Source organism: Lepidochelys olivacea (assembly GCF_965140295.1).
Source record: "Lepidochelys olivacea isolate rLepOli2 genome assembly, chromosome: 20".
In the NCBI taxonomy this organism is placed as follows: domain Eukaryota; kingdom Metazoa; phylum Chordata; order Testudines; family Cheloniidae; genus Lepidochelys; species Lepidochelys olivacea.
This window is the reverse complement of record NC_140430.1, coordinates 15,789,700-15,921,901: the sequence shown is the minus strand read 5'-3', so window position 1 is coordinate 15,921,901 and position 132,202 is coordinate 15,789,700. Positions and strand designations below refer to the sequence as shown.

The following is a 132,202-nucleotide window of genomic DNA, read 5'->3' as shown; positions in this document are numbered from 1 at the left end:
AGGACGGGACGGGGCTCAGAGCTAGGGCAGGGGGTTGGGGTGCGGGGTGTGTGTGCGCGGGCAGTGCTTACCTCAGGCAGCTCCTGGAAGTGGCCGGCATGTTCCTGCGGCTCCTAGATGGAAGTGTGGCCAGGCAGCTCTACAGACTGTCTCCGGCTGCAGGCTCTGCCCCCACCGCTCCCATTGGCCACCGTTCCCGGCCAATGGGAGCTATGGAGCTGATGCTCAGGGTGAGGGCAGTGCACAGAGACCCCTTGGCTGCCCCTGTGCCTAGGAGCTGGACATGCCGGCCGCTTCCCAGGATCCACGCGGAGCCAGGGCAGGTAGGGAGCCTGCCTTAGCCCTGCTGTGCTGCTGACCGGACTTTTAGTGTCCCAGTCAGCAGTGCTGACCGGTGCCGCCAGGGTCCCTTTTCGACCGGGAGTTCAGGTTGCAAACCGGACACCTGGCAACCCTAGTTCTGTCCCGGCTCTGGGAGGGAAGCAGGGTCTGGGGGTTAGAGCAGGGGGGCTGGGCATCAGGACTCCTGGGTTCTCTCACCAGCTCTGTCCTCCCCCAGCTGACTCACTCAGCTTCCGGGGGTGAGGGCCTCTGAGGTGTGGCCCAAAAGACGCAGAGGCGAGCTGGTCTCAGCCCAGTTCCCCGCAGCACAGGGCTGACAGCACAGACATCCCCCACCCCCAGCAGAGCCAGAGGGCACAGAAATGCAGCCAGAGCAGAGCTCCGAGCTTCTCCCTCGCCCTGGCACCTGGCGCCAGCTGGGGCACTCACTGGCTCCTCTTGCAGCTTGTTCAATGGCCTGGTCACCTGGCGGGTGGGGGGTCCTCGATAGGGATGCAGTACACAGGGGCGGGGGGGAATGATTCACTGACTGACATGGAACAACTGACCCACACGCCTCCTCCCTGCACCCACCCCACTGATCCACTGCACTGACCCACACGCTTCCTCCTCCTTGACCCACATGCTTCCTCCCTGTGCCCATTCCACTGACCAACGCACCTCCTCCTCCCTGCCCCACCCTACTGACCCACATGCCTCCTTGCCCCAACCACAGCCCCACTCCCCCCTTACTCTTCATGCCCCCCACCCACGACCGCAGTTCCACCCCCTCCTCACCCCTCATTTCCCCCACCCCACCTCCTTACCCCCTGCCGCCATCCCACTGCCTCACCCTGCCCCCCCACTTCTTCCAGTTTCTCAAGTCAGACTAAAATGAAAAGCACATGGTGGAAAAAGGGAGGTCGCTGACGGGTGTGATTCCCTGGAGCTGGGGGGACGGGCCTGGGGTAGGGGGCTGATGCAGGGGGCAGACAGAGAAGGCAAACAGGGGACTCTTTACTGAGCTGTTCCCAGGACCTTCTGGGGGGCGCTCCAGGCTGGACACTCCAGGAGGGAGCTGCTGGTGCTGGGAGGGGCCTTTGTTTTGGGGGTTGAGGCTGGTGAAAGGTGCTGGGGTTGCAGCCTGTTCAAACTAGGGGCTGCAGCTGTCCTGCTGCATCCCCTTTGCTAGCCCGCCCAGCGAGTGCCAAGGGGGTGGGTGTTTGTCTCAGCACAGGTCTGGGAGCCAGGAGCACCGAACACTGGCTCAGGCACCCACTGGGCCAGGCCCTCACCTGCTCTGTGCCTCAGTTTCTCCCTCTGTGAAATGGGGGTGATGACACCCATCACATGGGGGAGCCATGTGCTAAGCATCATCTGAGTGGCCCAGCTACATCGGCCTAGCAGGCAGAAGCCTGGGAGGCAGGACACCTGGGTTCTATGCCTGGCTCTGACCTGCTGCTGGGGAAGAGGGCCGAGGGGTTCGTACTGTGGGAGGGGTCTCCAGGCTGGGGAAGGGGGTGAGGGCTCCGGCTGGGGGGGGGTGTGGGCTCTGGGGGGGGCTGGGGATGAGGGGTTTGGGGTGCAGGCAGGGGCTATGGGCTGGGGCCAAAGGGTTTGAAGTGCTGGACTGGGCTCAGGGCTGGGGCAGGGGGTGGGGTGCGGAAGGAGGGGGTGTGGTCACTCCCCTTCCCTATGCCTGTTTCCCCCCCTTGGTCTAGGAGCTCGCCTCTGCAGCGGCACCTGAAGAAGGATGATGAGACCCACCCAGCTCATGGCACCTATCAGCCAGTGCAGTGTCGCTGATCGCTCCTAGCCAGGGCTGCTTTGATGCAGCAGCCTGGGGACGGTGCCCCATCCTAGCTGGGCAGGGCTCATGCCCTCCTTGCCTGGCCAATCCCATTGGGCTCCCCTTGAATATGTCCAGGATGTGATGGCTGCAGCCCTGCAGCCGCTGTACAGCCATGGGCACAGTAGGCCTGTGTGTGGGTGTTCGTCTGGCTCCAGGGCTGGGGAGGAAAGAGGAGTCCCGGGAAAGAGCAGCAGCAAGCCGTTCGCTGAGTAGACAGGACTGGGCTGGCAGCTCCAGGCGCATTCCCAGCTCCGCGGAGAGGGACGTCAAGGCTGGCTGGACTGGGTCTGCGCTTTCCTCCGAGCCAGGCTCCGGGCAAAGCGTTGGTGACTGGGAGACCCAGCGTGTGCGTGATTACCCCAAACCTTCCTGCAGGCGCCGGGGGACTGGATGGCACCTGGAAAGACCGTGGAGGTGTTTCCTTTGGGCCAGCTCCAGCCTGGCCAGGCTCCAAGCTCAGCGCTCCCCTGCCAGCCTTGTGAAGGGTCCTGGAGGAGCCAGAACACAGGGCAGGGGAGGAGAACGTAACCCTGCCGTGGGGCTGGGGCTGCTTTGCAGCCGAGGGCGGTGGGGGGCTGCGTGGGGGCTCCCGCATGGGCCCTGCTGCCCGCCAGGGGACGGACGGCTGGGCCTGCACACGGGGCCTGGGTTTATACCTGGTGCAGACACAAGGGCTAGAGCCGCACAGCAGCTTGTGAGGATCTGACGGGCTCCATCCCCAGCTGCGCCCTGACGTGGCCCAGCTCTGTGCCTCAGTTTCCCCCTCTGTAGAACAGGAGGATAGCGACACCAACCCTCCTGCTGTCCCGCTGCAGGACTGGGCCCTTGGTGGCATGGTTCTGGAGGATAGCTTCATGCAGCCAGGGAAGGCTGGCATCAAGCTGTCTGTGTTTTCAAAGGCCCTCCAGCTCCCTCCCCTCCCCCTGCGCTCTGGTGCGGATTACAGGGATCCCGGCGTGGTTGTTGATTGGGAACGCTTCCCAGCCGCTGCTCCAGGCCCAGAACATGGTGTGTTCGCTTTCAAACCTCGCACTATGTCTGTCAGCCTTTTACAAGGCCAAGACAAGAGCTGGGAACCAGCCAGGGCTGGAGCATTTCTCCATCTTCCTTTCCCGGTGTGCCAACCAGCCTGCTGAACCGTGCCACAGCCAGCAAGTTCCTTTCCCTTAACGCTCAGTGGAAACCCTTCCTGCTGCCCCTTGCCAGCCACGCCAGCGTCACTCCCACAGACCCTGGTCGTCAGAGGGTGGGGATCAAACCTGGGGCCTCTGGAGCTTAGTGCATGACTCTATTGCGTGAGCTAAAAGCCCCCTGGCTGGTAGCGACGGCTGCAGAGCAGACTCATCTTATCTCTCTCTCGAATGGTCTTGGTGCCACTCGATGGGACACAACACCACACCCAGAAGGTGCGTGGGTTACATCAGCTGGCGGAGGAGTAACTTTATGTCGAGCTTCAGATCCCCGTCTTGGGCTTTGATTGATTGGGGAGGGGAGTCCCCAGGCATGCTGGGGTGGCTGGGAGGAAATCGAAAGGAGCTGTTTGTGCTGAATTGCCCCCCCCCCCGTCACCCCACATTCTCCATCACAAACCCCGGGGCAGCAGCAGCTTCCAGTACACTGGGCTCCTCACAGCTCCCACCGGGGCAGACCTCAGCTGGGGCAGTTTGTCCCAGCCCTGTTCAGGGGCACAGCACATTCTCCAGCCCTGTTCATGGAGCCGTGGTCACTGACATGAGCAGTGGATCTGCCCCAGTGACTTCAGTGCAGCTGTGGGACTCAGCGCTGCAGAAAAGGAGGCCCTAGGTAACTAGCAGCTGAAGCGCCAGGATGAGAACCCTGGGCCCGAAAGCCGCCCTGTATGACGTCCCCAACCGCTGTCCAGAGGAGAGCGCTTGCCCTGGCTCTGGGACTAGGGCTTTTAATCTGCTCCGGGTGGCTCCGTTCCCCAGCGGCGCAGGCTCGTTCCTACCAGAGGGGTTTATTGCAGTCTCTGTTTGCCTCCCGTTAGGAGGCGGTGGGAGGGAAGGAGGAGCTAGGAATTGCACACCCGCCCCGCAAGGCAGGTCGGTCTTTCCCAGAGGCTTGGGGAGAGGCTCTGCTTTCACTTTGGCTTGTTCGCTCCATCTGACCCTGTTGTGGGCCTGATGTTAACCAAGCTGGCTGGGTTTCAGCCCAACGCTCATTGCAGGGCCTCTTGGCGAGGCACCGAGTCCCAGGGTTAAACAGGGCACCCTGGGGCTCCCAGCTCCCTGCACAAACAGCAAAATCTCATACCCCCCAATGGCAGACATATCTGGGCAGAACAATGGGTTCCAGCAGATCATGACTTTTCAAATCATACCTTCCATGGCAGGCTTTGTATGAAATATCAGAACTATGCTGGCTCTGAGGGTTACAGGGTGCTCTTTGGAGGGATGGTGTCACAACTTTGTTAAGGACAGAGCTGGTTGCCAACAGCTGTTTGTGCAGGCTGTGGTTTGGAACAGGGGCTAATAACACCATGCTGTGCAATCTTATAACGGCAACAATGTTGCCACCACATTGACCAAGACAACAGTGACCAGCAGACGATGAATTTTCAGAGGAGCCTTCCCCAGTCATCCTTGTACAAAGATTATGACAATAGTGCACAAGGGGTGAACTCAGGGGTACAGTCAGTCACAGCGACTCCTGTGCCCAGAGAGAAGCACTGACAATGGGGGCACCTCGCCTTGAACCCTCCCCCAGGCTGGAACAAAAGCATCCTCACTGCGCGGGCAACAGAGGTGAAATGGCAGCAAAGCAACAGCCGGGCCTCAACAGTCGTCTGAGTGCTGCCTTCCTGTGCAGGAGAGCAACGATTGGACCCCGCACAGGCGAGAGCACTGGCTCTTACAGAGCCAATGCCCACACTGCAGAACCCAGCTCGGACCACATCCCGCGCCCGAGCCCCCGTCCCCTGCCTGCAGCCTGCGCCCGAGCCCCCGTTCCCTGCCTGCAGCCCGCGCCCGAGCCCCCGTCCCCTGCCTGCAGCCCGCGCCCGAGCCCCCGTCCCCTGCCTGCAGCCCGCGCCCGAGCCCCCGTCCCCTGCCTGCAGCCCGCGCCCGAGCCCCCGTCCCCTGCCTGCAGCCTTCGCCCGAGCCCCCGTCCCCTGCCTGCAGCCTTCGCCCGAGCCCCCGTCCCCTGCCTGCAGCCTGCGCCCGAGCCCCCGTCCCCTCCCTGCAGCCTGCGCCTGAGCCCCCGTCCCCTCCCTGCAGCCTGCGCCCGAGCCCCCGTCCCCTCCCTGCAGCCTGCGCCCGAGCCCCCGTCCCCTGCCTGCAGCCTGCTCCCGAGCCCCCGTCCCCTGCCTGCAGCCTGCGCCTGAGAGCCCGTCCCTATCATGGAGTCCCTGAGCGATGCTCTTGAACTCCTCCCCATGAAGCCAGGCAGGACTCTGGGGAAGTCTCCTTTCTGTGAACAGCCTGTCTTCAGGATACACAGCTCACACAGCTTCCACCTTCCTGGGTCTGACCTCGGAGCATTCAGCCTCCTCTGCCCCTCCGTGCGCTTCCCACAGCGAGTCCGCCCAGGCGGGGTCTTGGGGAAGCCAGAGGGTCCTGCACCCCAACTCCGCAGTCAGATGGGACTCTCAGCCAGCCAGTAAAACAGAGGTTTATTAGAGGACAGGAACAGGGTCTAAAACAGAGCTTGCAGGTGCAGAGAACAGGACCCCTCAGCTGGGTCCATTTTGGGGGGCAGTGAGCCAGACAACCACGTCTGCCCTTCATTCCTCGTCCCCAGCCAGCCCCAAACTGAAACTCGCTCCAGCCCTTCTTCCTCTGGGCTTTGTCCCTTTCCCTGGCCAGGAGGTCACCTGATTCCTTTGTTCTCCAACCCTTTAGCTCTCACCTTGCAGGGGGGAAGGGCCCAGGCCATCAGTTGCCAGGAAACAGGGTGTTGGCCATTCTCTGTGTCCAGACTCCTGCACACACCTGCCCTCTAGGGCTCTGCAATGATCATACACACTTACCCCACCACCTAGATACTTAAGAACTGCACAGGGGAAACTGAGGCACCCCCACACTATTCAGAGGAACCATTAAGAACAGTCCCACTTCGTCACACCCCCTGCATGGAGTTCTGTCCTCCACAGCAGCCTGCCGAACCCAGCTGGGGCTGGGGCAAATGAAACCCAGGAACTGACAGTGGCCCTTGGAGATGGGGATTCCCGAAGGGGCTGTTCCGAAGGCATCGGCCAATGGAGGGAGTGCCCAGTTGTCCCGGCCATTTTACTAGTGCTCTGGGTGCTGACCTTGGGCCGATCTGTGTTGGAGCCACAGCCATGAACCAGCATGGAGCCTCCACTGGGCCTGCTGCCTGCCTGCCTTTCTTTGTTCCTGTGATACTCCATTAGCCCCAGGACACCTTCCCCTGCGGTGGTTAAATGGGGAATATCTAGATGTCTTTCCCAAGCCCTCATCCCCTTCCCCTACTAGAGGCACGTCGCCAGAAGTGGTGGAGGGCACAGACCCCTGCTGCTCCACAGCCTTGTCCAGCAGCCTTCACAGTCCCTTCCTGCTGTAGCTGGTCCAGGAATGGGGTCAATGGGTTCCACAAAACCTCTTCCTGGGCTCTGCGTCAGGCAGAAGCAGATAGAGTGAGGCCAGAAGGCTCCTTGCTGCTCCTTGCTCTGGTTCTGCATCACCAACAGGAGCTGCTGGTTCCTTGGACTCCCTCCACACAGCAGCTGGGCTTGCTTAGAATCCAGCACACTACAGGCTTCCCACTCAGGGTGGTCCAGGTGGGACAGCTGGGGATGGGGGATCTGGCTTGGATCAAATCAAAACCAATATGAACCTATGGCCAGACCCCAGGGCTGTTCTGGAGAGCCTCTGGTAAGAGTTTTTGAGTCCGCTTCTCATTTCTGGGCTTCCTTCCAGGGCCAAACACTGCAGGGGCCAAGGGATGCTCTTCTCAGAGATGCCAACACTAGACGGGCCATTCGGATCATCTAGTCTGGCCTCCTGCACTGCACAGGCCAAAGACCCTCCCCCAGGGATTCCTGCATCCGGCCCAGGGACTTGTGGGAAATTAGAGCAGATGTTGGAGGAAGATCCAGTCTTGGTGCCAAGACTCAAAGTGGAGAGTCTGGGGAAGTTGGTTTCCTGGTTGGTTCCCCTGGATGTGAAACACGTGGGCTTTATTCCCAGTTTGGACCTGTCAAGATTCAGCTTCCAGCCATCAGATCTTGCTCTGCCTTTGACTGCTCGATTAGAGCGCGCTCTGCTCCCAGAAATCTGCCCCCACACAGGTGCTTTTATACCAGTCACTTCTTCACCACCTCTTGGGCAAAGTGCTTCAGTCTCTGCCATCAGGCTGGTTTTCCAGGCCTCAGATCATTCTTGTAGCTCTTTTCTGAACCTTCTCCAATTTTCCAACCTCCTTCTTACAGTGTGGACCCCAGGCTTGCATGCAGAATTCCAGGCGCTTCTTCCTTGGATCCTTCTAGGAGGAAGCAGCAGTGTGACGAGAGCCGGATCTGGTGAGGCATGCAGCCCAGCTTCCAGACCAAAGGGGAAAACCCACAATAAATCCACACAGCAATTCAACATCCGCGGCTGGCCCGGCTCGGCTGACTTGGGATTGTGCTGCGGGGCTAAAAATTCCTACGCAAACATTCAGGCTGAGCCTGGAGCCCGTGGTCTGGGACCCTGCGAGGAGGGAGGGACCCAGAGCTGGGCTCCAGCATGAGCCCGATCTTCTGCATGGCAACTTTTAGCCCTGCAGCCCTAGCCCGAGTCAGCCGAGCCGGCCGGCTGCAGCTGTGCCCAGGTCTGTTAACCAGTGACAGACTCTGCAGGCTAGATTCACAAAGGGATTTAGGTGCCCAACTGCCACTTTATGCACCTAAACTGCAGAATCGGGCCCCACTGGCATTCACAAAGGCCCCGATCAGCTGCGGCTGAGCCCGGGAGGTGGCTAAACTCACTCAGCACCCACCTTTCTGCAGTTAGAGTTCCCAAAGTGCCCATGTGCTGCCGCTGGGCACATGCCCTGCAGCCTCACGCTCTGCAGGGCCCCTCTGGCACGTGGGGCTCAGAGCTCACCTGCTGGATCGGGCTCCTGCAGAGAAGCCTAACGCCAGGCGAGGGCTCACAGCTGAGAACGCCAAGCAGAGGGAGGCACCTCCCTGCAGCCAGGACTTAGACACCTGGCCCGGGAGAGGGGCAGGACTTAACGCACGCCCCTTGGCTCAGCACCCCACATAAGGGACCTTAGTGAGGCGCTGCCCAGCCTGCTGGCTTTTGGGATTCCCATTCAGAGGCCCGTCATTGCACAGGGAGCCTAGATGCCAAATTCCAGCTTTGTGAATCCCAATGATTTGCTAGGCGCTGTGACACTGACCATCACCCTCTGGGGATGCAGCCCTGGGGTAGCAACCCCAGCCGTGGCAAGTGCGGAGCCATGGACCTTCAGCAGCAGTGCACAGACCGTGGCCACTTCAGTTAAGCAAGTGACTCCATGGAGCTGCGGCACTAGTAGACTGGTGTCCTCTATGTGGATGAGCCACAAGGAGGAGCTGTGACATGCTGCGCTTCACGTGTGCCACTCGCTGCTCAGAGACTGGCTGCATCGTCTCTTTGGGTTTGAACCGAGGGTGAGATCCACAAAGGGACTCCAGCATTGCAGACCCTGATGCCGAGGCGCCTGGTGCCCAGTGGAACCCTCACCCCATGCTAGGCAGGCAGAGGGAGGAGAGTTAGGTGCCTAAGAAAATGACTCACAGAAGCCAGCTGTCATAAATATAAAGGGAAGGGTAAACACCTTTAAAATCCCTCCTGGCCAGAGGAAAAACCCTTTCATCTGTAAAGGGTTAAGAAGCTAGGATAACCTCGCTGGCACCTGACCAAAATGACCAATGAGGAGACAAGATACTTTCAAAAGCTGGGAGGAGGGAGAAAAACAAAGGGTCTGTGTCTGTCTGCGTGATGCTTTTGCCGGGGACAGAACAGGAATGGAGTCTGAGAACTGACTAAGTAATCTAGCTAGATATGCGTTAGATTATGATTTCTTTAAATGGCTGAGAAATTAAGTTGTGCTGAATAGAATGAATATTCCTGTCTGTGCCCTGGTCTACACTAGGACTTTAGGTCAAATTTAGCAGCGTTAAATCGATGTAAACCTGCACCCGTCCACACGATGAAGCCCTTTATTTCGACTTAAAGGGCTCTTAAAATCGATTTCCTTACTCCACCCCTGACAAGTGGATTAGCGCTTAAATCGGCCTTGCCAGGTCGAATTTGGGGTACTGTGGACACAATTCAACAGTATTGGCCTCCGGGAGCTATCCCAGAGTGCTCCATTGTGACCGCTCTGGACAGCACTCTCAACTCAGATGCACTGGCCAGGTAGACAGGAAAAGAACCGCGAACTTTTGAATCTCATTTCCTGTTTGGCCAGAGTGGCAATCTGCAGGTGCATGCAGAGCTCATCAGCACAGGTGACCATGATGGAGTCCCAGAATCGCAAAAGAGCTCCAGCATGGACTGAACGGGAGGTACGGGATCTGATCGCTGTATGGGGAGAGGAATCCGTGCTATCAGAACTCCGTTCCAGTTTTCGAAATGCCAAAACCTTTGTGAAAATCTCCCAGGGCATGAAGGACCAAGGCCATAACAGGGACCCGAAGCAGTGCCGCGTGAAACTTAAGGAGCTGAGGCAAGAAAACCAGAAAACCAGAGAGGCGAACGGCCGCTCCGGGTCAGAGCCCCAAACATGCCGCTTCTATGATGAGCTGCATGCCATTTTAGGGGGTTCAGCCACCACTACCCCAGCCGTGTTGTTTGACTCCTTCAATGGAGATGGAGGCAACACGGAAGCAGGTTTTGGGGACGAAGAAGATGATGATGATGAGGAGGAGGTTGTAGATAGCTCACAGCAAGCAAGCGGAGAAACCGGTTTTCCCGACAGCCAGGAACTGTTTCTCATCCTGGACCTGGAGTCAGTACCCCCCGAACCCACCCAAGGCTGCCTCCTGGACCCGGCAGGCAGAGAAGGGATCTCCGGTGAGTGTACCTTTTAAAATACTATACATGGTTTAAAAGCAAGCATGTGAAAGGATTAATTTGCCCTGGCATTCGCGGCTCTCCTGGATGTACTCCCAAAGCCTTTGCAAAAGGTTTCTGGGGAGGGCAGCCTTATTGCGTCCTCCATGGTAGGACACTTTACCACTCCAGGCCAGTAACACGTACTCGGGAATCATTGTAGAACAAAGCATTGCAGTGTATGTTTGCTGGCATTCAAACAACATCCGTTCTTTATCTCTCTGTGTTATCCTCAGGAAAGTGAGATATCATTCATGGTCACCTGGTTGAAATAGGGTGCTTTTCTTCAGGGGACACTCAGAGGAGCCCGTTCCTGCTGGGCTGTTTGCCTACGGCTGAACAGAAATGTTCCCCTGCTGTTAGCCATGGGGAGGGTTGATGGGGTAGCCACACGGTGGGGGGAGGCAAAATGCGACCTTGTAACGAAAGCACATGTGCTATGTATGTAATGTTAACAGCAAGGTTTACCCTGAAAGAGTGTAGCCACTGTTTTATAAAATGTGTCTTTTTAAATACCGCTGTCCCTTTTTTTTTCTCCACCAGCTGCATGTGTTTCAATGATCACAGGATCTTCTCCTTCCCAGAGGCTAGTGAAGATTAGAAAGAAAAAAAACCGCACTCGTGATGAAATGTTCTCTGAGCTCATGCTGTCCTCCCACACTAACAGAGCACAGACGAATGCATGGAGGCAAATAATGTCAGAGTGCAGGAAAGCACAAAATGACCGGGAGGAGAGGTGGTGGGCTGAAGAGAGTAAGTGGCGGGCGGAAGACAGGGCTGAAGCTCAAATGTGGCAGCAGCGTGATGAGAGGAGGCAGGATTCAATGCTGAGGCTGCTGGAGGATCAAACCAGTCTGCTCCAGTGTATGGTTGAGCTGCAGCAAAGGCAGTTGGAGCACAGACTGCCGCTACAGCCCCTGTGTAACCAACCGCCCTCCTCCCCAAGTTCCATAGCCTCCTCACCCAGACGCCCAAGAACGCAGTGGGGGGGCCTCCGACCAACCAGCCACTCCACCACAGAGGATTGCCCAAAAAACAGAAGGCTGGCATTCAATAAATGTTAAAGTTGTAAACTTTTAAAGTGCTGTGTGGCATTTTCCTTCCCTCCTCCACCACCTCTCCTGGGCTACCTTGGTAGTCATCCCCCTATTTGTGTGATGAATGAATAAAGAATGCATGAATGGGAAGCAACAATGACTTTATTGCCTCTGGAAGCGGTGATCGAAGGGAGGAGGAGAGGGTGGTTAGCTTACAGGGAAGTAGAGTGAACCAAGGGGCGGGGGGTTTCATCAAGGAGAAACAAACAGAACTTTCACACTGTAGCCTGGCCAGTCATGAAACTGGTTTTCAAAGCTTCTCTGATGCGTACCGCGCCCTCCTGTGCTCTTCTAACCGCCCTGGTGTCTGGCTGCGTGTAACCAGCAGCCAGGCGATTTGCCTCAACCTCCCACCCCGCCATAAACGTCTCCCCCTTACTCTCACAGATATTGTGGAGCGCACAGCAAGCAGTAATAACAGTGGGAATATTGGTTTTGCTGAGGTCTAAGCGAGTCAGTAAACTGCGCCAGCGCGCCTTTAAACGTCCAAATGCACATTCTACCACCATTCTGCACTTGCTCAGCCTGTAGTTGAACAGCTCCTGACTACTCTCCAGGCTGCCTGTGTACGGCTTCATGAGCCATGGCATTAAGGGGTAGGCTGGGTCCCCAAGGATAACTATAGGCATTTCAACATCCCCAACAGTTATTTTCTGGTCTGGGAATAAAGTCCCTTCCTGCAGCTTTTGAAACAGACCAGAGTTCCTGAAGATGTGAGCGTCATGTCCTTTCCCGGCCATCCCACGTTGATGTTGGTGAAATGTCCCTTGTGATCCACCAGAGCTTGCAGCACTATTGAAAAGTACCCCTCGCCGGCTTGGTGCTCCGGTGCCAAGATAGGGATATGGGTTCCGTCTATGGCCCCACCACAGTTAGGGAATCCCATTGCAGCAAAGCCATCCACTATGACCTGCACATTTCCCAGGGTCACTACCCTTGATATCAGCAGATCTTTGATTGCGTGGGCTACTTGCATCACAGCAGTCCCCACAGTAGATTTGCCCACTCCAAATTGATTCCCAACTCACCGGTAACTGTCTGGTGTTGCAAGCTTCCACAGGGCTATCGCCACTCGCTTCTCAACTGTGAGGGCTGCTCTCATCTTGGTATTCATGCGCTTCAGGGCAGGGGAAAGCAAGTCACAAAGTTCCATGAAAGTGCCCTTACGCATGTGAAAGTTTCGCAGCCACTGGGAATCGTCCCAGACCTGCAACACTATGCAGTCCCACCAATCTGTGCTTGTTTCCCGAGCCCAGAATCGGCGTTCCACAGCATGAACCTGCCCCATTAGCACCATGATGCATGCATTGGCAGGGCCCATGCTTTCAGAGAAATCTGTGTCCATGTCCTGATCATTCACGTGACCGCACTGACGTCGCCTCCTCGCCCAGTATCGCTCTGCCAGATTCTGGTGCTGCATATACTGCTGGATAATGCGTGTGGTGTTTAATGTGCTCCTAATTGCCAAAGTGAGCTGAGCGGCCTCCATGCTTGCCTTGGTATGGCGTCCACACAGAAAAAAGGCGTGGAACGATTGTCTGCCGTTGCTCTGACGGAGGCAGGGGCGACTGACGACACGGCTTACAGGGTTGGCTTCAGGGAGCTAAAATCAACAAAGGGGGTGGCTTTACATCAAGGAGTATTTCAGGCAGGACTTCACGGAGGGTTCCAATAAGAAATGGTGCACCTAAGTTATTGTTCTTAGTGGAACAAGGAGGTTAGTCTGGCCTCTGATTGATACATGGCTAGATTTACCTCGCTGCACCTTCTCTGTGAGTGACTGCAGTGTGACCTAGAGGAATGAGTCCCCTAGACGGGGGAGGGGGGGAAGCAAATGAGTACAAAACAAATCTGGTCTATTTCTTGTTTTGATACACTCCATCTATCTTTTACATCTTTGGCTGGCAGCAGACAGTGCAGAAGGACTGCATGCCATCCACATCTCAGGGTTGCTCGGCAGAAGATGGTACAATACGACTGCTAGCCATCCTCATCTCTTGCCAGCCCGGCAGAAGATGATGCAATAGGACTCCTAGCAATCCATATCACCTGCCTGCTCACCATAAGATGGTTCAATAGGATTGACTGCAGGACTAAAGAGAATGACTTGATCAAGTCACTCCAAATTTAGTCCCTGCGCCCATGTCTGCCCAGGCGCCCTGATCGACCTCACACAGGCGACCAGGAGCACCTCGGACATGACGATGACAGCTACCAGTCCTATTGCACTGTCTGCTGCCACGAGGCAATGGGTTGCTGCTACTGTGTAGCAATGCAGTACTGCGTATGCCAGCACCCAGGAGACATACGGTGACAGTGAGCTGAGCGGGCTCCATGCTTGCCGTGGTATGGCGTCTGCACAGGTAACTCAGGAAAAAAGGCGCGAAACAATTGTCTGCCCTTGCTTTCACGGAGGGAGGGAGGGAACGGGGGCCTGACGATATGTACCCAGAACCACCCGCGACAATGTTTTAGCCCCATCAGGCATTGGGATCTCAACCCAGAATTCCAATGGCAGCGGAGACTGCGGGAACTGTGGGATAGCTACCCACAGTGCAATGCTCCGGAAGTCGACTCTAGCCTCGGTACTGTGGAAGCACTCCGCCGAGTTAATGCACTTAATGCACTTAGAGCATTTTCTGTGGGGACACACACACTCGAATATATAAAACTGATTTCTAAAAAACCGACTTCTATAAATTCGACCTAATTTCGTAGTGTAGACATACCCTGTGTGTCTTTTTGTAACTTAAGGTTTTGCCTAGAGGGATTCTCTATGTTTTGAATCTAATTACCCTGTAAGGTATCTACCATCCTGATTTTACAGAGGTGATTCTTTTTACTGTTTCTTCTATTAAAATGTTTCTTTTCAAGAATTGAATGCTTTTTTCATTGTTCTAAGATCCAAGGATTTGGGTCTGTGGTCACCTATGCAAATTGGTGAGGATTTTTACCAAACCTTCCCCAGGAAGTGGGGTGCAAGGGCCAGGAGGATTTTGGGGGGAAATACGTTTCCAAACAACGTTTTCCCAATAAACCAGATAAACGTTTGGTGGTGGCAGTGGAAGTCCAAGGGCAAAGGGTAAAATAGTTTGTACTTTGGGAAAGTTTTAACCTAAGCTGGTAAAAGTAAGCTTAGGAGGTTTTCATGCAGGTCCCCACATCTATACTCTAGATTTCAGAGTGGGGAAGGAACCTTGACACCAGCCCATGGAGCCAGCCAGTAGGAAGCGCCCAGGACAGGCGTGTGGCCTAAGCCCCATCCCTCAAGGGGAGGGAGACGCTGCAGGATGTACAGCTCTGAACACCTATCTCAGAAACACCAGAGGGAGGGACAGACCCCCTGTTTTCAAATCCCTGCTCTGCTGCCTGGGGCAAGGGACTTGAACCGGGGCCTCCCATTAGGTAAGCAGGTGATTGCTCCCCGCTATTTGCGGGGAACTTTCCTGGCTTACGCATAGTCTGAGTCTGCGCTCCCACTCCCTTTACCCAGAAGCTGCCTGACCTTGAGGGCTCCCCTTCCACTCTCCTGTGGCAGAGACCTTGTAACCTTGACAAGGCTGGGCCAGGGGTTCCTGGGGGGCTCCACCCCCAACCTTGTGGTGGTCACTTAGGGCAGGGGCTAGGGTGTCCCCACTCCGGGGTGCTCTCTCTGCTCTGGATGCTTCCCTGACCCACTGATCATCACATACAGTTCAAAACAAATACAGTTTATTAAACAATCAATTTAAAAGATAAGGAAAAATCGGGAAAGGTGAAAGGAAAACACGTTGTCATGGAGTGTGGGGGAGTCCAGGCCCCGCACCCCTCTTCCTGGGATTCACCATGACTCTCAGCCAGCCAGTAAAGCAGAAGGTTTATTGGACAATAGGAACACAGTCTAAAACAGAGCTTGTGGGTACAACCAGGACCCCTCAGTCAAGTCCTTCTGGGGGGGGCAGGGAGCTTAGACCCCAGCCCTGGGGTTCTCTGCGTTCCAGCACCAAACTGAAACCAAAACCCCCCAGCAGGCTCTCTCCTGCAGCCTCTGTCCAGTTTCCCAGGCAGGTTACAGGCTCAGGTGACAGGCTCTCAGGTATCCCATCCCCAGTGAAACTCCCCTGCCACATTCCCAGGTCAACACTCCCCCCTCCCTGCTGCATCACACACGTCAACCCGCTCTGTGGCATGGGGACACCACAACCAGCGTCTCTGGGATGTCCGGGCAGTTCACAGTCCGTCCCTCACACGTCTCAGGCCTCCTACCCAGGCCCTGGCTGTGCTGCAGGGACAATTGCTCTGGCGGTGGCCACACGCTCTCAGGCTCTAGGTGGCTGGACCCTTCTTCCCAGCGTCACACCCCCTCTCCCCCCCATCAGGGTTACAATCCCCCTCCAAGTCTTGCCTGCAAGGCCCCCTGGCTGGAGGCATCTCCCCGCAGTGGGCCCGCTGCCCAGGGTCCCCCTCGCTCTCCCCAGCTGCTCACCACACCCAGCCCCGGACTGCTCCAGCCCCAGCTGCTGCTCTGCCTCCAGCACCCTGGGCTGCTTCTCTGGCCCCTCTGGCTCTGGTTGCTGCAGCTCTGCTCCCAGGACAGGTCTGCTCTGCAGGCTGCTTCTGCGACTCTGCTCCCAGCACTGACCTGCTTCCCGGGCTGCTTTTCGGGCCCCTCTGGCTCTGGTTGCTGCAGCTCTGCTCCCAGGACAGGTCTGCTCTGCAGGCTGCTTCTGCGACTCTGCTCCCAGCACTGACCTGCTTCCCGGGCTGCTTTTCGGGCCCCTCTGGCTCTGGTTGCTGCAGCTCTGCTCCCAGGACAGGTCTGCTCTGCAGGCTGCTTCTGCGACTCTGCTCCCAGCACTGACCTGCTTCCTGGGCTGCTTTTCGGGCCCCTCTGGCTCTGGTTGCTGCAGCTCTGCTCCCAGGACAGGTCTGCTCTGCAGGCTGCTTCTGCGACTCTGCTCCCAGCACTGACCTGCTTCCTGGGCTGCTTCTCTGGTCCCTCTGGCTCTGGTTGCTGCAGCTCTGCTCCCAGGACAGGTCTGCTCTGCAGGCTGCTTCTGCGACTCTGCTCCCAGCACTGACCTGCTTCCTGGGCTGCTTTTCGGGCCCCTCTGGCTCTGGTTGCTGCAGCTCTGCTCCCAGGACAGGTCTGCTCTGCAGGCTGCTTCTGCGACTCTGCTCCCAGCACTGACCTGCTCCCTGGGCCACTTCTCTGGTTCTCTCTGGCCAACGCGGCCCCTGCTTCCCAGCTCAGCTCGGCCCCCAGCTCTCTCCTTAGCTCTGCCCGCTCTGGCCCAGGCAATTCCAGCTCACAGGGAGGACAGGACCCCCCTGGCCTCCTGACTCCCTCATTAGCCTGCCTGCCCTGTCAATCAGGCTGACCTAGAGCATTGGGCTCTCCCCATTGTCCCTGGAGACTGTCAGTCTCAGGGTCCTGATTTCCCATTGACCCTTCCCCTTTCTTTGGGACTGGGAGCTAGCAACCAACCCCCCCACCACTGAGTTTTAGTAAGGGGACAACAGTCCCCTCCCACATACCCACCGCCCATCTCCTGGCCACTGTGCAGTGTTGCTTTCGCTCTCTGGTTTATTTTGCCCAAAAGGTCCAAAGGTCTCAGTTTGTCCCAGCGCAGAACAGGAACGTTTCTGAAATCTCGATAGTGTTTGTGGGACTGGAACATCATTTCCCAACGTGCTCTCCTGGGAGGATTTTCTCAGGGATGGCAAGATATATGGGCTCGTGGTGCCCGGGCTCCAACAAATTCAGGGCTCGGGGGCCTGGATCCACCAATGTTCAGGGCTGGATCTCTCCCCCAGCCCCGCCTGCCACCCCCACACGCCTTCCCTGAGCATCCCTGCCTGCCCTGCTGGTTACAAAGGCTGAGGCAGCTGCTGTGCCTGTGGAGGGAGAAGGGAGGAGTTGCCTGACGGGGAGGGGGGGGGGGAATTCATTTATAAAAAACTTTGTTAGGGTGGAGTTGAGGTCATTGCTGCAGACAGAGGTCTTCAGCTGCAACCATCCCCCCTCACAACCTGAGACTGAGGACCCCCAGACTCAGACACCAGACAAACAGAAAATGCTAGTTAGAGTCACACACAACACGACCACAAAACCTTAACTCTGCCCTCTCGAGGATAGTCATAGGAACTGGGAACATCTCCCCTCACCCTCCCTAATAAAAAAGCCATGTACACAGAGTACATGCCCACTGCAACTCTAGATCGGGGCTCTGACCCATATGGCCCAGTGGGACCTCCAGCAGGGTCTGTGTAATACCACTGGCATGGGGATTAATTGTTCCTGACTGGCATAGATCCCACCGCACACACCAAGATATATCTCCTTGTTCCCAGCTGCCCAGCCCCAATTTGCCAGGCTAGCAAGGCGTTAGAGGACCCCCACAATTAATTTCCTGAAGTTTAGGCAAATGGAGCTGGCTTTTCAGATATTCAGGCACTGAACGATGCAGATGGGCACCTTGTGGGATTTTCAAAAGCACCTATTTTCTGGATCTTTAGGTGCCTAACTACCCTTAAAGATCTGTCCATGCTCCCCAGCCCTAAAACAGCAACCCAGCCAGGTGCTGGCATCCCTGGGGGGGCAGAGGTGAGGCGGTGCAGTGGCGTTGTGTTGGGACCAGAGGGCAGGGGGCGCTGCTGTGCAGCAGCTGCCTGAACTCCACGCAGTGAAGTGACTGTAAGGGGACAGGCTCCTGATTGATCAGAAAATCAAAGCCTGATGCCCTGCCAATTACTAGGCCTACTGTCACCCTCTCCCCATCTCCCCCTCTCTTCCACTGGACAGAAGATGTGGCAGAGCTGCATGCTGTTACCCAGGATGCTCAGCGTGGCGTGCAGGGCCAGGCCAAAGAGGAGGAGTGCAGACCGAGCTAAGCTGCTGTGTCTGAGCCTGGCCAGCTGGAGCTATTCGAAGGGGCTTCCTCCTCCTCTGCCCCTCCCGGAGTTTTAGCTTTATGGCCCCAGCCCAAGGTGCAGATGTGCATGTGGAAGCCTCCAATGAAAAGTTTCTCGGCTCCCTCTGCTCAGCACGCAGGCCGAGCTCAGGAATTTCACTCGGAGCCGTTTGGCTCCTCTCCTCCCGTCCCGTGACTCCCCAGAACAGAGCAGCGCGGCAGCGTGCTTTCCCAGCCGGGTGCTTGGGGCCAGCCCACAGCACCATCCGTACCGTCAGCTGCTGCCTTCCCTTCCCAGAAGGGCACACAGAGCTCCAGGACTTATGGCTCCCAGCTGGGCTCCAGGTGCGGCAGCTTTTGCCCATATTTTGCTTCCTTAAAGGGAGACAATCAATTAACGCTCACTCTCTCTTTTTACGGCCAGCTTCTTGCTGGCGAAAAATGCCGGCTCCGCAGCACACCAATAGCTGCAGGGCCTTCCTCCAGCCCCCCTGCCCCCATTTACAACACCGCAGCACCTGCAGGCCCTGAGCAGAATCGTGACCTCCTGGTGCCAGGTGCTGCACAGACAGAGTGAGAGAGAGTCCCTGCCCCAAAGTGCTACGGTCTGACTAAACAAGACAGCCACACAGAGGATGATTATCCGCATTTTACAGATGAGGGGCTGAAGCATCAAATGCCTTTGCCAGAATCGCACAGGGACTCTGGCAGACCCAGGCAAAGTTCCAGCCTTGTCCCTTAGCCCCAAGCCTGGCCTTCCTCTCTAACCCCTCTAAAGTGCAGGGGGCTCAGCCACCCCAAGCCCTTGGGGACAGGAATATCACATGTCCAGGGGAATCCCTAGGAGTTTGGTGCCATAGGGAACACAATGTATCGGACCCAACCAAATTCACGGTCCATTTGGTCAATTTCACCGTCATAGGATTTTTTAAGTCATAAATTTCATTATTTCAGCTATTTGAATCTGAAATTTCCCATTGGTGTAATGGTAGGGGTCCTGACCCACAAAGGAGTTGGCGGGGTGGGGGTCGCCAGGTTGTTGTAGGGAGGGATGCCGTACTGCTACCCTTACTTCTGCGCTGCTGGTGGGGGGTGGCACGGCCTTCAGAGCTGGGCGGCTGGAGAGCGGCAGCTGCTGGCCGGCCGCCCAGCTCTGAAGGCAGCGACACTGCCAGCAGCAGCGCAGAAGTAAAGATGGCCTGGTACAGTATCGCCACCCTTCCTTCTGCACTGCTGCTGGCGGTGGGGGGCACTGCCTTCAGAGCTGGGTGCCCGGCCAACAGCTGCCACACTCCAACCGTCCAGCTCTGGAGGCACTGCAGAAGTGAGGGTGGCAATATTTCAACCCCCATAAAATAACCTTGTGACCCCCCTGCAACTGCCTTTTGGGTCAGGACCCCCAATTTGAGAAATGCTGGTCTACCCTGTGAAATCTGTATCGTTTAGGAAACTTTAGGGTAAAAGCACAAAAAAGACCAACTTTGACGGTCCCTGATGCATTTTTCATGGACCTGAATTTGGTACGGCTCTAAAAATGTGGCATTTGCATTTGCCATATAAACTCCAGCCAACACAGACACTTGTGCCCAGTGCACCTTTTGTACCATCTGTTTTCAGAGCATAAACTTTCCTGCCCCCCAGAAATACCTAATCCGTCTGTGTCTTCCTGCTCAGTGAAGCTTTGCTGGTTTACACCACCTGGGAATCTGGCCCTTACAGACTGCGCAATGCTTCTCAGGAGAGAAAACAGGAAATTCCCATACAAAAAACTCTGTTAAATGGAAGTGAAGATTGTGACAGCAAATAATTGAACCTTCATGTTCAGTGACTTTTAGAAAACATTATAAAAGCTGACCACTGACTGATCAGCCTGCTGCAGTTTCCACGATATGCATCTGAGGAAGTGAGCTGTAGCTCACGAAAGCTTATGCTCTAATAAATTGGTTAGTCTCTAAGGTGCCACAAGTCCTCCTTTTCTTTTTGCGAATACAGACTAACACGGCTGCTACTCTGAAACCTGACTGATCAAGGTCATTCATAGAAATAGCCTATTGCCTTCGAAGTGCCTTTATTTGACCTGCAATGTAAACACGTCCAATCTCACTTCACATGTTTCCAGAACAGCCTGCCCCAGACAACCTACATTTCCCGCATCCACGTCACTAATTACATCCTCCTGCCGGATGTTTCTGCTTCTACCTGCCACTCTTTCCCAGGGCTTGGCTTTGTGCTGTGCAAATTGCAGACACTTGCTCTGCTGCAGGGTTCCATGAGAAAACCCTGCAGGGAGGATTTTTCTTTTCCTGAGTCAGTAAGAAAGGGGCTGCGGATGCGTTTGGGGCTCTGGTTCACCCTCTGCTCCCCCCTTTGGGGTCACTTGTCCCTGCTCCCTCAAACCGAGGCCTTCATGCCTCACAGCCAGACTTGTATTATCCAATAGGCCAGTTCCCAGTGTTTCTGTGCTTTGACTTTCCCCACTTGTGTCAGGCACAGTTTAGGCAGCTCGTCCTTGAGAATGCTAGATTTGCCTCAGCAGCCACCCCTCGCTCCGCTCCCCCTACTTTGCTCCCCTTCCCAGAATCCCTCCCCAAGCTGGACTGAAACAAACAAAACCGAGTCTTTAGGAAATGCCACATGGAGGAAAGCAGGTTTGCTGCCTCCCAGCTCCCATGTCTTTGTGGGTCTGCCCCTCTGCCTTCGGGGGTGCAGTATGGCTGAGTGTGCTAGTTGGCATGTTTGTGAACATGTCTTTGTGTGTGATTATCTGCCTCTTTGTGTGTGCACCTCTGCGTGTGTGTACCTGTATTGCTGGGTGCCTGTGTGTAGCTGTCTGGGACGGGTCTGTGTTTGCGTGTCCATGACGTCTCCCCCTGCTGCAGCACTCACTCTCTATTCCCTGTTTGTCCCTATTAAAGGGGGGGAGTGGGGTGTGGGAGGGGGATGCCCAGAGTCCTGCAGTGCAGACTTGCAGCTCCTCCCAGAGACAGCGAGAAGCCGAACACAGACGCACCTTTGCTTTCTGTGTAAGCAGGGTTTGAATGAACTTTCCCCTGACAGCGAGCTGGGAGCGGGAGAGACTTCAGGAGCAAACTGTATTTGCATGAACACACCTACTCTGCGTAGGTGTCCAGCAGACAGGAGCTGTGTTGCACAAAAGTGATCAACTTTGGCTAGAGTTGGGTTACAAATCACTTTAGTACTGAATGCAGAGATAGTGAAATGCTGTTACCAATGTTGTTGTCTTTATTGTATGAATAAAGGGGAACAGAACTGTGCTTAACCCAGGGGTTCTCAAACTGGGGTTTGGGACCCCTCAGCAGGTCGCAAGGTTATTACTTGGGGGGTCGCGAGCTGTCAGCCTCCATCCCAAACCCCTCTTTGCATCCAGCATTTATAATGGTGTTAAATATATAAAAAAGTGTTTTTAATTTATAAGGCGGGTCGCACTCAGAGATTTGCTATCTGAAAGGGGTCACCGGTACAAAAGTTTGAGAACTACTGGCTTAACTTGTCCCAAATGAAGGGTTCACCCTCAGCTGAAAGAACCTCATTAAGCCAGGGGCTCAAATGCCAGAGCCCTGTGAAAGAAGGGTAGGGACAGCTGTTTGAGGTAGGAGGTGTGGACTCTTCCCTAAAGGTCTCTGGTCTGGTTTAATCTCTTTCTCCCCGTTGTTCAAAGATAGAGCTAAATAGGCTTCATTAGGAGTCTTTTGTTGCTTCAAGTCCTCCATAAGAACACTTGTGAGGCCGCAGTGTTTCTGCCCAGCCTGATTAGTTTTAAAAATCGCTAAGAGACAGATGTGCGGAAGTCATAGCAGAGAGGCAGGTGGCAGCAGAAGGTAACTGATGGGAAGTTGGCAAAAGTAGCAAGCAGTTGGGAGCAGCTGGTGGGGAGGCCAGCGGCAAGGAGCAGTGGCTGGCAGGGTGGCCAGCCAGTGCAAGTGCTCAGATGGCAGAGCAAACAAGGTGCCTTCTTCCCCGGGTGGAAGGTGAACTCACACAGGTGCACCTCTGAACCCTGGGTCCTCACTGACCAAGGACAACCACTATGAGGGGGGGGGAGTAGAGGGGGGCACAGAAAAGGAACTTTTGGTTGTACAACTTAAGAACATGAGGCAGAAGACTCTGCCCCACTCCGGGGTGGGTGTCCTGCTCATAGTTTTACGATTATGAATCCTGAATTATGATTGTGGCATTTTCCCTAATTAATGTTGGGTGACTTCCCTCCTTTGTTTAAAAGTTTCTTTTCTACACTCACACTCTGTGCATGTGAGCATGGAAGTATTGCTTCACAGAGGCGCCCAGGGGCCGTGTGTAATTTTCCCAGGTTCCTGTGTGGGGGCTCGAGCCGGTTCTGTGTTGTATTGTTGAAAAGGAACCACTAGATATTGAACCCGGCCCTGGTTGCTGCCAGCTCCACCTGGCAGAAGGGTTACATCTGTAACTTGTCTAGACGCTGAGCGGAAGCAGGAAGATATTTCCTCCTGGGTTCACAAAAAGGGATTTCTCTGTGAGTCTGGAATAGTGTTTCAGGCAAAAGGAGGGGCCACGAGGAACAGGGGCTGCCCCTAATGGGGGGTGCAGGAGTCAGGGGCTGTAACCAGCGGGGAGTGCAGGAGTCAGGGGCTGTCCTCAATGTGGGGTGCAGGGGCCAGGGTCTGTCCCCAGTGGAAGGGGCCAGAGGCATGAGGCTGTCCTCAATGGGGGATGGAGGGGCTGGGGGTGTCCCCACTGGAGTGTGCAGGAGACAGAGGTGATCGAGGAGTTGCAGACTATCCCCATTCGGCTGGGGGGGGGGGGCAGGAAGGGGGTCAGTGCAGTGGCTGTGGTCTGCCTCCATTGGGAGGGATGGAAAACTACAGTCCTGGCAAACTCACAACGATTAACAATGTCATGGCACCGTTCCCAGAAGCCAGGGTGTTAACTCAGAGCCCTGGCCTGATGCCCACACTGCTTGTCATGTTCCTCCGCCTTCAAATTCCCATTGCAGTGCCAGCTGGATACAGGATTCCTCTTGCCTCTCTATCCTGCCCTGCTGTGCAGCACTGCTGGGCTGCTCCCTAGCACTGGCTGTATTTCAGCCGCAGGTAAGAGGTTCATGTGAGCATTCTACACAGAGCTCTGGAAGCCCTTGAAAGACAGTGGAGAGATGATGCACTTGTTTGTCTGTGACTCCAAACCTGGGAAAGGCTGGCTCTGTGGTCTGTGATTTCTAGTGCTATTCATTTTCTGTATCACGGTCATGCCCCACAGCCCCACTCATGGACCAGGCCCCCATTGTGCTGTGTGCTGCACATTTATTAGTGTGATGGGATCCCTGGGGTACAACCTGGAACTGGGATACCCCTTAACTCTCCAGCCTGGGCTGTCTCTCACAATGCTTTGCTAGTGACAAGCAGCAAACCCCTCCAGGTGCTGTTACCACTCAGCACAACAGCAGATGGAGCCCCACACCCAGCTAGATTGCATGAATTCTTCCTGAGTCACTCACAAATCACACGAACCAGAAAATGTCCCAAGCCATGCACCCCTGGAATATATTGTCTTGCCCTGGTCGGAAGCCTGAACACTGTAAGTTTATCTCCTAATCTGCCCCTACCTCGATGTGGAGAAGACACACACTAGCCTTTGTAAACTGAGCTGAGATTTCCCAAGCACTTCAAGCAAAACACACTATTTTAGGTAAAATATAAAACAGATTTATTAATGACAGACAGCTAGATTTTAAGTGATTATAAGTGGTAGGTACAAAAGGTCAGAGATAATTATCAAAGACAATAAAAGGTAAGTGCGTGGTCTAAATCTTAAACCTTATTACACTAGGCAGTATTTGGATCAAGCAGTTTTTCTCACCCCACTGGATGTTGCAAGTAGGTTATAGTTCTTAATACACAGGTTTCCCCTTTAAGCCTTGGACCAGTCTCCTCAGTTCAAGTCTTTGTCTTCCTAGTGTTCTTGTTGCTTCCAGCATAGGTGAGGGAGGAGAAAGGTAAAAACATGATGCCACTGTCCCCTATTTTATATTCTCAGTCTGTGTGCCTGGAAGACACTAGCCCAGACGCGTCCTGATGAGCTTTGCTGAGTCACAGAGTTGAGCAATCCCCCTTGTGTGGTACTTACAGCATTGTAAATCCCTTGTTTACAACTCCCCTGCTGATTACTGGTCACTTAAAACCTGCCTGGGAGTGGATCACCTCTTTTCTTGTCACTGGAGAACTAACAGTGGACAACTCCCAAATTTACCACATATTTCAGTAACAACCATACAGCAAAATCTCACAACTTCACACACACTAATGATCAACACATTTTGACAGAACAATGGATTTCAGCAGATCTTGACCTTTCATATAAAATCTTACATTGTATGCTTTGTATGAAATTTCTCATAATCATATGACAGGAGTGAATAAGGGGGTTCCAGGGTGCAGCTTTGAAGGACAGAGTGCCACAATTAGGTGTATTATGATATTTTAGAGAACTATCCACAATGAATCCAAGATCTCTTTTTTGAATAGTAGCTGCTAAATTAGAGCCCATTATTTTATATGTATAGTTGGGATTATGTTTTCCAATGTGCATTACTTTCCATGTATCAACTCTGGATTTAATCTGCCATTTTGTTGCCCAGTCACCCAGTTTTGTGGGATCCCTTCGCAACTCTTCGCAGTCAGCTTTGGAGATAATTATCTTGAGTAATTTTGTATCATCTGCAAACTTTGCCAACTCACTGTTTATCCCGTTTTCCCGTCATTTTGAATACATTGAACAGCTCCAGTCCCAGTAAAGATCCTAGAGGGACCCTGCTATTTACCTCTCCACTGTAAAAAGAAAAGGAGCTGTAGCTCACAAAAGCTTATGCTCAAATAAATTTGTTAGTCTCTAAGGTGCCACAAGTCCTCCTTTTCTTTTTGCGAATACAGACTAACACGGCTGCTACTCTCCACTGTGAAAACTGACCGTTTATTTCTACCCTTTGTATCATATTTTTTAACCAGTTACTGATCCATGAGAGGACCTTCCCTCTTATCTCATAACTGCTTACTTAAGAGCCTTTGATGTGGTTGTTATTTTTTATGCCTTTTGCTAGTTGCTCTTCAAACTCTTTTTTGGCCTCCCTAATTATACTTTTACACTTGGCTTGCCAGAGTTTATATGCCTTTCTTTTCGCCTCAGTAGGATTTGATTTCCAAATTTTAAAGGACATATTTTTGTCTCTCACCACCTCTTTTACTGTATTGTTTAGCCATAGTGACATATTTTGGTTCCTTTTACTGTTTTATTATTATTATTTTATTTGGGGTATACATATAGTTTGAGCCTCTATTATGGCGTTTTTTTAAAGTTCCCATGCAGCTTGTGGGCATTTCACTGTTCCTTTTAATTTCCATTTAACTCCTCTGTTTTGTGTAGTTCCCCTTTATGTCATGAAATGCTCCTGGGGTGGGTTTCTTTAGTATTTTCCGCCCTACAAGGATGTTATATTTAATTACATTATGGCCTCCATTGCAAAGCAGTTCAGCTATATTCACCTCTTGGCCCAGATCCTGTGCACCACTTAGGACTAAATCAAGAATCACCTCTTCCCTTGTGGGTTCCAGGCCTAGCTGCTCCAGGAAGCCGTCACTAATGGTATCTAATGGGTTTCAGAGTGGCAGCCGTGTTAGTCTGTAGCCGCAAAAAGAAAAGAAGGACCTGTGGCACCTTAGAGACTAACAAATTTATTTGAGCATGAGCTTTCAATTTTTGCATCTGATGAAGTGAGCTGTAGCTCGCGAAAGCTTACGCTCAAATAAATTTGACTCTAAGGTGCCACAAGTCCTTCTTTTCTTTTTAATGGTATCTAGAAATTTTATCTCCACATCCAGTCCTGAGATGGCATGTTCTAGTCAATAGGGGGGTAGTTGAAATCCCCCATTATTATTGGGTTTTCTGTTTTGTAGCCTCTCTAATCTTCTTGAGCATTTCACAGCCACTGTCACCATCCGGAGTGGTCTGTAGTATATTCCTACAGCTATATTGTTATTATTCAAGCATGGAGTTTCTATCCATTTCTCTCTGTACGTTACTGGTGTATTACAGTAGTGCCCTGGAGCCCCAATCCTGGACTAGGACCCCATTGTGCTGGGTGCGGTACATTATTAGCTGTAATACGGTAGCGCCCAGCCGCTCCAGCCAGGGACCAAGGCCCCGCTGTGCCAGGCACTGCACAAACACATTGTCTGATAACCTGCCAGCATTCACAGCGCACCCGGCACGCTCTGGGTATTCGCGCCACACAACAGATTGTACATGGTTAAAGCAGAGACCAATCCCAGAGGGAAACAAAACGGGATCTGACTATCCCATCCTGAGGGTGCGGCCGCTCGCTGAGCTTTGTCCCTCTCTGCTCTCCATATCCGGCACCCATCTCCCACCAGCCTGCTAGTGGCATGTTCGGCTCCTCCCAGCTGGTGGGGTAAATGGGCTACAACTCTGTGAGAAACAGTTTAGTGGCGATCTTCTGCTCTGCACCAAGTCATGTGCAGACCGCAAAGGCATTCGTCTGGTTTTCAATTGCACTGTCAAAGGAGCAGAGCTGCCAGTCTGTTCCTGAAGGGCATGCATAACCCTGGGGCTGGACAAGAGAGCACGGGCTGGGCCCTGGTCCGCACTGCCAACCTGCATCGGTGTCACCACCTCACTCAGGGGTGGGGACAAACCCGTTATAGCGACCCTAACTCCCGGGGAGACAGCGCTGTGCCACAGGAGGGCCTGTCCCGCTGCCATAGCTGCCACCTCTCGGGGCAATGGGTCCACTGCGCCAACAGGGGGAGCCCTCGCCCCGGGGTAGGCAGCGTCCTCACAAAGTGCTGGAGCAGCAGCGCTGTAAGTGTCCCCGAGTCGGAACTTCTGGGGCGGGGGGGAGGTTGAAGCTACACACGCCCGCAGACACACACAGCCCAGACCTGTGACACACACACACACGCCCGCAGACACACACAGCCCAGACCTGTGACACACACACACACACACACACACGCACACAGCCCAGACCTGCCACGCGTGTGCATGCACACACACACACACACAGAGTCAGACCTGCTAGACACACAAATACACACAGCCCAGACCTGCGACACACACACACACACACACACACACACAGCCAGACCTGTGACACACACACACACACACACGCACACAGAGCCAGACCTGCTAGACACACAAATACACACAGCCCAGACCTGCAACACACACACACACACACACAGAGCCAGACCTGCTAGACACACAAATACACACAGAGCCAGACCTGTGACACACACACAAACACACACACACACAGCCAGACCTGTGACACACACACACACACACAGAGCCAGACCTGCTACACACACAAATACACACAGCCCAGACCTGTGACACACACACACACACACACAGCCCAGACCTGTGACACACACACACACACACAGAGCCAGACCTGCAACACACACACACACGCACGCACACAGAGCCAGACCTGCTAGACACAAATACACACAGCCCAGACCTGCGACACACACACACACACGCACACAGAGCCAGACCTGCTAGACACACAAATACACACAGAGCCAGACCTGCTACACACACACACAAACACACACACACACAAATACACACAGAGCCAGACCTGCTACACACACAAATACACACAGCCCAGACCTGCGACACACACACACACAAACACACACACACAAACAGCCAGACCTGTGACACACACACACACACAGCCAGACCTGCTACACACACACACACAGCCCAGACCTGTGACACACACACACACAAACACACACACACAGAGCCAGACCTGCTAGACACACAAATACACACAGCCCAGACCTGTGACACACACACACACAAACACACACACACACACAGCCAGACCTGTGACACACACACACACACACACACACATAGAGCCAGAACTGCAACACACACACACGCACACACAGAGCCAGACCTGCTAGACACACAAATACACACAGCCCAGACCTGTGACACACACACACACAAACACACACACACACACAGCCAGACCTGCAACACACACACACACATAGAGCCAGACCTGCTACACACGCACACACACACACACACAGCTGACCTGCTACACACACACAAAGCCCAGAGCTGTTGCATAGACACAGCCCAGACCTGTCTCTCTCTCTCTCTCTCACACACACACACACACAACCTGGTCCTCTTACACATCCCCACACACCTTGGCCTGGTTACACACACAGCCCAGACACTGGGAGCGGCAAGAGACTCACAGTATAAACACATTTTTTTCAGATTGGGGAAAAAATCAACAGAAACCAAAGTCTCCTTGAGAACGAGCAGGGCGTGCATGTGGGTGGGCGCATCTCCTGTGTAAGGCAGTGGGTGTGTTGTATGTTTGTGCACCTGTTCTCTATCATGCTGTCTCTCAGCATGTGTGTGTGTGTGTATGTGTGCGATGCATGCACTTCCTCTGTAACACTGCATCCACTTGGCTTCACAAAATGGCAGAGCACATGGAAAACACATTCCCAGTAGTTGCGTAGCTGCAGACGCACTAATTACACCCAACCCCAAAGCCTCTCACAAGCAGACAGGTGGGGAAGGTGGCCTAGTGGGCAGGGCACAGGAATGGGACTCCAGAGAGCTGGGCTCAGCATCTGGCTCTGCCACAGGCTTCCTGTGCGGCCTTGGGTGAGTCCCTTCATCCACCCTGAGCCTCAGTTCTTCCGTAGCCGGGAAAGTGCTTCCCTTCCCCCCACCCACCCCCCATGGAGCCGATGGGGCTGGTGGGGACAGGGGCGAGATAAAAACAATCATTTTCATCACAATTTTGCATGGGGGAAAAAGCCCCTTTCCTGCCCAGCTCGACTCATTAGAGAATCTTGCTGCAACAGGGGCCTCTACTGAACCAGCTTCCACTGTGACCGAGCACGCAGCTGGCAGCTACTTCTGAGGAGCCCAGCCCCTGGAAGCTGTCTCCTCCCCAGATGTTCTGTTATGTGATCTCGCTTCCCCTCGCCTAGAGCCCAGCAGCCCACGGGCCTGGGCCCATGGTGGGAAAAGAAGATTCCTGATTTTCTCCAGGCCGGGTGTGACTCACAGCTGGAGTCTGTGAATGAGAACTGTCCCCTGAGCTGGGCGAGCACCCAGGAGGGCATGGGGGAGGGCCAGCTGAAGCCCCCTGTTTTCCCACGTGTAGCCCTGAGCACCTTTGCCAGTGGGGAAAAGGAGGAGGTGATCTGCATCTCCCCAAGGCCTCTTCCTGCCCTGCGACACGGAGAGGACCATGAGGAAGGGGTGAGGACACCTCTCTCCAGGGGGCTCTGCTGCCTTCCTGCCTCTGCTCCTGTCCCGCCAGTCGCAGCTGTTTCCAGTGTTGCCCTTCCCCTCCTCAAATCCACAGGCAGGTCAGCCCCGCCATGGGTTCCTCGGATCTGGAGACCAGGTGAGCGCAGTGCCGCCCACCCTGACTGCCAAACTCGGGAGGCAGGGCCCAAGCAACCCTGGGACTAGTTTAAAGGTCTCAGACCAGAATCCCCTCGGGGTCTGGCTTCTGAGCCTTTCAGTCCTGCTGGGGTCAGCTCTTCAGTCCTCATCCCCTGCCTGGTCACACACATGGGAAGGGGCTTGGGCGGAGTGTGGGGCCAGGGATTTGGGGGTGATGTGGGGTTAGTTTGGGGGGGAGTATGCGGGGAGAAGCGTTGGAGTGACGTCTGGAGGGTTTGGGGCAGCATGTGAGGAGGGGTTTGGGATGACACGTGGGGAGGGGTTTGGGCAGAGGGTTAGCATCAGTGCTTAGGGAGAGTTTGGGGTGAGCATGTGTGGAGGAGTTGGGGGAACATGTGGGGAGGGTTTGGGGGCACATGGGGTAGGTTTGGGGGCACCACGTGGGAGGGATTTGGGGGAGCATGGGGGCACGTGGGGAGGGTGTGGGGGCACCATGTGGGGAGGGATTTGTGGGAGCATGTGGGAAGGATTGGGGGGCCTGTGCAGAGGCTGTGGGGGCACTGTTCAGGGAGATATTGGGGGAACACCCTTCCTCTGCCCCTGCTCCCCACACTATGGCTCCCTGGAGCTCCTGTGGAATGCACTGAACTGGCCATGACCCCCACCCCCAATTCCCACTGCCCCAGCCTGAAGTCATCTTGGTTACCAGTGTGTTTGTTTACCCTCCTCTCTTAGGGCGGATGCAAGGCCTCCCCTTCCCTGCCCGGTCCCCCCTGCCCGGAGCTGGGAGCAGGATGGTGGAGCGAAGGCTCGTGGTGCGAGTCATGGGGGGGCCAGGGGAGTGGCTGTGAGGGGGATTCCCAATTAGCCCCAGAGCCAGGGGCTCCTGCCTTCGTTCCTGCCTGGCCACATAGAGCAGCAGAGTGCAGGCCCTGGGTCCCTTCCCAGCCCCCCACCATGGCACTGACCCCTGGGGCAAGTCACCAGCAGCAGGGTCGCTGTGGGACACAGGATTGAATCAGAGTGGATGAAACCCAGCGACCCACCCTTACGTTTGGGATTCAGCACAGGACCCTGAGCCACCCTTGGAAGCTGGGTGCTGGAAACCACCCTCCTGTTTGTGCAGTAGTGCCTAGAGGCCATGGCCCATCCGTCTGTCTGTCTGTCCGTCTAGCACGGGCTGTGATTGCAGCTAGCTCAGGTACCAGGGCAGTGATTGGTACCAAGTGACGGCTCAGCAGACTGGCCCTGCTGCCGCAGCACCGAGCTAGCTCCGCGTCTCCACTCGAGCTGCAATGACACCCCGGGAAGCAGGTGGGGTGTGTAAAGGCTAGCTGGGTCATGGGAGCTCCCAACCTGCAAATCCAGGCTCCAGCCAGCTCCTGAGACTGCCAATTGAATGGCTCGCACTGATTTGGGTGGGTTACCTGGGACCCCGAGCTCACTGAACCGGCTGGACCAGAAGGGAACCCCCGCCCCATTCCCTCCCCCACTACATACAAGAGCTCTGTGGCCCTGTGGGACAGGGCAGAGGGAGCAGCCGGGGCTGTGGTCTGACAGATGCACTAGGCAGGAACCCATGTGCATTGTCAAAATCTCTTGCCAGGCATTTTTATTGCTGTGGGGCTGATCCCTGGGTCTGCCCATGCCGGGAAGTGACGGCTCCAATCCTGCACTGTGGCTTCACCATTCCCAAGGAGCGGATCACTAGCTACGTCCCCCTAACCCAAATACGGTATGTGCATGTGTATGTACTGGGGGGAGAGATCAAGCGGCAGCTTATCCACTGCTCTGCCTTTATGCCTCCCACACGGTGGGAAGGGGCCATCCTGCCAAGCCCTAATCCAGGCCTGGGCTCAGGCGCAGCCTGCTTGGGGAGGCTGCACAGCCTGAGCTTACTCCTCTGCAGCTTTAGGCACATCATGGCACCTCTGTGCCTCAGTTTCCCCCTCTCTTTAATGGGACCATCAATCCTGCGGGGGGACAAGGAGGCTATGCAATGGCTACAGTCACCTCTCAGATGCAGATGCTGCCCTGTGGCAAGGGGCTTCTGTCCCAACCACATGGGGCCTGCTTTGCTCTATTGGATGTGCACGTGCAAATCAGCAGTGAGTGTGCACAGCCATGTGGAAAACTGGGCCGACTAATGTAATGTGGAGAGAGGCAGCTGGCTGTGATGCTTGGGGGTGCCTCTAGCTCTGTGGGGCAAGAGATCCCAGATCTGGGTCACCCAGCGTCCCCGGGGGCTGCGAATGCAAACGGCGAGCCATTAAATGCGCTTCACTCCTTAACTAGCCCAGTGGGAGTGCAGATTAATTGGGTAATGGATGTTAGCAGATGGAGCCCAGACCACAAACCTCCAGCCTATATATAGCCCCTTGTTAGTGGCTGTATGGAGTGAGCAAAGAAATCAGCCACTCACTGAGCCTGCTCGGCAAGTGCGGGCCGGGGGGGAGTCTGCCCAGGCGCGGGGGTGGGGGCAGTGGGTGCTGGGCCAACAGGCAGGAGGAGGAGGAGGAGGAAGGGTGGGAGTGCAGCATGGGAGCCAGGGTTACAACGTGCTCAGCCAGGTGAGGAGTCGCTTGCTCAGACCATCTGCTCCATCCAACAAGCTTAGCAAACTGCACTGCCCTCTACGGGTAAGAGAGGGACTGTGTGTGTGTGTGTGTGTGTGTGTGTGTGTGTGTGTGAAGGGTGCACACTGCCCCCCACAGGCGAGACAAGACAGCCTGTGTGGATGTGCCCCATGTCAGGCCTTGGAATCTCAGCCATGTAGTTCCCATCCCGAGTGGAACATCCCAGATTTGGGAGGGGTCAGACACAGGCCTCCCTTCTCTGGAAGTGGCTCTGGGCCAGGGCTCGGGTGTCCCTGCCCACGTGTCTGGCTCTGCGGTTTCAATTCATGCCCATTTTAGTATCAGTCAGGAGCTACTGAGCCCTTTGGTGAGTGCAGCTGTCAGGCCCGACTCAAAACCCCCAACCCCCACTGCCTGGCTAACTGGGGCTTTCCTTGGGCAAAGCTGCAGAGGCCGTGGGGGTGACCCTGGGGCCGCACCCATGGAAGGCGAGAACACGCGTGGGCTGTGGCTGATGCCCGTGTGCTTACAGGGAGCATTGCGGGTCCCTGCAACGGGGCAGCTGTGCCCTGGCGGGACCTCGCGTGTAGCCCGGCCTGTAACCGATCCCAGCCGCACTCTGCTCCCACTCTGCCCCAGCCCAGGATGATCTGCCTGCATGTCACCCAGAACCGCCAGGGTGAATCCGAGCCGGCAGCAGATAATTCGAGTGTCAGGGGCCCTGTGACAATGCTCTGAGGGGCCCTGATTTCCCTCCCAAGCGCACCACGATGCCGGGCACAAGGTCAGCGACTGCGGTGAGTCAAGCTGGCGCAACGGTCCTTGGAGCGGACAATGGGCATTGGATGATGGTGCAAAGGGTATTCCTGCCCGCAGCGACCCCTCTTGCCACCATTTCCCCTATAGCTTTGCTGGGATGAACTCCCTCCACCTGCCGAGTGAGCAGCACAGTCCCTGTTACGCAGCTGGGGAAGGCCCTGGAGGTCCAGCAGCCTCTCCTGCTGCTCTGTCTCCAACACAAGGGAGCCAAGGGGAGGTGAGAGGCCCCTCCACAGTGTGACTGTGTGTGTGTGTGTGTATTTGCACACACAGTAGTGTGTGTGTGTGTGTGTGTGTGTATCTTGCGTGGGATGTCGCCCTCTAGTGGCTGGGCCAGTAGGGATACAAACGGGCCATTCCAATCCCTAGTGCTGGGTGCTGGGGCTGTCCCCCCTCCCCCCGTCCCCAAGGAGAGCCCTGCCTTCCCTTTTTGGGCAGTGAGGTGCGAGTCACTGTGCTGCCTGGCAAGGGGCCAGCTCTCTCTAACGGCTCCAGGCGCCACAGGTCCTTTTTGGGACGCAGCCCCTGGAAACGGTTCTCCCTGTTCTCTGGGAGACAAAAGCAGGGCTCCAAGCCAGCACCCCCCAGGGGGGTGCGCAGCTTGGGGCCTGCCAAGCAGGCCTCTCAGGAGAGAATCCCTGGCTCCCAGGTCAGCTGTTTGCTCCAGCATGTTTCCTCAGCCCTGGGCAATGCTTGGATGCCCCACAGCTCAGACACTGGTGTGAATAGCACAGCTCACCCAGAGCATCTTTCACTGAGGGAAACTGAGGCAGGGCCACCCAGGGGGTCAGTGTCAGATCCTGGCCTGCCTGATTCCCCATTGCACTCAACCTACACCTTCCGCAGCTGCCCCATGGGTCCCAAAATCCACTTGGGGGGCTCTCATGAGCTTTCCCACAAGCTCCCTGCTCCCAGCCAAGGCATTCTCCAGGCACAGCCACAGGGCCCCCCAAACAGGAGAGCATTAAAGGGGACTGGGCATACTGGGAGGGTCCCATTATCCACCGCTTCATCCCAGATCACATAATCATCTCTCCCCAGGAAACGTGCTGCCGGACTGTGCCCAGCCTCCCTGAGGGGCAGAGCAGACTTCTGCTGGGTCCAGCTCCATAGAGAGATTGGCTCAGTGCCGATCTGTCCACCTCCCGATCTAGGGCTGGTCCGCAACTGGGCAACTGTCCCCAACCTTCCCTAATAGGCTGAGCCAGTTCATCATCCACACCCCAAAATCCTGGAGAAGAACCAAGAGCCCAGCCTGCCCCCTTGGCAGGGGGAATGGACCACCCGGAGCACACAATGGGACTCCTGTGCTGCCCCCTGCAGTGACACCCTGGTACCCACACAGCCACAGGCAGCATTGGGCACCCCAAAGCTGTAACCGCCCCAGGAAGATCAGGCTGCAGCATCCCCTATGGGCAAGCTTCTGTGCAGGGCCTGTCCCTGAGCCTTGCAAAGCCAATGGCCCCACAACCAAGCACAGGGAGCCCTAATGCCAGTGCACCCTCAGCCTCCTACCTGACCCAAGGACACACCCCTTCTTGGCCCAGAGGCCCCCTTAATCCCCATCCGCAGCTCAGGGCACCCTCAGCCTCCTCTCCAGCCCAGGGCTGTTCCCAGTCCCTTCCTCAGCCCAGGGCCACCGTGACACATGGATAGAAAGGGTTAAAACAAATAACCCACAGAAGACGTGGGGAGATAATATTTGTGTTTTTGCCCTGAATATGAGATTTGGACATTGGACTATAACCTATGAACTGAATTCTAAAGGAACTCTTTGCAACTACAAAGCTCACCATCTCTGCTGTGAATCTGAACCTCAATGAATTGAACTCATGTCTGTATGTATATTGCAAAAAGAAAAGGAGGACTTGTGGCACCTTAGAGACTAACCAATTTATTTGCGCATGAGCTTTCGTGAGCTACAGCTCACGTCATCAGATGCATTGATCTTTTAACCAGACTTTCTCTCTTTTGTTTTTTAATAAATTTTAGTTTAATGGATAAGAATTGTCCATAGCGTGTATTTGGGTAAGATCTGAAACATTCATTAACCTGGGAGGTAATGTGTCCAATCCTTTGGGATTGGTAGAACCTTTCCTTTTATATGATGAAATAAGATTTACAGACATTTTCATCATATTTGACGTGGGTACTTAGATGGAGGCCTGAGGCTGGATCACTTTAAGGGAACTGTGTTGTTTGGACTTCTGAGTAAGCAGTAAGGTAATAAAAAAAGCTGTTTTATGCTGGGTTGGTAAATCTAAGTATTGGAATATCCACCAGCTTTTTGGGGTTTGGCTGCCCCATTCTTTGCAGTTCACCCTAATTGAGTGACCACAGCTGGCTCCACCCTAGGACCCCAGTCACAGTGGTGCAGGCCTGCTCGGATAAACATTACCAGAGGTTAATTGGGTTTTTGGATAAGAACCACACGCTTGTCAAAATTTAATTTTGATATTGGAGAGTTTAAGGGTTAAAAATCAGTTACAGTGAGTGACTCATGATCAAGATCCTGACAGAAAAAGCCTGGAAGAATTGTGCTCACAGATAGGGTTGTATTTTAAGCAAAAGGCTCCAGAGCAGCAACTGAAAAATCTGTTAATTGCCAGTGATAAGGAAGCAGACCCAGCAAAAATGCTTGGGGTGAAAAACTAGCACCTAGAACTTGAACAAAAGCAAAAAGATAGCTGATATGGAAGGAGAAGTTGCTAAAAGAGAACACCTGTGTTTTGAACATGAACAAAGAATGGCATATATTCGATTGCAGCAACTAAAAACTATGGCAAAAGTGGACAGACTTAAGCTCCTATTCCAGAGAACAAAGAACAACAGGAACTGTATCATCCTGAAAAGCAAGCTCCTCTGAACAGCAAAAATGGGGATAGAATCTATCCAGTTTGTAACAATGTTGGTATGTTGTTTAACTCTAAGCAGTTGTCTGTGTGTAACCAAATTTACCCCAACACTGCCACCTTTATGTAAATGCTTTTACTGTGAGCTCGGGTGAAGGTAACCACATAACTTGTGTACAGAATGTAAAAGTCAATGGTAAAAGCTGTTTAGGGCAAATTACAGTGTAACATTGGTATACGGACCTGTGAGTTGCTCGGTCACTCCAATCTAAAAGGTGGACTATAAAGTGGATAGAAGGCTGGCTAGATTGTCGGGCTCAACGGGTAGTGATCAATGGCTCCATGTCTAGTTGGCAGCCGGTATCAAGTGGAGTGCCCCAGGGGTTGGTCCTGGGGCCGGTTTTGTTCAATATCTTCATAAATGATCTGGAGGATGGTGTGGATTGCACACTCAGCAAGTTTGCAGATGACACTAAACTGGGAGGAGGGGTAGATACTCTGGAGGGCAGGGATAGGATACAGAGGGACCTAGACAAATTGGAGGATTGGGCCAAAAGAAATCTGATGAGGTTCAACAAGGACAAGTGCAGAGTCCTGCACTTAGGACGGAAGAATCCAATGCACCGCTACAGACTAGGGACCAAATGGCTCGGCAGCAGTTCTGCAGAAAAGGACCTAGGGGTGACAGTGAACGAGAAGCTGGATATGAGTCAACAGTGTGCCCTTGTTGCCAAGAAGGCCAATAGCATTTTGGGATGTATAAGTAGGGGCATTGCCAGCAGATCGAGGGACGTGATTATTCCCCTCTATTTGACATTGGTGAGGCCTCACTGAAGTACTGTGTCCAGTTTTGGGCCCCACACTACAAGAAGGATGTGGAAAAATTGGAAAGAGACCAGCGGGGGGCAACAAAAATGATTAGGGGTCTGGAACACATGACTTATGAGGAGAGGCTGAGGGAACTGGGGATGTTTAGTCTTTAGAAGAGAAGAATATGGGGGGATTTGATAGCTGCTTTCAACTACCTGAAAGGGGGTTCCAAAGAGGATGGCTCTAGACTGTTCTCAGTGGTAGCAGATGACAGAACAAGGAGTAATGGTCTCAACTTGCAGTGGGGGAGATTTAGGTTGGATATTAGGAAAAACTTTTTCACTAAGAGGGTGGTGAAACACTGGAATGCTTTACCTAGGGAGGTGGTGGAATCTTCTTCCCTAGAAGTTTTTAAGGTCAGGCTTGACAAAGCCCTGGCTGGGATGATTTAGTCAGGGATCAGTCCTGCTTTGAGCAGGGAGTTGGACTAGATGACCTCCTGAGGTCCCTTCCAACCCTGATATTCTATGATTCTATGAATCCTTGACTCTGGGAGCCAGCCTTACCCAGCTCTGCTGTGACAATCCCCACTCCGGGGCTGTTCATGCACAGCCTCTGGCATGTAAGCTGCTCCTTGGATTGTGCAAACTAATGACAACTTAATGACTGAGGGAGGCAACCTAGTGACGGAGGATGTGGAAAAAGCTAATGTACTCAATGCTTTTTTTGCCTCTGCCTCCACGAACAAGGTCAGCTCCCAGACTGCTGTGCTGGGCATCACAACATGGGGAATAGATGGCCAGCCCTCTGTGGCGAAAGAGGTGGTTAGGGAGTATTTAGAAAAACTGGACGTGCACAAGTCCATGGGGCCGGACGAGTTGCATCCAAGAGTGCTAAAGGAACTGGCGGCTGTGATTGCAGAGCCATTGGCCATTATCTTTGAAAACTCATGGTGAACGGGGGAAGTCCCGGATGACTGGAAAAAGGCTAATGTAGTGCCAATCTTTAAAAAAGGGAAGAAGGAGGATCCTGGAAACTACAGGCCAGTAAGCCTCACTTCAGTCCTCGGAAAAATCATGGAGCAGGTCCTCAAAGAATCAATCCTGAAGCACTTACATAAGAGGAAAGTGATCAGGAACAGTCAGCATGGATTCACCAAGGGAAGGTCATGCCTGACTAATCTAATCGCCTTCTATGATGAGATTACTGGTTCTGTGGATGAAGGGAAAGCAGTGGATGTATTGTATCTTGACTTTAGCAAAGCTTTTGACACGGTCTCCCACAGTATTCTTCTCAGCAAGTTAAGGAAGTATGGGCTGGATGAATGCACCATAAGGTGGGTAGAAAGTTGGCTAGATTGTCGGGCTCAACGGGTAGTGATCAATGGCTCCATGTCTAGTTGGCAGCCGGTGTCAAGTGGAGTGCCCCAAGGGTCGGTCCTGTGGCCGGTTTTGTTCAATATCTTCATAAATGATCTGGAGGGTGGTGTGGATTGCACTCTCAGCAAATTTGCGGATGATACTAAACTGGGAGGAGTGGTAGATACGCTGGAGGGCAGGGATAGGATACAGAGGGACCTAGACAAATTGGAGGATTGGGCCAAAAGAAATCTGATGAGGTTCAATAAGGATAAGTGCAGGGTCCTGCACTTAGGACGGAAGAACCCAATGCACAGCTACAGACTAGGGACCGAATGGCTAGGCAGCAGTTCTGCGGAAAAGGAAAAGGGGTGACAATGGACGAGAAGCTGGATATGAGTCAGCAGTGTGCCCTTGTTACCAAGAAGGCCAATGGCATTTTGGGATGTATAAGTAGGGGCATAGCGAGCAGATCGAGGGACGTGATCGTCCCCCTCTATTCGACATTGGTGAGGCCTCATCTGGAGTACTGTGTCCAGTTTTGGGCCCCACACTACAAGAAGGATGTGGATAAATTGGAGAGAGTTCAGCGAAGGGCAACAAAAATGATTAGGGGTCTGGAACACATGTGTTATGAGGAGAGGCTGAGGGAACTGGGATTGTTTAGTCTGCAGAAGAGAAGAATGAGGGGGGATTTGATAGCTGCGTTCAACTACCTGAGAGGTAGTTCCAGAGAGGATGGTTGTAGACTATTCTCAGTGGTGGAAGAGGACAGGACAAGGAGTATGGTCTCAAGTTGCAGTGGGGGAGGTTTAGGTTGGATATTAGGAAAAACTTTTTCACTAGGAGGGTGGTGAAACACTGGAATGCGTTGCCTAGGGAGGTGGTGGAATCTCCTTCCTTAGAAGTTTTTAAGGTCAGGCTTGACAAAGCCCTGGCTGGGATGATTTAATTGGGTATGGGTCCTGCTTTTGAGCAGGGGGTTGGACTAGATAACCTCCTGAGGTCCCTTCCAACCCTGATATTCTATGATTCTATGATTCTATGACACGAGCCAATATCTCCGGTCTCAGACACAACCCTAGGAACCTCCTTCTTGCCGTGTCCAGTTATGCCCGCTGGACGCTGCAAGCTTACAAGAGTTCACCAATTTAACAAATAAATGGATATGTTCCAGGCTTCAAACCAAACACACTGCTTCAGTAGCATAAACAAACAAATTTATTCACTACAAAGTTAGATTTTAAGTGATATTAAGTGATAGGCAAAAAGTCAGAATGGTTACCAAAAGAAATAAAATATAAGCATGCAGCCTAAACTCTCAACCCTATTAGATTGGGCAGCAACTAGATGAAGCAGTTTTTCTCACCCCACTGGATATTGCAGTCCTTCATATACAGGTTTGTTCCTTAAACCTGGGCCAGTCTCCTGTGTTGGAGTCTTGTCTTCTTCTCAGTGTCTTAGTTGCTTGCAGCGAAGGTGGGGGCAGGAGAAGGGCCCAGTATGTGTCCACTCTGCCTATTTTATACCCTCAGTCCATGTGCTTGGGGAGCACAAGTCCAGGCATGTCTGGGGGGCATTGCTGAGTCTCTCCAAGCAAGGTTGAGCAATTCCCCTGGTGTGTTCTCATGCAGATGAATCATTGAATTTTAGCTCCCTTGCTGGACAAAGGCTGTTGATGGGTTGTTTGACACCCCACCAGGGCTTTGGCTACTTTCCTTGCTGTTGCCTCTGGGGAGCTAATATCTGGCTGATTCCCCAACTTGCAGCATGTTTTAGTGACCACCATACAACACAATTCTCATAACTTCATATGCATTATTGATACACATCTATGGATAGAGAATCATAACAGCAGATCATAACCTTACAAGGCTTGCTTTATATGTAAGATCACAAATATATGAAAATGAGGAACATGGGGGTTACAGGACGCTCCCCAAGGTACAGAATGTCACGTACAGCTTCTAACATCACTCTTGTAAAGCAGATCTTGTCAAAAAGGAAGATTATTTACCAAATAAGACTGTGAATATTGTAATCCTCTATGAGTTTACTAAGTGTGCCTTTAGCTAGAATCCATCTTGAATGGAATGGTGTTAAACATATTATAGCTGGTGTAAGAAAGTTATTACCTAGCGATCTTTTGATTGGGGATGATATTAAAGCTTTGTTCAGTCAAGTTGATGATATAAACCAGCCACAGGAAAGAAATAATCCTGAACCTGTGTCTACTAGGGACAAGGATTTGCCTACGGAGGGTTTCTCCAAATGTTTGTCTGAGGAAAATAGCTGTTTATCTGTGCAAAGAAGCAGTGCATATGTGGAAGAAATTTCTTAGTGTCTGTCTGGTATCTCAGAAGTGAATCTGGCATTAGATAAGGCTCAGGAACATGTTTCTCTAGAGCAAATAAAAATTGGTGATCAGGTTAAGCCCTAACTGAGGAAGGAAGGGGGACAGTCTTGGTGAGTGATGGATTGTTGGTTAGTAAAGCTTGGGAAGGTTAACCTCATCCAGGTAAAAGTGATGTTCTTAAAGAAGCTTGGTGTAATAAGACACTATTTGTGGAAAACAGCAGTGTCTCTGGTAAGGAAGGGAAAGGCAAAGAAAGTTTAGATGAGCCTAGGCAGACGTCTGGGCTGATGGCGTTGTCTAATCAGCAGTTTGGGAAGGCAAGGTTAGTGGAACATGAGTATCCCTACACCTTACCTGTTACCAGTGTGAATAATTGTGACAGTGAAGGAAATAGAAAAGGAGGACTTGTGGCACCTTAGAGACTAACCAATTTATTAGAGCATAAGCTTTCGTGAGCTACAGCTCACTTCCTCAGATGCATATCGTGGAAACTGCAGCAGGCTTTATATATACACAGAGAATATGAAACAATACCTATTCCCACCCCACTGTCCTGCTGGTAATAGCTTATCTAAAGTGATCATCAGGTGGGCCATTTCCAGCACAAATCCAGGTTTTCTCACCCTCCACCCCCCCACACAAATTCACTCTCCTGTCGCAGTTAGGGGTAATGACTTGCCTATGAAGGGAGCTACTCCAGTCTCCAATCAATTGTCCGTGAACAGCCATGTGTGCTGGGACAAGGGAAAGAATATTCCAAGCTGTTTGTCTGTTAAAGGGGAATGTTTCTCCAGCTCTTTTCTGTCTGTAAAGCAGACAGAAAAAGCCTGTCAGCCTATGATTGAAAATTTATCAATTGACCCAGAGTTGATTCTGGATACAACTAAAGCCCAGGAAGGAAGTGGTCCTAAATTTGTGTCTGCTAGGGATGATGACATTGTAACTAGGTTGCATCCAGTTAATGTCATAAATAGCTCCTAGAGACCAAGTGATTCAGGTGCTTCTATTTTGCCTGTTGCTAGTGTGTGACTGGGTAAAGATATGATGTCATCGCCAGGGCACAAGGAAAGCATGAAGGTAATTTGACTATGTTACCCACTGACAGTATGGAAACTTGTAACAAGGAAGAGAATGCTTCTACTCTTGTGACTATGAAGTCTAGCAATTTACCTGAAAGGGGATTTTGTGAAAATCCTCCTGATGGGACAGAGGTGATTCTGGATTTAAGGAAAACCCAGGAAGAGTCTGTTGTTGCTCAGGAAAATGTTCCTTTAGAGCAAGCCGTAGGTGAAAAGGGTAAGGGCAGAATTTCTGTGAAAAATGGGTTGTTGTTTAGAAAGATTCCTGAAGAGGAAAATCTTCAGGGTGCTTTTTGCAAGCAGTTTGCTGCAACTGATGGGTGTGGAAGTGATTTGATTGAGTCAACTCAGGGTGAATCACTGTATAGAGAAAGCAACAGTTTGTTTGGGAGTCTTGTTTCAGTTCCTAACTGCCAGAGTCTTTCTGAGGTGTACAGATCCACCAACTTTGCTTTGGAAAGGCCCAGCGTGGATCACTTTGAGAAGTTTTAGATGGAATGAAAATTGTTAGGGAATTTGAATGGCCCTATGACCAAGTGGCTGTGCTGGACCGGCTGGTTGGGAAGACAATGTTGTTGGGACAGGAGAGTCTCCATATTGATTCTTTGAGTGAGCAGTCTGTGACTCAGGTGCTGAGGAAAGACTTGGTTACGGGTTTTTCAGAGCAGAACAGCTTTATAACTGAACTCACCAGGATGCAGGGGAGAGCAGGCAAACTCTCACCCTTAGGCCTTGTCTACACTTGCAAGTTAGAGTGCATTAAATCAGACCCGGGCGCCCTAACTCCTGAGGTGTCCACATTGGCAAGGCACGCAGAGCACTCAGACTCCACAGCTGTGGTAATCCACTTCCACAAGAAGCATAAAGCTTGCTGCACCCTGGCTGGAGTCATGCAGCAGTCCCTTAATGAAAATCAAAAAGCGCAGGAATGGCGGGAGACTGAAAGGCACCAACAGAATGCAGATTGCCGGCACCAAAGCACGGAGCAGCTCATAAGCATTATGGAGCGCCAAGCGGACTCAATACAGGTGCTCATAGCACTGCAGACAGAGCAGATCTGTGCCCACCACCCCCCTGCAGCCCTTGTCCAAAAATTCTTTCCTTTGTGTTCCCATGTCACCACCATCCCACTTCCTCCAACATGTGGTTTCGTACCACCAACAGCTGCTTCCAACACCTGTAGCTTCACCACCCAGCCCTGCAAACTACGACCCTGACCCACTGCACTCGACCCCCATCACCACGCATGTTAGCCAGTCTGAAGTGCAGCACTCATTGCGCAGCACTCCAGACAGGAAGGCTGAGTATGATAACAGGACATATGCCAATCTGTGATTGTCCCGTTCCCCACCCCGCCCCTTTCCCTCCTCCCACACAGTACAGATGTGTCATGCCCTTTCTGTTTCCCCAGCAGTTATGTTTCTTTTCAATAAATGAATTTTTTGGCTTTGAAAACATTCTTTATTGCATTAAGTAAAAGATACCATAGCCCAGGAAAGCAAGAGGCACTGCAAGTCAGTGCATCGTACGTAGCAAACACAGATGCCTACTAGCACTGGAGCCACTGCACTTCACTCCCATGCAGGACACCAAACATTACTTGTGGCTTTCAGCATCGAATTGCTCCCTCAAGGCATCCCTAATCCTTACAGCCCCGCGCTTGGCCCCTCTAATAGCGCTAGTCTCTGGCTTTTCTAATTCAACCTCCAGGTGTTGAACCTCCATGATCCATGCCTGAGTGAAGCTTTCACCCTTCGCTCCACAAATGTTATGGAAGGTATAGCACGCGGCTATAACCGTAGGGATGTTGTCATCGGCCAGGTCCAGCTTCCCATACGGACAGCGCCAGCAGCCCTTTAAACGGCCAAAAGCACACTCAACAGTCATTCTGCACTGACTCAGCATGTTGTTGAACTGCTCCTTGCTGTTGTCAAAGCTCCCTGTGTAGGGTTTCATGAGCCATGGCATTAAAGGGTAAGCAGGGTCTCCAAGGATCACAACGGGCATTTCAACTTCCCCTACGATGATCTTCTGGTCTGGGAAGAAAGTCCCAGCTCACAACTTCCTGGACAGGCCTGTGTTCTGAAAGATGCATGCGTGATGCACCTTTCCGGACCAGCCTGCGTTGATGTCCATGAAACGCCCACGGTGATCCACAAGCACCTGGAGAACCATAGAGAAATACCCCTTCTGATTTATGTACTTGGAAACTAGGTGGTCTGGTGCCAGAATTGGAATATGTGTCCCATCTATCGCCAAAGGCGTGGCATGACAAAAATTATTGTAAATGTACAACTGCAATGAATTTAATGTTAATGTTAATACAAATGTTAACTTTTGTGACTGTGGTGCTGATACCAAGAACTGTAAAAATGTACAATGCTGTTTGGTTCAATAAAAACACACTTTGTATTAAGAAGCCTAATAATGTTAAGGTTTTACAGCTAATGCATAGACACATTTCTAAAACTTTCCACAGTAGAAAAACCACTGCAAGCTTGAACTGCTGTGCACAAAGGGAAACTGAGGTACAACAGCTCACAGCCTTCATGGCTGAATGCCAGAGTAAGTTCTCTTTTTGAAAAATATTAATGGCTACGTTAAGTCAACACATAGACCAAACCCTGGAGTCACTAAAGTGTTTCACAAACTATGTACTATGTTTTTGGCTGGGGCCAAAGCATGCATCAATAATTTGGCCGTACAAAGAATTCAATGTAAACACAGCTCATATCAATGTTGAAAGGTCCTTAAAGTGTATCTGGGAGCTGTAATTTCGCCCTTCCACACCAGTCTCGCGTTGGGGGTGTGACACATGGCTAGAACGGGTTAAACATCCTGCAAAATAAATAACCCACAAAAGATATGTGGGAAGATAATATTTGTATTTTTGTGTATTTACATATGTATGAGTAGGGTCCACAATGTAATCAACAGTCCCTGTCTATGCTGTATTCTGATAATTCAGAGGTCAAAAGAAGATCCTAGCATTTAAATGAATTGCAAACATGGGATATCTCGGAATTCATCTCTCTTTGAAATGTACTGTGAATGGTGGAGGAAAAAGCAAATGGCCTTATGTTAATTTGTATGGCTAAGTACCAGTGATGGACCTCCTTCAAAGTCATCCTAATTACCTTTTGTTCCCTGGGAAATCCCAACTTGTCAAAGAGGACATGAAATTGTATAAAAGTTCCTTGGGTCCTGATTCTGTCATCTCAAATCTGCTTAGACTTCATCAGGGGAAGTTTGAGTCGCAAGACTGAGGTCCCAGTTATGCTGGCATGCCCTGAATATGAGATTTGGACATTAAAGTGCCACAAGTACTCCTTTTCTTTTTGCGAATACAGACTAACACGGCTGTTACTCTGAAACCTATGAACTGAATTCTAAAGGAACTCTTTGCAACTACAAAGCTCACCATCTCTGCTGTGAATCTGAACCTCAACAAATTGAACTCATGTCTGTATGTGTATTGATCTTTTAACCAGACTCTCTCTCTTTCATTTTTTAATAAATTTTAGTTTAGTGAATAAGAATTGTCTGTAGCATGTATTTGGGTAAGATCTGAAACATTCATTAACCTGGGAGGTCATGTGTCCGATCCTTTGGGATTGCTAGAACCTTTTCTTTTATATGATGAAATAAGATTTACAGAAATTTTCATCATATCTGACATGGGTATGTGGATGGAGGCCTGAGGCTGGATCACTTTAAAGGAACCGTGCTGTTTGGACTTCTGAGTAACCAGTAAGGTAATAAAGAAGCTGTTTTATACTGGCTTAGTAAATCTATGTATTGAAATATTCACCAGCTTTTTGGGGTTTGGCTACCCCCATTCTTTGCAGTTCACCCTAATTGAGTGACCATAGCTGGCTCCCCACTAGGATCCCAGTCACAGCTCAGGGCACCTTCAGCCTCTTCCCCGGCCCAGGGCTGTTCCCAGTCCCCTCCTCAACCCCCAGCCGCCCTCAGCCCCCATCCCTGTCCAGGGCTGAGCCCAGCTGGGGATGAGGGTCAGTGTGCTGGATGTGGGCTGGGAAACAATGGGCTCTAACCCCATCCCAGTGCCATGGGTGCCCATCCTGTTGGACTGGGGCCCCCACAGTCTCTGCACATCCAGCCATCACCTGCCACGTGGGCACTGCTGCTAGCTGAGTGTGACGCAGCAGGGAGGGGGGAGTGTTGACCTGGGAATGTGGCAGTGGAGTTTCACTGGGGATGGGACACCTGGGAGCCTGTAACCTGAGCCAGGAGGGGGAGGGGGAGGTAACACCTCTGCCCGGGAATGTGGAAAAGGCTGCAGGAGACAGCCTGCTGGGGAGGGGTTTTGGTTTCAGTTTGGTGCTGGGTGCTGGAACGCAGGGAACCCCAGGGTTGGGGTCTAAGCTCCCTGCTCCCCTAGAAGGACTTGACTGAGGGGTCCTGGTTGTATCCACAAGCTCTGTTTTAGACTGTGTTCCTGTTGTCCAATAAACCTTCTGTTTTACTGGCTGGCTGAGAGTCACAGTGATTCCCAGGAAGAGGGGTGCAGGCCCCGGACTCCTCCACACTCCGTGACACTGATTGGCCCCACCGCAGCTACAGGGGCACCAGGGCAGATCAGGGGGCGGGTGGGATAGGTGGCTGGGGGTCTCCGGGTGAGGTGAGTTTGGGGGATGGAAGGGATGTACAGGGTGGGGAGGAGAGTGGGGGGTGATGGTCTTGTCCCGACCACTGGGCTGTTTGATGGAGCAGGAACCCCAGGATCTCACCTTGAGCCGCAGGCCCCAGAGCAGCCCAGAAGGTCTCACTCAGCAGCCAAGGTCTGTCCAGGCCTGGAGCCCCCCAGCCCAAGTGTTGTGGGGGCTGAAGGAACATGGAACTTCCTTGGGTCGCTCCGGGTCGGGCTTCCTGGGACCCTCAGTATAAATAGGATCCTGCCCGGCTCTGGGAGGACGTCCCCAGCACTGACTAGTGGCTGCTGGGTGCTAGGAAACAAGCCACTCTGCACTCTAAGTGCAGCTCTGCAGGAGTCTGCGGGCTCCCCACAAGCCACAGAGCAACCCGCAGTGTCTCCGCCAGTGCTGAGGATAACAGCCATGCACCCAGCGCTGATCACAGGCTGGGCACCAGCTCTGAGCAGCGCTGAGATGCCAGGGTCATTAACTGCCCACAGTGACCCGGTCCCTGGGGGTGGCTGTGCCCAGACGGTCCCTGGGGGCAGGCAGAGGCCATGGAGTGCAGGCCTCCGAAGAGCACTGGGCAGAGAAACCCTGGGGAGTCCATTCCTGGCACAGAATTCCCTTTGCTTGGGTAACCAGTCACCTCTCCAGCCCACTGCTGGGGACGCTGTGCTGTGCTGCTGGCATGAGCTGCCACCTGAGGTTCTGGCCTTGGCATTATTCAAATATCCTGGGGCTTTTGGACAATGTCGGGTGCGAGCACCAGGAGCTTGACCTCCGGCCAGCTTGGGTCATCACATTCCACCTCCAGATCTCCCCTGGGGTACAGGGCTCCTTCATTTCCTGTCCTAAACTGTGCTGTTGCTGTGTGCTGTCAAACAGCTGCTGTGTCCCACCCCAGAGGTGGCAGCATTTCAGTGAGAGGTGAGAGGAGATAGGAGATTCCTCTGTAAATACAGCCTGTCTGCTTCTTTGGGAGCCTTGGGGGGGTAACGGGCTGTAGAAAACAAAGAGAGGATTATCACAGCGAGACAGGTCCCCTGACCTAGAAACGGGGAAATGGTTTGAGCACACGACTGGCAGCCAGGCTGATCCATCTCTGCCACCAGCTTGCAGGGTGGCCTTGGGCAAGTCCCAGCCCTGCTCGGAGCCTCTGTTTCCCCATCTGTAAAATGGGGATAATGATAATGACCAATTATAAAGGGGTTGTGAGGAGGCACCTGTCTGTCCCCATGAACACACATTATCTATCTATCTATTCCCGTACACACCCATTATCTAATCTATCTATCTATCTATCTACCTATCCCTACTCACACCCATCACCTATGTGTCTCTCTACCCAGCCTGCATCCCTCACCCTGGTGTCTGCCCTTGTGCTCTCTGTGCAGTGGTTGGAAGCTGTGAAATGCTGCCCAGCATTGCCCCTTCAGCTGTGCTGTGGCCTGTATGTCTTGGCTCCTTACGGGGGTGTTGGTGGGGGGGAGTGAACAGCGGGGGAAGGGAAGTGCCGGTGCTGGTAAGCCAGCTAAATCTTCCCTCCCCCGGCCCCACGCAGTGCTGAGTAATGGTCGGGCTGCTCCTGCCCTGAGCTCTGGATGTTCCACTGACTAAGGAGGGGAAGGGAATCACACATTCCTGGACTTGTATGGTAAAGGCAGTGGGTGTTTGATGCACGGGGCAGCAGGCAGCTCCGGGGGGGTGGGGGTGGGGGGGCATATGGAGGGATCTGTTTTCTAGGGACTCTAAGCAACCAACAACAGCAAAGCCAAGTGGCCAGAGACCCTTCCCCTGCTCCCGGCACAGGGGTTCTGGTGCCTGGGAACTTTGGGGACAGCAGGGTTTGCCACATGCATATGTGCCAAGGGATTCTGATCTGACCTCTCTCCCCAGGGTCGCAGATACCGATGGGGCACGCCTGGCAGGTGGGTATGGGCCAGCTGCGCCCTAGATGGAGCCGCTAATTCCTGCCACCAGGTGGAAACATCTTTCAGTCACTCTCAGCTTGGGCTATGCGTGAACCAGTGCCCCAGAGGGGAAGGTTCTGTGTCCCGTTCCCCACCCCCCCTGGGCCAGCCAGTCCCCGCATCCTGGGGCCGGATCGGAGCCAGCACCCTAGAGGGAAAAGGCCCCCTGCCTCTCTCAGCCAGCCCGCGCCATAAATGAGGTGACGGTTACCCATAGTTAGGAGGGTCTCTTCTGAGCTGTTTGCTAATGGAGGGGGTGGCACAGTCACCCCCAGGCCTCGTCCAGCCCTGTCTGCCTGCTGAGACGGGTGGGGCACGTGTGTTTAGCATCTCAGGGACGATCAGTGCAAACACCAAAGCCAAAGACTGCAGGCCCAGACCCCGTGTGCCCCCATCATCCCCATGTGAGGGGGAGAGCCAGAACTGACTCCAGGGCATGGGAGACGGGGTCCCTGACAGGCCAGAAAGGGCTTGACAGATTCCCTCCAGACTGAGCCTGAAAGCAGAGCATCCCAGGGAAAGCCTTGGCCTCCCTCAGAAGCTGTGCCACAAGGTCAGGGGTCCTGGACCTCCCTGCCTGCTGTGTCCTGTTGCACAGCCATGGGGCTCTGCCCTTCATCAATAAATCGCTGTTTTACCCAGGATGTCACTATGGTCGCCACTGGTTTACAGATGAGGAAGCTGAGTCAGAGGGCAAGGAAGTGACTTGCCCAGGATCATCCAGCAAGCTAGTAGCAGAGCCAGGATTTGAACTCACGTCTCCTGAGCTCTAGGTGAGTTCTTTCTCCACTAGGGCCACACAGTCTCCGCTGCCCATCACCAGCTGCTGCAGATCGGCAGTGTAAGAGCCACACAGCAGCAGGTGTGCAGTGATCTGCTCCCCACAGAGGGCTCCTCCTGACCCCTCACAGTGAGTGACCAGCTGCCTCTCTCAAAGGCTCCAGCAATGGGTATTCTCCAGACCTACCTACTGAGGCCTCTGGAATCTTGCTGAGCTCTTGGCCATGGCTCAGCTAATGAATAGCGATGCCCCAGAGCAAGCCAGGGGGCAGGCGGATGGATTTGATCTGTTAATGATCAGCTAATTAGCAGCTGAACTCTCAGACAGCTAACCAGGCCCCAGGGAGGTGTCCCTGAGCGAGACGGACTTGACTTTGCCCTGAGGAGCAGGGTGGCGATGGGGTCAGCGAGATGGGGAAGGCCTGAGGCACGGGACAGAACAGCAGGGCAAAGATGCAGCACTCCAGGAATGGATGTGGCGGCAGTCAGGGCCCCCAAGGCAGCGCCAGCTGGTAGAAAAGCCAGCAGTTGCACAGAAGGCAAAGAAAAGCAAGAGCAGAATCTGTTCCAGGCCCGTGAGCCGGCAGCCGAGCACCAGCACAGTGCAGCCTTGGAGCTCCTGGCCAGGGCTTGATGTGACAAAGTAACATTCTGCTCCCCAGGCTGGGGACCTGCAGCCCCAAAGTGCCTTTCCGGGAGAGGGGCAAAGCGCCATGGGCATTACAGAGATACTAGTGACTGATCAGGCTCCTGGCCCTGAGATGTGTCTCCAAACACCTGGAGTCTTCTCTCCGCCTCTGGTCCCAGTGCCTGGGCTGGGAATTGGGTAAGACCAGGCTTCCCCTGGGGCGATGGTGCTTCCCAGAGCCGGGAGGGGAAGCCGGAAGTGGAAAAGCCTGGCCAGAACAGCAAGCCTGGCATTTCCACACTGCCAGCAAGGGCCTGGCATCGGCTGCTGCCCTCTGAGCTGGCTCGTGTGTCCCTGTGCTCCCCTTCATGGGTGAGCCAAGGAGCTCAGCATGCCAGGATGGGAGCCCGGATGCCTCGGCTCTATTCCCATTCTTCCACCAATTCCCTGTGTTCCCTGGGGTGAGTCCTTTCACCTCCTGCGCCCCAGCCCCCCTCTGCACAATGGGGATGAGATCTTCCTCGGGAGAGGGATGGGTCATTTTTGCAAGAGACTCCCTGGGGTGGGCCCATGCTCTGCACACGCGTGTGCTCAGTGTGTACATGCTCCTACATGTGCAACCCTCTGCCCCGCAGAGTGCCGTGAGCCCCTGTCACAAAAAGACAGCCTGGCTTCTGGAGGCTCTGCAGCCCTGTGGAGCCGTGGGGCTCGGCCCCCCTGGCCCTCAAGGCATTCCCAGCACTGTGGGCCGCCACATGCAGGCAGATCTCCCATGTCACTCCCCCTGGAGCCGGCTGATCCAGCCCCTGGGTCACCCTCGCCACCCCCACCCTATGCACATCCTGCCTTCTGGCCGGCCGGCGCGTGGCTGCAGGAGGACAAGTCACCTCCCGTCATAGCTGCTGGTGACGTGAGGTCCTTATCTGGGGGCCGCGCTGCCCCCCACCAGCTTCCCGCCATGGCTATATAGGGCCTGCGCCAGGAGCAGTGAGTCAGCCGCTGTGATTGGCATGGCCGGGGCCTGGATCCTGCCACCGCGCTCTGCTCCGGCTGCAATGACTCAAAGGAAACTCTTTGTAAACACAGGCCAGGGATATGGCCATAATTAGCCGGGCCTGCAGGAGCGACTTGTGGGGGGGGTTCTCCTGTGCTTGTTTCCTTTGGCTGCAGCTCCCCCCCCTGCCCACGTCATACTGAGCAGCGGGACCAGGTCAGCTCCAGCCCCAGCTCTGAGGTTCCTGTGAGGAGCTGTTATAGGAGAGCTGAGCATAGCAGCAACCACTGTGTCTGGCCCCCGGCTCCCACATGGCCTGCAGCCAGCACTGCTGCCTGGCATCCCGCTGTGCCCAGCACAGTGTGACCCCCCCAGGCCCTGGAACCAGGATCCTGGCCCCTGGGGACACTGAGTCCTGCATCCATCCTAATGGGCATGACAGGCTGGGGGGCACAGACCCCTGGTCAGAGAGCTCAGGGCAGCAGGCCCTGGCTCGGACGCAGCCCAGCACCTCTCACTGCCCCAGCCAGCAGGGTGGGCAAACGCTGGGGAAGGGCTTTGCCCGAGGGATAGCAACAGAGCTGGCTCGCAGTGGGCCTTGCCCACCAGACGATACGGCCTGGCTTCCCGAGATTGCTCTGAGCACCCCACTCTACCCACCCCATGTGCTGGGTAACCATTGGGGCCACTCCTAGGACAGCAGGATGTCCCTAGCTCCAAGCATCCCATGGCCCCCCCAGCACCCTCATCCAAACATCCTGTATCCCACAGCCCCCCAGCACTCTCATCCAGCCCTCCTGCACCACCCGGCTCCCGGCACCCACATGCAACCCCCTGCACCCTGTGTCCCCTGGCACCCTCATCCAACCCTCCTGCACCCCATGGCACCCCAGCACCCTCATCCAACCCCCCTGTACCCCATGGCTCCCCAGCACCCGCATCCAACCTCCCTGTACTCCATGGTCCCCCAGCACCCTCATCCAACCTCTCTGTACCCCATAAACCCCTGGCACCACATCCAACCCCTCTGAACCCCTTGACCCCCCTCCCCAAGCACCTTCATCCAACCCCCTGCACCCCATGGCTCCCTGGTCCCCTCATCCAACCCGCTGCATCCCTTGACCCACTGGCACCGCATCCAACCCCTCTGAACCCCTTGGCCCCCTTCCCCAGCATCTTCATCTGACCCCTCTGGTCCACAAGCCGACTCCTAGTGCGGACAAGGACCCGGCCACACCTGTTTCTGCAGGGCTAGTGCAGGGCTGGGCAGGCTGATAAGGTTGGGGATGCGGGGAGTGGAGCAGTGGGGGCGGGGAGGGAGGGGGGGCTGCTTCCTGCTGTTTGTATGGCTGGATCAAACAAAGGTTAAAGAGCCTCTGGCCGGGGCCCAGCCAAGCGAGGGCTGTGCCCAGCAGGGGGGCTTCCTCGAAAGATGCCGTGAAATGCCCCTGCCCCATGGAACCCGGCCAGCCCAGACCCACTGCCCTCCCTGCACAGACATGACCCATCTGTCACTGTGTCGCCGGCACCTTGGCTTTGATCCTGGCGACAGGGCTGTCACAGTTAGAGGGAGACAGAGCCCAGGAGAGACACAGAGACTGATGGACGGACAAGCTGGCCTGTAGGCACCCCAGGCAGTTTCCTGGCTCCTCTCCTCTTTGCAGCATGGTTTAGCTGAGTCTCTCAAAGCCCTTTGGCAGCAACTGTCCCCCATTTACCAGTGGGGAAACTGAGTCACATGGCTCCCCTGGCTCACCTTGCAGGGCAGTTGCAGACCTGGTACCAGAGCCCAGCAGCCTGGGCTCAGACTCTCAGGGAAACACGTACTCCTCCATGACAAGCTGCCTGTGACATGTGGGGGGGCTGAGTGAGCCACAGATGGGGCCCTGGTCATGTCTGGGGCACAGCCCGACTGGGCAACTTGATCACAACGCAACCAGATCCTGGACCAGCAGCCCTGGTGAGAGCCACCGCCACTGCCAGGGACATCAGGAGCTGCCTGTCCCCGTGTCCCCTGCAGCCTGTTATTAACAGCCAGGAAATGCCCGTAGCAAGCGCATTGTTCCCACCCGTCCCCATCCCTTCCCTTGCCAGGCTCTGCAGGAAACGCTCCCATTGTCTGCTGGGCAGGGGGAATCCGGTTGCCGAAGCCCTGTCTAACACAGCTCAGAGCCGTCTGTGCCCCAGCCAGGCCAGGGGCCCAGTCTGCCCAGGGCCCAAGTCTGGGGGTGGCAGCCGCCTGTGGCATTTGCACAGAGAGGGCAGCTCCTGGGAATGCTGCACCCCACCTGAGTGCTGGGCAGTCTGGGGAGCGATCCAGTGCAGCTGCTGCAAGCTGCGTAGGGGTCCCCGGGTAGCCATGGGCCCAGTGCCCCTGTGTGACTCAGTCTCTCTTCCCCTAGGGGTGTTGGGTGAGGTGGAGTGCTTTGTTTTGGTCGTGTTTTGTTTATGTTCCTGCAGCCCCTCTGCAAACAGACATGGCACCATACGCCAGGGCCATGGCCGGTGGGAGCCGGGCCAACACCCTCATTTCTAGCCTCGCTGTGTCCCGGGGCTGTGAGTTCGAGCAGGGCAATTCAACAGCTGGGGGAAGGAAAGCCATTTCTAGGCCCAGTTGTTTCACCCAGCGGTGGGCTCGAAGGCAGACGTGGCTCAGGGGCCAGGGCGCAGGGAAGTGGGCAAAGAGGCAGCTCCCCCTGTGGCTCGGCAGAGAAACCCCTCCCCAGCACACCCGCATTGCACACGTGGGAGGAATGTCGCCACCCCAGCCACTTGTGGCTCCATACGTGAGGCTGCCACGCCCAGGCGTTGTGGGAGGCCCAGGCCAGGCATCTACAGCCAAGGGGAAAATCTGATGCCCCTAGTGCCAAACTGGGGTCAGCAGCGACTGCGAGGGGAGAGCGCCCCCTACTGCACCCCTGCCCCACTCCCTGCAGCACAGCGCCCCCTGCTGAGCCCCCACCTCGCTCTCTGCAGCACAGCGCCCCCTGCTGAGCCCCCACCTCGCTCCCTGCAGCACAGCGCCCCCTGCTGAGCCCCCACCTCGCTCCCTGCAGCACAGCGCCCCCTTGCACCACACTGGGGACTGCAAGGTGCATCCCCAGAAGAATCCACTCAGGGGATGGCAGCAGCCTCACAGTGGGAACAGCCCAGACCCCGGAGCAAAGGAAGGGCCCATTGTGTCAGGGCGAGGAGGGATGCAGGGCGCTGGAGCAGAGAGACAGGGAGGGGAAATGCTGTGCAGAGAAATCAGCCCTGCCCACCTCTCTGAGGCTCCCCCTTCCCTCCTCCTCCCCCTCCCCCTCTCTTCCCCTTCCCCCAGCTCCCCCTGCCCTCCCTCCCTCTTCCTCCAGCTCCCCCTGCCCTGCCTCCCCATCCCCCAGCTCCCCCTTCCCTCCCTCCTCCTCCCCTTCAGGTCCCCCTGCCCGCCCTCCCCCAGCTCCCCCTCCCTTCCCTCCTCCCCCTCTCCCAGCTCCCCTCGCTCTTCCTCCACTACACCCTCTCATTACATCACACTCCAGCCATGCAGCTCCTGCTGTCCAGATTCTTTCCAACCACAAGGCTCATTAGGAGCCCCCCAGAGGGGCTGACCTGGCTGAGGCCAGATTCGCTCTCATCCCAGGTGCACGGGCCCATTGGACCCAGTGCCAGCAGGCGGTCCCCAGGGCAGCCCTGGAGAAATTCAGTCACTGAGGTGGGGGGAGCCCAGAGCTGGGCTCGCAGCACTGGGGCAGTCACATTTACCCACTTCTCATCGGGGAGCAGGGCCTTTAGTTCAGGTTAGGAGACCCACTTCTTTTTTATGACTGGCTCACTGGCTGGCAGGGGCCTGCGGGTCGGGATTGAGGGGCACCAACAGAGCTGGGGGAGGGAGGAGCCCAGGGCTGGGGTAGCAGGGGCTGCGGGTCGGGATTGAGGGGCACCAACAGAGCTGGGGGAGGGAGGAGCCCAGGGCTGGGGTAGCAGGGGCTGCGGGTCGGGATTGAGGGGCACCAACAGAGTTGGGGGAGGGAGGAGCCCAGGGCTGGGGTAGCAGGGGCTGCGGGTCGGGATTGAGGGGCACCAACAGAGCTGGGGGAGGGAGGAGCCCAGGGCTGGGGTAGCAGGGGCTGCGGGTCGGGATTGAGGGGCACCGCTGAGCTATGAGGAAGCTTGGCTGTCTCTGACCTGTGTTTCCCCCTCGCTTTGTTGCATTGACGCTTCCTGAGCCCCAGCAGCTCTGGGCTGGAGCCTTTGTGGCTGTCTCTGGGGGAACACAGTGGGGGCCAGCCCCTGCCCCTCAGTCTCCTCCAGCAGGTGCACAGCGACGGTGGGGGCAGGTGCCCAGGGTTAGCTGGGTGGGTGTCTCCCAGGCAGGGGCTGATTTCAGGCAGGATTGTTTTCACCTGGCTGCTGGTGCTTCGGCACCTGGGCTGGGCATATCCCTGACACCCCCCTCCCTCTTCCCCTCCCATCCGGGCACTGGCCACCCACTGACCAGCCCCTCCCCCCCCCCTCTGCATCAGGTACTCGTAGATCACCCCCACAACCCCAGGGGGAGCAAATCCTCAGATGGGGTTGCCAAGCAGACCCCAGTTTTTGATGGCCTGGCTCCCCAGGGCAGGTGTGCAACACACTGGCTAAGTGTGTCACATCCCCCTCTGGCTCACACAGAGGATAACAGCCTTCTACTGCTGCCCACCAATGGAGTCACTCCTTTACTAAGTGCTAGAGGCCTTCACACATGCATCCCCCTGGAAGAGGGGAGCTGAGCCCTTTGGACAATCTGGCCCCAGCGGTCCTGCCCACAGTCCTGCAGGAGGTGGGGCTGGGGCAGGGCTGGGACCTGAACCCAGGTCTCCTGACCCCTAGCCCCATGCCTGAACCAGATGAGCATCTGTACAGCCCTGCCCACCCCCACCTCATAATCCCCTCACCCTCCACCTCCCCTACCCCCACCCCAACACCCCACATCTCCCCTACCCCCACATCTCCTACCACCTACACTTCCCCATCCCCTACACCCCATCTCCTACACCCCCCACATCTCTCCTATCCCCACCCCAACATCCCCACATTTCCCCTACCAAACATCTCCCCATCCCCACCCCTGCACCACCACATCCCCATTCCCTACACCCCAAATCCTAAACCCCCCACGCCAGCAACCCCACATCATCTCCCCTACCCCACACATCTGCTACACCCCTACCCCAACACCCCCCAAATCCCTTACCCCTCTACCCCACCCCACCCCGTCTCCTACACCCCATCCCAACAACCCCCAAATCTCCTACCCCTCCGTCCCACCCCACCCCCATTTCCTACCCCCCATCCCAAACCCCCACATATTTCCTCCCTCAGCACCCCCCCCCAACATTATTTGATCAAGTTGGGATCTTTCTCCCTTATCCCCAGAATTCCCACTAGAGACGCCTTCCCGCCATTGATACTGCTCCAGGGCACGGTGGTATGGAAACATCTGCAAGACAGCCGAGCACTCGGGGCTCTCCCTGCAGCCCAGAGGTGTGGGCCAAATCCTCCCCTCCCCCACCAGGAACTTGTTCTGTTCACAGTCAGCCTTTCCTGTCTGGTAATAGCTCAGAGCATCACAGGCAGAGCCGGTCCCCTCCAGTTGCTGCAGCCCTGGCCCATGAGCTGCTGGAGAATCCCCATTGGTGGTGGCAGTACAGGGGCTATGGTACATGGCAGGGCCATGGTAATGCTGCCCAGCAGGGGGCTGCACGGTGACACACACAGCACCTCCCACTTGGCTGCAGGGGGAACAGGAAGGGGCAGGATGTAGTCGCTGGCATGTAACTGTGGTGGGGGCTAGGCTCAGATCCCACTCCTGGGGGAGACATGGTGGAGGCCTTGTCCCCCCAGCAGGCAGGGGCGAGGACTGATGTCCCCTCCCCACTACTGCACTGCTTGCGGAGAGCAGGAGTCCGAGCCTGCTCTGCCTGGGTGGCACCAGGACCCTGTAGGCTCAGCTGGGCAACACAAACTCCCCAACACACAGCCTGGGTGGCTCTGGGGCTGCCCGGCCAGGAACCCCCAGCCTGGAGGGGGTGGCCTGCTTGCCACAGCCAGGGCCCTGGCAGGAAAGAGGGGGAGCCCTGGTCTGGGGGTGGCAGTGAGTCCTGGGTGCTGTGTATGGGCCAGGCCTGGGGGCGGTGAGGGGAGGCCCCGAGACCAGGGGGCCAGCAAGGCACCCAGAAGCTTCTCCAGAGCCCAGTGAGGGGTGGTGCAGGAGGGCAGTACGGGATGGGGGCCCTGGGCTGGGAGGCTGGGAGCAGTACGGGGCAGGGGGCCTGGGCTGGGGGAGCTCTCACTCTGTCCCTGAGCCAGGCCAGACGAACCCTGGGGCTGAACTCTGGCCCAGGCTGTGAGAAAAGCCTTTGAACCCAGCAGGCGCCTGCTGATCAGAGACACTGATCCGGCTCTTTCAGGTTGGGAGACCCGGCCAGCCCGTGGGAATGGACCCTGGGGGGGGGGTGTCACTGTGGAGGCCTGGACTCCCCCTTAGCAGTGGGGCTGTTCCTGCCAGGAAGGTTGCGGGAGATGAGGGGTGGGGATGGGGCAGCAGGCATAGAGATGGGGGCTTGGGAGCGGGGAGGACTGGGGCATTTGAGGGGGAAGGGTGGTACCGTTTTAATTCGGCCCTTGAGCTCCCGCTGGGGAGCAGGGTCAGGGGTCGCTCCACACAGCTCCCAGAAGCAGTGGCATGGCCCCTCTCCGGCTCCTAGGTGTAGGGGCAGCCAGGGGCATCTGCTCTGCATGCTACCCCTGCCCCAAGCGCTGCCCCTGCAGCTCCCATTGGCGGGGAACTGCAGCCAATGGGAGCTGCAGGGGCGGTGCCTGCGGACAGGGCAGCACACAGAGCCACCTGGCTGCACCTCCGTGTAGGAGCTGGAGAAGGGACATGCCTCTGCTTCTGGGAGCCGCTTGAGGTAAGCGCCGCCTGGAGTCTGCACCCCTGAGCCTTTCCCTGTGCCCCAACCCCCTGCCCCACCCTCTCAGCCTCTGAACCCCTCGGTCCCAGCCCAGAGCAACCTCCTATACCCCAAACTCCTTATCCCCAGCCCCACCGCAGAGCCTGCACCCCCAGCTGGAGCCCCCTCCCTCCCCCCCTGCACCCCACTACCCCACCCCAGCTCAGAGCCCCCTCCCACACCCTGAACTCATTTCTGGCCCTACCCCAGGAAGGGGCAGGATGTAGTCGCTGGCATGTAACTGTGGTGGGGGCTAGGCTCAGATCCCACTCCTGGGGGAGACATGGTGGAGGCCTTGTCCCCCCAGCAGGCAGGGGCGAGGACTGATGTCCCCTCCCCACTACTGCACTGCTTGCGGAGAGCAGGGGTCCGAGCCTGCTCTGCCTGGGTGGCACCAGGACCCTGTAGGCTCAGCTGGGCAACACAAACTCCCCAACACACAGCCTGGGTGGCTCTGGGGCTGCCCGGCCAGGAACCCCCAGCCTGGAGGGGGTGGCCTGCTTGCCACAGCCAGGGCCCTGGCAGGAAAGAGGGGGAGCCCTGGTCTGGGGGTGGCAGTGAGTCCTGGGTGCTGTGTATGGGCCCGGCTGCACCCCCAGCCTGAACCCTTACCCCCTCCCGTGCCCCAACCCCAATTTTGTGAGCGTTCAAGGCCTCCCATACAATTTCTATTCCCAGATGTGGCCCTCAAGCCAAAATGTTTGCCCACCCCTTCTTCTAGACTGAGCCAGGGCAATAAATCGAGGTCCATATAAGGCCCCTGCTGCCCAAGGAACCCCCAGGCCTGCTGGGACCAGAGCATGGAAGAGCCACTGCCAGTTGCTAATGATTAAGCCCAAAGAATGCATCCCTCCTGTTGGGGGGCCCCAAAGTCCCCCCCCGAGCTTCCCATGCTCTGAGCTCACATCCCCACCCCCACCCCGTTGTCCTGGCTCCCAGTCCTCTCCCCCCCCCCCCCGCTCTAGCCCTGCTGAGCTGTGGTGCGGCTTGTGGGGATGGCGCTGGGGACTCTAACATGGTCCCAGTGAACTAAGTGCCAGGTGCCCAGCCCCCTTTGATCTCCCCTCCTGGCCCCCTGAGCCGTGTGGCTGTGGAAGGCTGAGCTGCCTCCTTGCTCCCTCAATGGGGCTTTGTTGAGAGCCCCCCCGTCACCCTGAGCAGTATTGATCGACCTGCCGCTTTGCCAAGCCCTGCACCCCCCGCCACTGCCTGGGCACCGCTCCCCCCCACCCAGGCTGCCGAGCACCCTCAGCGCAGCCCTGCAGCATGGCGAGGGGCTTTGGCCCCAAGGGCAGTGAGCAAGGCCCCGTCTAGTGCCCTGGACGCAGAGTGCAGCCCCAACATGCTCCCCCGCACACCCTCCCTGCAGTACAGCACCCCGTACTGAGCCTCACCCCACTCCCTCCAGCACAGTGCCCCCTAACACCGTGCTGGGGAATTGAGGTCAGCACTGACTGAGAGGGGAGAGCGCCCCCTACTGAGCCGCCATCCGCTCCCTGCAGCCCAGCGCCCCCTGCTGAGCCCCCTCCCCACTCCCTGCAGCACAGCGCCCCCTGCTGAGCCCCCACCAACTCCCTGAAGCGCAGCACCCCCTACTGATCCCCACTTCTCTCCCCACAGCACAGCGCCCCCTGCTGAGCCCCCTCCCCACTCCCTGCAGCATAGCACCCCCTGCTGAGCCCCCACCAGCTCACTCCAGAACAGCACCCCTAGCACTGCGTGGGGGCTGGCCCTATCTGCCGCTACTGGAGGGCGGTGTGAGGTTCACCTGGGCTATTTTGGTTCCATGAAGTCATGGGGCCGCGGCTGCTGCTGCTCTCTGGCACAGAGCGTTCCCTGCTCTGCAGCCTGGGCTCCCCCTTCCCGCCCCCAGATGTGTGCACAGAGCCCATTGCATCAGTGTCCCAGGAATGCAGCCAGCGGTGAGTAATTCCCCCAGTACCCCTCGCCCTCCGCAGCTGTGTGTCAGTGCCCCGAGGTCGCCAGGGGTCGCTGGCCCAGACATCCTCCCACAGCCAGGCCCGGTGGGGAGGGTGGTGCATGGGTTGCTCCCATGTGAGGAAGATGGGGGCAGGGGCTGGCTGTGGTCTGCCCCTTTCACCCCACTGTTTCCTCAGGAAGAAAAAACAAGTGGGTGAGTCTCCCTGGCTGGGCCATCTGGAGCAGGACAGGGGCAGTTTTATTTATTGTAGGGTCTTTTCCCCTGGCCCCCCCAGGGAGCTGAGCCCTGCCCAATTCTGGGCTTTGCCCTGAGTCCAAGTCCTTATTACCCACAGAACCGGGCTGAGACTGGCCACGTGTCCCTGAGCGGGCGCCTGCTGCCATAGCAACCCCCAGTAACACCCCAGCACAGGGGAGCCCAGGCAGTGGGCCCCCCCAGCCCTTTTAACCCCTTGTGCACCAGCCCCACGGCCCTGCTTTGACTTCATTGTGCTGCGTGCCATGTGCCATGACTAGCACCCTGTAGACCTGAGCTCCCTGGGGCGTTGGCAAGGCTGGGGTGGGACCCCTAAGACGTGGCAGTCTGAGTCATTTCTAGCTGTGAAATAGTGACGGCACCAACACACACACACACAGACACACACAGGCCACTCCCCACACACACTTTCACATCCTCTCGCTCACCATTGCTGGTTGCTGAGGGATACATGTGCAAACAGAGACTCAGTTTCCTGCTGTGCCCATGGCACTGCCCTCCCATAACCCATGGATGCCACAGCCTGCCCGCCTCCCGCATGGCGCCAGCTGACTGGGCTGCCAGTTGAAGTAGGCTGTTGGGGAGCAAGGCAGATAGAAGGGAATCAGCATCTTCTTCACCCAATGGCGAAACACAGACAGATAGAGTGACGGACGGACTGGGTGGGGTCTGTCCCTCCTGATGGGGACCCTGGCCTGGAGGTTTCTCTCTGCTCCAGCGCTCACCCCCCAAGTTGGTGCTGCTGCCCGGCGGGCTCCATGCCACCCTGATGCTGGATTGATTTTCACTGGCAGCCACTGCAGGGGGAACCTCTTGGGCCCCTTGACACAACACAGCCCCTCCAAGGGATTCCCAGCCCTCCGCTCCCTGCTGGGCTGCGTATCCCCTGGAACCAGCCCCTGCTCAGACAGACAGATGGACACTCATCTCCCCTGGCCCAGAGTAATGCAGAGCAACTTCCTAGGTAGGGGTGGGAGGAGACCCGCTTGTCTGTGTCAGCCCTGGTCAGTCTGGGGGTGGAGGGGAAGGTGGGATGGGCAGGACGCAGACATGATGAAAGGATGAGCTGGGGGAGGAGAGGGGCAGCTGGCAGTGAGATGGAGGGATGGCGGCAACGCCAGAGGGGTGAGGGATGAATGAAGCGAGGGGAGCCCTGAGGCAAGGATGGGGGCAGTGGCTTTTTGAGGTGGCTTTGCCCCCAATTCTCGGTGAGCTGGTTCCCTCCCCTCCCCCTGGGGCAGCTGCAGCATGGGGTGAATGGGGGGGGAGGTGAATGGGGGAAGGGGTACAGACCCCTCCCAATTGAATTGCTTTTCTAGTTCAATCCTCCCTCCCCCAAACAGGGTCCATCCCAAAGAGGATCCAGCTGTGACAGGAAAAGCCCTGCAGCTGGCAGCCTGCCCTGCAACTAAGCGCCCCATGACCCTCCGCCACCTGAGAGCCCCCTGTTGCCCCTCCCTTCCACCACCTGAGAGCCCTATGCCCATCCCCCCACTTGAGCCCCCTCCCCCTCCTGAGAGCCCACTGCCACCCCTCCCCCTTCCTGCCACTGTCCCCTCCCTGTTTGCCCTGCTGTCTGTGCTACAGGTTGGATGTGCCCCAATAAACTGGGCCAAGAGGCTGATTCTGCTGCCAGGGGGTTCAAAACCTCATCAGCTGTCCCCTGCTTGTGGTGAGGGCCCTAAATTCTGCAGGGATCCCTGTGCCAGGCTCAGGCAGTGCCCCAACACGTCCCCCCACATAGGTGCTGGAACTAGGGGTCCTGGCTTGAAGTGGTTTCCATCCTATACAGGATTTACAGTTTGGTTCAATAGCTCTCAGCTCCCACAATGTACAAATTGTTCCAGCTCCCCTGTACCCCCATCCATTACATCCCCCTGGCTGCCCCCTGGCTATTTATGATGCAGTGGGGATGTCATGCCCCTGTGTTGGCTAAGTGCATGAAACTGGCTGGGGAAGGAGGGCTTAGGAAGAGAAACAGATGGGCATGAGGCAGGGAGGGGACACTACAGCCCCACCCCATTCTCGACCTGGAGACTCTCATTGCACCGCCCTTCCCCTCCCCATGCCCACCAGACCACTCCCCAGCGGGGTCTGGGACTTGGCCTCTGCCCCAGCCACCTTCCCGCCTGGGGTGTGGCACTGACTAGCCCCACCTTCCTAGCCCATAGTGCAGTGAACGCCCCCTGCCTGTCACTGCCAGACTGTTTTCATGGCACCTCCCTTGGCGCAGCTTGCCAAAGGGGCTGACAGCCTGGTTTGTTAGTGTAGGGTCACATGTGTGCACTGGGGCCCTGCGTGCTGGGTTGTTATTGTAGGGTTGCCTGTGGGGATTGGGGCCCTGCGTGCTGGGTTGTTATTGTAGGGTTGCCTGTGGGGATTGGGGCCCTGCGTGCTGGGCTGTTATTGTAGGGTTGCCTGTGGGGATTGGGGCCCTGCGTGCTGGGCTGTTATTGTAGGGTTGCCTGTGGGGACTGGAGGTGTCAGGCTGGGTTCCTGTGCCATTTCCCTTCTCCTTCTAACTCAGAACCGACTAGATTCCCCTGGAGTTTCCCTGCACCCGACATCACCTCTGTGCTGTGAGTGGAGACGCTCCAGCCCACTGGCTGTTCTGGGGAGCCCAGAGGTGGGGCTCACTCGCCAGCCAGGAAGTCATGGGGAAATGACTTCTAGCACAAGATTTCTGGCACTTCCTGTTTCCGAGGGGCCAGGAAATAGCACAAAAGCAGCTTTGCTGCAGCCATGGCTCAGCCCTGCTGCCTCTGGCTCCCTGGCTTGGTGGGATTTTGGGGAGCGCTGGGAAAGCCTGGGGTGCCTGCTCTGGGTTGTGGGTGCAAGTCAGAGCAGCTTCTAGTAGCCTGAGTTTGGGCCCATTTTTCACCCAGCCAGCTCCCCGATCCCTCCCAGGGTCCTTTCCCTCCATACCCCCTGGGATGGGCTGTCCTGCAGTAGGGGCTCACACTGGTCATCATGGGCCCCTGGAGAAGGTGCTCCCTGCCCTTCAGCCCCAGGAGAGCTCTTCAGGCTCCTGCCTTTGCTCCCTGTTCATGGGAACCAAGTGAGGCCAGGACAGACTGCAGCTGCTGAATTCATCTGGACTGAGCTGGCACGAACAACCCTACAATAACACACCAGTGTGCGTACAAGTGACCCTGTGATAACACACCCATCTGTACAAAAACAACCCTGCAGTAACACACCTGTGCCTGCACAAGTAACCCAACAATAACACAGCAGGAACAGGGTTCCTTGGGTTCTTGTCCCAGTTATGGGAGAGGTGTGGGGTCCAGCAGTGAGGGCAGAACACCTGGACTCCTGGGTTCCCTTCCCAGCTTCTATGTGCTGAGAATTCAAGCAATCACTGACATTAACTTTTGCTGTCTCCCCCTTTGTTCTCTTCCCTGTTTCACACCCTCCCTCCCTGGCTGTGAGGGCTAATTGCTGTTTGTGCCAGCTGTGGAGCCTCAGGGGGGCAGGGGCTGGAGGGCTGGGCTGGGCTCCCTGCCCCACACTGACTCAGGCTGGGTGGAGTGGGATGTCAGTGGAAAGCTAGTGGGGTGGTGGAGGCCTGGCGAGCGCTAGCCTCAGGGCGTTTCTCACCCTGGCCTCCTGTACTGGGATACTATGGGAGATTTCCAAGGCTTTTGCCTAAGCAAATGTTTTGCACATTGCAGGGTCACCTCTTTCCATGAACTCAGCCGGGCTGGAGCCGCTGGGATGTGCCCCCCCAGTGGCCGTTCCAGGGGGCTGGCAAGTGGAGAGGCCAGTGGGTGGGGAGCCAAGAGACCTGCTCTCTACCCTGCCTCTGGTATGTGCAGGGGAGGGTGTGTATGTGACCCCCATGCTGCAGCAGTCTCTGGGCACTGCCCCCCAAACCCACTGAGGGCAGATCCTTAGCCCCATGCTACAGCTGGGAACTGAGGCCCAGAGAGATGCAATGGCCTGCCCAGTGCACACAGGAGGCTGTTGTTTGCAGTGTTGCTGTAGCAGGCTGGTCCCAGGATCCGAGAGACAAGGTGGGGCACGGAATAGCTTTTGTTGGACTCACTTCTGCTGAGGCCAGAGGCCAGCCTTTGAGCTACCCAGGGCTCTTCCTCAGGTCCCAAGGAGGCTGTGGCAAAGCTGAGAATCGAGCCCCGCTCTCCTGAGGCCCAGCCCTCTCAGGGCCTCAGTTTCCCTGTCTGTGACATAGGATAATGACCACAGAGAAGCCATCAGGGATAGAATCAAAGTGCTTTTCCTCCTCTCTGCCTTCTGCCAGCCTCTTCCTGCCTTCTGCAAAGGGCCTTTGCAGGGAACAGCCCTGGGAGGGGCCCCGCTAGCTGCAGAACCACCCCCAGACATACTTCCTTGGGGCGCGGGGATCAGGATCTTGCTCACTTGGGGGGTGGCTGCTGCTCCCCAAAAGTGTGAGCTCCCCCTTTTGCTACTTGCACTTGCATAGAAGCTCCCTATGGTTGAACTCAAGAGCGCAAAGCCGGACCCTTCCCGGCCCATCGCTGGGGTCCCGGGCTTGCCCCCGGCCCGGCCGGTGCCAGCGGTGTCGTGTTCTCCAAAACCGCCCCATCTCCGCGCAGCGAGATCCACCCCGCAGGCAGGGGGTGGGCGCAGCCGCGGCTGGTGACTCCTCCCTTTGGCGGGGTGGAAACACCCTGCGGGCGCTTCCAGGAGGGGTCTCGGAGCCCTGCTCCCGCAAGGTCCTGCCCGCGCGTCGGGAGCGGGGCAGCCAGCGCGCCGGGCTCCGCCATGCCACCCCCCGGGACCCTGCTGCCGCTGCTGCTGCTCGCCCTGCAGCCCGCCCGCGCCTTCAACCTGGACGTAGCCGAGCCGGCGCTGTTCCGCGGAGCCCCGGGCAGCCTCTTCGGCTTCGCCGTGGATTTCTACCTCCCGGAGCCTCAGAGGTGGGTGAGCGAGCGGCGGGGCCGGGGCCGGGGCCGCTCCCCCGCGGGCTTCTGGAGTCTTGGCACCTTGTTGAAGAACAAATTGTATCAAAGGGTCGGGGGAGGGGGGGTGGTTCACGGCCCCCTGCTAGCCCGGGGCCGGGGGAGTGGGGGGGGTTCGTGGCCCCCTGTAGGCGGGGAATATGGGGGGGGTTCACGGCCCCCTGCTGGGCCGGGGGAGTGGGGGGGGGGTGTTCATGGCCCCCTGTGGGCGGGGAATATGGGGGGGGTTCACGGCCCCCTGCTAGCCCGGGGCCGGGGGAGTGGGGGGGGGTTCATGGCCCCCTGTAGGCGGGGAATATGGGGGGGGTTCACGGCCCCCTGCTAGCCCGGGGCCGGGGGAGTGGGGGGGGGTTCATGGCCCCCTGTGGGCGGGGAATATGGGGGGGGGTTCACGGCCCCCTGCTAGCCCGGGGCCGGGGGAGTGTGGGGGGGGTTCATGGCCCCTTGTGGGCGGGGAATATGGGGGGGGTTCACGGCCCCCTGTTACCCCCGGGGGAGGAGGCGTGTGCTCCTAGCCCAGCGCTGACTTCCCGGGCTCTGCCCCCAGTCCCCCTGGCGGGGCCCCGCCTCTTTCCGCCGGTCTGGGCACGCGGCTCCGGCCCCGTGCCGCGTCCCGTCCGGTCCCGGCTCGCTCCTCGGAGCCCCGGCCGCGGCGCTCTGGTTCGGCCGGGCCCCGTCCCCCGGAGCCCCCCGCCCGCATCCCTCGCGCTCCCGGGCCCGCGCCTGTTCGTGGGATCCCCGCACGGGGTGGACGCGCGTGGGGACCCGGGGCCGGGTGGGCGGGCGACGCCGCAGCCCGAGCCCCGCGCTCCGGTGGGACCCCCCCCCCCCGCGGCCCCGCACAGAACAGGCTGGGAACGGAGCGTTTCCTGTAATCGGAGCCGGGGATCGGCTCCTTCCCTTGTAACTCGGAGCAGGCGGAATTCCAGCGCTGGAGGCGCTTTCTCCTGGCGGCGCAGGGACCGGTGGGGGCACTCCCTGGGAGAGGGCAGCTGGGCGGGACGCTGCGGGGCTGGGGAGGTTATTCCTGCCCCCCCCCGCCTCGCCAGGGGGCAGCCCCGAGTGGGGCACAGGAACTGCGAGCACTGGGGGGCGGCAGGAGTCCCTGGCGAGCTACGAACACGGAGCGATGGGGGGGCTGGAGGGGGCGTCTCCCGGACCAGGGCTGAACCGCCCTTGCATTTCCCCGTCCCCCTCCTGAACTGGCCCGTGGCCCACGCCCATCAGGATGGGGGCGAATCTGCCTCCCCCGAGGTCCTGCTGGGTTGGGTGCAGAGGAAGCAACCAAGGGCGGAAGGTGCCAGGGATCGGGACCCTCATGCCAGTGAACGTGGCAGGGTTGAGGGCAGGACTCCTCCAGAGCTCAGGCAACTCCGGTTCATGGTGCTGTGTAATCAGGGGCGGGGGAGTGGGTGACACTGGGTGTCTTGACATGGAGCCCAGTGTTCCCAGGCTCAGGGTGTTAGGGTTTGTCTACACAGGCACTTTACAGGTGCTGCAACTGTCTCGCTCAGGGGTGTGAAAAAACACCCCCCTGAGCGCTGCAAGTTTCAACGCTGTTAAATGCCAGTGTAGACAGCGCCCCAGTGCTGGGAGCTATGCCCCTCGTGGAGGTGGTTTTCTCAGAGCTCTCTCCCAGCGCTGTGCTGTCACTACGCACGTTCAAGCACTCATTGCCAGTGTAGACAAGCCCTTATTCGGTTCTGACTAGAACCCAGTAGTCCTGGCTCCCAGCCCCGCCACTCAAACCAGTAGACCTGTCTTGGGTTCTATCCTTGTCTCTGGAGAAGGAGTCCTGCCTCACAGCTCGGCTGCTTGAACCCCAAGACCCCACTCCCCTCCCAGAACTGGGGATAGAACCCAGGAGTCCTGATTCTGAACGCCCCTTGGTCCCCTAGGGACACAGAATTCCCAGATGCTGCTCCTGGGAATGCCACTTATCAAAGCCCCTCTCTTCCCTGCCCTGGCAGTGCTGGGTGGGTGTGGGGCCTGGTGGCTCTGATCCAGTGGGGAGGGTGGAGTTGGGGAGAGCTGTGTCCCGTGGCCTGTGGCAGGCAGCCAGCTCAGTGAGCTTTCTCGCGGAGATGCCCCTCATGAGTGTGCTCTGTTCCATTCACGGTCCCTACTTGCTCCCAGCACCAGTCAGGCTGAGCTTGTTAAAGCCCCAGCCCTTGGATGTGCCAAGAGGCAGCTGAGGGGGTAAAGCCCAACCAAGAGGCAGCTGTTACCATTGATCCTATTGGCCTAACGACCCTGTTCCTCTTCTCCCCCCACCCCCATATCTGTTGGCCAGGAAAGTGCCTCCAACCCCTGGTATCACTGGGCTGATTGGCCTGAGGGTCTGCCATGTCCAGCCCTGTGGGCTCATCCCCTGCAACCGGGGTTGGGGGTGTAAGAGCCACTTCCCCTCTACTGGGTTGTTAACCCTTTCAGCTGCCAAGCAGACTGCTTAGAACCCACAGTGCGATTACTGTGGCATGTTGGGACACAAGGTGCAGACCTCAGGGTGCTGTCGGGGTGAGTAGCAGTCTAGCCCCCATTGTCTTCAGTCAAAATCCCAGCTGGCAGGTTTGCTGGCTATTGTGCTCTACCCCAGAGGTGGCTGCATTAGAATGGTGCTGGGTGGGTCCCTTTTGGGGGGAAAGTGTTTATAGACCTGTTGGGCCATGTCCCAGCATTCTGCGATGTGAGAGCAGCCCCTGATGTGACCTGAAACTGCAGGCTGCTCTGCACCTAACTCCCTGTGTGCTCAGGGGGTCAGAGAGAGAGGGCCCAACCCAACACCCCAGCTTCGAAACAGCCAACACTCAGGGGCTAAAACCACACCCATCTCTGATCATTCCCAGATGTTTGTGCTTGGCTCCTTAGGAGCACGTGGTCTGGTAGCTAAAAGAAGAGTGGACTGGGAGTCAGGACTCCTGGGTTTGTTTCTGGGTCTGGGGGGAGTGGGGTCTAGTGGGTAGGTTAGAGCAGGGGGCCTGGGAGTGGGGTCTAGTGCAGGGGTAGGCAAACTTTTTGGCCTGAGGGCCACATCAGGGTATAGAAATTGTATGGCGTGGCATGAATACTCATGGTTCCCAGCCAATGGGATCTGCGGGGGCAGCACTTGGGGCAGGGGCAGTGTATAGAGCCCTCTGGCTGCCCCTATGCATAGGAGCTGGAGGGGGGACATGCCCTGCTTCTGGGAGCCACGCAGAGCCATGACACACGCGGAGCAAGGCAAGCCCCCAACCACGCTCCCCGGCAAGAGCTCGAGAGCCAGATTAAAACATCTGAAGGGCTGGATGCAGCCCCCAGGCTGTAGTTTGCCCACCCCTGGTCTAGTGGGTTAGAGCAGGGGGCTGGAATCAGGATGCCTGGGTTTGGGTTTGGGTTCTGGCTCGGGGGAGTGGGATCTAGTGGGTAGGTTAGAGCAGGGGGCCTGGGAGTCAGAATGCCAGGGTTCTGTCTCCAGCTCAGCTCCTAACTCACTGTGTAAATCATTCTTCTGGGCATCTGTTTTCCTCCTCTGTGCAGTGGGGTTATTGGTACTGACTGAGATAGGGGGATAGCTGATGGTGAGGCTGTATTCCACCTCCTGGGTGATGCGCTTTGGGTGGCGAGCGGGTTCACACTGTCATCCTGAGGTCTGGTTTGTGGATTCCAGGGTTCTGCGTTTTATTTGGATGGGTCTCATATCCATTGCCGCCAGTTCTCCACCCCCTTCACACGCAGTGCCACTGATTTCCCAACCCCCTTGCAGCCAAATCAGTGCATCCTGTAATGAAATGTCACTGATTGCCTTTCCTCGCTCAACATGTCATCTCTCTCTTGGCCTGGACGTCCTGGTCCCTCATGCAGCGCAGATCTGGGCACCACCTGATACAGGGAAGGCAAAACTTTCACCTGGCTTGCTATTTTCCCCTCCTCCTGTTGAAGGGGCTGGCACAGGCTGCCCATGGCACTGGGTCTGGGGCTGGAAGCGATTGGCACTGGGATGCTCTGTCCAGGGCTCTGGTTTCCAGAGAGGGGGACGTCTCTGGTAGCATTTCTGCTTCACAGCCCTGGGTAATTATCCCACTTTATAGAAGAGGACACTGAATCACAGAGCTGGGAAGTGACTTGCTCAGGGTTACGCAGCAAGGCAGTGGCAGAGCTGGGAATAGAACCCAGAAGTCCTGACTCCCAGTCCCGCCCTGCTCTAACTGCAGAGCTCGCTGCAGAAAGCAGCAACCAGCTCTGTGAGGCCCCAGCAGCTCTGCCGGGGGAGGGTCTCTGCATGGGGACCCCAGGAAGAGGCCTTGTCGGGCTTGGCTTCAGCAGACGTTAGTGCTCTTGACGGCAAGGAACAGATTTCACAAGGTTGGTCTGCTGGATTGGGTGTGGGGCTGGGAGGCAGAACTCCAGGGTTCTACCCCCGGCTCTGCCAATGACCTCCTGTGTGACCCCCCCCGTGCCTCAGTTTCCCCATCTATTTCAGGGGGATAATGGTACTCCCCAGTGCAGTGACATTGTGGCCTCCCAGCCTTGCTGTCCTTCCTGTGTTCCCTGGGGTGGTGGCAGCAAGCTATGCACCCTGCCCCCTTGGAATGGGGGGCATCAGCTGGCTATGCTGGGGGATCTAGCCCACAGCTCCCTGCTACAGTAAGGGGCTGCCCACTTAGCACAGCCCTGGGCACCAAAGGGTTAAATACACAACAGGAGCCATTAGCTTATTGCCCAAGAGCTCTGCCTGGCCATGGGCCAGTCCATGCCAGTCAGATTTCATAATCCATGTGACCATCCAGCCTGACCGGCACAGCACAGGCCTCAGGACTGCGCTGGGCTAGCTCCTGCTTGAGCTTGTCCAAAGGAGTTAAAATGGCCAGGGATGGAGAATCCACCACAACCCTCAGTAAACTGTTCTGATAGTTAACGCCCCTCCCTGTTACCCATTCACATCTTATTGCCAGTCTGAGCTGATCTGGCTTCAGCGGCCAGCCACTGGCGTGGGTTAGACTTTCTCTGCTGGGCTGCAGAGCCCATTGTCATAGGGACTGTCAGCCCTGAACCTTCTCTTTGCTAAACTCATTACATTGAGCTCCCAGAGCCTCTTGCTATTGGGCCCCAGAGGTGCACCAGAAAGGGGCCCTTGTCCAGGCTCCCGGGGTGGGGGAGGTGGCAGGGTCTGGGAACGCGCCAGACAGGCAAGGCGGGTGCAGGACCCAGCTGCAGGCTGGGTGGATGCTCTCCCTGATCTTCCAACCAAGAGCAGCCCGGAGCTCAGCTAATCTCTGCTCTGGTGTTCACACCCCTCCCGTGGGGGGAAGGGGAGGGCTTCCTGACTTACCATAGCCCCCAGCAGAGCCTATTCTGATCCTGACTCTTGCCTATGCTGTGAGTGATTCAGTGTCAAGTCCCTGCCATTCTCTGCCTCAGTTTCCCCTCTGAAGTAGGGCTGATAACCGTCACCCGCCCCTTCCCTGATGGGCTGGGGGATTCATGAGAGCTGGAAGATCAGTGTGAACACAAGACTCACCAGACACCCTCAGAGCATCACAGCAACTGTGGTGCACACACCCCTCCTCTCAGCCCATGGCGTGAGGCTATTACCCCAGCTTTCCCTCCTTGCTAGACTATTTATCAGTCTAGCAGGCCTCTCTGCCTCTGCCACTGCTCCAGGTCTTGCTGCCTATTAACTCATTCACACCCAGGCCCGGACCCCGTCCCCAGCAGCATGGGGGAAGTATCTACACAAAGCTGGGAGAAAGCAGCCAGAGAATGCTTCATGAGTGGCGGGGCCGGGGCCGGGTCTGCTCCCCGCTGGGCTTCGGAGTCCTGGCACCTTGCTGAAGAACAAATTTTATCAGTCCTCAGGGGTGCCAGCAGCTCAGCAGAGGGTGGGAAGCCCCAGAGGGCAAATGACCAGCCAAGCCCCAGGCTGAGGGTCTAGATCCCATGTGGAGCAGCTTAGGGCAGCTGGGCCGTGGGAACAGTGTGTTGGGTAATGGGACCCCAGACAGCGCCCACCCTGACCCCAGAGCAAATCCTACACACTCACCTGCCCCCTGGAACACCGGGAGGTTTGTGACCCCAGAGAGCTCCTCTGTGACGTCTCCCTGAGCAGTTTGACACCCCCCACCCCAGACCTTCCAGAGAGCTGAGTTTCCCAGGGACTGAGGCAGCATCGGGAGCTGGTGTTGGCTCATTCAGCCTCAGGGTTGTGGCTGCCAGGTCCTGCCCCCACCCCCTCGCCCCCACCCCTTGGGGTGGGCTCCTGACCCGTGATCGCTGGGCTTTGCTGTGTGGAGCAGGCTGTGACGTCTAGGGATGGGCCTCCTGATTCCCATGGCATGCGGGGATGGAAAGAGCTGACCAGGATGCAGCCATCAGGGCCTTGCCTGGATTTAGGAAAAGTCTGGTTTGCAGTGTTCGGGTATGCCCATGTGTGCCGCCGCCTGGCACGGCACCGCTCACCCTGACTCCGGCCTAGGCTGGGATTCTCCCTTAGTCCAGGTCTCGGGACTGGGGCTTTCGGAGCAGCGGGATCCTGGTTCTCTCCCTGCTGCCCTCAGGAATCGCCGAGCGGCCAGGACTACCCATGGCATGGCTCCCCTGTGCAATCCCTTTCCTGTCTGTCTCTCCCTTTTCCCGTCTCTGCGCACTCTGGCTGGCAGCAGAAGCCGCGCAGTGAGTCAGGCTGTTCCCGGAGCCCTGGCTCCCAGCCGGCCCAAACCACAGAGCAGGAGCAATGTGTGAGTGAGTGCTGCTTTCCCAGGAGAATCCCAGCCCGGATGCCGCACAGCCTCTGCCCTGAATCAGCTGACCCAGTCCCCAGCCGGGACCTTGTGGGTTAGCAGCTGAGTGTAACCCCCACCCTTCTTCCAGGGGGGCTGGCAGACAGCCGACCGGCTCTCCCCATCTCCAGGGGCCAGCAGGTAAACCCCCTCTGTCCGGAGGCACACTGTGCTGGGGAGGAGCAGGCTGCCATCGGCAGGGCACCATGCAGGGCAGCAAGGCATGCTGGGAATGATGCCAGAGTATATGAAGCTGCCTGCGAGAGAGCAGAGAGGCCCACACTGGCTATGGGGGCTCTATGTCCATGGAGTGAGACGGGGGCTCTCCAGCCAGGAGCTGAGGGGCTGGCAGTAGGACTTGGAGCAGTGGAAGAGGCAGAGAGGCCAGCTGGACAGGACTGATAAATAGTCTAGCAAGGAAGGGAAGCTGGGGTAGTAGCCCCAACCCTTGGGGAGCTGCCTGACAGCAGGGGTGTGTGTGCAGTTGCTTTGATGCTCTGAGGGTGTCTGGTGTGTCTTGTGTTCACAGTGATCTTCCAGCTCTCAGGAATCCCCCAGCCCATCAGGGAAGGGGAGGGTGAAGGTTATCAGCCCTACTTCGGAAGGGAAACTGAGGCAGAGAGTGGCAGGGACTTGCCCATGCTGTGAGTGATTCAGTGTCAAGAGTCAGGATCAGAACACAGGAGTCCTAACACCCACCCCCACCATCCTGCACTAATCCACCAGACCTCTCTGTCTTCCCCACAAATGGGAGATCAGCCCCAAAGCAGAACCACGGTTCTGGTCCTGGATCACCTTTAAGCTGGGATCTCAGTCTCCGTGATGGGCACCTCCCAGGGTGCTGGGTCTGGTTGGGCTGGGGATCCCCATGTTTCAGCATGATCAGAGCCGGGTTCTGGCTGGTTCCATTCCAGGCAGCTGTAGTCTGGATCCTGGGCTTTGATTTGGGCTATGGGGCAGCCCTGGGCCCCTAGAGAGCCCCACGGTGAGGACATGACACTTGTTAGCTGGGGGCATGAGCTAGCGGGCAGAGAAAAGTGGGCCTGAGTAAGAGTCCAGATGGGGGGTGTAACATCCCCCACCCCACAAGCCGCAGCACGGGAGCCCAGCCTGGTGCCCATGGGCTGGCTGTAGGGTCCAGGCCCTGGAACTCTGCTCCCCAAACCCAAATGTGCTGCACAATCTGGGCCTGAGCCCCCGACCCCCTCCATCTGTGGGTGCTGGGGGGGAAGCTCTGTCTCTTGCCCCCATGGTTCCCGTGCCCCACAGTCCAGGGATCCCGCCTCTTGCCCCTTCCCACATCCCCAGTGTCTTGGGGTAGATTCCCCCCACCCCCTTGGCCTGCCCCTCTCCCACCAGCCCCTGGAGCGGGGTGGGAGAGCCAGCAGGAGCTTGGGCTGCCTTTGTTCTCCAGGCTAGCTCATTCCCAGGGGGTGGGGGAGGGGGCTCCAGGGAAAGAAACAACAGGTGCCCCCTCCCCCTTCAGAGACATGAGAGCTCAGTCGGGGCCTTTAATGGCCTAGACCCCCGGCCCCCCTGCTGTGCCCAGCCTCTGCTTTGCTGGAGCTCCCTGCCTTGGCCAGGCCTCCAAGCCTTCCCCTCCTTCCCCAGCCAGGCAGGCTCAGCCCAGCTCCCCGGGCCGGGGGAGCTGGGGGGGCAGGCTCCCCAAACCCCTGCCTGGGCTGGGTTCCAGGGCCACTGCGCTGCCTGCAGCCACCCTGGGACAGCTGGGCTGAGGCCCTCGCAGACTGTGGGGCAGGAGGGGCTGCATCCCCCAACACGCTTCTAAAAAGGTTCTGGTGCCCTTGGGTCGCCCTCTGTAACTGCCCCAAAGCCACTGCTGGGGGCCCCTGGCTGCTCTTTGGGGGGGTTTTACTCCGAGGGGGGGCGGGGGTCTGTCCAGGTCCAATTCCCTCCGGGACCTGCAGAGCTGGGTGGGGCTGGTGCCTGGCCTGGACTTGTGGCATCCTGGACTAGTTTGGCTGCACCAGACACCAGCTGAATTGCCATTGCCTTTAGAGCCCTTCCCCATCTAAGCCTGCCCCATCTGCGGGATCTGCTGGCTCACTGAGCCCTCGGCCCTGCCAGCCTGCTTTGTACTCCAGGGCGCAGCCAGTTCTTGCAGACCTTTCCAGGGGAGGCCCACGCCGCACTCTCACTCCCACAGATGCAGTGCAGGGTCTCCTTGGGCTGCTTCATTTGGCCTGAGACTCTCTAGCTGCCCATTGTGTGCGGAAAGCCCAGGAGCTGCGTGTCCGTTTCCTTTCAGTATAATTATTACATAGCACCCAAGGGTCCCAAAGCACAAACCAGCTGTGAATTCAGTCACACAGTCACCTGCTAGAGGCTAGTAGAAGTGGGGCCAGCTCATGGGGCAGAAACTGAGGTGCAGTGAGGTGCCTAAGGCTATGGAGAGTCTCTGTCAGTCAGGGCTAGAACCCAGGAGTCCTGGCTCCTAGACCCCACAGCTCCAACCTACTAGACCCACCCTCCAGAGCCAGGGCTAGAACCGAGGAGTCCTGACTTCATCTCCTTCTGTAACAGTAGCCCCCACTCTCACCATGTCTCAGGTCTTGCCCAATCAGATTCTCCCTTGTGAAGTGCCCTCCCTTACTCCAGGGCTGTGGCCATTAGTGAGGGAGGAGCCTGGTGCCCTGCAAGGGCTGGATGGCACCTCTCCGCCCTGCCCCTCCACCCCATGGGGCGCCCTCCGGCTCCACAGGGATTGACCCGACACTCTCCGCTGTAGACAGAAGCTTGTTGCTTTTAACCCCCTTTTCTGTGCCCTTTGTGGGGGAGGGGGAAATAGTTTGCGGGGGGGGGGGGGGGCGGCCCTCGCCAGCAGGAAGTCAGTTGCCTTTTACAGACCAAACCATTTACCCCAGGAATTGGTGCTGGCCCTTCCTGGCTGGTAGAGTTCCCCTGGGATTAGACAAGTGGCTGCCGCTGCTCTGTGCCTGGACCCCCAGCCCCTGCTCCACTGAGGTGCTGACTGCCCACTGCAGGGCCAGCCCTGTTTGTGTGGTGACAGGCCCAGAGCCCCCAGAACTGGGGCTTTCGCGGCCAGTATGGACCCAGCCAAGCTGGACCTGCTTTCCCCTGGTGCTTGTCTGAGGGGAGCGCCCAGCAGCCCCAACTGAGATCGGGGCCCCTTCGTGCCAGATGCTGCATGGACAGACACAATCGCTGCCCCAGACAGTTCACAGTCTACAGAGACAACGAGTAGGGTGGAGACAGGAAGCAGGGTTCTCCTGCATTACTGACGGAAGCCAAGGCCCAGGTTGTGACGTGCCCAAGGTCACAAAGGGAGACCAGGCATTGAACCCCTGTCTCCTCATCCCCTGACCCACCAGCGATGGCTCAGCTCCTGCCACCCACACCTGAGCCCTTGGGGAGCTGGTGCTGGGTGCTGGGTGGGATGTGCTGCTGGGTGATGTTGAGGGTTGCCTGGCATCTCCTGCTGTGCTGGGCACAGTGTTCTCCATCTGGCCTGATGACACGAGTGTCAGGGGGCAGGTATTGTCCCAAGGGGTCCAGCAGCTTCTCGGTATGAGTTCATATGGGGAGGCTGTAATGGATCTCTGGGGTACAACCTGGAACTGTGGAACTGCTGTACCCCCTTAACACTCCTGCCTGAACTGTTCTCACACTACTATGCCAGTGACTGTGCAAGCTCATTAATTCATTTGCCACTCTGACACAGGGTAGTGGGTGTGCCGCAGCCCTTGTTAACCTGAGCTGAGATTCCACAAGCACATCAACCAAAATTACACTGTTTTAGGTAAAATATAAAACAGCTTTATTAACTACAGAGAGACAGGCTTGAAGTGACTATAAGTAGCAGGCATTGAGATCAAAGTTGGTTACCTAAGAAATAAATAATTGGTTAGTCTCTAAGGTGCCACAAGTACTCCTTTTCTTTTTGCGAATACAGACTAACACGACTGTTACTCTGAAACCTGTCATTATGAAAGGCACTGAATTTAGCCGTATGGAGTGGAAATCTATCAACTTCATGAATTTTAATTTGTTAGTCTCTCAGGTGCCACAAGTACTCCTTTTCTTTTTAAGAAATAAAAGTAGAAACACAGTCTAAACCAGGGGTGGGGAACCTCCAGCCCACGAGCCAGATCCAGCCCCCTGCTTAATTTCATTCGGCCCACGGCAAGTATCTGCGCCATGGGCTGGAAGCCCCGAGCCTCGGTGCCCCACATGGGGCTGTAGCGAGCAGCGGCTTGCCCTGCTGTGGGGGAAGCGAGGGTGCCAGGCTGGTCGGGTTGGCTGCCCCTGCAGCTGCTAAGCACAGGGGTGATCAAGAAAGTTCAGAGTCTGCATGCGCTTACCACCGCCTGCAGGCGCTGCCCCTGCAGCTCCCATTGGCCGGGAACCTGCGGGCGTTGTCCGCACACACAGTACAGAGCCACATGGTCACATCATGGGCTGCTTCCAAGAGCAGCAGGGGGCCAAGGCACGGGGGGAGCCAGCCTTAGCCCCGGCACCGACGAGGAGCCACCTGAGGTAAGCGGCGCCCCACCGGAACCTGCAACCCAACCCCCTGCCCAAGTCCTGAGCCCCCTCCCAGAGCCTGCACCCCCGCCCCAACCCCCTGCCCCAGCCCTGAGCCTGCTCCTGCACTCCAAACCCCTCGGCTCCAGCCCGGAGCCCCCTCCTGCACCCTGAACCCCTCATTTCTGGTCCCACCCCAGAGCCTAGGAGAAGCCCCGAGCCTTCCCCCCCTCCCCCCCCGGCTGTGTGTGGCCTGTAACCGATTTTTTATGTGAGTCAGTGGCTCCCAATAGAAAAAAGGTTCCCCACCCCTGCTCTAAATTCTAACTTTAACAGACTAAGCAAGATCTGAATGAAGCAGTCTCTCACCCTAAGAGATGTTACAGCAGCTGACAGTTCTCAGTACACAGGCTGGATTCCCTTCCCAGCCGGGGACCAGTCTCCTCAGTTCAAAGTCTTTGTCTTCCAGATGCTGAGATGGGGGAGGAGAGAGGCCAAGTGATGATGTCACTGTCCCTCTTTTAAACTTTCCTCCCGCTGCTAGGAAGATCCTTGCTGTGGCGTGGGTTAACCCTCACTGGGCATGTGCCCTCTCTGAGGAGTCTCTGGGCTGGCAATTGGGAGAGTGGTTTCCCCTTATCGGGCCACTGACACGTCTGGCTGGTGCTGATGTAAATCTGTCTCACTAGGTGCTCCTTTGTTGCCACTGAAAGGCCGGCTGTGGGCGTTCCCAACCTCTCAACTTATTTCAGCAACATACCCATAGCAAAACCTCAGAACTTCCTAGGATGAAAGATCTGATGGGAAATGGTGAGGGGGAAAGGTGTTTAAAGTTTTGAACAAATGTTTGACCTGGTTGCTCAGGCGCGTTTCCTAAGCGTATGTAAAGATGTCTGTGGGACCACAATGTGAAAACTGGGGATGAGATGGTGTCTAGCCAATGCCTTTGAGCAGACCCAGGCATCTCTTGAGACTAAACCACAGGAACAGGATGTTTACAAGTATCTTCGGTGCTACTGTTAAACCTCATGATAAAAAAATGTGGTGTTCGTGTTAACCCTGATGTCAAACCCTAGGAAAAGGGTGCAATATGCATGATTTTGGGGGAAAGCTCTTGCACATGCTAGGAGTGGTAAATAAGAACTCACCCTGTGTTAAGAGGCCATATGGTAATGCTGCTTCTCAGCTAATACCTGCAAGCAGGCTTGAAGCTTGTCACAGCAGAGAAACCATAATAAACCTGGTCTGCTGTATGGAAGGGGAAACTGAGGTACATCACCTCCTCGCAGGCAGTGGGGATATGCAGTTGGGTGTTTGCAAATATCTTTGTCATACCACCCCCTCTGTTTAAACTGGCTGGTTTGTTCAATACCTCTTGTGTCTTCCAGCTCCTTCCTGAACCTTAACATGTGTTCAGTTACTGGTTTTTCTTTTTCTTCAGTGTTCCCTTCGCTATGGGTTCTCAAGCCAATCGTACCTTTGGGGATTTGGTACTGCAGGGTCTAGTGATGCATCCCTCACAGTCAGTGCTGGCCCCAGCGCAGTGGCTAGGGGATGCTGTGCTGTATATTTGCCCCCTGTTGAAGCAGAGGTCAGGCCTGGGAAATCCCGGCGTCTTCTCACAAGAGCCCTTCCCCCCTCCACCACCAGCCACCTGGTCATTTGCAGTGGTTCAGCCCTGTTTCAAAGCAGGAGTCCTGGCCCCTGTTGATGCTGCCGTCCCCCAGTGGACCCGCTTCCCCAGACCCCAGCGGGTACCTGTGCTGGTCTGGTGTCTCGTCCCACCCCCCCTCCAACTGTTCTCTGCCCTCTCTTAAGAGCAAGTCCCTTTTTAAATAGCTCTGGTCCTTCTGCTCTCTGGCCCTGTCCCCTCCTGGCCTTACTGGGAACAGGCAGCCAGTGTTCGCCCGAGACCATGGCTGGTTGTTTCCTTCCTGCTGGCTTTTCCTTAATGAACGAACCCTGTCACTTTCCCATGGGAGTGTCCCAAGGACCAGCGCCCACAGCAATGCTCGGTCACTGCAGCTCTGATGCCCCCCCTAGTGCTGGGGCCAGGGAGCTGGTGCCGTAGCTGTGTGGAAGGGCCCCCTTGGAGCTGATACACTACGGCTGGCGGGGCAGGGCGGTATCGGTCTCCTGGGGGGAAGATGGGTGTGCGGATGGCATCCCAGGGGAGGGGCAAGCCTCCTGGATGGCACATTGACCCTGCAGTGAGTCTGTAGCCGGTGCTCAGCGAGGCAGCCTCAGGCCTTGGGGGAGCAGGGGAAGAGATGGGGCATCCCCCAGCTTGGTTAAGCTAATTCCTGCAGTGACTCCAGGGGGTTCACAGTGGGGATACCGGGGACAGGGGGTCTCAGGCCTGCAGACAGCGACCTCACCTGCAGAGCAATCACCAGCGCTCCGCAGACAGCTCCCACAGTCCCTTGTACCAGCCATGCCCATGGAGCATGCTGGGGGTGCTGGAGCAGTGGCTCATGGCCTGTCTGCAGGGAGCCTGGGAACTGGGAAGGGACCCTGGGGTGGCCGGGGGAGAGGGGCCCAGCCCAGCTGCTGTTTCTGACGAGGTTCTGATGAGGTTCAATAAGGATAAGTGCAGGGTCCTGCACTTAGGACGGAAGAACCCAATGCACAGCTACAGACTAGGGACCGAATGGCTAGGCAGCAGTTCTGCGGAAAAGGACCTAGGGGTGACAGTGGACGAGAAGCTGGATATGAGTCAGCAGTGTGCCCTTGTTGCCAAGAAGGCCAATGGCATTTTGGGATGTATAAGTAGGGGCATAGCGAGCGGATCGAGGGACGTGATCGTTCCCCTCTATTTGACATTGGTGAGGCCTCATCTGGAGTACTGTGTCCAGTTTTGGGCCCCACACTTCAAGAAGGATGTGGATAAATTGGAGAGAGTCCAGCGAAGGGCAACAAAAATGATTAGGGGTCTGGAACACATGACTTATGAGGAGAGGCTGAGGGAGCTGGGATTGTTTGGCCTGCAGAAGAGAAAAATGAGGGGGGATTTGATAGCTGCTTTCAACTACCTGAAAGGGGGTTCCAAAGAGGATGGCTCTAGACTGTTCTCAATGGTAGCAGATGACAGAACGAGGAGTAATGGCCTCAAGTTGCAGTGGGGGAGGTTTAGATTGGATATTAGGAAAAACTTTTTCACTAAGAGGGTGGTGAAACACTGGAATGCATTACCTAGGGAGGTGGTAGAATCTCCTTCCTTAGAGGTTTTTAAGGTCAGGCTTGACAAAGCCCTGGCTGGGATGATTTAACTGGGAATTGGTCCTGCTTCGAGCAGGGGTTTGGACTAGATGACCTTCTGGGGTCCCTTCCAACCCTGATATTCTATGATTCTATGACTCATGGCCCTTTCCTCCTCTCTTTCCCAGCAGTATCAGCATCCTCGTTGGAGCTCCCAAGGCCAACACAAGCCAGCTCAACGTCACACAGGGCGGGGCTGTCTACTACTGTCCCTGGCACCAGGGCAACAGCAGCTGCACCCCGATTGAATTTGACCAGACAGGTAAAGGGCACAACTGCCTCGTGGGGGGGAGGGGCCAGTGGGTTCAATCCAGCACCCTGGGAGGGGGTGCGGGGGCGGGTGTCAGATGTGCTTCTCCCCTTGGGCAGCTTCCTGTCAAACAGAACTGATGGACATCAGCAGAGCTGGCTGGGGGGGAGCCCAGGGCTGGGCGAGCAGGGGCCTGCGGGTCGGGATTGAGGGGCACTGGCAGAGCTGGGGGCTGGAGCCCAGGGCTGGGCTAGCAGGGGGCTGTGGGTCGGGATTGAGGGGCACCGGCAGAGCTGGGGGCTGGAGCCCAGGGCTGGGATTGTGTGGGCTGTGGGTCAGGATTGAGATTCTCTATTGTCCATGAGATGAGCTATGTAGGGGTGACACCCTGAGGCCCTAGGAAGGGTCGGGGGATCACATGGGGCTGGGGCATGGAGAATTCCCCTCCCCCTTGGGGTTTGTGCCCTTCTGACTCGTGCAGAAGGTGCCCTGTCCCCTAGGTCAGCCCCCTCTGGGTTCGGCAGCTGCCACATGAGACTCCCCAGCCCGGCCCCGTCTCCTCCCTCCCCAGCCAGGCGGTTTCTGTTGTTATCCAGCCCAGCAGCGGTGCTGAGGAGGATCAGGACCCGTTGTGCTGGGTGCCCTGGCCTGCCTGCACGACGGGAGCTGAGGGGTGGTTCTTGCTCTCGGTCACCTCCGTGTGGGGCCAGGAGCCGGCCTGCAAGCCGCTACTGCGGCCGGAGCTGACCCGGGACTGAGCCCCCGTAACCCTCACGGACCTGTCAGAGATTTTCTCTCTTGGAGAAACCTGAGCTGGGGGGAACCTGCTACCATCTCCCCGCCCCCTCTACTGGCTGGGCCCAGGGACATGGCAGTGCAGCCCCACCCTGGGGCCATGGCACCCGGCCCCCATCCCAGTGTCGTCTGCCACACTTTCCCATCCAGTCTCACAGCCCCCCCTGCTGGAGAGGCTGGGAGCTCCCCCCACAGCCCCCCCTGCTGGAGAGGCTGGGAGCTCCCCCCACAGCCCCCCCTGCTGGAGGAGCCGGGAGCTCCCCCCACAGCCCCCCCTGCTGGAGGAGCCGGGCACTCCTCCCACAGCCAGCGCTTCCAGTCTGGCTGTTCCCTGCTGTGCCCGCCCCCGGTAGGCCCCAAAGTGGATGTTTCTGCTGCTGTAGCTGGACAAGAATGTTCCCCTCTGGGGTCTCTGGCTCCCAGAATGCACTGTGCCTGCCTCCACCCAGAGCACCGCACCCCCCGGGGAGGGAACAGCCCTGTGCCCATGGAGCATTGCCCTCGTCCCCCTCCCGGCCAAGCTCCCAGCCTCCTGAGAACCTGCTACAGGTGGAGCTCAGGGTAGGGACCAGGTTGGGGTGGGGGGCAGGTCTGGGGAGGGCATCAGCCCCAGGCTAGCCCAACCCCTAGCCAGGGGAGGCTGAGCAGCCTGGCAGTCAGTGCTCCTGGTAGGGGAGAGGCCAGATTAGCTGTAACCCCAGCCACAGCAGGTGGCTCCTCTGGCCAGCCCAGCCCCCCAGCACTGCCAGGATGGGGCTGTGCTGGGGGAGTGCTGGCCCTTCCCAGCTTGGATGGTTCCTGTGCCCCCCCCCTTATCCCCCCATTATGTGTTTCCTTGCCACTTCCTGTCCCAAACGACCATCTGCTGTCACCGAGCCCCCATTAAACTTCCCATGCGCCCCACTCCAGAGGCGACTGCGTTTCCATGGCAGCCAGCCTGTTCCCAGCGTCCTCCTTGTTTTAACGGGGTCATCCCAGCTCCGGCCTGGCATTGCTTTGCGTGGGGACAGGTGGGGTGCAAAGTCCTGGTCTTGCCATGGTGGTGCGCACATCCATCCCGTTGTCGCTCCCCCAGGGTCCCTCGGCAGTGATCAGTGCAAGGCCGGGGGACCGAGCCATGGGCCGGGGGTCAGGAGGGGAGCTCCCCCCCCCACCCTCCAGTCAGGGCCATCAGGGGGAGCTGGGATCCCAGGCTAAAGGCTGTGCAGGGGGGAGGGGACCCCATGTTCCCACCCACGTGGGCAGGGCTCTGGCTCTGGCTGTCTCTCACTCTGGCCAAGGACAAATATTTACCCAGCTTTGCAAAGGGAAGCGAGGGCTTTGCGGCTGGATTGCAGAGCTGGCGCCTGGCTGGGGTGACCTGGAGCGGGGTTTCCCCGGCATCCCTGCTGGTGCCCTGGAGGGGCCGGCTTGGATGGGGCTCTGGCTGGCTCGCAGCCAGGGGATTTTCCTTGGCTCGTTGGTCGGGCCGATTGCGTTACGGCCGGAGAGCCGGACGCAGCCCAACGGGAGCTGTCGCCCCGCGCGGCTCGCACCAAACGTTGCTCTCGCTCCAGCCAGACGTGGCCCGTCTGGCTCCCGGCCCCGCTGGCAGATCCGTCTCCAGAGGATCTCCTGGCTCCGCTCCCCCATCACGGCACCCTGCCAGCAGCTGGAGCCACATGGCCTCTTGCTCTGGGGCCGTGATCCCTCACCCTGAGATAAGTGGTTAATGATGAACCACAGGTGGCTCTGGGCTCATCCACCCCCTAGAGCCAAGATGGGGCAGAGCCCAGGGGAAAAAAGCGGGGATGCAGGAGGCATGTGGGGTGGGAAAATCCCTCAAGGCAGTGTGGCAATGCGGGAGGCAGTGGGCGAAGGCAGGGGGTGCGCTGCAGGGGAGGAGGACTATGAGAGGGGGAACAACAGGGCAGATGTGGGGGAGGGGTCCTGGGGGTTACAGTATAGGAGGCGGGGGGCAGTATGGGGCTGAGGGGGCAGAGTGAGTTGCAGCACAAGTTGTGGGGGGCAGTGGGTGGGGGTAGGGGGGCAGGGGAGGGGGCAGGGTGTTGCTGTGGGTGGGGGCAAAGGTGCAGTGCGGGGGGTTGCAGTGTGAGCTATAGGTGGGGGCTGGGGAAGGGGGCAAGGAGTGTGGGCTATAGGTGGCAGGGTTTAAGTGTGTGGGTTGCAGCGTGGGCTGTGGGTGGGGGCAGAGGTGCAGTGCGGGGGTGGGGATTGCAGTGTGGGCTGTGGGGGGGGCAGGGGTGCAGTGCGGGGGTGGGGATTGCAGTGTGGGCTGTGGGGGGGGCAGGGATGCAGTGCAGGTAGAGGAGGGTATATGTAGTGGGAGATGGGGGGGTTCTTGCTTTTCCAAGAATTCACCTCTGCTTGTGTTTCCCTGTAAATCAAAGCTGAGTGAAGGCCCCTGCATGTGGGACCCACTCAGGAGGAAGGGGGGGGCGGGGGGGCTGTGGGTGGCAGCTGGGACCCGCCTGGGGCTGGCAAGGGCTGGGTGGGAGAGGAGCTACTGTCCCTTCCTGGGACACTTTGGCCAAATGCCCTCTTTCAAGACAGCTTGGAGCATGCTGCCCCTTCCCCTGTGGTGTATGCAAGGGGGCTTCCCCATGCCAGCGGCTCCCTCCCTGGTGACAGGGCCTCAGGGCCGTGCTGTCCCACACAGGGTTTGTGCCGGTGAGCTGGCTGGCGTGTTGGGTCAGCACTGCCCCAGCTCAGCCATGTATCCTAGGCCTCCCGCGGAGGCGGCAGCTGGTGCCGGTCGTGGAGCCCGGCAGTGACCACGCTTCTCCCCACAGGGTCCCGCCAACACGACTTCAGCGGGAATGGCACCGATGGGCTGACGCAGGTGGAGTTCAAATCCCTGCAATGGTTCGGAGCGACAGTGCGGTCCCACGGCAGCTCCATCCTGGTGAGAACTGAGAACGGCACCGGGGGACCCCGGCTGGTAGGGCCTGCCATGTGGCGGGCTGGGGCTCATTCGCTGCCTGGCTATGGGGCAGGGGGTTCCCGCCTGGCCCCACGCTGTGCTGGAGTAGCTAGTGTGTGGGTGGACGCCATCAGGTACCGGGGCCTCCTCAGTCGCTCGGTCTCCCCTGTCCTCAACTGCTGCTCACCCAGCTGCTCTATTCCTGCCCAGGCCTGCGCCCCCCTGTACAGCTGGCGCACCCTCAAGGATGAATCTGGCCGAGACCCTGTTGGTACCTGCTACCTGTCTGTCAGCAACTTCACCAAGTTCGTGGAGTATTCACCCTGCCGCTCAGGTACCGGCTCAGGGAAGGGGGGGGAAAGTGCTCCCTCCTGGGGCTGGGCTGGGGGGCAGTGGGTGGGAGACCCCCAAACCCCTTGGCTCCCCCAGCAGCAGATAATCCCTGCTTTAAGGGGTAATCAGGAAATCTTTCCATCCCAGGCCTCCCTCACAGCCCCAGCGCTGGGCTGGGCACATGTTCCCAGGGGATGGCGTCAGAGTGGGTGGGGACAGCGTTACCTGGGAAAGCAGGGAGAAGAGCCTAGCGGCTGGAGCAGGGGGCTGGGAGCCCAGAATCCCACCCCAGGGTGCTGGTGTCCAGGGTCAGAGCCTCCTGCCCCCCCGTCCCACCTCTCGCCCCTCATGGGTGTTTCTCTCTGCAGATCTGGACTCGGCGGAAGGGCAGGGTTACTGCCAGGGTGGCTTTAGCGCTGAGTTCACCAAGGTGAGAGGCCCTGATGCCGTGCAGCTGCGCCCCTGAGCTCTAGTAGCAGCAGAGCGCCCCCTGCCTGCTGCCCCCAGCATGTGTATGGGGGATTGCTGAGTTCCTCACCGGGGCCTCCCGCAGTCAGACCCCCCTGAGTGGGGCTAGGTCCCGGGCTGCAGGCTCTGGTACCTCCTGCCCCACAGAGCTGCGTCTCAAGCCCAGACCCACAAACAGGAACCTCCTACGGGAGCACTCCCCTAGCTGGTAGCAGGTGCAGGTCCCTTATCCTCTCTGTGGGCGCCCCCCTAGAGGGAGCATGTTCTTATGTGCAACCCCTTGCGTGTTGGGAGCTGCTGGATGCTGGGAGTGGGGCCTTGTGAGGAGCCCCCCAATACCTCCGGCCCACCCCAGTCACATCCCCCGTGCCCCACAAACAGGTCATTGCCCTGTTGGGCCAGCTGGGTGGGTCTCTGCCTGCTCTCACCCCTCCCCCCCCACTGGGTGCTAGGGCAGGTCTCTGGCGGTGTCACTCATGCCCGAGGGGACACAGAGAGGAGCAGCCCTTCCTGTGTCTCCCTGACCCCTTTGGGGGCAGCATGGGGCCCCCCTCTGCCCGTTGCAGCTGGGCCTGCAGAGACCAGCCCTGCCCCACTCTGCTATCCCCCTGTGAGATCGCTCCCTCCCCAGCTCCGGGGTGGGGGGACACTGAACCTGCTCAGTCAGCTGCCTCCCTTGTGGCCAAGGGGGGAGCGGTAGGGGTTTGGTGGGGGAGGGGTGAACCCAGTGACACTGCTGGGGATAGTCTCTTCCCTCCCCCCGACTCCCAGGCAGGATCTCACCTTGTGGCTCTGACCGGGCTCTTTGCTCTGCAGACGGGGCGAGTGCTTCTGGGAGGCCCTGGAAGCTATTTCTGGCAAGGTGAGTGCCCCCACCCCCTGCTACTGGCCTCCCCCACCGTCTTTCTCCTCCTCTCTCCCCCTGCTACTGGCCTCCCACATCGTCTTTCCCCTCCCCCACCCCCTGCTACTGGCCTCCCCATCTTCTCCCTGTTCGACCCCCTCCCTGGGGTACCACTTCTCCCCCTGTTCCTCCCCGCTGGACTCTCAGCTGCCCGCCCCATCTCCCCCCAGGCCAGGTGATCTCAGCCACGCAGGAGCAGATCAAGGAGGCCTATTACCCCGAGTATTTAATCCTGGGCACCCAGGGGCAGCTGCAGACACGCCAGGCCGCCCCCATCTATGACGACAGCTATCTGGGTGAGTGCCCCGGCTGGTGGGGGAAGGTACCCTCTGGGTGTGGGAGGGGATAGCTGAATGTAGAGGGCCCCCAGTCTTTGGCTGGTTACCCCATCTAGGTGCCTGTGGGAAGTGAGGTGGGGGTCTTGGCCCAGCTCCCAACAGACTGAGGCTCCTCACTGCAGGTTCATGGGCAGTCTCGGCCGGGAAAGACAGGGGGAATTGGGCCTTGCCCAGGGCAGTCCCTACTCCCCAGGCCTGGGTATAGGCACTGCACCTGGCCATCCTGCCAGCTTTAGGGGCTGAGACTTGAGTGCTGCTCCCCAGTGCCAAACAGACAGAAGTTCCCAAAGCCGGTCTTGCTCGCCGAGTGCTGCCCTGTGAGGGGTGCAAGGCAACACCTGCCGTGAGCTGTGGGAGATGGGGCTGGGGGTGCTCCTCGGGGGAGGGGGGCTGGGGGTGCTCCTGTTTATAGCTGGGGAAATGGAAGCTGTACTACTCTCAAGGACATGCAACAAAGTCAGGAATAGAACCCAGGAGTCCTGCTTCCCAGCACCTCCCACAGCTCCAACCACTAGGTCCTACTCCCTGCCCAGAACTGGCAATAGAACCCAGGAGTCCTGACTCCCAGCCCTACCCTGGTCCAACCACTAGACACCACTCCTCTCCCAGAGCTGAGGATAGAACCCAGGAGTCCTGACTCCCAGCCCCGCCCCGATTCAACCACTAGATACCAGTCCCTGCCTCCCAGGCCCCGCGCTCCAGCCATAGACCCTGCTGCTCCCTGGCGTGTTACAGACAGTAACTAAGGGAACAGCTCCAGGGAGCTCCTCTAGCGCAGACTCAGCCTATGGCTTGGCACAGATGGATGAGTGAGGCATGGAGAGGGACTGAAGCTTGCCAAAGTCATGGAGCCCCCGATCCCGTCACCCAGTGCCCTGTCCCAGGAACTAACCCCTCTCCGGGGCAGAGCAAAGCAGGTGAGGAGTGTTTCTGTGTGGTTCCCTTTTAATCCATCAGCCTGTCACTGAGAAGCCAGCTCCTCCTGCCCAGTGTTGATATAGGGTCTAACCAAAACAATGGGGACAGAAGGGCCAGGGGCTGAGTGGTGCTGGAGCCTAACCCCTCTGCTTCTCTCCCCATGCAGGGTATTCTGTGGCCGTCGGTGAGTTCAGCGGGGATTCTACCGAAGGTACTGCCATGCTGAGCTCTCTGGAGTCGGTGGGGAAGGGAGAGTAATTGCTGAAGCCCCCTCCACAAGTTCTGCCCCCTTTCTAACACCCCATAGATGTGGCAGGGTCAGTCCCGGGGCAGAACAAGTGCTGGTTGGAGCCCAGGTGCTCTGAGGAAGCAGTTGCTATGGAGGAGGCCAAGCTGATGCTCCTGGGTCTGGCCAGCCGGGCCAGGAAGCTGCACAGGGCAGGCTGGCTCCCACCGTGGGGCCTGGCTGGGCTCAGCATAAATAGCAGAAATGAGCGTACCATGCCACCCTGGGCAGGGTTCAAACCCAGCATCTCCAGCACCCTGCCCTCAGAGCAACTGGGTAGGCCATTACCCTGGTGGGCCAGCTGCTGTGACATGCTCGCCCTGTGTTACTTGAGAAATAGCCGGATAGCTGAGTTTGGGGTGGGTTGGGGTCCAGGGCTCTGGTTCGATCTGCCAGTCCTCCTGCACTGAGACAGTGAGTGAGCTATCAGTGGGTGAAGGGTGGGCTAGGGCTTCAGCCCCCTGGAGTTTGGGCTCTAGGATTCTCTCCCCCCGCCCCACCCCCCAAATTGTGGGTGAACTGCTTTACCCTGGGATGTGGCATTGGACAGCCCAGGGTCACATCTTCCTGGGGAGCTGGCCTGGCTTTGTCTGTGTTGTCCATCCCACCCCAGCATCGCACAGGCTGAGCTGCCCACAAGGACCCACCTGGAGCTAATGGACCCGTATCTCTTTGCTCCTTTGCAGACTTTGTGGCTGGCGTTCCCAAGGGAAACTTGACCTACGGCTACGTAAGATCCTGAGCTGGGGCAGTAGGGTGGGGGTTCTTCCCCTGGGGGCCAAGGGAGCCCCCCTGTCTCTCCACCTGGCTGCACCCAAATGCTCTGGGTCTGTCCTTTTCCAACTACATCTCTGCTAGACTGGGCCCTCCTTCCATCTGCCCTGGGAGCCCCTTGCACCAGGCTGGCTCGGGCTGTTGCTCCCAGTGCTGCTACGCCCCCCAGAAGTGGATGGTTTGGCTCCGTTCTCCTACTCTTGCTCTCACTAGCTTGACTTTGCCCCCGCATAGGGCTCTTGCACCCCAGGGGTGTCAGCAGGGTGGGGAGGCACGGTGCTCATGTCATCAGCTGTTGCTTGCAGGACAGCTGTGCGGGGCAGGGCAGGGCCTTGCCTGCCAGCTCCGGTACAAGCTCCCCTACCCCCAAGAATGGACCTTGCTAAGCCCCACAATCCTGCTGATTTGGTTGTTTCCATAGTAACTAACACACTTCCCCGGGCAGGGCTGAGGGCACATCTACAGTGCGATTAAACATCCACAGCCATTAAACATCCACAGCCGGCCAGGCCAGCTGACTCAGACTAAGGGGCTCTTTAATTGTGGGGTAGATGCTGAGCCGTCCCACCTCACAGGGTCCTAGAGCCTGGGTGCCAGCCCAATTGCTGATGTCTGCCCCACAGTTAAACAGCCCCATAGCCTGAGCCCTGCACGCTGGGGTCAGCTGGCAAGGCAGCAGTGGGTGCAGCCTAGACAGACTGTGACTGACCAAAGCCTGAGCCAAGGCCGAGTGAGGAAACAGAGGGTGGAGACGGCGCGGAGGAAGGAGGGTGGAAACAGAGGGTGGAGAAGGCCCAGCCCACCCAGGGCTTTTGTGGTCACCCCCAACGCATGTGACCCCATCACCCACTCTGTCGACATCCCAGGCCCTTCCTGTGACCTGCTCAGGAATCCTGCTATGCGGCATCATCAGAGCCGCTGCCCGGGGGCTGGCTGCTGGGTGACTGCCCAAGAACTCCCGAGTTGTGCCAAGGCCCCTCCCCAAACTCCCACAGCTTAAAGATGACAGGGGAGGTTTTAGAAGAGAGATGGGACTTAGCACCCTTGGTTCTGCTCTCAGATCTGGCAGGAGTGGGGCCAGAGGTTGGAGTGGGAGCAGGGAGGAGCTAGGTCTCAGGACCCCTGGATTCTGCTCTCTGCTCTTGGGGGAGTGGGGTCTAGTGGTTAGAGCGTGGGGTGGGGGGTATGCTAGGACTCAGGACCCCTGGATTCTGCTCTCTCCTTTGGCGGGAGTGGGATCTAGAGGTTCGAGTGGGGGCAGGGAGGTGCTAGGACTCAGGACCCCAGGATTCTGCTCTCTCCTTTGGCGGGAGTGGGGTCTAGTGGTTAGAGCGGGGGTGGGGATGAGGGCTCATGACTCCTCTCTGGTGTGGTTTCCCATCTTTTACGTGGGGAGGGCGCTTAGCTGCTGTGGGCATCACCAGTAGAGCCCCTCAGAGGTGAGGCGCCAGAGAAGTGGGAATTGGATTTTTTACCTGATAAAGTTGCAAACACCAGGTGAGATCCTCGGCCTGCGCTCTGGGTCAGCAGAGCAGTGGAGTGAGCAGGGGCTGCCGGGGCCAGAACCGTCCAGAGGAGGAGAATAGAAACCACCTGGGGGCTGGGATGGGAGTGAGTCCCGGTCAGAGTGGTTCTGCCCTGCGGGCTTGGGATGGGGACTTGGCGACCGAGCTGTGACCTGGGTCTTCTCTTGCCAGGTCACTGTCCTGAATGGATCGGACATGAAGTCCCTGTATAACTTCTCTGGAGAGCAGGTGAGCAGGATGCACTGGCCACATGAGCCAGGCCCATGTGCATGGCAGGGGCTCTTCTGTCGTCTGAGCAGGGCTTTGGAATGAGGCCACCCCGAGGGATCGAACGAGCCCCATGGGCAATGGGTGGCAGGCAATGCATGCTAGGCCCCTTGCTGGGTAGGAGCTGCCAGCTCTTCCCAGGGGGAGGGGCATGGCCCTTACCCAGATCATGTGTTACTGACCCAGAGGGCCCCTGGGTAGCACCATGGGGGTGCATGGGGCTAGAAGTGCTTCCCTTGCTGGAAATAACCCTGTCTGTGAGGGGAGAAGGGTGAATTATCTCCTGCAGCATGGGAAAAAGCCCCCTTCCCAGCATTTGTGCCAGGGCACGAGAAACAGCAGACATACCACCCAAGCCAGCGGGCAAGGGGCCTGTCACTGTTTTGGCGCGTGGGTGGCATGTTTATAGAAAGATCGTCTCTTGAGCGCTCTCCCCAGGCTGGTGGCCTCATGGCCCCAACAGCAGCAGCTGCCTCTGTAGAGGGGTGACTTTGGCTGCATCCCTGGCTGCAAAGGGGCAGAGCCCAGGGCAGTGCCACTGTCCAGAGCGGCTGGGCCCTGTCCCTTCGCATGGCGTTTAGTAGCTGGGGATGAGATGGGGAGCTGGTGCCGTGTGGTGTTGGTTCCTCACAGGCTCAGGGTATCTGCACCAGCACGGGGGGAGGGGACGACGTCTAGAAAGGGGAGCTTTGAAAATCCCTTTGTCATCCTGGCAGCATCCCTGTCTCAGGCCAGGGATCGGATGCACCAGACCCCTGCTCACCACGGGGAGTCGGCCCGGAGCCCCTGCTTCACCCCACCTGCTGCAGAGCCGGGACCAGCCCATGGCTTGGCCGAACGGGAGGGAGCCCCTGGCCCTCAGCCTTTCATGTGGGCCCCGCCCTGGGAGGTTTCCTCACTTGTGGCAGGACGGGGGAGTGGTGGGGGCAGAATCCATGGGGAATCTGCAGCCTAATTGATGAACCCAGCTCTCCCTTTCTCCCGCCCTAGATGGCGGCCTACTTTGGCTACGCGGTGGCTGCTGCTGACGTGAACAGCGATGGGTGAGTGGGGCCCTGCTAGCTGGGGTCTGTCTGTGCCATTACTGGGGGTTGACGGATTAAGGGGGGCAGTTGGGTCAAGCAGAAAAGGGCTGGGCTGTGTTGTGGGGGAAGGGGGTTCGGCATCGGAGGCATAGCAGTGTGTGGGGGAGGGGAAGCACATGGGGGTCTGTGTAGTGCAGGGGTGGGGGGGGGGGCAGGGCTCGGAGCCCACTGACCCAGCAGCATCCCCTGTCGTAGAGGATGGGACAGAGCAGCATCCCTGACCCCAGTTTCCCCCGCTCCCAAGTGCTGGGTCACACACTGGGAGAACCCCCTCTACCCCCAAAACCCTTTTGCTTCATTGCAAGATATGGCCTGCTGAGAGACATCCTCACCCTGCCCCCACCATGGCCTTGGTTGCGTGGAGCAGGAGCAGGGTAGAGGGTGGGAGTGGGGTAGGCGGGAGCAGGGCCTGGAGTGGTGTGTGAGAGGGGGTGGGGTCCGGGGGGCTGCATGGGAGCAGGGGCCAGGGGGTGTGTGGGTGGGAGCGGAGCCGGGGGGGGCGTGTGTGGGAGCAGGGGCCAGGGGGTGTGTGGGCAGGAGCGGGCTCCAGGGAGGGCGGAAGTGGGGGTGGGAGTGGCAGCTCCTCTCCCCTCAGCCCTTGGCTCCTGGCGCCTCCTGCAGCAGGCCCAGATCTGATTTGAACACACACCCCCTGCTCGTGCCCACCCTCCCACACGCACACAACTCATCCCCCGGTGTGCGTGTGCCCTCCCTCCCACACGCACACAACTCCTCCCCCTGCTCGTGCCCTCCCTCCCACACGCACACAACTCCTCCCCCTGCTCGTGCGCGTGCACACACCCCACCCCCACCCTCCCGTGCACACCTATGCACACACCCTCTGTGCGCGCACACTCACAGGGCTACGGGAACCCCAGAGGATCCTAGCCTCTGGGTCTCACTAGGTGAAGGGGATGGAGCCTGGTGGCAGTGCTGGAGCCAGGGGGTCGGCTTCTCCCCAGCCCCATGGGGGAGCGGGTTGCTCAGCCAGGGCTGTGTGGCCTTTTCTGCCTAGGCCAAGGCTGCCAGCAGGGACCTGGTTAGCACCGCATGGGACAGGGGTTGGGGATGCGGACATCTCCCCACTGGGCTGCACCCTGGGTTCACCCCTGGGCCCCCCTGGCAATGACTGGGTGTGTCTGCACTGCAGTCAGATACCCGCCCCTGCCGTTGTCTCCAGCTAAGGGGCTGTTTCGCTCGCTCTGGGACCCTCCCGCTGCACAGGGCCCTAGAGCCCGGGCTCCAGCCCGAGCCCCAGGGTCTAACCCGCAATGAAACAGCCCCTTAGCCTGAGCCAGCTGGCACAGGCCCGCCATGAGTGTTTAATTGCTGTGCAGACATACCCTGTGGGGCCAGGTGACCCTGCTCTGTGCCCCAGCCCCATAAAGGGACTTGGCTCCCAAGGCTGGAGGTGTTTCATCTGCCACGGGCAGGTGCCTGTGGCCCCAATCCAGCTGCCTTCTCAAGGTTCAGGCCGGGCGACTGCATGGTACCTCCAGCAGGGGCTGGGATGGCAAAGAGAATGTCTGAGCTCCCACCACAACACAGCTGTACCCACACATGCCAGCATGAGACACACGTGCAGCTGTTGCCATGCAGCTGCCCTCTCTGTCCTCTCCTGCAGGTGTTAACTGGCTGTGGAAGAGCTTTAAAAACTCACATGAAGTGGCTGTCCTTAGGTTTCAGAGTTAACACGACACAAATGGTTTTTTTTAAAAAAAGCTTTCTTCCCAGCTGTCAGGGCGAGAGGCTTTATAGCAAATGGCTGTTCGGGTTCTGCAGCATGTTGGTGGCAAGCCCCAGGGCCCCAAGTGGGCACTGGGAAATCAGGACTCCAGGGTTCTGGTCTCAGCTCTGGGAGGGAGTGGGGTACAGTGGTTTGGAGCAGGGGTCTCGTGGAGTGTCAGGACTCCTGGGTTCTAGTCAGGGCCCCGTCACGCCTGACATGTGGTGAGTTGTGGCGGGGGCAGTTCTAGGTGGCTTGTGGGCCCGGAGTGGAGAGGAGGCACTGTGGGGGAGGGATTGTTGGAGAGTGAGTGCACCCCACAGTGGCGGCTCCCCTCCCATGGGGCTGGGCTTGGCTCCCTGCTCCAGCATGCGGGGTTGCAGCATCATTTGGGTCTGGCCTGGCCACCCCTCCAGCAGGTTGCGAGGCCCAGAGGGGGAGCCAGGCTCAGCCTTTTGGGCAGGAGCCCCCGTCGTGGGGTGAATGTGAGGCGGGCTCACTCTCCAAACACCCACGCACACCCCAGGCTCCTCTCTGCCCAGGGCCAGGGACAGGGCTGCGGATGACCTGGCTGCTGGAGCAGCACCACCAAGCAACAGTGTGCTGTGAATGTCGCCCCCTGCTGAACATGTGGTGGAAGGACGAGTTACCCACCGGCTCGGCAGCCCTCAGTGCCCCTCTGGGCCTGTCGGCTGCTCTAGCATGAGCACAGATTTGAAGCCCCTGCTCTCTCTTTCTCTCTCCCCTCCACCCCGAAGCCTGGACGACCTGCTGGTGAGTGCCCCGCTGTTCATGGAGAAGACAGAGGACGGGCGGGTGCAGGAGGTGGGCAGAGTCTACATCTACCTGCAGCAGCCCCGCGGCATGGAGCCCAATGCCTCCATGGTGCTGACCGGGCACCAGGAGTTCGGCCGCTTTGGGAGCACCGTCGTCCCACTGGGAGACCTGGATCAGGATGGCTATAATGGTTAGCGCACATGCGCGCGTGTGATTGTCGCCCCCTGCTGGCTGCAGCCGACACGGGATTTAAGCTAGGCATGTGCGCTGGTGTAGTTTGACCACTCCCTGCCGCGTGTCAGGGGCCCGGTGCTGGAGCCCCCTGCCGGGTGGAATTACCAACTGTGGAGACCCAGCGGCCCTCGCCCACCTCGGAGGGCAGGAGTGTGAGATAGAAACCAGGGGCAGGGTCAGTCCCTGCAGCCCTCGCTGCCTGGCATTGAAAGGGATGGCTCCATGGATGAGCTTGGCTCCTGGTGGCTGGCCGTCTTTCCCAGCCATAAACCCCTAGGTCCGTTTCCCTGCTGCCTGTGCTGGGGGCAACGGATGGGAGCGGGATCTGGCTCTTTCAGGGTGCTTCACACTCCTCTGTTGACCTTGGTGTTTGTCTCCCCTCCAGACATTGGCATCGGGGCGCCGTTCGGCGGGGATGCGCAGCAGGGCGTGGTGTACGTGTACAATGGACAGGCAGGCGGGGTGAACACCCAGCCTTCCCAGGTCCTGAAGGGGCACTGGCTGCCCAGCCGCTCGCCTGACTTTTTTGGGTTTGCCCTCCGCGGAGCCAAGGACCTGGACGGAAACGGCTACCCAGGTGAGGGCTGGCGCAGGGGAGACTTGGCTCTGCCCCCTGTGACTGCCTGGTCCTCTAAGTCCCCATGGGGGGTGGGGTGTCAGCCACCTGGTCCCCGGGAGAAGCAGCCAGCATCATGACTCTGAGCACAGATCGTGCCCGGTGCCTGAACTGGCTATTTGGAGGCTGCACTGCTCTCTGTCTCCAAGAGGAGGCGCTGTTCCTGGCAGGCTCCATTCCCTTGCCTGCCTGTCCCTGTCTCCATCCCTGGTTGGCTCTGGGCTCCCCGTTCTTGCCTCCTGCACCCTCCCCTCCCCCAGTTCTAGCAATGTGCATCTGGGACAAGTGATGCTTCTAGCGCCTCCTGCTGGGATGCGGTGCCCGTCTCTCCCCAGGGGGAGACTACACTTGACAGCTGCTGGGCTAGCGCAGCCTGGGTGGGTCCCTGGGCCAGGCTGAGGTGCTGCGGATAGCTTAGTGCCAGTTGGAACGGTGCTGAGTGCCATGGGATAACCTGCCACTCGCCTGCCCACCTTCCTCCCATCCCCCTGGCAGCGAGCTCCCTGCTCGCTCCCCTCTGGCGCAGACCCTGCCCTGTCCCCCTGGCAGCGAGCTCCCTGCTCGCTCCCCTCTGGCGCAGACCCTGCCCTGTCCCCCTGGCAGCGAGCTCCCTGCTCGCTCCCCTCTGGCGCAGACCCTGCCCTGTCCCCCTGGCAGCGAGCTCCCTACTGTCTCCCCTCTGGCGCAGACCCTGCCCTGTCCCCCTGGCAGCGAGCTCCCTGCTCGCTCCCCTCTGGCGCAGACCCTGCCCTGTCCCCCTGGCAGTGAGCTCCCTACTGTCTCCCCTCTGGCGCAGACCCTGCCCTGTCCCCCTGGCAGTGAGCTCCCTGCTGTCTCCCCTCTGGTGCAGACCCTGCCCTGTCCCCCTGGCAGCGAGCTCCCTGCTCGTTCCCCTCTGGTGCACATCTACCGTCCCCCTGGCGATGAGCTCCCTGCTCGCTCCCCAGCACTGATGGAGCCCTGCCCATATGCTGCTTCCCCTTCTCTGTGGGCTCTGGCTGCTAGGGATGCTGTCCTGCCGCGGGATCCAGCTGATCTGTGTGTGTGTGTTTGCCCTGCAGACCTGATCGTGGGTGCATTCGGAGTGGACACGGCCGTGGTGTACCGGTAGGTGCTGTTCCTCTCTTGGGCTCTTTCCTGGGGATTTGGGGGCTGGTTCCAGGAGCCCACACTGTGTGGGTCAGCAACGCCAGGCCTGACCTCAGCCATGGGCTGTGGGAATCTAAAGACAACGCTGCCCCAGCCCACCATGGTGTTTCTGCACACCGGGTCCTTGTGCCCACCTAACCGTCTGCCCCCGCCCTATGCTGGCTGCCCCCAGCTGGAGGTTACCCAAGCGGTGGTCCTCTCCAGCCAGCTTGGAACTTGTTTCCTAGGGTGTTGGCAACACTGGGGGATGGCATGGGAGCCAGCCTGAGCCATGGGCATCCCCGGCTCCTGGCTGGCATCGCTTTGGGCATGGCGGGGAGGGGAAGCAGCTGCTCCGGGGATTCCTGGCCCAACTGGCTCAATCTGGAGTCAGATCCTCTCTTGTGTGAATGGCCCAGCCCTAGAGAAGCATGGGGCTGATTGACACCAGCCGGGGAGCCAGCCCCTCTGCAGGCAGAAGAGACAGCGTCCGAGCTGTCTGGCCCCATTTCCCATCACCCCTTCAGGGTCAGCCCAGTCCCAACCCTCCTTTAGTCCCTTCAGGCTGTGAATATAGCGTGTGACCATCTTCCCTGTCATTCCTGCCCCCCCGTCCCCCCCCACAGAGGCCGCCCCATCGTCTACGCCAGCGCCTCCCTCAACATCTTCCCCGCCATGTTCAACCCTGAAGAGCGATCCTGCACGCTGGAGGGCACCGACGCCCACGTGGCCTGGTAGGTAACACACCCCCTTCGAGATGTGCCCTGCCGGCAGGGGGTGGAGAGCACCGGGCGGGGCTCAGGGCCTCCCTCCAGACAGGCGCTGCTTCCATCGACTTCTTCTGACGCAGCTTGCCTGTCTGAGAGTCTCGGCTGAGGTGCCTGGCTGTTGGGTTCTCCTTCGCTTCTTGCCCTGCACTGCCGCATCTGTGGTTAAACAGCTGTTGCATCCCACCCCAGAGGTGGCTGCACTGCAGTGTGGGGTGGTGGGGAGCGCACCCTGTGCATAGTGTGCATGAGGACCCGGCAAGGCAGACGGCCCCAGCCCCGTCAGCGGGACTAAGCGGGTGTCGGGCAAATAGCGTCTCCTTTTAGCTTTTGTTATGAACTCCAGTGCTGGGGCTGGCCTCACTGAAACACTGCCAATGAACTCCGCTCTGGGGGGGGACCCCCCCCAACAGCCCCCTGGGTGTAACCTCGCGTAGCTGCATAGGGCGTGTGTGAATTGCCCCCTGCGGCTCGTTGGTCTCACTCCAGGGAGGCGTGGGGGGTTAATGTCCCCCGGGCCTGCTGGGGGTTTGTTTATCGCAAGCTATTTATCCGTTGCTCAGCAACAGGGGCTGCTGGCAGCCTGCCCTCCCCTTCCATGAATGAGCGATCGTGAGGCACTTGCAGCCAGCTGAAGGGAGCTGGGGCGCTGGCTGTCCGGCCTGGACCTTGGGGCTGCGGGCAGGGCAGCTAGGGGGAGGCAGCTTCAGCCCTGGAGTGGGGGCAGATGGGGGATCAGCATTAGAAGGGGGGAGAGGGTGGGGAGGGGTATCGGCAGTGGTGGTGGGAAGGATTGGCAGGATCAGCATTACAGGGGGTAGGGCGGCAGGAATGCCTCAAGGGGCCAGTCAGGTGCTGCTCCTGATGCCCCTATGTGCTGTAGCAGCCCTCCGCACCCTTCACCCTGGGAAGGATTTGACCTGAAGAATCCCCTCGCTCTGATTATGATCTTGCTCCCACCTCCAGTGGTTTGCTTGCCTTTGGGGTTAACGATTAACCAGGGGTTCCTGGTAGCCAGCTCACAGCTGCACCAAGGACAGGGTGCGAGATTGGGATAGGTCCGTAACTCCGGAATTGGGGGGGCAGCAATCTGAGGGCTATTTGAAAGTGGGGAGGCGGCAGCCCTGGAGCTGTCACTGGCTCTGGGGTAACTGAAGATCCTGGGATCTGGGTTCAGGGCTCCAGGGCTCTCCCCCTTGGGTCTAGCTGTCGCCCAGCCTTGGGGCAGCCCAGGTCTGGTAGGAGCACAACTTGTGGCCATAGTGTAGACCAGGGGCCCCGTGCCCATTCGCAGCCCTGCCAGTGACTCTGGCCGGATCAGTTCCCTGCTCTGTGCCTCAGTTTCCCTGTTGCACCATGAGGAGGGCGTCTCTCTCCATCCACCTTCCCAGAGGAGTGGGTAACTAAGGGGAGGGCAGAGCCCGGGACTTGGGGTCAGCGCTCCTACGTCCTGCTCCTGGCTCTGCCACTGACCATCTGCACCAACATGGGTTGCCGGGTCTGTACAGGGCTCCCGAGCCATTGTCCCTTCGGTGGGTAAGTTCTGCCCCTGTGCTGTTTCTGGCAGGGCCCTGGCAGGCTCTGCCAGGTGTTGTCCTGCCCCAGGCTCATTGCATGTCTCTCTCTCTCTCTCCCCCCTCGGCAGCATAAACCTGAGCTTCTGCCTCAACGCCTCGGGGAAGCACGTGCCTGACTCCATCGGTGAGTAATGAGCTTGGGCGCCGGTCAGAGCAGCCAGGAGCCCAGTGCTGCCCCAGATCTTCCCAGAATCCCCTGGTCTGGGGAGTCTCACTGTCCTGGGGCACTGGGAAACCAGGCAGCCAGTGGGGGCGTGTCCATTTTAGTGCGGGGTAGGTGAGTGAAGCAAGGTCAGGGCTTGGGTGGGAACAAAGGGGGCAGCGCATACTGGTGTTGGTGAGTCAGTAGGGGGTGCTTGTCCCCCTAAGGAAAGGTGGTTTCATGGTTGAGGCACTGATCTGGGAGCCAGGACTCCTGGGTCCTACACTCAGTTGTGCTGCTCCCTTGGGGCAAGTCATTTACCCACTTTCCCTCAGTTTGTCGCTGTTCATGAAGTGCTGGTAACTCGCTCTCAGTCATTTATTACCTGATTGATTTTTGAACCAGTATCCCAGCACGGTGATGGGGCACTGTGCTGCAGGGAGTGAGGTGAGGGCTCAGCAGAGGGCACTCTCCCCACGCAGTCGATGCTGACTCCAGCACTTGGGGACACTGCTGTGTTTCAGATGAGATGTAACACTGAGGTCCTGGCTATTCGTGGGTATTAAAGATGCTCTGATCACTGTTCCCTCTAAGCTGTGCGTGTGTGTGCGTGCACACACAGATCCTAAACCCCGCGCACACAAAAATTTGCACAGAAGAAATTTTTTGCACACACAGCCTGTCAAAAATTAGAGGGAACATTAACATTTTCCCGCGGTTGGGGTGACCTGTTTGGTGACCTGTGTCCTCGTTCAGTTCAGACTTGGGTAATTTCTTTCTGCCTCTAAATTCCCCTTAATTCCAGTGGGACACAGGAATTTATCTTTACTTCCTAAACTGCTTTGTAAGGTTGCTGTGTGCTGTTAAACAGCTGCTGAGCCCCACCCCAGAGGTGGCTGCATGTCAGTGGTAGATGAAGGGCTCCCTTCTGAGGCCAGCTGGTGCCTTTGTGAAGAGAGGTGGGGAGTTAGTGGGGTGCTGCTGAGTCCCAGAGCCGTGACTGCAGAACTGCCCTGGCCCCTGAGCTTTCCAGTCACCCTGGCCTCTCCTTCCCTCGACAGGGTTCACTGTGGAGCTGCACCTGGACCACCTGAAGCAGAAGGGGGCCATCAAGCGGGCGCTGTTCCTGCACTCCCGCCAGCCTCACCTGGCGCAGACCATCAAGGTGCACAATGGCGCCCTGGAGGAGTGCAGGGAGATGAAAATCTACCTCCGGGTAAGTGGGTCAGCCCAGCTGAGAGCCACAACCCTGCACTGGGGTAACCCACCTGATTCCCCAGGGGGCTCAGAGCCAGCCCTCGCCTGTGAGGAGGGTATAGGAGGCTCATTGGGGAGGCTGCCAGACCTGTGGTTCTCTCTAGCTCCCCAGCGCACGTTGCCCAGTGCACCTGAGCTCTCACGGCCACGGAAGGTCTGCGCTGGCCAGGCTGCCATGGCAGTGGAGTGCCCCGGGAGTCCTGGCCTGCGCCAGCCCTGGGCCAGAGCTGGGTCTGTGCTGCCCTGAGCACTCCTCTCTCCCCAGAACGAGTCGGAGTTCCGCGACAAGCTGTCCTCCATCCACGTGGCACTGAGCTTCGTCCTGGACCCACAGGCCCCGGCAGACGCCCACGGGCTGCAGCCCATCCTCAACTACCTCACCAAGAGCTACATCGAGCGGAAGGTGCGAGGGGAGAGAGGGGTGGAGACCTGCTGCCAACTCCCAGGGGGACTGGCGCCACGCTGCCCGGGCTCCTCTGTAGCGGGTGCTGAGGGCTACAGGCTCCCGGCTCTGTTCTGGTGGCAGGACCTGGCCGGGGTAGGGGAGCCCCAGCTTGGATCTCAGAGTTGGGGGGTTGCCAGCCCAGCTTTGTCAGCAGGGCCAGGCCCTGGGAGGGAGGGATCAAATCGGGCGCCCAGGGCCATTTCCCAGGGGCTTTCCTGCCTGCTGTGCCCCCGGGAGGTCCCCTAGATCCAGTCTCACCACGAGAAGGTGCCTCTCCCCAGGCCGCAGGCTCCTTAGCACCCCCCCGTGGAGCCCGCATACCAGCTCCCAGCTGCTTCCCTCCCTGTTCTGTTTCCGGCTGGCCCTGGCACGGGCATATCATAGAATCATAGAATATCAGGGTTGGAAGGGACCTCAGGAGGTCATCTAGTCCAACCCCCTGCTCAAAGCAGGACCAATCCCCAACTAAATCATCCCAGCCAGGGCTTTCTCAAGCCTGACCTTAAAAATATCTAAGGAAGGAGATTCCACCACCTCCCTAGGTAACGCATTCCAGTGTTTCACCACCCTCCTAGTGAAAAAGTTTTTCCTAATATCCAACCTAAATCTCCCCCACTGCAACTTGAGACCATTACTCCTTGTTCTGTCATCAGCTACCACTGAGAACAGTCTAGATCCATCCTCTTTGGAACCCCCCTTCAGGTAATTGAAAGGTAGGGCAGGCAGAAATAAAACACTCACCCCCCCCCCCCCAGCACTGCCATCCCCAACCCCTGATGCACCAGTGGAAGAGATGGGGCCCAGGAGGGCACCATGGGGCCGGGTGGCTCCCCATGTGTGTGCTCCACGGGTCTCGGCTGTGTGGTCCCCCAGCTCTCTATGGGGCCCTGGCTGACTGTGCTGTGCCCATCCCTCTCCCGTCGTGCCCCAGGAGCTGAGGGGCAGAGCGCTGGGGCAGGGCCTTGAGTGCTAAGCTGGGCAGCTCCGTGGTCTGCACCAGGCTCAGGAGAGCCGCCTTGGGGGGGCCAGTTGTGGGGCAAGGAGGCTGCTGTCACTGTAGAGACAGCAGGGGAGGGGGTACCCCATGACCAAGGGACACAGGTTGCAGGGCTGCTCACACAGACCCGCACCCCTTCTCTCTGACCTCCAGGCCCAGATCCAGCTGGACTGTGGCGAGGACAATATCTGCGTCCCCGACCTGCAGCTTGACGTCTTTGGGTAAGGCTGGCAGGAGGCACTTCGGGCAGGGGCAATGCCGGGGGGCATCTGCAGTGACCAGCTCAGAGCGTGGGGTGAGCTGTGGGTAGCAGTCTGCCCAGGGGGAGCAGCCCCGCCCTGTGGGGGGATGTGGTCTAGCGGTGCTGGCTGGCAGAGACGACTGGTGCCTGATGATAGCGGGGGGGGGGCACAATTTAAAGGTTCCCCCCCAAACAACTTGAGTCACGCCTCCCCCCAACCCTAGCCGCCCTTCCCTGCAGCTCCCAGCTGTTTGCTGCTCCCTCTCCCCACCGCCGCAGCTTGCAGCTTGCCAGCACCAGGAGCTGCCTCACAGGGAAGGGGCCTGGCCGGCAAACCCTGGAAGAAATTGCGGGGGGGCATGACCCCACGTGGGGCCCCCCATGCATCACCTCTACAGGCTGGGAGCTAGGACTCCTGAGTTACATCCCTAGCCTCCAGCACCCTGCCCACGTCTCAGTGAAGGGTCCATGCTGGGACCAGCGCTGAGGATGCTCTGGGAAGCCCGGGCATAGGGCAACCCCCCGCAACCCCCGTCAGGCTGAGGGTGCAGAGGGCTGGGAGCAAAGATCAAGGCCAGCCGCCCAGGTGGATGAGAGCAGGGCATTGTGCATGAGTTGCCAGCGGGGCGGAGCAGGGAGGGGGCACAGTTAAGGCTACGGAGGGGCGGTTAGCGCTGGGGGTGGGGAGGGAGGGGGCTATGAGTGATGCTGCTCCCCCAGGCTGGGTTTCCGGGCTGCAGCCCCATCTTTTCTGGGTGCTTGCGTGTGGCAGAGACCCTGGGGAGTTTTTTTACCTCACCACGAGGTGGGGCTGTTCCTCAGGGCACCTGCTGCCTTGGGCTTTGGGGCAGGTCTGCCCAGATCTGGCTGGGACAGCGCAGGAGTGGTGTCTGGGGGTCATGGCTCAGGTACCCTACAGCAGGGTGCCAGCTTCCGCCCCCCCCCCATCAGCTTCCTTTTCTTCCACCTCCCTCCCTCCCTCTCCTGCTGCCCAGGGTGCCCAGTGGCTGATAGTGCCCTGCTCTCTGGATCATGGGGTGTGAGGGGCTGGGTGTGGGGCTGGGCAGTCCCCGGAGGCCCCAGGTCAGTGGGGTGGGGTGGGGATCGCCTCTGTCTGGTGCTGGATGGGAGCCCGGGGACGCTGCCCAGAGTGTCCCCCTCTGCTCTGGACCTGCTCCAGTTTCTCCCGGCCCCGTGGGCCTGAGGCGGCTGGGTCTGGTGTGGTGCTCATCCTCCTGGCAAGGCCCCGATGTGGTGAGAGGAGGGCAGGAGCTCAGCCCCCTCCCTCGCAGAGCTCTGAGCCCGGCCTGGAGGAGGCCCGCTGCGGTACCCCAGCTGCGTGGGCGACGTGACTCCCCCTCCCCCACACACGTGGCCTAACGCAAAGCAGCTGTGCCCACATATGGAAGCCCTTAGCCTGGCGCTGAGTGTAAGCGGAGCTGGGCGGAGCGCAGGCAGCGTGGGCACAGCTGTGTGAACAGCAGGGTCCCCCCCACTAGCTGCTGAATGGGGGTTCTGGCTGGCAGGCACTGTGCAGGCAGCAGGTAGACTGGTCATGCCGTGCCGGGGCGGGAGGGGCCGTGTCTCTGCCTGTGGCAGGGCCAAGGCCAGGATGTGCCCGCTGGTTCTCATGCCCGTTGTGCCCTGCAGGGAGCACAGCGTGGTGTACCTGGGTGACAAGAATGCCCTGAACCTGACCTTCAACGCCCGCAACCGCGGGGAGGGTGGCGCCTACGAAGCCGAGCTCTACGTCATCCTGCCCGCTGAGGCTGACTACTCTGGGGTGATCCGCAACCATGGGGTAGGTGGCAGAGACACCCGGGGATCAGAGCACCCCGCAAGCCATGCTGCAGCTGGGTCACAGCTGGGCAAGGCCCTCTGCTCTGGGAGTGATGCAGGCTCCAGGGACATTGCTCCCGGCTGCTCCCTCGCAGTGCCATGGGGCCCATGGCCCTGGCTCGGGGCTGCAGCTCCTTGGCATGGGCCCCTCGGTGCCAGTGTGAGCCCCCGGAACAGGGTGGCCTGGCATGTGCTGCCTGCTGTAAGGGGACCCCTGGGGACGGGACTCCTGCAGGGGGGCTCAGGTGTGCCTCTGCTCCCCACAGCAGGGTGGGTACGGGCAGAGGGCCCGGTATCTCCTCTCCCCTCCATTCCCCGTCCTCTGCAGACCCCCTTCCCCTGCAGCCCTGCTCTGATCCCAGCTTCCTTCCCCTCCTGCTCAGAACTTCACCAACCTGAGCTGCGCCTACGAGTCAGTGAACCGGACCCGCATGGTGATCTGTGACCTCGGCAACCCCATGAAGTCTGGCACCAGTGTGAGTAGCTGTCCCACAGCTGGAGCACCCTGGAGAGCTGCCCCGGGCAGTCCTCACTGGGCAGTGCCCTCTGCCCCCTGGGAATGGCCACCCAACTGAGAGGCCAGGCAGGACAGCTGGGTGCCATGGCACTGAGGTGTCTGGCATTGGGGAGTGGGGAGGGTGGGGTTTTGGGGTGCCTGGCCTGGTGAGGCTCCGGGTGTGGGGGTGGTTGGGTGCTAGGGCAGGTGGGCATTGGGAAGGGCAAGGCCAGTGGGGCACAAGGGTGGCTGCATGCTGCGGTATGTGGGGCGCTGGGACAGCTGGGCATTGGGGAGCTGGGGAGTGGGGGTGGGGCAGACAGGGAATTTTTCCCTTTGTTCCCAGGAAATCTGCTGCTGGCATGTGTTGCCGAGGGCCCAGCTCTCCTACGGATGAGCCCAGGGGCCGGGGGCACGTCAGGGGCGGGCAGGGAGCTGGGGGCAGATCAGGGGAGGGGGTGGGCAGGGAGCTGGGCTGTGAGAGGCCGGGGGCAGTTTGGGGGAGAGGGGAGGGCAGGGAGCTGGGCTGTGAGGGGCCGGGGGCAGTTTGGGGGAGAGGGGAGGACAGGGAGCTGGGCTGTCAGGGGCCGGGGGACACATTGGGGGCAGATGGGGAGCTGGGCTGTCACGGGACAATGGGCACATCAGGGGCGGGTGGGGAGCTAGGTCCTTCCAGGGAGCTGGGAGAATGGAGCCATTAACTCTCCTCTGTCCCCCAGCTCTGGGGGGGCCTGCGCTTCACCGTCCCCCATCTTCGTGATAACAAGAAGACCATCCAGTTCGAGTTCCAGATCCGGAGGTAATGCCAGGCATCCTTTTCTTCCCCCCCCCCCCCCCACCGCGTCCCTCCCCCACTCTGAGACCCGCCCTCCCCAGGTATGGGTTGGGGTCAGGGCTCCCCACTCCCATAGCCCTATTGCTCCCTTAGGGAGGATCCCAGGCTGGGGCACCCCCATGCAGGAGCCCAGATGCACCCAGGGCTTAATTTGTAATGAAAGAGGTGTCGGGGCTCAAGCAACTTTTTTACATTCTTAACAAATGTGGCAAGTCCAGAGGTGCCGGGGCTCTGACTGGCCAGGCCCGGCGGTGCCAGGGCTGTCCCCACGGAGGGAGTGGGCCGTCCCATGCAGGGGAGCAGGGAGCCATGCGGGGCGCAGCAGGGAGCCATTGCGGGGGAGCGGGCTGCTCCGTGACGCGCTCTGCTCTCTCCACAGCAAGAACGAGAACAACTCCCGCAGCGAGGTGGTGGCGTTCCCACTCCGCGTCAAGGCCTCCGCCAGGGTCTCCTCCCACGGGTGAGTGTGCCCAGCCTTGAGCCAAGGGGGCCTGGCCTTGGGGGGGCCAGCACTGAGTCCAGGTCCTGCTAGCTGCTCCTTTGTAGCCCCCCAGCGCCCCTCCAGAAAATAGCCCCCTCCCCCAGTCACTAATTCACATCCTGCCCAGGCGGGCAGGGAAGCCCTGGCCCAGCTGTGGCTGTTCTGTGGCCCCTGCATGACACAAGTTCAGCAGCTCTCAGCGCAGATCGCCAGTGGCTCCACGCTGCAGAGGCTGACTGGGCTGCGGAGACAGATCCCCAGGGCCAGCAGCCAGTGACCACCTGCGCCTGCCCCGCAGGGTCTCCAAGCCTGAGGCCGTGTCCTTCCCCATCTTGGGCTGGAAGCCTGGCAGAAATCCAGAGAAGGAGCAGGATGTGGGCCCCGAGGTGCAGCATGTGTATGAGGTGGGTGTCATTCGCAGCACAGCTCCCCTGGCTGGCAGCATCGGGGCAGGGAGCAGCGCCATACCCCCTGCAGGCTGGGTGGAAGCAGTCCAATCTTCCAGCCCCTCTGCCGGGGGATAGCGGGGGGGCTGCGGGGCCAGGACAGGTTGGGGAGGGAGGTTCTGTGGGGCCAGTATGGGAGGAGAGGGGCTGCCTGTGGAGCTCGTCTGATCGGGAGGCCCTGGGGGCCCATACTGAGAGGGAATATTTGGGGCGGGTGCACACTCCACCGGGGCACTCCATCCAGGCCAGCTGGAATGTCCCACTCCCTGCTTTCTCCTCTCCTCTTGCCTGGGGGTCATGGGCCCCGGGAGGCCACGGCACAGCCAGGTGGGCTGCCCCATTCCCGGTGAGCCCGGCACCCCGCAGGACACTGCTGCCTGGCACAGACCCTCTCACTCCCTCTCTCCCCTTGCAGCTGGTGAATGAGGGTCCCAGCACCATCAGCCATGGGGTCCTGGAGCTGAGCTGCCCTGTGAGCTTCCAGGGGAAACCGGTGATGTACGTGACCAGCTACTTGGTGCCGGCCAACTGCACCTCCAGCCAGCCTGTCAACCCGTTGAAGCTGCAGGTAACTGGAACGCAGGGTTGGCCCCGGGCAGGGCGAGCTTTTGTGTGCTGCGATGGGCTGGGGCTCTCCACTAGGGGGCAGTCCCCTAACCACACTGTCTGCATAGGGGCCTGGGGCAGGGCAGCAGGGGCTCAGGTTGGGCCAGCCATGTGCTGAGTCAGGGCTTCCAGGGGCTGGCAGTTGGGTGGGGGTTGGAGTTTGTTTCAGGAATCGCAAAAATTAGTGAATTGGGAGGGACAAGCACAGAGGAGGTGAGAGCTTCTGGGAAACCTGCTAATGCCCCAGTCCTGATCTAAAGCTCCTGCTACTCTCACCCTGCCCCCCATGCTCCTCATTGCCACCCGCAGCCCCTGCTCTAGCAATGACCGATGGCATTGAATTGTATCGTGTGTTTCTGTGCGGGGGATGCCATCCCATGCCCCTTCTTGGCTCCTGTTGCCGATGTCACGTTGCCTGGAGCGGCTCAGGACCTTGAGTGCCGAGTCAGGCAGACTGTCAGAAGCAGGGCAGATGCCCCAAGCGGGTGGTATGTTCTGTAATTCGATTTCACTAAGCCAGTAACAAGTGTGAACTCCTGGATTGCTGTACCAGCCTTACCATGGAGTCACAGACCCTCCCCTCAGACTCTCCAGTCTGTTTTGCCACTGGACTTAATGATAAATGGTCACACACACCAAAAATCACACCACATCCAAGAGACCAGTCACTTACCCCAGATCAACTGATGCTCTAGATCCTACTCCAAAGAGCCAGTTCTTTACTTAACTGTTTAAAGGTTTATTAACTAAGAAAAAGCAATAAGGGAGTTATTTACAGGTTAAAGCAAGCAAATGTACACACACCATGAGTTACCATCTCAGTCCTAAGAGGGAAAGCATTGTAGTGATCTGTCTTTTCCAAGTGTCTTTGAATCCCCTGGGGGTCTCTGGCCCTTCAGAGTTCAAACAGCCAAAAAGATGCTGTTTCTTCTTGTGAGAAATTTTTATTCCCTTCCCCCAGAGTTCAGGATGATGGGATGAGTCCATGTGCATGTCTCCTCTTCTTGGGTGGAGGGTCTTTTGTCCTCTGACATTCCCCAGTGGTTTGTCTGGTTCTATTGGCAGTTTCAAAGCAAACACTTTCACATTACAGAGCAGACACTGAAATCTGACCTTATACCATGGGACCCAGACATTATCAGTGAAATGAATACATTACTCCTGGGGGAATTCTGTGCCAAAAAATTAAAAATTCTGCACACAATATTTTAAAATTCTGCAAATTTTATTTATCAAAATAACACAGTATAATCAGATTAGTTCCAATATTTTGGTAATTTATTCCAAAATACCTGTCAGCAAGTCTGTCTGTAACAATACAAACAACAAAAAACATTTCCTGAATGTTTATTGACAAATAGATGCCTTACTAGGCATATTAATACAGAACTTTGAGTAATAATTCATTTAAACTACAATACAGAACCATATTTCCTGCCCTCCTCAGAAGCAGTGCAAAGGCTGGGTGGAATCAGGGTAACATAGGAGCTGAGGGAGAGGGAAGTAATTGCTGGGAAGAAGCCTGGATGTGAACTTGGAGGATTGTTGGGTGTGGGTGGGAAAAGTATGGAACAGGGTTTTTTTCAGGGGAGAAGGGGGATTGTTAGGGAGCCTTCACAATGCGGACACTGGCTGACCCCCTCCCCCATATGTCCCTGCACCCCTTGTCCACATGTGCCCCTGCGCCCTCACTCAGCCACCCCCCACTCCCATTCAGCCACTGCTCCAGTCTTCCCTCCCACTAGCCCTTCTGAATCCCAGTCTGTGGGCCCCACCCAGAAGCCCCATGTGCCACACGCTGTCCATCCGCCCCAGAGCCCAAGCCTCCTGACCTGGTCCCACAGGCAGGGCGCTAGAGGAATGCAGCCTCTTCTCTTCCCTATCTGCAGCTGGTGCTGCTCCTGCCTGGGAGTGGCGGCTCTGTTCTGGCGCCACAGCAGCCTCTGGTGGGTGAAAGGTGTAGCTGCAGCACGTCTCAGCCGAATGTATTTTCTGCTGAGAAAAAAAGTCTGCACGGCACATGAATTCTGCGCATGTGCAGTGGTGCAGAATTGACCCAGAAGTAATACACACAGCAATGTACAAGCATTCCATAGAGTCTAGACACTAAAAACATTTTTATAAGACTAATATCCATTTTGAGCAAAGCTAATGTACAGGTGACCTGGTCTGGTCTCCAGCTACAAAGTCGTCAGTTCTTAGCTAGTGCCTAAAGCCTGGGCAAGAGCTGGCATCTCTCTTGCAAGGGTCACAGCTGGATTGCAGTCAGAGGGGTTGGCAGCTGTGGGACAGGTCAGAAGTGCTTGCCTTTACCAGTGGGGGTGGGATCTAGCAGGGACCTTGCAGGCCTGGCATCCCCACCCTGCCCTTCCCTTGCACAGGGCATGTGGGGGGCCAAACGAAGGTGACTCACTCTCCTTGGAATGTGTTTGCAGCTGGAGCAGAGACCCACCGCCTCTCCCAGCTCGGAGCAGCATTATCTGCAGAGACGAGACGCGGCGCGGAGCAGTGGGGCCTCCGGGAGCCCTCACACCCTGGTCAGTGCTTCTCTGAACTCTGCACACCCCAGGCCAGGGGTCGTTGATTTCTGTGTGCAGCTGCGCCCAGAGTGCCCTGTGACTGCTAGGGGAACAGTGCACAAAAATGAGTCTCCACCCAGCCCTGGAGTGGAGAGTCATGAATCGACACCCACTCCCCAGGGCCTACGGGCCTGGCACGCATGAGCAGAGTGTTATCCATGTCCTTGCCCTGTTCTAATTCAGGAGTGTTTGGTGCATCCAGCCTCCTGCCATTGCACGTGGATTCAGATTTCTCCTCCCACTCCCACGCAGCACTGCTGTGTGCTGTCCTGCACCAGAGGTGGCTGCATTCTGGTTCTGCCACTGCTACCAGCCTCCTTTTCCATGCAGAGCCTGGCGCCAGCGATGGTTGCTCTGCCTTTCAGAATGCCGAAGCTAATCCCAGTCACTGGGCTCTCAGCCTGGGCTGTCTCCACCGAGCCCCCATTCCTGGGGCTGCTTGCCAGCAGCCACAGGTGTCCCAAGGTCTAATGTTGGAGATGGTCACTTCTATTCTGCTGGGCCCCAACCCTTGCTGTGTCCCTGACCCTCTGTCCAATGGCCTCTCCCCACAGAAGTGCCCCGAGGCTGAGTGCTTCCAGCTGACCTGCCAGGTGGGGTTGCTGCAGAGGCAGCAGCGGGTCAGCCTGAAGCTCTACTTCCGGATATGGGCCAAAACTTTCCAGCAGGTGAGTGCTGCTCTGTCCCCTCCCACCCCCACCCCCAGGGCAGCCATGTCTGGGAGCCCCCCACACATGCTCCCCATGTGGGCCTAGCCTGGGGCCTCAGCTTTCCTGTCAGCAGGGGCCTCCTGAGTCACTGTCTGTCCCCCAGGGCTGTCGGCTTCTCTTTAGTGCCTCAGTCCCCTCCAGCCCTGGGTGTCTGCGTGGCTCCTTCCATTTGCCAGTGTGTTTGGCAGGCTGGGGGTGGGGCTCCCTTTTCCCTGCTCTGGGCAGGCTGGCTCTGCCATCTGTCTGTCTGCATGGAGGCCCCACATTGCAGCTCCCACTCACTCAGCCCTGCCCTGGGGTCTCTCTAGGAACTCCCCCCCCCACCCCCACCCCCACACACATCCCCACACCAGGGGAGCTGTGACACGGATGAGCTCCCTGAGTCTCCACAGAATCCCAGGGCACCTGTTGCTCCCTCCCAACCAGGTTCTTTGCTCAGACCCATCCTACCTGGGAAGGGGTAAACGGGGTCTCGCCCCCCCCTCCACTCCTCCAGACCAACTCGCGAGAATCACCCTGGGCGGTGTCAGCTGCTTCCAAGGATTGCTGCAATGTGTGGGTGGCACACGGCACCAGCCTGCCCAGCCCCCAAGCAATCCCCAGCAATGCACCTGCCTGCCCAAGCCCCCAGCAATGCACCTGCCTGCTCAGCCATCTCCCAGGCCTGCAGCAATGCACCTGCCTGCTCAGCCCCACAGCAAGGGTTAGCTGGGCGCCTGTCTGCCAGCCTGTGTCCAGATGTGAAGTGATAACAGCACCTGGTGGCCATCCCAACCCCTGCACTCTCCCAGCTCCATTGCTTGTTGCAACCACAAATTCACATCTGTTTCATAGAATCATAGAATATCAGGGTAGGAAGAGACCTCAGGAGGTCATCTAGTCCAACCTCCTGCTCAAAGCAGGACCAATCCCCAACTAAATCATCCCAGCCAGGGCTTTCTCAAGCCTGACCTTAAAAACCTCTAGGGAAGGAGATTCTACCACCTCCCTAGGTAACGCATTCCAGTGTTTCACCACCCTCTTAGTGAAAAAGTTTTTCCTAATATCCAACCTAGACCTCCCCCACTGCAACTTGAGACCATTACTCCTCGTTCTGTCATCTGCTACCATTGAGAACAGTCTAGAGCCATCCTCTTTGGAACCCCCTTTCAGGTAGTTGAAAGCAGCTATCAAATCCCCCCTCATTCTTCTCTTCTGCAGGCTAAACAATCCCAGCTCCCTCAGCCTCTCCTCATAACTCATGTGTTCTAGACCCCTAATCATTTTTGTTGCCCTTCGCTGGACTCTCTCCAATTTATCCACATCCTTCTTGTAGTGTGGGGCCCAAAACTGGACACAGTACTCCAGATGAGGCCTCACCAATGTCGAATAGAGGGGAACGATCACGTCCCTCGATCTGCTCGCTATGCCCCTAATTATACATCCCAAAATGCCATTGGCCTTCTTGGCAACAAGGGCACACTGCTGACTCATATCCAGCTTCTCGTCCACTGTCACCCCTAGGTCCTTTTCCGCAGAACTGCTGCCTAGCCATTCGGCCCCTAGTCTGTAGTGGTGCATTGGATTCTTCCATCCTAAGTGCAGGACCCTGCACTTATCCTTATTGAACCTCATCAGATTTCTTTTGGCCCAATCCTCCAATTTGTCTAGGTCCTTCTGTATCCTATCCCTCCCCTCCAGCGTATCTACCACTCCTCCCAGTTTAGTATCATCCGCAAATTTGCTGAGAGTGCAATCCACACCATCCTCCAGATCATTTATGAAGATATTGAACAAAACCGGCCCCAGGACCGACCCTTGGGGCACTCCACTTGATACTCCAGATGAGGTCTCACCAATGCTGAATAGAGGAGAATGATCACATCCCTCGATCTGCTGGCAATGCCCCTACTTATACAGCCCAAAATGCTGTTAGCCTTCTTGGCAACAAGGGCACACTGTTGACTCATATCCAGCTTCTCATCCACTGTAATTCCCGGGTCCCGTTCTGCAGAACTGCTCCCTAGCCATTCGATCCCTAGTCTGTAGCGGTGCATGGGATTCTTCCATCCTAAGTGCAGGGCTCTGCACTTGTCCTTGTTGAATCTCATCAGATTTCTTTTGGCCCAATCCTCCAATTTGTCTAGGTCCCTCTGTATCCTATCCCGGCCCTCCAGCGTATCTACCACTCCTCCCAGTTCAGGGTCATCTGCAAACCTGAGGGTGCAATCCACGCCATCCTCCAGATCATTAACGAAATTTGCCCAGGACAGAGCCCAGCGTCCCCTGATTGCAGCCTGGTCAGCTCGTCCTTTCCCTTCTCCTAACCCCAGCCAGGATCCCTTCGCTGCAACTGTATCTGGGGTCACCCATCGCAGCTTTTCCCGGTGCGGCGTCAGCCCTGCTGTTATGGCAGCCCCACAGCTGGTAGCTTAGAGCTGAGCTGGAGCTGTTGCATGCTGCTCTTGGTGCCTGTTGGGCCTTTCCAGCTAAGCAGGGTCAGCCCTGGTCAATGCTGAGATGGGAGACCAGCAAAGAGCACCCAGGGTGTGCAGGAAGCATTGGGGGATGCTCTCCCCTTACTCAGTCCTGACCCCAATGCAGCATAAGGGGGTGTTATGCTGCAGTGTGGGTGCCCCCAGGGTGAGAATGGCTGTGCTGCGGGGGGTAAGTTGGGTGCCAGGGGTGAAGGGCTGACTGTGCTGCTCAAAGGGTAGTGGAGGGAAGGTGTAAAACCAGCGTCCTGGCCCTTCTGGTGGTGCCCTGCTCTGTGGGTGGGTCATCTCCCCACCCCAAAGGCAGCTGTATCTTGCAAAGCCCCTCCAGGGCTGTTAGCTGACCCCTGTGTTACCAGCACCCATGGCTTCCTGGACCTGAGGCCGACAGAAGCAAATTGCCCTGACATCTGGGCCATGCATGAGCTCCAAGGGCTGATTGCTGGCAGTGCCCAGCCCTGTCCTGAGCCCGCCCTCTCCCCGCGGCCATTGCCCAGCTGCGCCGGGGCACCCGCTACCCTCCAGATCCTGTTGCTGTATGTTGCCAACCTGCCCTTCCGGGTTTCCCTGCAGAAAGAGAACCAGCCTCAGGCCCTGCAGTGCGAGGCCGTGTACCAGGTCCACAGGATGCCCTACAAGATCCAGCCCCAGGATTACCCCAGCGAGGCCTTAAAGGTCAGTGGCTGCCCATGGGCCATGCAGAGCGGATGGGGCAGAGGGGGACATATGGGGGGTGCCTGGGGCAGAGTCAAAGCCCAGCCCAGTCCCAGGTGAGAGGAGCCTGTGGCTGGTCCCCACCACCCCCACCCCAGGCCCAGTGACCAGCTGAGTGCGTGTGTAGGAGAGGGCCTTAACCTGTCGTTCCAGGCTGGTCAGCTCTCTGGGCCTGACAGCTCAGCTCTGGGAGCTCAGAGCGTGGGAACAAGGTCTGGGCCCACATGGGGTTCAGGAGAGCAGCCTGCTACAGGCCGGGGAAGCAAGAGGCTCTGAGGGGAGCTCAGGCCCCAGCAGCTGTCTCACCCTCCCCATCTCACGGCGTCGGCAGGTGTCCACGGCGATTCAGTGGGCGAAACTGGAGAGCAGCCACGGGGTCCCGCTCTGGATCATCATCCTGGCCATCCTGCTCGGGCTGCTGCTGCTGGCACTGCTCATCTACGTGCTGTACAAGGTGAGTGCACGGGGCCGGGAGCGGCCGGCTGGAGCTGGAGAGTGCGTGGGCTGGGGTGCGGGGGGGTGGCCAGCAGCCTCCAGAACCAGCCCTGGGAGCAGAGGCCTGGCTGTCCTCCTGCGGGCACACTGCACCAGGGCTGGCAGGCGTCACTCAGCTCAGCAAGGCTCGCCGCACCACTGGGCAATCGGTGCCAGCTTCCCCGGGCGTGCAGCTGGGAAGCAAGCACTTCTCCCTCCCCAGGCAGGGAACAGACACCAGCACCATGCAGGTCCTGAGCCAGTGGGCTGGGGTCTCAACACCTGTGAACATCCATCAGGCTCCAGTGGAGGAGGGAGCTCTCCGCAGGCTGGGATAGAGCAGTGCCAGGGTGGGGCTGTGCCAGCAGGGAAAGGGCAGGCGAGGGTCTCCCAGAAAGAACTCCACCCAGGACTGGAGTTACAGCTCTGGAGCTTGGGGATCAGTAGGGGGAGGGGCTGGGATTCCTGGGTTCTATGCCCAGCTCTGGGGTCAGAAGTGGGGCAGGTGACGGGAGCAGGGGGCCTGGGAGATGGGGCAGGCGTTCTCGGGGCCGCTGGGGCGTGCTGGGGTTCCAGTACTGCCTTGTGCGCTCGCTGCCCGGCTTCTCTGCCTCTTGTCTCTGCAGCTGGGGTTTTTCAAACGCTCCCTGCCCTACGGCACGGCCATGGAGAAGGCTCAGCTCAAGCCACAGGCGGCCTCAGAGGCATAGCGGGGCCAGGGCCGCCCGGCTGCTCTGCGCATCTGGGCTCTGTTTGTCTGTCTGTCTTGTTTGCTTTTTCTGGTGCGGCCGCCGCAGAGCAGCATCGGGGAGGGGCGGCGCGGCCTGGCACAGCAAGAACGGGCTGCACCCAGCAAGCTTGCCAATGGGGCAGAGACAGACCCAAGGAAGCCCCACCGTGGGGGGCCATGAGGTGAGCCCCCAGGACTGCAGCAGCAACTGGAGAGCGCCCTGCCCGCTCTGTGCCTATGGGGTGGCATCTCTGCCTCCCCTCGGCGCCAGACCCCGGCAGCCACCCACTGCCCTCTGCGGGCGCCCCGGCGGGTCAGATGCTGAGGGCTGCGCTCTCCAGCCATGGGCAATACTTGAAGGCTGCCGGGAGGCCCTGCTGGGCTCTGCGGAGCCGTGGACTCCTCCCGCGGCCCAGCGTGAAATGCCGTCCCTCTGTCCGGCCGGCTGGTGTTGGCACAGGGTCATGGAGTCTGAACTGGACAGTTTACAAGCTGCCCGTCCACTCAGACTTGCCGGAGCTCGGCTGGACAAGCACAATCACCCCATGCAGCCACCGCCATGGAGCTGGGCAGGACTTCCTGCCTTCCCCAGCCCACTTCCTGTCTGAGGCAGCTCCCCCGAGGACATGATGGACACTTCCAGTCAGGGGTCCTCGGGGCCACTCTCAGCGATGCCAAAGATTGCAGCATAGGAAGCCGAAGCCATGGCCCGCCAGCTGTGCCTGCACCAGCCCTGAGCTCGCAGCCCAGCAAGGGGCTGCGGCCAGGATTCTGGGCTCTAATTTAAAGTCTCTCCAAGTGCAATAAACCCTTCGACGTCAGTATTAATCTTCTTAATTATGATCAGGAATTTTCTCATGTGGTTGGAGGTCTGGCCCAGGTGCTCCCCGCTTTGCACTGACCCCACGTTGTAGGGCCAGCCCCCTCCCCAGCCCCATTCCCCTTCCCCTCCAGCCTGCTTGCAGCATCTCTAAATTATTATGTTATGTCTCCTGTCTGAAATCTGGGGGTGGCCCCGAGCTGGCCCTGCACTGCCCTCCGATGCTGGCCCTCAGGGATGGCATAGCCTGGCAGGACCCCCATGGAGAGCGCTGGGTTTTGCCTGGCTTTCCTGTGCAGCTGTCCCCAGTCTGGGCAGACTCTGCCCTAGAGAGGGATGCCAGAGCAGCCTACTCCGCGGGCTCTGCCCCATCGCCCCCTGGGCCACGCGCTGGTGCCTAGTCTTGCAGCCAGGTACCTGGTCTCACTCCCAGACAGCACTTGCTGTTGAACTGACCCCAGCCATTCCGGCAGGAGGGGTGTCTGAGGGGGCTCTGGGCTCCAGGTGGGCACTATGTGGAAAGGGCAGCTCTTGCCCTAGTGGCCCAGTCCAGATACCAGCACTGCTGGTACCAGCAAACAAGACAGCCAGGCTGCTGGAAGGGCCAGGACTGGAGCTACTGTGCAGCCAGACCCTGGCCTAGACCCCCCATCCTCTCACTGGGATCCCAGGCAGCACACCCTTCTCAGGGCCGGGAACTCCTCGCTCTGCCAGGCTGAGCCAGAGCCCTGGATCCTGACCCTCCCTCTCCCGGGGCCAGGGGGGCTCAGATGAGATTGTAACTCGTGCTCCCAGGGCCGTTCTGGGGGTCCAGGCCGTCAGTGCCTCAGGCAAATTGGGGGCCAAGTCTTCATTCCTCTCTCCCGCAGGCCATGGGCAGGGGATCGAGGGCGGGGTCCCGTGGCTGGGGGTGGGGCTCTGGCAGCTGCTGGATTCTCACTGGAACGTGGCCCACTGGGATCAGGGCTCATCAGAAACGCCAGCCCTGCGGATCTCTGCAGCCACTGCCAGGGCACGTGCAGCAGCCGAGAGTCAAAATTGCACTACAGCTTGCAGCCCCTGCCAGCCCGGGTGGGGGATCCTCTTCTTGGTATTTATCCTTCCACTTTATATTGGCTGTTCCAAACAGCCCCCCAGCACCCTCTGCCCTCCATGGGGGCAGATCCCCGCTCAGGAGGCCAGAGCCCTGGTGTCCCTTGGTGCTGTGTACTGGGGGGACGGTCCCTGGGACTGGGGCCCTCCCCATGGCGGACACTCTCCCCTCTCTGTTCTGTGTTGATTTGCTGTTGGTTTGAGAGAAGGGGGGGAAGGGTTGGAAATTTTTGGTGAATGGGGGAAAAAAAACAGGTTCCCCACCCTCCTCTTGAAGGAAAGTGAGCGGGGTGGGGGGGGGCTGTTGTCACTAATTGGTTGGGGGGGGATCCAGCTTCCTGCCTCAGGGAGGCGCTCACTCTCTATTGTTGTTTTATTATTAAATGTGTTCTAAAGACCCTTCCTCGCCTGGTCATTGATGGCTCTGCCTTGGTCACCCTCGGGCATGATTAGTGGATGCGAGCAGCTCTGGGGAGAGAGAGAGAGGATGGGACCTGTGTGTGTCTGTGCGCGTGTGCATGTGTGCTGCTGCCCCCTGCTGGTCAGGATGGGACCTGTGTGTGCTGCTGCCCCCTGCTGGTCAGGATGGGACCTGTGTGTGCTGCTGCCCCCTGCTGGTCAGGATGGGACCTGTGTGTGCATATGCACCAGTGCACCCTGCTGGAGCGCATGGGGCTGGTGTGTGCCACTGCAGCCTGCTAAACAGGATGGGACCTGTGTGTGCATATGCATGCGCTGCTCCCCCTGCGGGAGAGGGTGGGACCTGGGACTCCGTGTGCACCAGCCACTCAGCAGCATCCCCAAAGCCTGTGTAGGGTGCCCCGGCTCCCTGTACAATCCGCGTGGGGAGAGAGGAGCCTAAGAATGAGCTCCCCAAACGCCAGCCAGCTAAGCCAGTCAATAGCAGAGACCAGCGAGGGCTGGGGGGTCCTCTCAGGTGCCCAGATCCAGGCTGCAGGGGCCGCCTTTCTCTGCTGGCCACTGCCCAGAGCCCCTCTCCTGGAGTCCAGCCCCAAGCCGGGTCTTGCATGAACAGCAGGAGCACCTGCATCACTCCAGCTTTTAACCCTCAGCCCCAGGGCTTTGCACATTCACCCTGGATGTGGGAAACCCTGGTTCAATTCCCCTCTCTGACAGGGACCCCGGTCCCATTCCTTCTCCCATCACCCAGGTGAGAGTCCTGGGCTATGGGGTGTTCAGGTGCTGTCAATCTTCTCCCCACTCTATAGCCCACCTACTGCCCAGGGCACCCCCCTGGGAAGTGGGATGTCCCTGTTCAAATCCCTTCTCAGGCCGAGGGGGTCTCCTACAGCACAGGTGTGTACACTGGGCTAAAGCTTAGATCTCATAGAATCATAGAATATCAGGGTTGGAAGGGACCCCTGAAGGTCATCTAGTCCAACCCCCTGCTCAAAGCAGGACCAATTCCCAGTTAAATCATCCCAGCCAGGGCTTTGTCAAGCCTGACCTTAAAAATCTCTAGGGAAGGAGATTCTACCACCTCCCTAGGTAACGCATTCCAGTGTTTCACCACCCTCTTAGTGAAAAAGTTTTTCCTAATATCCAATCTAAACCTCCCCCACTGCAACTTGAGACCATTACTTCTCGTTCTGTCATCTGCTACCACTGAGAACAGTCTAGAGCCATCCTCTTTGGAACCCCCTTTCAGGTAGTTGAAAGCAGCTATCAAATCCCCTCTCATTCTTCTCTTCTGCAGGCTAAACAATCCCAGCTCCCTCAGCCTCTCCTCATAAGTCATGTCTTCTAGACCCCTAATCATTTTTGTTGCCCTTCGCTGGACTCTCTCCAATTTATCCACATCCTTCTTGTAGTGTGGGGCCCAAAACTGGACACAGTACTCCAGATGAGGCCTCACCAATGTCGAATAGAGGGGAACGATCACGTCCCTCGATCTGCTCGCTATGCCCCTACTTATACATCCCAAAATGCCATTGGCCTTCTTGGCAACAAGGGCACACTGCTGACTCATATCCAGCTTCTCGTCCACTGTCACCCCTAGGTCCTTTTCCGCAGAACTGCTGCCTAGCCATTCGGTCCCTAGTCTGTAGCGGTGCATTGGATTCTTCCGTCCTAAGTGCAGGACCCTGCACTTATCCTTATTGAACCTCATCAGATTTCTTTTGGCCCAATCCTCCAATTTGTCTAGGTCCTTCTGTATCCTATCCCTCCCCTCCAGCATATCTACCTCTCCTCCCAGTTTAGTATCCTCCGCAAATTTGCTGAGAGTGCAATCCACACCACCCTCCAGATCATTTATGAAGATATTGAACAAAACCGGCCCCAGGACCGACCCTTGGGGCACTCCAATTGATACCGGCTGCCAACTAGACATGGAGCCATTGATCACTACCCGTTGAGCCCGACAATCTAGCCAGCTTTCTACCCACCTTATAGTGCATTCATCCAGCCCATACTTCCTTAACTTGCTGACAAGAATACTGTGGGAGACCGTGTCAAAAGCTTTGCTAAAGTCAAGAAACAATACATCCACTGCTTTCCCTTCATCCACAGAACCAGTAATCTCATCATAAAAGGTGATTAGATTAGTCAGGCATGACCTTCCCTTGGTGAATCCATGCTGGCTGTTCCTGATCACTTTCCTCTCATGCAAGTGCATCAGGATTGCTCCATGATTTTTCCGGGGACTGAGGTGAGGCTGACTGGCCTGTAGTTCCCAGGATCCTCCGTCTTCCCTTTTTTAAAGATTGGCACTACATTAGCCTTTTTCCAGTCATCCGGGACTTCCCCGGTTCGCCACGAGTTTTCAAAGATAATGGCCAATGGCTCTGCAATCACAGCCGCCAATTCCTTCAGCACTCTCGGATGCAACTCGTCCGGCCCCATGGACTTGTGCACGTCCAGCTTTTCTAAATAGTCCCTAACCACCTCTACATCTCCTACAAATGTAGAGCTGGAAGGGCCTTGAGCTGCTAGCTAGAGAAGCACCCAGCTAAGGCAGTACCACGGGAGTCTAGATCTTTCCTTTCTAAACCTTCGATCCTTTTTGTTACTCTGCTCTGGACTTTCCTGTTTGCCTCTTTTCTGAAGTGCAGCACCCAGAACTGGACACAGGACTCCAGCTGAGACCTCACCAACTTGAGCAGAGTGGGACAGTCACCTTCTGTGTCTTACATACAACACTTCTGTTAATCTGCCCCAGAAGATATTAGTTTTTTCACAACTACATGGCGGTGCTGACTCCTATTCAACTTGTGATCCACACTAACCCGCAGGCCCATTGCAGCAGTACCGCCACCAAGCCAGCTGTTCCCTAGTGGGTAGATGTGCATGAGTTTTCCTTCCTAAGTGAAGTACTTTTGCTCCTGGGGAAATTCTGCACCACTGCAGACATGCATAATTCACGTGTCCCACAGGATTTGTTTCCTCCCACAGAAAAGACATTTCTGCCCACGAAGTGCTGCAGTTCCACCTTTCGCCCACCAGAGGCACTGTGGTGCGAGAACAGCAGCAGGAAGCAGCCAGCTGTTCTGGCACCACAGTGGCCTCTGGTGGGGAAAAATATGGAACTGCAGCTCTTCTGGGGCAGAATGTATTCTCTCGCGGGGGGGGGTGGGATTCTGTGCATGCCCAGCTGCAGAATTCCCCCAGGAGTAGAAATTCATCACAGCACGCTGCCTGCGGAGTCAGGTTTGGACAGAGCAGGCCTCTGGGGGAATCACAGACGGCTTCAGAGGGGCTAGTGGCAGGGGATAGACTGGAGTGCAAGCTCAGAAGCTAATAGGGTGACAGCACTGAGCCTAGGGACAGGGGAGAGGGGCTGCAGGGACACATGGGGATGGGGGGGAGTGGGGGATGGGGCAGATGTGCCTAACTGAATGGGAGAGGCTTTTACCAGAATCTTTTTTGTTCTGTATTGTTATAGACATACTGGCTGACAGGTATTTTGAAATAAATTGACCAAAATCATTAAAACTGGCGTGATTATATTGTTATTTTGACAAATAAAATATGCAGAATTCAGCAGAATTTAAAAATATTGCATGCGTCTCCCAGGATTTCCAATAGGGCCAGGTATCACCAGCGTTGGGCCCCTGTGCTGCGGGCCCCTGCAAGGGATCGCCAGCGCTGGGCCCGTTCCCCATGGCCAGGCCAAGGACCTGTGCCAGGGATCACCAACGTTGAGCCTGTTCCCCATGGCCATGCTGCAGGCCCCTGCCAGGAATCACAGGTGCAGCGCCCATTCCCCATGGCCGAGCCGCACTTCGCCAGGGATCGCCAGTGCTAGGCCCATTCCCCATGGCTATGCCGTGGGCCCCTGCCAGGCATCGTCAGCACTGGGCCCCTTCCCCATGGCCATGCCATTGGCCCATGCCAAGGATCACTGGTGCTGGGCCCATTCCCTATGGCTGAGCTGCAGGCCCCTCCCAGGGATCACCGGGTCTGGTCCCGTTTTCAATGTCCATGCTGTTGGTCTCTGCCAGGGATCACCAGCACTGGGCCCGTTCCCCATGGCCATGCTGCAGACTCCTACCAGGGATCGCCAGGGCTGGGCTCATTCCTGATGGCCATACCGTGGGCCCCTGGCAGGGATCACCGTCACTGGGCCCATTCCCCATGGCCTTGCCACAGGCCTCTGCCAGGGATTGCCAGTGCTGGACCTGTTCCCCATGGCCGTGCCGCGGGCTTATACCAGGGATCACCTGGACTGTCAACGAATGGCTACACAGGTGGTGTCGGAGAGAAGGCTTTGGATTCTTTGACCATGGGATGGTGTTCCATGAAGGAGGAGTGCTGGGCAGAGACAGGCTCCATCTTACGAAGAGAGGGAAGAGCATCTTTGCCAGCAGGCTGGCTAACCTAGTGAGGAGGGCTTTAAACTAGGTTCACCGGGGGAAGGAGACCAAAGCCCTGAGGTAAGTGGGAAAGCGGGATACCGGGAGGAAGCAGAGGCAGGAATGTCTGTGAGGGGAGGGCTCCTGCCTCATACTGGGAATGAGGGGCGATCAACAGGTTATCTCAAGTGCTTATATACAAATGCACAAAGCCTTGGAAACAAGCAGGGAGAACTGGAGGTCCTGGTGATGTCAAGGAACTATGACATGATCGGAATAACAGAGACTTGGTGGGATAACTCACATGACTGGAGTACCGTCATGGATGGTTATAAACTGTTCAGGAAGGACAGGCAGGGCAGAAAAGGTGGGGGAGTAGCACTGTATGTAAGGGAGCAGAATGACTGCTCAGAGCTCCGGTACGAAACTGCAGAAAAACCTGAGTGTCTCTGGATTAAGTTTAGAAGTGTGTGCAACAAGAGTGATGTAGTGGTGGGAGTCTGCTATAGACCACCGGACCAGGGGGATGAGGTGAATGAGGCTTTCTTCCGGTAACTTGCAGAAGCTACTAGATCACATGCCCTGATTCTCATGGGTGACTTTAATTTTCCTGATATCTGCTGGGAGAGCAATACAGCGGTGCATAGACAATCCAGGAAGTTTTGGGAAAGCGTAGGGGACAATTTCCTGGTGCAAGTGCTAGACGAGCCAACTAGGGGGGAGCTTTTCTTGACCTGCTGCTCACAAACAGGGAAGAATTAGTGGGGGAAGCGAAAGTGGATGGGAATCTGGGAGGCAGTGACCATGAGTTGGTTGAGTTCAGGATCCTGACGCAGGGAAGAAAGGTAAGCAGCAGGATACGGACCCTGGACTTCAGGAAAGCAGACTTCGACTCCCTCAGGGAACGGATGGCCAGGATCCCCTGGGCGACTAACTTGAAGGGGAAAGGAGTCCAGGAGAGCTGGCTGTATTTCAAGGAATCCCTGTTGAGGTTACAGGGACAAACCATCCCGATGAGTCGAAAGAATAGTAAATATGGCAGGCGACCAGCTTGGCTTAATGGTGAAATCCTAGCGGATCTTAAACATAAAAAAGAAGCTTACAAGAAGTGAAAGGTTGGACATATGACCAGGGAAGAGTATAAAAATATTGCTCGGGCATGTAGGAATGTTATCAGGAGGGCCAAATCGCACCTGGAGCTGCAGCTAGCCAGAGATGTCAAGAGTAACAAGAAGGGTTTCTTCAGGTATGTTGGCAACAAGAAGAAAGCCAAGGAAAGTGTGGGCCCCTTAATGAATGAGGGAGGCAACCTAGTGACAGAGGATGTGGAAAAAGCTAATGTACTCAATGCTTTTTTTGCCTCTGTTTTCACTAACAAGGTCAGCTCCCAGCCTGCTGCGCTGGGCATCACAAAATGGGGAAGAGATGGCCAGCCCTCTGTGGAGATAGAGGTGGTTAGGGACTATTTAGAAAAGCTGGACGTGCACAAGTCCATGGGGCCGGACGAGTTGCATCCGAGAGTGCTGAAGGAATTGGCGGCTGTGATTGCAGAGCCACTGGCCATTATCTTTGAAAACTCGTGGCGAACCGGGGAAGTCCTGGATGACTGGAAAAAGGCTAATGTAGTGCCAATCTTTAAAAAAGGGAAGAAGGAGGATCTTGGGAACTATAGGCCAGTCAGCCTCACCTCAGTCCCTGGAAAAATCATGGGGCAGGTCCTCAAGGAATCAATCCTGAAGCACTTGCATGAGAGGAAAGTGATCAGGAACAGCCAGCATGGATTCACCAAGGGAAGGTCATGCCTGACTAATCTAATCGCCTTTTATGATGAGATTACTGGTTCTGTGGATGAAGGGAAAGCAGTGGATGTATTGTTTCTTGACTTTAGCAAAGCTTTTGACACGGTCTCCCACAGTATTCTTGTCAGCAAGTTAAGGAAGTATGGGCTGGATGAATGCATTATAAGGTGGGTAGAAAGCTGGCTAGATTGTCGGGCTCAACGGGTAGTGATCAATGGCTCCATGTCTAGTTGGCAGCCGGTATCAATTGGAGTGCCCCAAGGGTCGGTCCTGGGGCCGGTTTTGTTCAATATCTTCATAAATGATCTGGAGGATGGTGTGGATTGCACTCTCAGCAAATTTGCGGATGATACTAAACTGGGAGGAGTGGTAGATACGCTGGAGGGGAGGGATAGGATACAGAAGGACCTAGACAAATTGGAGGATTGGGCCAAAAGAAATCTGATGAGGTTCAATAAGGATAAGTGCAGGGTCCTGCACTTAGGACGGAAGAACCCAATGCACAGCTACAGACTAGGGACCGAATGGCTAGGCAGCAGTTCTGCGGAAAAGGACCTAGGGGTGACAGTGGACGAGAAGCTGGATATGAGTCAGCAGTGTGCCCTTGTTGCCAAGAAGGCCAATGGCATTTTGGGATGTATAAGTAGGGGCATAGCGAGCAGATCGAGGGACGTGATCGTTCCCCTCTATTCGACATTGGTGAGGCCTCATCTGGAGTACTGTGTCCAGTTTTGGGCCCCACACTTCAAGAAGGATGTGGATAAATTGGAGAGAGTCCAGCGAAGGGCAACAAAAATGATTAGGGGTCTAGAAGACATGACTTATGAGGAGAGGCTGAGGGAGCTGGGATTGTTTAGCCTGCAGAAGAGAAGAATGAGGGGGGATTTGATAGCTGCTTTCAACTACCTGAAAGGGGGTTCCAAAGAGGATGGCTCTAGACTGTTCTCAATGGTAGCAGATGACAGAACGAGGAGTAATGGTCTCAAGTTGCAGTGGGGGAGGTTTAGATTGGATATTAAGAAAAACTTTTTCACTAAGAGGGTGGTGAAACACTGGAATGCGTTACCTAGGGAGGTGGTAGAATCTCCTTCCTTAGAGGTTTTTAAGGTCGGGCTTGACAAAGCCCTGGCTGGGATGATTTAACTGGGAATTGGTCCTGCTTCGAGCAGGGGGTTGGACTAGATGACCTTCTGGGGTCCCTTCCAACCCTGATATTCTATGATTCTATGACTGGTCCCATTTTCCATGGCCGTGCCACAGGCCTATGCCAGGGATCACCAGCGCTGGGCCCAATTCTCATGGCCGTGTCGCAGGCCCATTCTCCCTGGCCAGGCCATGGGCCCCTGCCAGGGATCGCTTCCCTTTGGCCAAGCCGCAGGTCCCAGCCAGGGATCACCTGTGCTGGATCAATTCCCCATGGCCGTGCCACAGGCTCCTCCCAGGGATCACTGGCGCTGGGACCGTTCCCCATCACTGTGCTGTATGCCCCTCCCAGGGATCACCGGGGCTGGTACCGTTTCCCATGGCCGTGCCGTGGGCCCCTGCCAGGGATCACCAGCACTGGGCCCATTCCCCGTGGCCATGCCGTGCGCCCCTGCCAGGGATCAGCAGCACTGGGCCCATTCCCCATGGCCGTGCCGTAGACCTGTCCCAGGGGTCACCAGCATTGGGCCCATGACTAGGGAACACCCTGGCGCTTCTATGATGAGCTCCATAGAGCCCAGGCCTTTTAGCTGCTTCCTCTGGTCCCATGGGGCTGAGTCGCCACTTTGGGCACTAGGAGGCTTGTGGCCAGTGTCTGCCCCCCAGGGTCCCGCTGGCCCCTTTCAGAATCCTGCACGAGGCTTGTGCAGCATGTCACTGCCCTGCAGGGGGGTCACATCTCCATGTGTGCCACATCCCAGCAATTCCTGTGATGGCAGCATCACACCCAGGCTCATTCTCACTGCCCCTGGGCCTGCTGCAGCCAGGCTCCTCTGGCTCACTGAACAGAAGCTTCCCCCAGCTGCTCCCAGTGATGGCCGGGGCAGGGATGGGAAACCCAGGTGTCCTGTGGCCCAAGGTCTCTCGAGAGGGGTGGGCATGGATGTGGCACCGCATGGATCTCCTGCCATGTGCCTAGGGGGCCTGATGTGAGCAGAGCCTGGCATCTGACCCCCGTCCCCCTATGCTGCGGCCTGGGAAGCTCTGCCCCGTGCATCCCGCCCCACCAGGATCCAGAGGTCCAGCTCGGGCAGGGTTAAACCCTGGGGTGGCTCAAAGCGCCCAGCACAGACCTGGTGGCTGTAGCAGGACGGAGCCACCAGTGGGCGCCACGTCATCACAAATACACAGCGAGCCCCGAGCCCCGCCCGCAGGGAAACGCGGGGGCGGGAGGATCCTCTGCTCCGGGGGACGTTCGACCCCTGCCTCCCTCAGCCAAGGTGCACGACGGTGCCCCTCCATCCCGACCCACAGCCCCCTGCTATCCCAACCCCGCCCCCCAGCTCTGCCCGTGCCCCTCCGTCCCGACCCACAGCCCCCTGCTATCCCAACCCCGCCCCCCAGCTCTGCCCGTGCCCCTCCATCCCGACCCACAGCCCCCTGCTAGCCCGGCCCCGCCCCCCCAGCTCTGCCCGTGCCCCTCCATCCCGACCCACAGCCCCCTGCTATCCCAACCCCGCCCCCCAGCTCTGCCCGTGCCCCTCCGTCCCGACCCACAGCCCCCTGCTACCCCAACCCCGCCCCCCAGCTCTGCCCGTGCCCCTCCATCCCGACCCACAGCCCCCTGCTAGCCCGGCCCCGCCCCCCAGCTCTGCCCGTGCCCCTCCATCCCGACCCGCAGCCCCCTGCTAGCCCGGCCCCGCCCCCCAGCTCTGCCCATGCCCCTCCATCCCGACCCGCAGCCCCCTGCTAGCCCGGCCCCGCCCCCCAGCTCTGCCCGTGCCCCTCCATCCCGACCCGCAGCCCCCTGCTAGCCCGGCCCCGCCCCCCAGCTCTGCCCGTGCCCCTCCATCCCGACCCACAGCCCCCTGCTAGCCCGGCCCCGCCCCCCCAGCTCTGCCCGTGCCCCTCCATCCCGACCCGCAGCCCCCTGCTAGCCCGGCCCCGCCCCCCAGCTCTGCCCGTGCCCCTCCATCCCGACCCACAGCCCCCTGCTAGCCCGGCCCCGCCCCCCCCCAGCTCTGCCCATGCCCCTCCATCCCGACCCACAGCCCCCTGCTAGCCCGGCCCCGCCCCCCAGCTCTGCCCGTGCCCCTCCATCCCGACCCGCAGCCCCCTGCTACCCCAACCCCGCCCCCCCAGCTCTGCCCGTGCCCCTCCATCCCGACCCGCAGCCCCCTGCTAGCCCGGCCCCGCCCCCCAGCTCTGCCCGTGCCCCTCCATCCCGACCCACAGCCCCCTGCTAGCCCGGCCCCGCCCCCCCCCAGCTCTGCCCATGCCCCTCCATCCCGACCCACAGCCCCCTGCTAGCCCGGCCCCGCCCCCCAGCTCTGCCCGTGCCCCTCCATCCCGACCCGCAGCCCCCTGCTACCCCAACCCCGCCCCCCAGCTCTGCCCGTGCCCCTCCATCCCGACCCGCAGCCCCCTGCTAGCCCGGCCCCGCCCCCCAGCTCTGCCCGTGCCCCTCCATCCCGACCCGCAGCCCCCTGCTAGCCCGGCCCCGCCCCCCAGCTCTGCCCGTGCCCCTCCATCCCGACCCACAGCCCCCTGCTATCCCAACCCCGCCCCCCAGCTCTGCCCGTGCCCTCCATCCCGACCCACAGCTCCCTGCTAGCCCGGCCCCGCCCCCCAGCTCTGCCCGTGCCCCTCCATCCCGACCCGCAGCCCCCTGCTATCCCAACCCCGCCCCCCAGCTCTGCCCGTGCCCCTCCATCCCGACCCGCAGCCCCCTGCTACCCCAACCCCGCCCCCCAGCTCTGCCCGTGCCCCTCCATCCCGACCCACAGCCCCCTGCTAGCCCGGCCCCGCCCCCCCCAGCTCTGCCCGTGCCCCTCCATCCCGACCCGCAGCCCCCTGCTACCCTAACCCCGCCCCCCAGCTCTGCCCGTGCCCCTCCATCCCGACCCGCAGCCCCCTGCTATCCCAACCCCGCCCCCCAGCTCTGCCCGTGCCCCTCCGTCCCGACCCACAGCCCCCTGCTAGCCCAACCCCGCCCCCCAGCTCTGCCCGTGCCCCTCCATCCCGACCCACAGCCCCCTGCTAGCCCGGCCCCGCCCCCCAGCTCTGCCCGTGCCCCTCCATCCCGACCCACAGCCCCCTGCTAGCCCGGCCCCGCCCCCCAGCTCTGCCCGTGCCCCTCCATCCCGACCCACAGCCCCCTGCTATCCCAACCCCGCCCCCCCAGCTCTGCCCGTGCCCTCCATCCCGACCCACAGCCCCCTGCTACCCCAACCCCGCCCCCAGCTCTGCCCGTGCCCCTCCATCCCGACCCACAGCCCCCTGCTAGCCCGGCCCCGCCCCCCCCCAGCTCTGCCCGTGCCCCTCCATCCCGACCCGCAGCCCCCTGCTATCCCAACCCCGCCCCCCCAGCTCTGCCCGTGCCCCTCCATCCCGACCCACAGCCGCCTGCTATCCCAACCCCGCCCCCCCCAGCTCTGCCCGTGCCCCTCCATCCCGACCCACAGCCCCCTGCTAGCCCGGCCCCGCCCCCCAGCTCTGCCCGTGCCCTCCATCCCGACCCGCAGCCCCCTGCTAGCCCGGCCCCGCCCCCCAGCTCTGCCCGTGCCCCTCCATCCCGACCCGCAGCCCCCTGCTAGCCCGGCCCCGCCCCCCAGCTCTGCCCGTGCCCCTCCATCCCGACCCGCAGCCCCCTGCTAGCCCGGCCCCGCCCCCCAGCTCTGCCCGTGCCCTCCATCCCGACCCGCAGCCCCCTGCTAGCCCGGCCCCGCCCCCCAGCTCTGCCCGTGCCCTCCATCCCGACCCGCAGCCCCCTGCTATCCCAACCCCGCCCCCCCCAGCTCTGCCCATGCCCCTCCATCCCGACCCACAGCCCCCTGCTAGCCCGGCCCCGCCCCCCAGCTCTGCCCATGCCCCTCCATCCCGACCCGCAGCCCCCTGCTACCCCAACCCCGCCCCCCAGCTCTGCCCGTGCCCCTCCATCCCGACCCACAGCCCCCTGCTAGCCCGGCCCCGGCCCCCCCAGCTCTGCCCGTGCCCCTCCATCCCGACCCACAGCCCCCTGCTAGCCCGGCCCCGCCCCCCAGCTCTGCCCGTGCCCCTCCATCCCGACCCACAGCCCCCTGCTATCCCAACCCCGCCCCCCAGCTCTGCCCGTGCCCTCCATCCCGACCCGCAGCCCCCTGCTAGCTCGGCCCTGACCCCCAGCTCTGCCCGTGCCCTCCGTCCCGACCTGCAGCCCCCTGCTATCCCAACCCCGCCCCCCCCAGCTCTGCCCGTGCCCCTCCATCCCGACCCACAGCCCCCTGCTATCCCAACCCCGCCCCCCCCAGCTCTGCCCGTGCCCCTCCGTCCCGACACGCAGCCCCCTGCTAGCCCTGCAGGAGAGGGTCCCTGCCTCAGTACACCAGGGTCTCTGATCCTCCTGGCCAGGGGCAGCGGGTTCCCCCCTGCCCCCAGTTTGACCTCCCCCCCGCAACGGGCCAGACTCCTGCCCCATGCCTAGGGGAGCTGCTGAGAGGTGGCTCCTGGCCCAGCAGGTGGAAGCTACCACCACCTGCCCGGCAGCTTCCCCCGCCAAATCCCCCAGCTGCCAGCCCCACTGCGGACCCCGATGTTCTGGCTCAGAAGGGAGAGACATTCCCCAAACAGAGACACCGCCCCGCACCACCACAGCCCGTAGGGCAGGACCTCCGTGCAAAAAAGCCCAGTGGCTGCTGTCCACCCCCCCCATTCTTGCTCACTCGGCCCTGGGATCACCCACAGGCTGCATTCACCAGGATCAATCACCCCCCTGTCCTCCCTCCCCCAGGAGAGCGAGACCTGGCGGGCACATCAAAGCCACACCAGCCTACAGGCCATGCCCCCTGTGACCTGGGCATGGCTGCGGCGCCGAGTGACCTCTGACCCCACATGGCAGCGGTTCCAAGTATGCAGGCGGGCGATGACACGCCTCTTTCTTTGTTGCCCCCCTGCACGTCCAACCAGAGACTGGGTTTTTCCTGCACTTCCTGTCCTGAACCTTTGTGTCGCGTTGCCGTTCACCCTGCCTGGGCAATGGCTGCAGCTCAGGGCTGGCTGATTGAGCCCTTCATCACACGGCTTTGTGAGTGTTACACACAGCTGTGCCCTGCCCCAGAGGTGGCTGCAACACGGTGGTAGGTGGGAGTCGTCATCACTGGGGTGCTGTTGAGGTGGGAAGGGACTGCTATGTCTCAGCTGGCCATGGGGGTGTTTGCAACCAGCAGGGTGGATGAAAGCCCTGCACTGCAAGCAGCTGGGGGATTCGCTGCAGCTCTGGCGTTGGGGTCTCTGGGATCTCTGCCCACAGGTCAGCGTGGCTGTGTGGGGCTGTGCAGAGCCCGTTGGGCAGGCCCTAGAGTTTGCTGCCATCTAACAGGGCCGAGGGTTTGTGCCCAGAAGTGACAGTGTCCCTCTGCCCTTCCCCCACACTGGCTGTGCCACCCTCCCCCAGCCCTACCCCGATGCTGTAAGTGGGGCGCTGCGGCTGCCCCCTCTCCACTGGGCCAGTTCACCTCCCCGGAGCATGATGCAGCTGGGCTCTGGGCTGCTTGGCAGGAATCTGGCACCAGGGTGAGGATGGGGGGAACCGCGGACAGACAGAGGCTCCCTGGTGTGGAATGTCCCACAGGGCTGTGAGGGACTCCCCTGCGGGGCTCTGCTGGGGGAGCAGCACCTCAGGCCTTCTGCGGGGATGGGGGGACAGCGCTGCCTGGGGGACCGCTGGGAGGGGATCGGTCTGGAGGGGAGGGGAGTTGGTCTGTGTGGGGGAAGAGGACTGGTCATTGCGGGGGTTGGTCTGTGCATGTGGGGGAGGAGCACTGGTCAGGAGAACCCCATTATTTCAGAGCAGCGCAGGGAATGCTCTGGGGGTGGAGGCTGCAGCACCAGGCACCGTGTGACATGATCCCGGGGCAGCAGGAAGGGGGGAGCTGGGGGCAGTGACGGACTCACTCCCATGGAATTCACCCCACCCCACTTACTGGTTGGGGGCTCCTCTTGGGAAGGGCATTGTCAAGACTCTGGCCTTGGGTGTCCATCCCATGCAGGGGGCTGAGCCACCCGCCTTGCCATGTGGTCCCCTGCTGGGCCGCCTGCCCTGCCCCAGTGCGCCTCGCTGAACCACCCCCGGCACGGTGCCCCAGGGCGTCTCCCTGGCGGAGTTGACCCCGTTTCACTGAGGAGCTGGGTGCCCCCCTTGACAGGTGCTGGCGCAGGAGGAAGGTTTCACTGCCATCATTCACTAGCTGCAAGAAACTCGGCGACACAGCGATCAAGAGGCAGAGCGGCAGACGAATGCCAGGCAGCAGCTGTCTCATCTGAACTTCAAAGGCGTCAGAGCTGCCGAAGATCCCTCATTTCAAGTGTCAGGGAGTTCCGGAGGGAGGAGGGGAAGCGCTCGCTCTCAGATCAAAGGAAGATGCCCGGATTCTAGTGAAAAGAAAAGGAGGACTTGTGGCACCTTAGAGACGAACCAATTTATTTGAGCATGAGCTGTAGCTCAGGAAAGCTGATGCTCTAATAAATTGGTTCGTCTCTAAGATGCCACAAGTCCTCCTTTTCTTTTTGCAAAGACAGACTAACACGGCTGCTACTCTGAAACCGGATTCTAGTGGAACACGAGTTCTGAGCTCTTGCACCCAGATCCTTGTGGAGCAGGGTCCTGAGAGAGAACTACCCCCATCACACCCTGCGCCCCCCTTCCCTTGTGCCCAGCTGGCCCCATACCACTCTGTGCTGACCCTGCCCTGTAGCTCCCTGCCCCCATGCCTACCATCCTGCCCCACCGTACCCACCCTACCCTGATATCCCCCTATCCCCCTGCTCTCGCCCTGCCCCATTATCACCCAGTGTCTACCCTGCCCCCATATCACCCTGCACCCATGCTGCCCCCTGCACCCATCCTGCCCTCATACCACCCTGTCCATCCCCATGCCCACCCTGCCCCGATATCACCCTGCTTCCTCCCACATTCTCCTGGCCTCCCCTTTGCCCATATCCCCTTCCTGCCTGTTCCCTTCCCTCTGCCCCACCCCTACATTCCCTGCTCCCGCACCCCTGCAGGATTGGCAGGGACATTCCCGGGATGGGGGGCTGCTCTCCCCCCAAGCAGTGTTAACCCTTCCTGTGCTGCCCCAGATGGTGAGTTGCAGACAGGGACTCAGGACCAGCCAGAACCTTCAGCTGCTGGAGCCTGGAGGTTCAGCCAGGGACACCCCAACACCCGCTTCTCTGTTTCTTCTGGAACCAGCCAGGTATATTGGGGCTTAAACCTCTACCAGCTTGGGGGGACACAAGCCCCAGCAGGGCTGCTCTCCATGAGCAACCTGCCACTGGGGGAGGGGGCATCTCGAACTCAGACCCACCTTCTGGAGGGCCAGAATCCCCCACCCCATAGCCCCCAGCTCCCCCCCCCGAAACACAGAACCCCTGCCGCCCTGTACTGCCCTGGGGCTGCAGTCGGCGTGGGTGTTGGGGAAACATTCCTCCTGGCTAGCTGTCGAGGGTTCCCCCTCCTCCCCAGGGCATCCCCTCCTGGAAACCCCCCCATCCCTCTCCCAGAGCCGAGCAGCACAGCCCTGGCTGCCCAGAGGCCCCAAGCAGGGGTGAAAGGCCAGGGAGCAGGGACTAGCCTGGGGGCTGAGCTGCACGTGGGGGTGGGGGAGCAGCCAAGTGAGGGTTGGGGTCAGGCATGTTCTCTGGTGCGGCCCAGCCTGGAGCAGCCAGGAATCGCTGGCCGTGGGGGAAGCAGGTACTGTGACTTAAAAAGCACAGGGAGATTGGCCGGGGAGGAAGGAGGGGCCTCTCCTGCTGCCCATGACCCCCACCTCAGGTGCAATCAGTGGCCTCCTCCTCCAAATTACTAACCCCACTGAGAAAGGCCCAGACAAAACCTGCCTGTCCCGCGGCCCCTGGGGCAGCTCCAGGCACCTGGGAACACCACTGCTGTGGGCGTAGCTCTGCCAGGGGTGGGGGCAGAGCCTGGGGCAGCTCAGTGGGTTTGGGCTAGTGGGCGGGCTGTGCCACTCCTTTGGGGAGGAATGAGGAGGGAGCTGGCTGAGTTGTGGGAGGGCATGATTTATAACCCAAAGGGAATCTCAGCTGAGAGCACCAAGGGTGAGATCACCCCCTACTGAGCCATTGCCCCACTCCCTGCAGCACAGCGCCCCTACTGATCTCCCCGCTTCTGCAGCACAGTGTCCCCTACTGAGCCCCCTTCTGAGCTCCCGCCCCACTGTCTGCAGCACAGCACCCCCTAGCATCACGATGGGGCATTGGGGTGAGAACTGGTTGAGTGGGGTGCATGCCCCCTACTGCCCCTCTACCCTACCTGGCTTGAGAACACTGATGAGATGTTTGTCCAGCTGCAGCGTCTATGTTACAATCTCTCCCACTGGGGAAGGGGGGGGTCCTCCTGGGCAGGGGGCATGCATTTTGGGGGCTCACCTGCTTGCCAGGTGCAGGACACCATGTGCCACGGCTGCCAGGCAAGCCCCTTCCCCTCACACAAACCCTTCTTGGCTCATGAAAAGAGAAGCCAGATATCGGAACGGGAGCTAGCATGGAACCAAATAGCTGACTGGCTGGCTGGATGCAGGGACATGGGGCTGACGCGGCACTGGGGGCTCCTGGGAGAGCTGTGCCCCCTTGCATGAGGGGCTGGCAGTGCTGGACGAGGTGCTTGTGGGCCGAGCACAGTGTTAGTATCTGCTGAGCATCCCTGGCACTTGTGGGCAAAGCAAGCAGCACTCCTCTCCGCCCATCTCTGTGTCCGCCTGCTCGCTGGTTTGCTGCTCTCCCTGGCGCCTACGGAGAGGCAGGCTTGGAAGCCGGCCTGAGCCCGCTGGGGAGCAGTCACTGCTCTGAGGGCGGTTGCTGTTGTGGTTAAGGACCAGGGCTGGAAGCCAGGGCTCCTGGGTTCTCTTTGCAGCCAAAGCTGTCCTATGGTTAGTGGCACTGGGGACACAGTGGCTGGACTCCTGGGTTCTATCTCTGACTCGGGGAGTGGGGTGAGGGCTAGGGGTTAGAGTGGGAGGTCTGGGAGTCCGGACTCCTGGGTTCTATCTCTGGCTCCGGGAGGGGCGTGGGGCCTAGTGGCTAGAGTGGAGCGCTGCCTGGGGTTGGGAGTGAGGTCTCTTGGGTTCTATTCCCAGCTTTGGGTGGGGGACAGGGGGACTTGGCAGCACACTCTGCACCGATGTCTCCTTGCTTTTCCATCACCTCCTCCCACCCCACCCTCAGCCAGCTGCACTGGGCTCCTTGCCAGTTCCCCACTGGGCCTGGAGCAGGAGCAGGCAGGTTCTTCTGGGGCAAGAGCAGGCACCGCCCCACAGGGTGAGGCTGTTTCCATGGGGACCACATCACCGGTTGGCTTCGGGACTGGGTGGGGGCAGTGAGTGCGTGTCCCTGGTGTGGTAGGGGGTTGGCCTAACCCCTGGCTAAGGTCAGAGCTGCCCTGTCTTTGTCTCCTCCCACCCCGATGTCTCTGGCCCAGATGGGGGATACCCCCACCCGCCCCCTTCAGGGGAGAGAATGCTTTCTGCTCGGCAGGGCTAGCGGTGGCTTTGGGGGGTAGGGAGCCTAGGGCACAGAGAGGCTCCTGGATGGGGAGGGATCTGTGGCACTCTGCAGAGGGGAGGGGCAGGCCCATGGGCGCACTCTGTCCGTCTGGCCACAGGAGCCACTTGACATAATCTGCAGCACTGCAGATTTGCCACGGTTTCAGCAAGGCCTCACAAGGAGGCAGAAACACCAGCTGTGGGGTGATGTTGGGGACGAAGACACACGTAAGATAGGCCATGAGTTCCAGGCCCGCCCAGCTGTATCCTCTACAACCCTTTTATGAGTCCAGGTTTCCTTGGGGCTGGCTGTTATTAAAGCAGCATCTCCAGGTGGCACCATGACATGTGGTGTTCCAAGTGCCTTTTCTTAAGTGTGCGAGCAAGTTTTCAGTGCTTGGAGAAATGCTGCATTGCTAGATTGTGGCTGTGGTTTCTTGGGAGAGCTTGCTCTGTGCCTTTATCTAGACTCCATTCTGGTTCTTATCTCAATGGTCGAGGGCCCAGCAGCACCATTCAAAGGTCTCAGATGCAGTCACAACTGGCGACCCATATAGGGGTATCGTTATATTGGGCTGGGCTCTCTGGAACCACCACGCTCTGTTCCTAGGGTTGTTGCT

At 58.3% G+C, this 132,202-nt stretch overlaps 1 protein-coding gene and 1 long non-coding RNA gene across 3 annotated transcripts; both read left to right on the top strand.

The window, feature by feature from the left end:
* The first annotated feature begins 64,388 nt into the window (after positions 1-64,388).
* On the top strand, positions 64,389-114,692 carry ITGA5 (integrin subunit alpha 5). 2 transcript variants are annotated; one of them, XM_084610395.1, is made up of 30 exons: positions 64,389-64,659; positions 79,352-79,482; positions 83,058-83,170; positions 83,399-83,522; positions 83,890-83,951; positions 84,806-84,851; positions 85,064-85,189; positions 86,316-86,360; positions 87,122-87,165; positions 88,907-88,963; positions 89,993-90,045; positions 92,572-92,780; positions 93,210-93,401; positions 94,502-94,547; positions 95,195-95,302; positions 96,981-97,036; positions 98,116-98,270; positions 98,577-98,714; positions 99,907-99,974; positions 101,645-101,795; positions 102,217-102,309; positions 103,049-103,128; positions 103,544-103,624; positions 103,944-104,049; positions 104,507-104,659; positions 107,133-107,234; positions 107,831-107,944; positions 111,034-111,135; positions 111,506-111,628; positions 112,275-114,692. In XM_084610395.1, exons 1-30 carry the CDS (start codon positions 64,505-64,507, stop codon positions 112,356-112,358), a joined length of 3,117 nt encoding a protein of 1,038 aa, XP_084466521.1. In that variant the 5' UTR covers positions 64,389-64,504; the 3' UTR covers positions 112,359-114,692. The 2 variants fall into 2 exon arrangements, with proteins under 2 accessions (XP_084466521.1, XP_084466520.1); XM_084610394.1 differs by having other exon boundaries at positions 79,349-79,482.
* Positions 114,693-126,927: 12,235 nt separating this feature from the next.
* LOC311510630 lies at positions 126,928-128,562 on the top strand. Its single transcript, XR_014709116.1, has 2 exons — positions 126,928-127,160; positions 128,229-128,562. It is a non-coding gene; the product is annotated as an uncharacterized lncRNA (long non-coding RNA).
* The last annotated feature ends 3,640 nt before the right edge of the window (positions 128,563-132,202 follow it).

Excerpts from the sequence above, each read along its gene's own strand:
- ITGA5 (XM_084610394.1), top strand. The coding sequence starts at position 64,505 with ATGCCACCCCCCGGGACCCTGCTGCCGCTGCTGCTGCTCGCCCTGCAG. Across the intron at positions 83,952-84,805 it reads TTAGCGCTGAGTTCACCAAG|ACGGGGCGAGTGCTTCTGGG; the intron begins GTGAGAGGCCCT and ends TTTGCTCTGCAG. Across the intron at positions 104,050-104,506 it reads AGGTGCAGCATGTGTATGAG|CTGGTGAATGAGGGTCCCAG; the intron begins GTGGGTGTCATT and ends CTCCCCTTGCAG.